Source organism: Nuphar pumila, chromosome 4, assembly GCF_984573655.1.
Source record: "Nuphar pumila chromosome 4, dmNupPumi1.hap1.1, whole genome shotgun sequence".
NCBI classification, from domain to species: Eukaryota; Viridiplantae; Streptophyta; class Magnoliopsida; order Nymphaeales; family Nymphaeaceae; genus Nuphar; species Nuphar pumila.
The window spans coordinates 146,050,328-146,163,426 of record NC_143252.1 but is presented as its reverse complement, the minus strand read 5'-3'; the positions used below and the strand labels follow the sequence as shown (position 1 = coordinate 146,163,426).

The following is a 113,099-nucleotide window of genomic DNA, read 5'->3' as shown; positions in this document are numbered from 1 at the left end:
CAAACCCCATGCTGTAGATAATGTTTCTTAAGGTTTTATATCATGCTTGATCTGGTCGGAAACATTCAGCAGCACTGGACAGCTTTATGCATGCATATATAACATATAGCAGCTAGAACACGAGTCCTGGTTACTTGATGGTAGAAAGGTACAGCACCCCTGAGCCAACTGATATTCTCTATAATATATTATATTCACTAGGAATTTTTTTTGGATTGCATTATCTGAACTTGGACTTGGTTAAGTATATGCCTAACCAATCATGATCCAAATCTAAATCACAATCCAAGATAAAGCTAGTCAGGTTGCAGTAGGTTCAACCTCGATCTAACCATTAACAGCCCCAAGTTTTTCTAGATCAAATAATAGGAACAGCAGCTGACTTCTAGCTAATTTTCAATCATACCACCTTAGCATGGATAACAGTCTAATTGCTAATGTTCATCACAAGCGGTAAGACGGGATAGGATTTGTTCACATGACATTGCATAACCTAACTAAAAGTATATTCAGATTGCACAATCCAAAATTGAATGTGGTTGAGTATATACCCTATACAATCATGATCAAAATCCACAAAGACAAGATTAATCTAGTCAAGCTGTGGTAGGTTCATGCTCAACCTTGTTAAGATGGATGCCCTTTTCTTTGTATATATATATATATATATATATATATATATATATATATATATATATATATATATATATATATATATATATATATACATATATATATATACATATATATATATACATATATATATACATATATATATCAATACATATAATATATATATATAATATTATTATATCTTAGTCAACATAGGTTGACTAGGATATTAGTCAACCTAGGTTGACTTCTTATAGCCGTTGGAGGCTAGTCCAACAACTAGAAGGGTACTCCCTTCTCCCCCTTGTTGTCTCTTCTCTCCCCTCTTATTTCTATAAAGGTGTGGGTGTGTGCAGGTGTATGGGTTGCAAGATTGCATGAGTAGTCTCTAGGGTTTTGAGTGTTTTAGTGTTTGTAGTGAGGTTGTTTGTAATTTTACATTTTTTATGTATTATTTCAATTTCATTCATAATGAAATTATTTATTTTATAATTTGTGTACTTTATTGTTACTTCTATGAAGAATATGTATTTAAATACATTATATTTTTGGTTTTTGGTACCCTTTCTAGAGTGCATTGGGATTCATGTCATTTGCATGACATGGTATCAAAGCAAGGCATCGTGGACTTGGAAAAGATTCGTATGGTATGGATTCATGTTCTTCGCATTATGGTATGTACCTTTGGCCCCTTTTGGTTTCATATATATGGTATGTATTTTTAAAGGAGTATATTAAAATGTTTTTTTTAATTAGAAATTATTTTCCTTTGATATATGAAGTATATGTTTTAGATTACAGATATGTATGCTGAAAAAATATATTTTACAAGAATATGTGGTTTCTTAAAATCCTATATGTGTTTCATGTTTTGCAAAACATTAAATTTTATATTCTATTTCTCTTTTGAATGTCTCTTAACGTATGTGTATATATGTGTATGCTTGTTCTTATGCTCATATGGGTATTCATGGTTTATCTTTGAGATTTTTTAGTGTACCATGATTGTGTGACCAAAACATGAATTTTGTGTGAACTCCTTGATTAAGATTGTGAATCTTAAAGATTTTTCGCATGTCATTAGTGATAATTAACATATATATTTTCTATGATCTCATAAGATCCTTCTATCATCATATAAATGTATTATTTCATGTATAAGCGATATTGCCTTCTTTTAAAGTAAAATTTATTTTAAAAAATTAATGGATTGTGTATTAAGGAATTCTTACATTATATTCATGGGTATATGCCACGAGTAGTCTATATGATTACTATTGATGGGATAATTATGGTTTGTCATCATATATCGAAATGCATGTTTTAATAATTTTGAACGTATTATGCATTTTGTGTAAATTTCATCTTGAATAAAATTATATATTATTTAGTGTCCTTTTAAGCTCCTAAGTAGCTATATTGTGTTTATGTTTCTTTCTTTGTGAATTCGTGTTTTTCACTTGGTTGAGGTGTGAGAGTGAGAATCTCTATATGTTTGCCTTCAATTGTCTCATAGTAGACTTATGATTTAGATCTAACTTCTTAAAAGACTTCTTTTTAATAAGATAATATATATTGGTCTTGTCTCTTTATTGAGAGTTATTGGATCTTTTGTATCTGATGTGCTTTAGTTGATTGATGGATTTATAATTTCAATTTAAAGAATTCTCAAAATTTCATCTCCTTTATGTAGATTGCTTATATTGAGCATGATTCTTGTTTGCCTATTCAAAGTTATAAAAATTGTCATGTGACATATTGTTGTGCATATGATTGCACTATATTCATTCTAAGATTTCATCTTCTTTATTGAATTTAATTTGAAATTTTGTCTTCTCAAATTGGTTCCTATATATGAATTCACTTAATTGAAATTTGATTTTCGTGAGTATGTATTACCTTTTTTATGGCATTTGATTTGCCCATCGCGGATTTGTTATATGCATGATTTGTTTTTTGGTCTTGTTGTTATTGGGTCAGGGTTAGCCGTTGAGGTGAGTTATGTGTGCATCTCATGTCATCTTATCAATCTAGATTCTCAAGTTTATAAGTGGCGTATTGTCATTTGCCTTGGGTCTGATTGATGGTTAACTCTTGAATTCATTGTTGTTGGAAATTTGAGTTGGTCGTTGGGGTGAGTTGTATGTGTACCTCATGTCATCTTATCAATATAGGTATGTGTCTAACTGACACGTGATTAACCTCAGTCTCTATGAGTATGTTTTACCACTCATTTGTTTGTGTGGCCATTGTTACAATATTGAATGCTTCATATCTTGTTTATCTTGTGATGATAGTTATGCTTTTTGAAACCATGGTGTTTCAAAAGATTAATATTTTTTTTTCTTGATGGCATTAGTTTTTTTTTTCATTACAAGCTCTCTTACCTCTCGTATTTCCTCCTATTATGCCTCATATTTAAGTGTCATTATATGTAGACAAGAGATGTTTGTTCACACTTTTGTATGTTTGCTTAGCCCATAAGAGACATTGAGATTATGCTCTTGTTCTAGTGGTTGATACACTTATTTTGAATGTCATTATATGTAGACAAGAGATGTTTATTTACATTTTTTGTGTGTTTGCTTAGCTCATAAGTGACATTGAGATTATACTTTTGTTCTAGTAGCTAATACACTTATTTTAAGTGTCATTATATGTACACAATAGATGTTTATTCATACTTTTGTGTATTTGTTTTGCCCATAAGTAGCATTGAAATTATACTCTTGTTCTAGTCACCTATACACTTGTTTTAAGTGTCATTTTATATAGACAGGAGATATTGTTCTTCAATGTGGTGAGTTATGTGCACCCATTGTACTCTCGATCTAGTCGGTGACACACTTGTTTTAAGTGTCATTATATATAGACAAGAAATAGTTATTCATATTGTTTTGTGTGTTTTAGCCCTTTAGTGGCATTATGATTATGATCTTATTCTAGTCGTTGATACACTTAATTTTTTTAGGATTAGAGATCTAGTATGGTGATTGCTTATAGTGGTCAAACTAGTGTCAAGATTTGCAAATATCATTCATTATGTTATATGGGAATTTTTAAATCTCTTCATAATTTTTCTAAACTCATTTTCTCTTGTATGAAGAATGGTTATTGAAATATTTTTATGCATTTTGCATTAAATATGTTTTAGTTGCATAATCAAGGATATTTTAAAATTTGTTCCATGATTGATTGTCTTACGTGTTTTTCATAAGTTTAATTAATGTTTTCTAAGCATTTATTAATGAAGGATTGTGAACACCTCAAAATTTCCAAAAAAACTAAAAATTTCTCTTTTTGCCTCTGGGTCCATCTTTTGAATAATCAGGTCAATTTTTGATAAAATTTTCATTCATTTCTCAGATTTGTTGGAATCCAGACTCAATTTTCATTTCTAACCCATTTTTCTGAAGGATTTTCCAAAGAACAATGTTAAAACTCTCGAAAAACCCTTCTTTTGTAAATATTTTCAAATTTTACAAAATATTTCAAAAATCCTTTTATTTTCTCGTAAGTTTCAGAGTTTTATCTAAAAAAAACACCAAAAAATATGGAAAATGCTGAAAGAAAACAACAAAAAAAATCCAAAAATCAGAAAATATGTCGTTTAAACTCTTTTTGAAACTTGTTTTGCTAAAAACCTTGTTTTAAAAAAACATTTTATGAAAAATCCTTTTGAGGGAGCCCCTTTTTGAAAATTGGGGAAAATTGTAACGGCCCCCTTCTGCTCTCGAACTCTCTTTCTCTCGCAGGCCCTCTCGATCCTCCATCATCATCCTCACCACCTCCTCCGCTCATCTCCAACTAACCCATCCTCCAGATCCTTCCTCCTCCTCTTTAAAAGGGATACGCAGGGGAACCCTCAAACCAACCGTCTTCACCTCCCCATTTCCTCCTTCACGATCCGCCTTCACCATCGCACCTTTCTTCTCCTTCCTCTTTCAGCACCGTTCTTCACACTTCTCCTCTGATCCCCATTTCGATTCTTTTTCTCTCTGCTTCCTTTTTCTCCCCTTTCTCTTCTACTTCCCCTTCTTATTTCTCTGATTTCCCTTCAATCAACTGAAAGGATCAATCAACCCTCCAGCAATCCGTTCACAAGGAGCACCAGCTCCCTCTTTCAGGACTTTGGCAAAGAAAAAACAAGAGGCTGAAGGAAGGGGTCGACCTCATACCATACCGGAGGCATTGCTACCTTCCTGGATTAAGATCCAGCAAATCAGGATTTTAACTTATATCCCATTGGCATCCTCCTCCTTGTAGCGTCAGCAAAAAGAGAGGAACTCCTCTTTCAGTTTCCAGGTAAGAGTTTTTCTCTCTTCTCATTTCTGAATTCCCCTTTCTTTTGTTTTTACTCCATTAACACACCTTTAATGACGTTGAGTTGCCTATGGCAATCTCAACCCACCTCGTGCAACAGCAATTGGAATGTTCCATATTTCAACACATTTTTCCCTCTTAATTCATTATATTTAGTTTTGATTTTCAGTTGTAATAGGCATTTAATTTCCCTCTGTCGTGTTTCTTCTCTTTCTGTGTTAATTTTGATAAATTTGTTTTTACCATTATGTTTCAATTTGTCATTTGCGCACCAAATATCCCCCGTAAGAGCATCTGATTCGTTGAAACCCACCATTCCTTGCTCTATTCTGTGCATCCATGTTTGGATCAGACTCATCGGCATGTGTTGTGCCTTGATTTGTGCATATGCTCCTTTCAATGTTTATTTCAGTCAATCTGAATGAGCAACACCTGTGATCTTCCAGGTTATGTAGGTTCCCCTCTTCTTTTCTTTGTATTTTCATCTTTCCTTGACTGACTGCCATGTCTTAGTCGATTTTATTTCCTTTACGTTTTTCAATTTTGCCATTTTCCTACCTCAAAATCGACTATATACACCAGCATGTATATCCGATTCGTTGGGATTTCATAACAGGGCATCAACCATTGTCCCACCTCATTGCATCATATCTCCCCCTACATGACGAACGTCCATCACCACCTAGTCATTCCTTGTCTGGTCCATCAAGAATTCATGCATTTTTGTTCAACATCATCTTGTATATGTCCATGGCATCAACATCACTCTCTCATATGCATGTTTGTGGATGATTTGCATACCCACGTTCTGATCCCTTGCATACATTCTTTTACATTTCTGCATAAGGAGGACTGTGATCTGAATCAAGAAGCATTTAGATAGTCATAGGTAATTAGTTTTAAACATGCTTGAGATGAGCAAAGGCAAGTTTATTACCAGATCTAAATGAACATTTCATTGAACGCTCACTCTGAACCACTGTAACAGTTGGTCCAAGGAATACCTGGCAATATATCTGTTGCTTTGCAACAGATTGAAGCACGTATCCAACAGACTGTTGTAACTATGTTCATCCCTTGCCTTGAAGTTTTCTACTAAATTCAGTATTTTAACAATTCTTGATGTCAAAGTTTAATATTTAAGATTTGATTAGTCGCTCTTTATTGTTTCTGTTGAAGGATATCAGGGGTGATGTTAGTTTGACTACAGGTCAAGGTCTTTGCCAATGGATCCCACGTCTATTTAGACAATGAACCTGTTGTGATTATATCCCAAAACATTGTGGTAATATGACTATTGTTGTGAAAAAATTGGATTCAGATAAACTAAAGCTCTTGTCCCTTTCTTCTTTTTCTTGTTTCTTTGAGGGTTTGCCAATATATGATGAATATATATTTTTTTATAATGTGGATTGGATTCATTTTAGAATTTGAATCAGTTTAACATGTTACATTTTTTCTTTCTTTTTTTGTTAGTTTCCTCACCTTTACTTGAGTTTTGCTTTATTTCTGCCTTTAGGAATTAGCTTTATCAAGCCTGTGAGTATTAAATATTGTATAATAAAGATTGTCATTTTGTATTTATGTTTCAAAAGACCATCTTAACACTTCTATGGGATTCTTCTTATTTGTGATGCTTTTCCATTAATTTTCTTTTGCGTTTCTGCATTTTTAGCTTCAATCATCATTATGTGATATGTGCATCCTGCGTGATAACCTCACTTCACGTACACCATGGCTTGCCCAACACCCATTCACTCATATTACTTCTACCTCAACCATATGCCGGTCATACTCATCAGTCATCACCCTTCACTCATCTAAAACCGCACTTTCACAATACTCTATTCCTACAACCTGTTACAGTGTTTCACCACGGCATACTATCCACTCCACTATGTATATTTCCTGCCATACCACATCATTTACCTCCGTCGTTTGTTAAACTAAGAAAATGCAAAAGGCACAGTGGTTCTGGAAATATGATTAGAGTTCCTGTAAGTGGTAGGAAACTGAATAGCGTTGTCAATAAGATTGTTGTATGAATGTAAATTACAAGTAATCGTATGGCCTGAGTTTGTTCTGTTACTAAGCTCCATAACACACCCTTTCATTGGCCTTTATCTATTGTGACATCTTCACCAATACCTGCATAGGTGTTCCACATCATCTTACATTCCATTACGTGCTCATCTTCAGCATTTCTGCATTGTTCACTGTCGTCCATCATACTTGTATTTGTTGCTTGCACATCTTTCATAATATCCATTGGCTGTAATTCTTACAACAATAACATCATCTCTACACTTACCTCCAGCTTCATTAACCCAGCATTCCTTCTTCCAAGCCCTGCCAGCGCTGTCATAATACTGTTAACCTCCCCTTTACATAGCAGTAGTCAATTGTTGTGACCTTTCATATCATGCTTATCATATTCACTTGTTATCCCCCAACAAGTAGTACAATCACTATCAACTTATCTCCTGCAACTCATAATACCTCATCTCATCTCACCCTGTCATCTACAGATTCCAACACTTACCATTTTTTTGTCAACATTTGTTATGGGCACTACACACCAGCCTCCACAAAACACCTCTACCTGCTGTGATTTTCACAGCAATACTCACAGAATTGACATCCATAGCAACCTTGCTATGTCCATTTGTCCGTTGCACAGCAGCCCTTCCAATGTAGTCACACCCACATCATTCCTCTATCAGTCTACCCAACATATTTCCTAAACTCCTTCCACCTGTTGTACCAGTGCAGCATACCATTTCCTCACTTCCATCATCCACTTGTTGTTATATATGCACTAACCCCTTTATTTATTCTTAGCCATAGCATCTAACTAATTATCACCAGCTACCTACCATTGGCATATCCCATACACCTACAACTTCATCAAAGCCATTGTCAACATTTTCATCATACTATATATATATATATATATATATATATATATATATATATATATATATATATATATATATTTACCTGCTACAGCCCATGCCTTTACTTTTAAATAAAGATATCTTTCCTTTAGTTTAGCGTAGGTTATCTTCATTATTCATTTTTTCCCATAATATATCATACATCCATTCTCTCTCCTAAATGTATATTATACATTAAAATTTCATTTAGTTCATAGCACGAAAATAAGCATTTCCTCCACTAGCATCTTGAATGTTAAATGTAATATTTCTTCCTATAGTCATCTTTTATCCTGTGCTGACTTGAATTTTGCAGGAATTGGGCAAGAAGGGTTATTCTCCTTCTTAATTTAGGAATTTGAATCTCAACTTCATTTCAAACAATGTAATAGCTAGATATCAATGAGAGTTTACATTTCCTGCACTAGATTAGAATGTATGAGCATGTACATCCTCTAGAATTGCTTGTTTCATATCCTTTTCTCTTTTATTTCAAAATTTCACAAATGGGAACACGAATGGCACATGCACCATTCTAATGAGAGGTAATCAATCCTAAGCAAATTACTCACATTGATGGCCATAGTCAAAATGTGGGCAATGCTTAGGATTCTTATCATTTATGGAATAACACCGGATCTACATTGGATCCCCTTCTAAAAATCATCATATTTTCTGAATTTTTTCCTACTTTATCAGAGTTTAACTTGAAACTAACTCAAAAAGTATATCAATGGCCATAGTCAGGATATATTGAGAGCTAATTTCATTTTAAACTCTATAAAGGCACTGAAATTGTTTTATTCTTCATGTGAACTTAAATATAGAGTATTATATAATACATTCAATGACCATAGTCAGGAATGTATTATATCTTCAATCTTATTTTAAAATTCACTTAAAGAATAAAATATGATTTTCTAAACCAAATTTCAAATTCTTTCATTCATTTCATCATTTAGAATAGAATTATATCATATTTTCAAAATTCTTTTCCAAAATCAAGTGATTTTGAGATATATTCTTCAAATATCTTCCTCATTTCTCAAACCAATCTTCAATTTCTATTTTCAATTCATTCTTTTATCTCTCTATTTCAAAGTCCAATTTGACTTTAAGATTTAAAAATTCATTTCTGTATTCTAAATTCAATTTCCAATCTGAATCCAATTTCAAAGCTCAATTCAACTTTGAAAATTCAAAGTTCATTTTCATTCTCATTTATTAACTTCAAAAATCAAACTTATTCTTCATCTTCAAAGTTCCACCTAAAGGTTGAGTCTTGGTGCTTAATTCAAAATCAAAGCTTTGAGATTGATTCTAAATCTCAAAATTCGATGTTTTCTAAATTTTAAAATTCAATCTGAGTTTTCAAAAAACCAGGTCCATCTTCAAAAGTCCCATTTGGACTTTCAAAATCCAATTCTAAAATTAGAACCCAATCCCACTTTGGATCCGGATTTCCAAAATCCAACTCAATCTTGGATCTTAGACTTTGGATCCAAATTTCATTTAGGATTCTAGATTTTGGATCCAACCCTGTCATTGGATCCTAGACTTCGGATCTGATTTTCTTTAGGATTCTAGATTCCAGATTCTACCCCACCTTGGATTCCAAACTTCGGATCCAACTCCATCTAGGACTCTAAAAATTTAGATCCAATTCTAATTTCCAAATTCCATCCTGATTTCAAACTTTAAATATGGAATTCAATCTCATTTCAAATTCCATCTCTGTTCAAAATTCAAATTCAAAATCCATTTCTGACTCTAAAAACTTCATTTCTTTTCCTCTTTCTCTTCATTCTTTTCGAATCGAGATTTATCTTTCTAACCCTGATTATTTCAAAAACTTAGAACTTCAAACATCATTCTAAGATCTATCTCAAGTTCTAAGTTAGAAAACATTTCTTCATTATATTCATCTCAGAAACACTTGAGATTTCCAAATCATTTTTTTTAAAAAGAGCATATATTTGTTGCATTTACATAAGCATGATTCAATGTGCATTTTTTAGAATAAATTCTTAGACAAGATTAAGGCAAAACAAAAAGGTATAAATTCGATCCTTGGTTCGATTACCCCTGGTAAAGGCGCCAAAAATGGTCAAACCTCGTACCGACGAGCGAGTCCCGTCTCCCAATTTTTTCCGCAAATATTTTAAAAATGAAGGCGAGTAATCTTTTTAAATCTTTTCAAAATTAAGGTCAAGTGAGACCTTGCAAAAGAGTTTCTCTCTCTTTTCTTTTTTTTTCTCTTTCTCTCTTCTTTTCTGTCTTTTATTTCTCCCTTATAAAAGGGGAAGAAATAGAGGCCCGGAAAAGGAAAGAGAAGGAAGAGAGAGAAATACAAGAGAGGAAAAAAATTTGCGATGATCACAAGGATATATTATTTTTACCATGTGAGTTGGTGTGTATTTTCGTTGTGTGTATTCCCGTGGTCCAAAAGTCACCACTATCGTATTGATATCTCATTGTAGCCTTTGTGGTATTTCTTTGAGATATTGTTGGTTTCATTAGTTAGTTTTCTATGCATGTGTCTTGAAAGATTTTCATTGTTATCTCTTAAAATTGGTCCATAAATGACCTTTTTTAGTTGTATGATTAATATTGCTTCTAAAATATGATAATTAATTGATTTATGAGTATTTGTCTTTTATTAAATCTCTATTAAATGATTGAAATCGTTTCTTGTATCTTCCGCTATGTAAAAATGTTTTCATAATTTATACTCTTTTGTGAGTTATTTCTTCATGTATTGATGATGTTGAAAATACATGTCTATTATACCTTAATGTGCCTTTTGTGATAGATATATGCATACATGATTTTCATGAATGATTAAAGTGATTAATGACTATCGTGATTGAAAATAATAATTTTTCAAAAATTAATTCTTACTTTAAATGATTTTGAAAATTGTTAAATTGACTTATTAAATGTTTTTTATATATTGTATGTTTGTGTGCTTGGCCATCCTCTCTCCGTAATATATAACTAATATAGTTATTCTTTGAAATCTTCTTATGATATATATGTATATAAGTGAGATGTTTTGTTAGCTCTATTTACAAGTTTTTCAAGAATTGATGATATTGAAGATCCTCTATATAATGAAGCTTATGATTGAGTACCCCTTAAAGAAATACCAAATGAAAGAACTTGATGAAATCTATTAAGACATTTTATGTAATGGAGTTCTTTTGTAATTGCAAACTTACATTGAGTAATCGTAAGTTTGAAGGGTTGTTAAGATGGATCTCTCTCTCTCTCTCTCTCTCTCTCTCTATATATATATATATATATATATATATATATAAAATCTTAGTCAACCTAAGTTGACTAGGATATTACTCTACCTAGGTTGACTTCTTCTAGCCGTTGGACTAGTTCCAATGGCTAGAAGGGTATTTCCGTATCCCCCTTGTTGTCTCTTCTCTCTCCTCTTCTTTCTATAAAGGTGTGGTTGTCTGCAAGTGTATGGGTCAAAAAAATGCATGGATAGTTTTTAAGGTTAGGTTGTTTGTAATTTTACATTTTTTAATCTATTATTTCAATTTCATTCTTAATAAAATTAATTATTTTATAATTCTTGTGCTCCATTGTTACTTTAATGGTGAGTATGTATTCAAATACATTGTATTTTTGGTTTTTGATATCCTTTCTGGAGTGCATCGAGATTCATGTCATTTTCATGATAGACCTAACATATTTACAACCCTAAACTTTTAACATATCAAAATAATAAGGCAACCGACATTTAGCTAATATTAAATCATAATAATATAAGATAAACTACCGTCTAATTGTGAAGGGTAGTGGCCAATTGGCATAAATTGCTCAAACCTTGAGGCAATTATCTGGACCTCCAGATGTAGTGCTAAGCTGCACTAGATCCCAAAGTTGATCCAAGATTAATCCTTGCTTGACATAAGAAATGACTAGGCTGATAAAGATGTGTGCCATAACTTACTAGAATTGAAAAACATAAAAGCATCAAAGATTTAAAATAGCATCTAGACAAACATTCAAAAAAGTCTTTTAACTATAAAATCAAGCAACCCATAACAAGAAGCATTGAAACTATAAAATCAAGCAACCCATAGCAAGAAGCATCCACCAAGTCAGTGCCCAATTAATAATTGAGCATCTGCTCGTTCAGACTTTAAAGAGCCGAGCACCATTTAAGAGCACAAAGGTCCATATTTTATTAATATTTCATTCATCAAGCACAATACTCTTTTAATAAATTTTGTGCAGAAGAGACCCAAAGGAAACCCATAAACATGTTATAAAAAAGTCATTAGATTAGTTGAACACTATTGCATCAAAATTATTAGATTAGTTGAGCACATGCCAAGATCAAATTGTTCCTCTTGCATAATAAAATTGTTATGCAAACTAGCATTGTAAGTATCATAATCGTTACTATTTACGCATCGGGTGTATTGTACGATACACTTCATACGCACTTTAAAAGGGCTAAAACTTTTTTTTACTTTTAGTTTTAAAATCTTTCCTAGGGCTGATTTCTCCGTTTATGTAAAGGCTATTAGAGGGAAACCCATGCACCAATAGGAGGCTTGAGAGCATTTTGGGGTCTGATTCTTGCACAAGGAAGAGGCCTTTGTGATTTTCTCGCGTAAGAGTGTATTTTCACCCAAATTTCACTCAAGAAAGTGAGATAAGGTAAAAAAAAATCATCATTCTTTGCTTTATTTGTGTATGATTAAAATGGAAGGAAGGTAAGCTCCTTTCTTTTTTGATATTTTTAGAATATATTACTTTACTTTTAGTTTTTTACCCTTGATCTCATTTTTTGTGCTTTTATAACTCAAAATTTGTCCCTAAGTGTGTTATTGAGCATTGTTTTACATTTTTGTAGTGATTAGATTTAGTAATTTGTGCTTTAGGAGGTCGGTGGAAGGTGGGGATCTTAGAGGATGCCTCTCAAAAGATCTTGCATTTGGAGGTAAAAGGTGATTTGGAGATGTGTTTGAAAGAAATAATGAACTATAATTTTTGTGGTTTTGTAATATATGAAGGATTGTATAGATTTAAATGTCATATTGTGGGGCGTAACAACTCCACCGTGAAATTATGTAAACATTGGATTCCTTCTGATATTCGTGTTGAGATTCTTACTAGTCTTATAAAATATGATAAAAGAAAGACACGAGTACATGCAACATTTGTGAGAGGAAAACTGCTGAGGTGGTCCCTGATTCAGAAGATGACATATCATCATCTCAAGCCAATGAACGATGCAATAAATGAATGAAATCATTAGGTTAAAGTTTGATATTGAAGATGACTTTTATATATAGACATATATTTCTGAACTCTAGCTTGTATGTCTTTCCCCTTATCATGGCATTCTGTAACTAAAAAATGTAACTTTAACTTTTGTAATGAGTTATAAAAACCTTTTGGCTTTTTAATGTATCATTATTTTGTCTTAACTTATTATATTGGTGGTGATTAGATTTATTAATGACTTGATGTCCCCAACATGTAACTAATGGGTCATTTGTCTGGAGAAAGTGACATAATGGTCCAAGTGCCATTTTTCTTTAAAGCTTTTATTTTTCCAGACATTGCATCTCATCAATGTCAACTCTTTACTGCTTCAATATAGTTGTAAGATTCCTTCTAAAAATGACAACACATATGAAGGCAAAATGAGAAGAGGTGAATTTGTGACAAGGTAGAAAATGAGAAATGGGGTATGGTGTACCTGAAGAGAGATGACTGTTGGAGCTTGGTAAAGTATATGTGGGCAGGGTATAGGAAGAAGAACACATATTCGGAAAGGTAATTTGGACGTTGGTGTGTTCGAATTAACCTACGTGGCTGAACTAGATTTTGTGTATGGCTCAAATTAGGAATTGGTGAAGGTGTGCTATTGTGAGACCCCCAAAAATTGAGCCATTTTTTTAAATGAGCACATAGCTAAAGAAAACTATTTTTAAGTTCTTTTGAAAACATTATGGAAGGAATTTAAATAAAAAAACATAGTTTAGAACTCATTGACTCAAAACAAGTATATCCATTGATTTACAAGTTCAGTTTTCAAAAATAATGGGTGAACTACAAATATTTCTTTATACAATTTATAATTTAATTAATATTTATGATAGTCTCAAAACACAGCCCCAAGAATAGAAAGGTCCATGATCTAGCTCTATATATACTTGAGTCCAATGCATTTATCGCAGCCAACGCACACCTACCAGTGAATACCTAAAAAAAGAAAAGTAAGGAGTAAGACAAACAACAAGTCTCAGCAGAAAACTCGACCACCCACCTCGTGATAGAGAACATAGATAGGTCAATGAGCCTAAATGGACTCCAACCAAGTCCACAGTTCAGCACGAGTCTACGACTTGACTCGCTGTGGGCTTTGACTTAACTCAACCTCTAACTCAAGAGGGAACTCAACAAAAACATGCACAACTTGGATGCATGCATATATTTTATTTTTTTTCTATTTAGATTATTCTTTTGCTTTCTACATAATACACACACAATCATTTATGTTTCAATAGAATTATTGTCCGTGAGGGAACCACTACCTCGGGTCACTAGAGGCTCACCGGTCTACATGGTGATGTATTTTCAAATATGGATAATTTACATATTTTATTAATCCCACGATAAGTCAATTACACCAGCACTAAGGTCCAGAACTCTTCGTCAACATGTTCCTTTCCCAGACAAGTCATAGTGCGTTACCGTCAGTGTACGTAGTTGGATCTTCAACACAAATGAGTCTTTGTCTATTAAGCTACCGTGGTTGAGAACTGATCCACCCTAGTTACCAAAACGGGGCTCACAACAACACGTCACTATTAGCTGAAAAAAAGTCCATCGTCCACTCAGCGAAATCCTATGGGGTTTGTGCAAACTCGCTCACAAAGCGAGAACAAAGTCACTCAAGGTGACAAGTTACCCCATCTTTCAGGGCATAACCAAACAACTCTGTGTAACTTGTCTCATAATTAATTAAAGTACATTATTACTTTAATTCACTATGTACCTTCTAGGTACACAGGGCCTTGCCCAATAAGCTACACTAAGTTTTTTAACTTATGAGATTATATATATATATATATATATATATATATATATATATATATATATATATATATATATATATATATATAAATATATATATATATATATATATATAAATATATATATATATATATATATATATATATATATTGTTTTTTTTTTGGGTCACCTACATGCCCCCTAAAATCCTCATGTTCAACTAAGGCCTTACTATATCCTACAATAGGCTCATACTTGGAAAAATCATTTAACAAGATCGACATTACAAAAAAAAATTAGAAACTTCGTAAATCTCAAGTTTATGAATCCCAAAACAACATACATGACTTATTGTAAGATCCACAATTTTTCAGTAAACTTCTTAATAAAATATGAGGTATTTTTATGTAATTTTATTGTATTGACTTGAAATACGAAACAAAGGGATTTCACAGAGCCAATTATACTTATGATATATATATCTCCAGGAATATACACTAAAAAACGTTTAGGGAGCCATATCATACTCATTTTGCAAAATACAAAACTTCTGCTTTGTCTTGTCGAGACGAAGATAATAGTGTACTCAGTTTTTTCCGCTAAAAATATTGACAAAACCCCAAAAATGTGCAGGCCCCACATATATATCTCACAACAATATTTTGTAGGTTCCACATAAATATCTTATAAAAATATCTTTGTAGGCCCCACAATGAACATATATGTCCTTATCTGAAACAATATGGAGAAATCATAAAGAAGGGCATACTTATCCTTTGGGTGGGACCCACACCCAACCTCTATAAATAAGACCTCCCTCCCCCTTTTAAAAAATTGTCACTCCCCCTCTTTATCTTTCTCTCTCTTCTCTCCTCTCTCTAAAAAAGGAAGGGTCCTAGTCCTTGGTTCATGCCCTCTAGGTCACTGCAAACGTGCTTTGGTGTTAACACTTATATCCTTGCGATTACTTTTCTATATATATATGCATTCTTTTACTTCATTTATTTAGCCTGGTGCATTGTTTTATTCATCGAACCCCCCTGCTTTATGCACTTTACTTTATTGTCATGTTATTATATGCATGAGCTCCTTCTTTATGCTATTTATTATGTCCACATGTTTATGCTTTTAATAAATATAACTGCAATGTAATAAGCATACAAATGATGATTAATCTTTATCACACAAAAGTGATTCAAAAGTCTTATTGTATTCAAAACATTGTTTGGCGAATAAAAAAAGTAATTAATGAGGAAGAACGTTCCTACCAGTCATGTAAGAAAAGACACAAATGAATAAATGGGATTGTTCACACTCACTTTACTTGGAATGGTTGCTTTCTCAAGGGACATGATATCACTTTAGCCCCTTTCATACTCTATATAAAAACAACAATATAAATGTTAAAGGCTTGGTAAAAATATAAAGAGAATTGATAATGAGAGTAGAGGCTGTATAAAAAACTATGTTCTTAGTGATTCTCAGTGTAATTGTGCACTACTCTTCTTCCTCCACTGGGATTCGCCGTCCACGTATTTTCTGTCTTCTTCCCATGAGCGCTCGTTTTAACTCTTAAAAAAATGTATATAATATGTCTATGCATAGCGGAGTGCATTTTCGATGATTTATTGGAACGAACGAAAGTTGCTAAATTAGATAACTAGGTCAAATGAATCATGCATGTAGTTAATTCACTCAGAATTCGGGGTACCTCCAATCATTTGCAGATAAATGGACCCCCGAGGTAGAGGTTCTCTTGCATGGTTTTGGCCAATGTTGTCGATATAAGTTTCGGATCTGAACTGATTTTTCAAACCGATTCAAGGTGAATCAAGGTTGAATCGGAAAAATCTATAGAAGGCGCCAATTCGGTCCCTTGTGGAATCGTTTTTGGGCAGATTCACAATGCATATCGAACAATTAGGGCAGGTTCACATCGATACAACATTGTGGTTTGGGCCTTGTCAACTTGAAATAGCCGGATGGTTAAGTTGCACTATGATCCGTATAATTTTTGGAAGACAAAAAAAAAAAAGAAACCACCGTCACCATATGGCACGTAAGAACCATAACACAATAGTGGTTGGAACGAGAAAGCTGCAAAAACCCAAATTAAGCGAGTTTTTGCTCCTTTCCCCCCCTTGAGCCTTATTACTAATACACCCAACCCTGACGCAGCCCAAGCACTTACACCATATCATAATCCCACATAAACATCATCAACGCCCACCGAACCCGACTACCATAAACCATCAGGTAAACACCGTGACAATCCAGACAAACACGTAACCAACAAAGACACGGACTCTTAGAGAGACTGACATGACATTCCCAACAACGCTTGATGCCGTCCATCTCTCTCGACTCGACTCAACCCCACCATTGATGGACGGCAACTCCTTCCTCCCTAAGCAAGCCATATAGGGCCAGGCACTCCCAGTAGGCCCTCCTCCCCTTCTCCTCGTGGTCGCAGTCGCACACCAGGAACAGCTCGTCCACGAGGCACACGGCCTTGCTCCGCACCATCTCCCTCACCAGCTCGAATCCACCGACCCCTCCCACCTCCATCTTCATCACCACGAACTCCTCCTCCGCCACGTTCCGCTTCAGCCACTCCGACAGCCGCGTGGCCCCCAATCCGACCGTGCCCTTCCTCGTCCACGTCACTGTCGGCGCGTATCGGCCAGCCACGTCGCCCTCCAGCGCGTACACGTCGAAATCCATGCCCTTCGCCGGGTAGCCCTTCCGGAACCACTCCCCGACCCCCTCCTCCATCCGTCGGCCGCGGCTCCCGACCTCCACGTACACATGCCGAGGGTAGGACTTCAGGTCGTCCCCGGTGAGGTCCGGTAGATAGTTGACACGTTCTAGGTAGGCGAGCGACTGGACCCACGAATCCCTGGGGGGCTCTAGAAGGACGTCCTCCAGATCCCGGAGCGCCCGCCGTTTCGCGTCCGACGTGGAGCACAGGCCGGGCCTCCCCCTCGAGGCCTTCCCGACGATGGCTGGGGCGCCATCGCCGCTCGTCTTCCGGATCGCGATGACCGTATCGGAGGCTGGGACGTCGAACCGGCGGATGTAGACGATCTTGAAGTTGGACGGGATGTCCAACCAGTCGGTGCCGGAGGAGAACTGGAGGGCCGCGACACCGCCGACCCTGAGGATGCGGTCGATCAGCGGCGCCGAGTTGAAGCCGTTAGCGGTGAAAACGAAGTTGACGGCTCCGTCGGCGATGGAAGTCCCACCGCCTTCTTTGGTCGTGGCTTCGTCGACAATCTGTAGGGGCGGAACGACGCCGTCGTCGATGAACGCCCGGATCGCGGCGGCATCCGACGGCCTACCGATGAAGAGGGCGTTCCCACCCAGCTTGAGCAGGCCCTGGTCGACGAGGTCCCGAAACACGGCCGGAATAAGCTCATCCGGCGTCGTTTCGACGGCGACGGCAGCGGAGCTCACGCCGGAAGGGGAGAAGTCTGGCAGAGTGCCGAGCCAGGGCAGGGCGAGCATAGCGGCGGCCAGAAGGAGGGATCTGGCCAGGAGCCTCAGCACGCGGCAATCAGGAAGAAGGATGATGTATTGATCGTCGCAACTCCCACGTTCTAGGGTTTTCTGGAACATGGCGTTCGCATCCATGGCGGCGGCTTGCAGAGCGACGGAAGCAGAGATCGCGAAATCTTCTCCTTTAGGGTTTTGGAGATCGATCGGAGAGAGAGAGAGAAAGAGAAGGAAAAACTGAAAATGTGATCGGAAAACGGCCGGCAAACGAGAGGAGAGGAGGGATTAGCGAGTGCAAAAACGGGCGGCGGTGTGATTCCCACCCACGAGTGCCACACGCGTCGACATTGTTCGAAGGCAGAGGAGCATCAACTGTTTCATCCGCTGAGCATCCATTGCTAAACCCTACGCAGTCCACCTCCCTACACCCATCAATTCTTCTTCATCTCAAGAGAGAAGTGGAACCAAAGGAGGAGGGAGGAAGGCGACGAAGTCCTCCCCCTGGTGCTGGTTTTTTTTTTTTGGTGGGGGTGGTTTTCCCTTAACCCTTTCCTACTTCCTATCCTACAAGAACTATATATGGACGAGTAAAACAAAAGGGGAAAACAGAAGAGAGAGAGAGAGAGAGAGAGAGAGAGAGAGAGAGAGGGGAAGGAAAGGAAAGAAGACTGGTTAATTTTAGGCGGTAGGTTGCACATTTTGTGGGCAGCAGCGAGCGCTAATTAAGAGGGACCGTCGAGTGTTTTTTTTTTTTTACCTTATGGGAATGTGAAAGAAGAGGATGAACGGCCAATGGGGCTTACTGGGTCAATGCATCAGAAAACGAGTTTGTTATTCACGTCTTTTCTGGATCCCTACCGTTATTTTGGGATCAACATAAACCGTGGATTCATCTATTGATAGTCTCAATTGATGGTTTAAATAAACTCGAGGTTGTTTGGTTTACAAGAAAGAAGAAGGGGATGAAGGAAGCAACCCTTGGGTTTGGAGTGGATGAGCCTAGACGAGCCCACCATGTGAAGGTTCCAGTTCCACCACCCACGGTGGGACCTGAAATGAATGTGGAAACGTTGAAGCGGAAGAGTGATAGATGTGATTGTGGGCCATAGCTCCATCATACATGAGCTAATAATTAAAGGTAAGGTTAATGGCGCTCATGTGATGGTACTTGGGTGCATGTGCTGGATGATCAAGATGTTTGGGTGACGCAAACGTGTTTGATAGCACCAGTTATGGCTCGGCATGGGACAGTGTGACGATGGGTGCTTATGATATGAGGGCATGGTTGTTTGATCGTTGGGTTACTTGTAACCAAGGCACGTGTTGCTGGGACCACTGGTCTAAACCAAAATCACCAACCGAGAATTCAAAGCTTTAACGTATTATTTACATGAAAACCAGGCAGTGTAGAAATTGAAAAAATGGAAGATGTGAAGAACAAAATGGTACTATAATTAATGGCAAACTGTGGTTCATTTTCAATTTTCATTTGGCGAGCCAGCGATCAATACGGGTGAAACAGAGACCTAAATTTTACGGCCTTTAGGCAACTTGACTTTTTCAATTTTCTTCTCGTATAATATGATATACACTTGACACATGGGCATTAATGTGTGTGTCACGAGCCTATTTCCTTCAATGAGCCAGCGCGGCATGACGATTCCTTCACATCGTCGCAAACCTATTTGTCAGCTCGCTTGCTGATCGCAGAAGCTTGTAATCAGAATGCAAGAGAGCAAGAGAAAATAAAGGAAGAGAAATTGCAATCACAAGAAACAATCACAACGAGGATGAGCAAAACAAAACTCAACGCATTTACTTCATTCACAATTTTGCCCGCAGGCTATTACAGTTCAAGTATACAGGCTGCCCCTTCGGGGTATTGATTCACCTGAACTGGACAGCTTACATCAGACTCAACAAAATCAAAACAGACTCTAAGCGCAACTGTACAAAGTAAGTTGCAAGGGAACATGCTCCCCCCTTCAAATCATACGTCGTCCTCGACGCCATCTGTTTCGTGGTAAGCTCTGACTTCAGTCGGGTAGCGGCTGTTCATTCGGAATGTAGGCTCTCACGTTGGTTCTGTTGTTTCCTCCCAATATACCAAGTATTTCTTCGCCTCCCCCAAGTAGTTGACCTTGTGGCGAAGGATCTGACTGAGGTGCTTTTCAGCCCGTGTGTTGTCGGGGCCCTCTGCATGATGGGAACGCGTTGTGGCACACTGTGTTTCGAGTCTCCATCATCCGGATGGAACTGCTTGAGGTTGAACACGTGAAACACCGGGTGCACCTTAAAGTCTGGGGGCAACTCCAGCTTGTATGCAAGCTTGCCTACCTTCTTTGTGATGGTGAAAGGTCCTTCATACTTTCTAAGTAGTCCGCGGTGCCGCCTGCAGAAGATGCCTGTACGATCAGGATATAGCTTTATCAACACTTAGTCCCCAACTTGGAACCCCGCGGGCCGACGATGCTTGTCCGCCCACTTCTTTATTCTCTTTGCCGCATTGTGTGAGAATGTCTTCGTCAACTCATTCTGCTTGTGCCAATCGCAAACAAACTAATAGGCGAATGACGGCATTCTCTTTTCTTGTACGGCAAGAGTGTGCGTGGTCAGTAGTTGTTGCCCCGTGGCTATCTCAAATGGGTTGTGGCCTGAAGACTCGCTCTTCTGTAGATTGTAACAAAATTGTGCCACATTAAGGAGCTTCACCCAATTTTTCTGATTGGCACCAACAAAGTGCCTAAGGTACTGCTCAAGTATCCCGTTGATGCGCTCTGTCTGCCCATCTGTCTGTGGGTGGAAGTTTGTTGAAAACAGCAAATTAGAGTCAAATAACCAAAATACTTTATGTCAGAACTTGTCCGTGAAGCGAGCATCGCGATCACTCACAATGCTCTTTGGTATGCATCAGTGCTTCACCACATGCTTTACGAACAACTCTGCAGTCTTCTCTATAGGGCACTCCATAGAAGCTGGGATGAAGGTGGCATACTTTGAGAAACAATCCACTACAACTAAAATAGAACTGAGGCCCTCTACACTAGGCAGACTAACAATAAAGTCCATGGAGATGCTATCCCAAGGACGTTCTGGAATTGGTAAAGGTTCAAGGAGACTGGCAGCCTTTTGGTTTGTCCTCTTATCTTTCTGGCAGATGAGGCATGTTCGCACATACCCCTCAATGGTGTCTCTCATCTACGGCCAATAATAGCCACGCTCAAGGAATGCTAAGGTCCACTCCGGACTAAGATGGCTGGCTCATAGTGTATCATGGCACTCTTTAAGTAGTTCTCGACGGAGGCTTCCCCACCGCAGCACGGAGATTTGTCCCCCTTTTGTCACAAGGAGGCCATCCTGTAGCCAAAATCATCAAGTCTTCCCTGCCTGCGCTAGAGAAACAATGTGTTGTACAGTCGAATCCTGCTTCGTACCTTCACGAATGCGGCTCAGCAATGTGCCCTCTAAATGTATTTCAGAAGGTTTTGTGCGCGCAACTATCAGGTCAGCCCTACGGCTCAAGGCATCCGCCACAACATTGGTCTTTTCAACCTTGTACTCCAAGGCAAAGTCAAACTCAACAAAAAACATCTGCCATCAAGCTTGTTTAGGTGTCAACTTTTTCTGTGTTTGAAAATAGCTCGTGGCTACATTGTCCGACTTGATGACGAACTTAGCACCCAAGAGGTAGTGCCGGCAGGTCCTGAGGCAGTACACAATGACAGTCATCTCACGTTCATGACTGTGTAACGCATCTTTTCATCTTTCAGCTTGCGACTCTCATATGCGATCGGATGGTCATCTTGCATAATAACTCTATCAATGGCAAAGTCTGAGGCATCTGTGTGGACTTCAAAGGGTCTCGAATGATCAGGCAGTCGCAGCACTGGCTCCCTCACTAAGGCTTTCTTCAAGCCATCAAAGGCATCTTGGCACGCTTTTATCCAGAGCCATGCCCGATTTTTCTTTAACAAATCGGTGAGGGGCGCAGCAATGAAGGAATAGCCTTCGATGAAACGCCGATAGTAGTTTGCCAAACTAAGGAATGGTCGCAATTCTGGCACTTTGCTTAGCGGAACTCATTCCTGGATGGCCCTTATCTTTTGCCCATCCATATGCAGCGCACCACGCCCCACAACGTGGCCATGGAAAGTGCCCGACATATTCCTCCATGTTGCTGTTGTAGATCACGATATAATCCGGGTAGACTACCGCGAACTTGTCTAAGTAAGGGCAGAAGATCTAGTTCATTAATGTCGTGAACGTGGTTGGAGCATTTGTCAACCCGAATGGCATTACTAAGAATTCGTAAGCACCATAGCGAGTGATACAAGTTGTCTTCGGCTCATCACCTTCAGCAATCATCACCTGCCAGTAACCCGATCGCAGATCTAACTTAGAAAAGATACAGGCATTGCCTATCTGATCAAATAAGTCCGCTATCAATGACAATGGGTACTTGTTTTTCATCATGACTTTGTTCAAAGCATGGTAATCCACACATAACTGTTTGCAGCCGTCATGTTTCATTTGAAAAAGGACCAGGGCACCAAATGAGGCTTTCAATGGACAGACAATATATGCATCCAACATCTCATCTAGCTGTCTGCGTAGCTCCTTCAGCTCAGCTGGCCCCATACGGTATGGAACCATTGCAGAAGGCTTCACTCCCGGGGTCAACTCAATCTTGTGGTCAACCTTACGTCTTGGCGAAAGCTGCTTTGGCAATTCTGGAGGCATCACTCCCCGAAATTTCTCTAATAGTGGGGCTAGGGTCGGCGGCACTGTTGCTTCTACCTTTCCTTCTTTTGTGCACACTGCAACTAAGAATGTCTGCTCCCCATGCTTGACACATTTCTTCAGTTGCATTGCCAATAGCACTGAAGACTTGTCTTTCTGCGCAAGGCACTGCACTGTGTGGGACAGGTCTGACCTCATGATCGTCAACGTGTTAAACTTTGGCAACATCATAATATTCTGGCTTCGCAGAAACTCCATACCCAAAATCACCTTGAAATCGTCCAGGGGAACCACAGAGAAGTTGGCTTTGCTGACCCAACAACCCACTTGAATAGCCATGTATCTTGCTTCACCAAAGATGAGCTTGGCCTCAGATTTACCGTTTTGATGGTCCACTGCTTTGGCTCAGGCTTCACGCCCAACCGCTCTGCTTCTTCCCGCGAGATAAAGTTGTGTGTGGTCCCTGAATCTATCATTGTTGAAGTAGACTTTTCATTCATAATAACTTTCAAGTATATAAGTTCCTTACTGACCTGCATGTTCTTAGTTGCATAACTTCTAGCTACGTTAATCGATCGCATGGCCCCCATCCTTGGTTGTATCCTCTCAGTGTCACTACATTCAGTATCGCTGCATTCTTCCTGTACAGCGTTGGCATGCTCAACATCCTTTACGAGGCGCTTTGGGCACTGCCTGACGATGTGTTTATCGCCACAGAACCAACATGTCACAACCGCACCCTTGTTGCTATTGTTATGCTTTGTGAAGTTCTGTTTCTTTTCGGATTGATGGTGTGTCGATGCTTCACCTTTATCATCGTGTTGCTCATCCTTTTTGCCTCTGTGGTCAAGCTTCTTCCCGACTTTGGTGGATGGAGTGAAAGGCTTGCGCTGAGTGTCGACTAAGCGCTCTGCCGCCACATATGCATCTTCCAAAATACGAGGGTTGCTTATTTTCACTTCAGACTGTACCCATGGCTGAAGTCCCACAATGAACCAGTTGAGCATATCGTCTTCTAGCATGTTAGGTATCTCCAACATAAGCTTCTGGAACGTTTTGACATAGTCTTGCAACGAATCAGTGTGTTTGAGCTCACAAACCATCTGATAAGCCTGTCTCTACGCATTTTTTGGCATGAAGTAGTTGCGCAACTTCATTTTGAAGTCATCAAAGGTGTCTATCACACATTGACCTCTCTCCATGTCATTGCGCTTGCGCCTCCACCAAGCGATAGCATCTCCATCAAGTAAGGTCGTTGCAACCTTAATTCTCAGATCTTCGAGGGTCACATTCTGGATATCCAAGTAGTCTTCTACTTGGAACAATAAGTTCTCAATGGCCTTGCTATCACGAGAACCATTGAATTTTGTGGGTCTTGGCACATCAATCCTTGATGGCCTTTCACCATTTCCGCCATTTAGGGGTCACCGTCCACTGCAACGTACGGTTCTTCAACTGAAGCTCCCCTACTTCAGTCTGCAAGTCAACTACTATAGTCATCAACGAAGTGACCTACCCCATTAGTAAGTTTACCTGCTCTTGTAGGCTCGCCACCATATCATTCAGTCCACTAAATAATTCACATGTGTATTGAATTTGCTTACTCGTGTGAAGTCACATCTTCCACCAGCTTGTTAACAGTTGCAGCCAACTTTTCTTGGCCTCGAGGTGAACCCATCTCTTCAGCTTTGGCAATGCCTTGCCTTTGGTGTTGCGCAAGTTTTGATAAGGCGCCACGATGTCTTGCTCACAAATCGCAGTTTGTCGGCGTGTCTATCGACACTGACTCCAGAGTTCCTTCCCCAGCACGAGAACAGGCTCTGGTACCACTTGTCATGGACATATTTCCTTCAATGGACTAGCGCGACACGACGGTCTCTCCTCACCGCCGCAAGCATACTTATCAACTCGCTTGCCAATCGCGAAAGCTTATAATCAGAGTGCAAGAGAGCAAGAGAGAATAGAGGGAGAGAAATTGCAATCACAAGAAGCAATAACAACGAGGGTGAACAAAAGAAAGCTCAATGCATTTACTTCATTCACAATTTTGCCCGCAGGCTATTACAGTTCAAGTATACGGGCTGCCCCTTCGGGATATTGATTCACCTGAACCGGGCAGCTTACATCAGACTCAACAAAATCAAAACAGACTCTAAGCGCAACTGTACAATGTAAGTCGCAAGGGAACAGTGTGTGTAGGATTAGTAGTAGCTATCCAAAAAATACCCATGCATCCCTATGATGCACATGCGCTCACACACGATCTACCTCCAGCACTGGATTGACCTCCACCTAACCCGAGTGGGACTTGTTTTAAACATTGAGTTCAATATTAGCAAGTCTCGCCAATGTGCTGTTACAATGGGTTTCTTCTTTCTACTGTCGGCATGCCAATTGTCTAATTCCATGTGCTCCATCAACTTGCAACCTAATCCAAAGAAAAACCCAAATGCCTAATGTTGGATCAAATTCAAGTTTTATTAATTCCAATTAAATAATCATATATATAGGGTTAAAATTTGTTACAATTATTCTTATGCATAAACATCTTTGCAAACTCTATTCTTTTTATTTTTTGTTTTTTAGTCCAAACAAAGTAATGCATGTGATTTACGTGTTTTTTAGCGGGAACCTGCTTTTGAAATTCTAGAATCCGAAGTGTATATAATTTTTTCTAACATGCTAAAATCGATGGTTATAAATGCACTGATTTTTTTTTCTGACTCAAAATATAGTTTCATTGAGAAACCACCATCAAGTATGGATTCCCACTAAATCGAACATGCTAAACATGTCTAAGAGGATAAATTGAGTTAAAATAACAATAACTTGCAACATGAGATTGCAAATAGGTTGTCCCTACAATTAACTGTAATATATATATCATTTTTCTCATAAAAACACATGATCACCGAACACATTTATGGGGTCAGAACTGCAAAAAGACACAGAAAGTGCAAAAAACCCCATTTAGCACATATCAATTTCTCACCTACCCATTTCTTTATGGGTAGGTGCAAAATGATACCTGCCAAATGAGTTTTTCAGGATTTTTTTGTTTTATTTTTAAATTCTCACATTAAAGATGTGATCTATTTGTTTGATTTTATAGGGATCAGCTCTTGAAGTGTTTGATTCCTACACATGGGTAGGTTTTTATAATGTTCAAAAAAACAACGGTCCAAAAAGTTTTTAAATTTTTGATGCTCCAAATATCATTTTTTTCATAAAAAACACCTGATCCAGGTGTAGATTCTTCTTAAATTGACTATGCCCATATGGAGTCCAAATTGAAAAAAAAAAACATTGAAAGGGCAGAAAAACCCATTTATCCCATATCAATTTTGCACATACCCATTTCTCTATAATATAGAGTAATGGGTAGGTGCAAAATGATACATGCTAAATGAGTTTTTCAGGGTTTTTTATTTAATTTTTAAATTTGGGCCGCACAAATGTGATCTATATACTTGATTTTATATGGATTAGCTCTTCAATTGTTCGATTATGAGATTTAAAAAATCAACGATCCAAAATCTTTATAAATTTTTTAGGCTCCAAATATTATTTTTCATTGAAAACACATGATCCAGGTGTGGATTCCTCATGAATCGACCATGCCCAACACATTTATGGGGTCAAAACTGCGAAAAAAACACTGGAAGGGCAAAACATTCATTTATTACATATCATTTTGCACTTACCCATTACTCTATATTATAGAGAAATGGATAGGTGTGAAATTGATGAATGCTATATGGGTTTTTCAAGGTTTTTTGTTTTATTTTTAAATTCTAACCATAAAGATGCGATCTATGTACTTGATTTTATAGGGATCAACTCTTTGAAGTATTCTATTCTAACACATGGGTAGGTTTTTATAAGGTTCAAAAAATTAACAGTCCAAAATCTTTGTAATTTTTTAAAGCTCCAAATATTTTTTTTCATCAAAAACACATGATCCAAGTGTGGATTCCTTGTAACTTAACCATGCCCAACACATTTATGGGGTCAGAACTGTGAAAAAAACAAAGAAAGGGCAGAAAGACCCATTTAGCACTTATCAATTTGGCACTTACCTCTCTCTCTCTCTCTCTCTCTCTCTCTCTCTCTCTCTCTATATATATATATATATATATATATATATATATATATATATATATATATGAGAACTAAACATATTAAGTCCGCTTTTCTCATTTTGTCCAGTTAGGTCCCATAGTTTGAAGTGTTTTATGATAGATTTGAACTGTTAGATGTGTTTAGCATACTCTATTTAGTGGGAATCGACTCTTGGATCATGTTTTTTCGACAAAAAAATGTGATTTTATGAGTCAAGAAAAAATGATGCCTTTATAACCATTGATTTTGGATGACCGAAAAATCCTTTATACATGTCAAATTCTAATGACCCAAAAGTTGGTTCCCACTAAACAAAACCTATAGATCACATCTATGTTGTTAGATGTGATAAAAATCACAAAAAAATATGAGTTTTGAGGCAGAACGAGAAAAGGGGCAGCATCAACACATTACTCTCTCTCTCTCTCTCTCTCTCTCTCTCTCTCTCTCTCTCTCTCTCTCTCTCTCTCTCTCTATATATATATATATATATATATATATATATATATATATATATATATATACACACACGAAAAGTCATAGGTGCATGATCACTTTCGAACATGACCAAATCAAATGCGTGAGGAGCGTCCATCGCGTGCGTGATGGACGCTTCACGTGTTTTTTCGTCGAAGAAGACCTTTAGTGACAAAAAGTCATTGGACCTTTAGCAGTGACTTTTGTCACTGCTAAAACTCTTGTTCAGCAAAAACAAGCATGGAGCGTTCATCACGCGCGCAACGGATGCTCCGCGCGAGCTCGTTTTGGTCATGTTCAAAAGCGATCATGCACCTACCCTTTTGTGGTTCTGCTCCATTAAGCCCATTCAAAAATCATATTTTTTTGCTATTTTCTCACATCTAACACCATCAATGTGATCTATAGGTTTTGTTTAGTGAGAATCGGCTTTTGTTCACCGAAATCTGATCTGTATATATGGTTTTTTCAGTGATCCAAAATCAATGACTATGAAGGCATCAATTTTTCTCGGCTCATAAAATCACATTTTTTTATCAAAAATACATGATTTAAGAGTCTATTATCACTAAATTGAGCATGCTAAACACATCTAACGGTTAATATGTATCATAAAATACTTCAAACTATGGGGCCTAACTGGGTAGAATGAGAAAAGTGGGCCTAATAAGTTCAGTTCTGATATATATAGAGTAATGGGTCTGTGCTAAATCCATTTGGTGCTAAATGGGTTTTTTGGGCTTTTGTCATTATATGTGTGTGTGTGTGTGTGTGATCTGTCACGGGCTTATCTGGAAGCTCCGTGCAACACCTGGTAGTTCCAACCAGGTTAGCCTTCCGAGTTAAGAAAGCAACACAAACACCCTACACAAGGGTGCACAATCGCAACAAAGCGCGCACAAACTTAAAGAGAGCAACTGAGAGAGTAGCAACGAGAGATAGAAAGAAAGTAACTCATATTCATAAGTTGCAAGATTACAAAAAGAGAGTAAGGTGGGGGGGGAGGGACCCGTAACAATTGTTGTTCATGGAGGATCTTAGGCCAAAGGCCATTTATGTACACTACGAAGGATCAAAGAGGTATTTACATCGAGAAACAAATGTGTCAACATGGCGGCCTGGAACACTCTCCCCCGCCTAAACTGGCACCATCCTCGGCGTAATCTGTTGTTGGTAGTCTTCAATGGCTTGCTGAAATTGATGAATATTTCTTGGAGTCTCCCAACTGGCCTTACTCTCTGACAATCATTTCCATTTCACAAGATATTTCTTCACTTCTCCTAGATAATTGTTGATGTGATCTATGATGAATTCAATTTCCCTAGAGGTCAATGTTGGGACTGTTGTTGGGGCTCGCTGAGGATTGGGAGTCCGCTGAGGTAGACTACGGCTGAAATCCTCTGCATTTTTGTTGAAGGGATTTAGATTACACACATGAAAGACAGGGTAGACCTGAAAACTATTAGGAAGGTCTAGCTTATATGCTAACTTGCCAATCCTCTGGATGACAGGAAAGGGTCCATCATATTTTCGAATGAGTCCTCGATGATGTCCTCGAAAGATAGTCGTTCTCTTGGGGTATAGCTTGACTAGTACTTTATCTCCAACTTGGAACTCGACATGTTGACGATCTTGATCTGTCCATTTTTTCATTCGTTTCACAGCTTTGTGTAGAAATGTCTTTGCTAATTCCGTCTGATTATGAAAGTTCTTCACAAAGTTATACGCAAAGGGCATCTTTTCTCAACCTTGGGCAGCGATAGAGTGTGGTGTCTGAGGTTGTTGTCCTGTCACAATCTCGAATGGGCTGTGTCCTGACGATTCACTCTTTTGAAGATTGTAACAAAATTGAGCGATATCCAATAAATTTGTCTAATTTTTCTGATTTGCACTTACAAAGTGTCTCAAATATTCTTCCAACATCCCATTAATATGTTTTGTTTGACCGTCTGTCTGCGAGTGGAAACTGGTAGAAAAGTGTAATTCTGATCCCAGTAACCGAACGACTTCTCTCCAAAATTTACTGGTGAACCGGGCATCCCGATCACTGATAATGCTCTCCGAAATGCCCCAATATTTCACGACATGCTTCATAAAGAGTCGAGTCATATCTTTCGTTGAACAATTGTTAGGACCAGGCGCAAAGGTTGCATATTTTGAGAATCTATCAACTACAACAAAAATGATACTATTCTCCTCAACTTTTGATAGACTGACGACAAAATCCATAGAAATGCTCTCCCAAGGTCGGCTTAGGACGGGGAGATGCTCCAATAGACCCACAATCTTCTAATTAATAGTCTTATCCTATTGGCAAATCAAACAAGTACGTACATAACCATCTACGTCGTCATGCATTTGAGGCCAGTAATAAACTCGCTCCATCAATGCCAATGTCCTTTCTTGCCCCAGATGTCCTGCCCAGGGAGAGTCGTAACACTCCTTTAATATCTCTCGATGCAAGGATCCCCATTGGGGTATATATACTCGATTCTTAGTTGTTATCAACAATCCTTCTTGTTCCCAAAATCGTCTTGTCTTTCATTCTTTTACCAGAGAGAAAAGATGTGCCATGGGGTCTTCTCGTAAGCCCTCTCGGATTCTGTCAAGAAGGTCGCTTTGAGGTTCAGTACTCCCACTTTTATCTTCAATCAAAGCCTCCAATCCGGCCTTTCTGCTCAGTGCATCTGCCATTACATTGGACCTTTCCGGCTTGTACTCCAGAATCATATCAAATTCAGCTAAGAACTCTTGCCACTGAGCTTGTTTAGGACTGAGCTTTTTCTGTGTTTGAAAATAGCTTGTGGCAACATTGTCAGTGTAGACAACAAATGTCATCGTTCAGCGTTGTTCAGCTTCCGACTCTCGAAGGTGATAGGATGACCCTTTTATATCAATACACCTCCAATGACAAAGTCTGACGCATCTGCATATACTTCAAATGGTTTTTCTTGGTTTGGCAGCTGTAAGACCGGTTTTTTGGCCATAGCATTCTTAAGAGTCTCGAATGCTTTTTGACATTCCTTTTGCCAATCCCAACTTTTGTCCTTCCTAAGCAACTATGTTAGAGGCATCGCAATGGTTGAATATCCCTCAATAAACCGACGGTAGTAATTTGCTAAGCTCAAAAAGGATTGTAGCTCAAGAACCTTGGTTGGGATTTTCCAATCCTGAATAGCTCTTACCTTCTGACTATCCATCCTTAGACAGCCCTTTCCAACCACATAACCCAAAAAACTAATTTCTTCTTGGCCGAACATACCCTTCTCTTTTTTTATGTACAACTCATTATCTTTTAGAATCTGAAACACCGTGCGCAGATGTCGCACATGTTCCTCCATGTTTCGACTATAAACAACAATATCATCCAAATACACGACCAAAAAATGGTCAAGATATGGATAGAATATCTGGTTCATCAGTGTAAAGAAAGTTGCAGAGGCATTCATTAAACCAAAAGGCATCACTAAAAATTCGAAAGCACCATATCGAGTAACACATGTCGTCTTGGCCTCGTCTCCTTCCGCAACTCTGACCTGCCAATATTCTGATCGCAGATCTAATTTTGAGAAAACTCGAGCTTCCCCTAACTGGTCGAACAGATCAACAATTAGGGGCAAGGGATACTTATTCTTGACAGTCAGTTTATTGAGTGCCCTATAATCCACACACGGTCTCTTGGACCCATCATGTTTGGTCTGAAAGATTACGGGAGCTCCGAAAAGAGCCTTTAATGGTCGAATAATACCAACAACCAACATATCATCCAGTTGTCTTCTAAGCTCTATCAGTTCAGGCGGGGCCATTCTGTATGGAACCATTGTGAGAGGCCTTGCACCCTGTACCAACTCTATCTGATGGTCTACTTCCCTTCACGATGGCAATTTTCTTGGAAACTCTTGGGGCAAAATTTCTTGGAACTCTTTTAATATCGTAACAATATGAGACGATATATCTTCAGGAGGTTTCCCCTCTGTTTCTTCTCGCATTGCTACTATAAATGTTTGATCGCCTCATTGGAGGCCCTGTTTTATCTGCAATGCAAAGACCATGTGGACGTTTGACGTTCCCAATGTCTAGGCAGGGATCATGCAAGGGAACTCTTCACTCATAAAGTTGTCAACGTCCAAGTGGGGCATGGGCACAGCCTTACTCGCGCATAGAAACTCTATCCCCAAGATTACTTTGAAATCATCCAACATAGCAATAGAGAAATCTATCCTGCCAGTCGATTGTCCAGCCCCAACTGGTATTTTTCGGGCTACTCTAAAGATGGGTTGCGCCTCTAAGTTCATGGCCTTTATACGACTGACTTTTTTATCCCATTATAAGTTCAATCTCTGAGCTTCTTATTGGGCCATGAAGTTATGTGTGGCTCTCATATCAACCATTGCATTAGTAGTCCTCTCATTGATAGTCACTGTCAAATACATTACTTCCTTCTTAACCACGGGCACTGCAGAGGTGGACCCCTCTAGTGCATTTACCCTATGTAAGGCTCTTATTTTGACTTCCTCTTCCGCGGGGGTCTCTTAAATCTCGATAGCATCAGTTTCCCTTCGTTCTACATTTCCTTGATTTTGGTTGGGGCAATCCCTCGCAAAGTGATTTCCACTACAATATCAGCACCGAAGGTTCGGATGTACCGGTCTATTTTCCAAAAGTCTCTCTTGTCATGCTTGGGGCTGATTTCTCTGGTCTCAGGGGGTGGTCGATATTGATTTCTCCCTTGGCCTCCTGCAGCATTACCCTGATCCTCCCTACGGGGTGGCCTTGCTTGAGGTCCCCCTCGATTAGGGAACTCGACTATTGGTGTGAGTTTTAGAAAACGGTTTTAAAAATGATATTTTATATAAAAACAATGTGAAAGCCAAACACCAAAAATATATAAAACAGCTCGCATGAGTGGTGGAGTTCGAGTCGATCTCAGGAAATAGAAAATACTTTGTATTCAAACACACAACTAAGCTACGCTTTATTGCCAAAATAAAAAAAAATAATTAATTAAAATAACTAAGAGAGTGTCGCCCTACGCAGAGGGCTTAAACAAAAGAATAATAAATGGCATATTATAAACCCAATTAATAAATAAAAGAATTAAAATCCTAATCTAAAACTAAAAGAAAAGGTTTCAGTGCATCGAGTCTTCTTGTCCCTTCTTGCGGTAATGCATGTTTTCTTCAACTTTTGCTTTTCTGAGGGCACTTCTGAGAGTCTGAGGGTCCCTTGAGGGGTGCCTTTTCGAGACCTCAGAGGCTCGAAAGAGGGTTTCCTTGCAGGTTAAATAGTTCCCTGCAACACAAAAACATGAAGCAAACAACAACAACGAGATATATACAAGAAAATCAACAAGGAATCTAACATAAAAAATTCACAAAAATATGAAGTAAAGACATGAACTAACACTGCACCACTCACACGAGATGACAAAACAACACCACTATCTAATGCAAGAATTCAAGAACTATTTTCTATAAACTACTCAAGAAACTAACTAATGACCTGACTACTTCAAGAAATCTAGAAATCATGAATCACAAGAGAACTAAGGATCACGAACATATCCAGCTGAACTAAGAAGTTACTCTAATTAATTAAGATACTACTCACAAATAAATCTCATGAGCAAGAACTATCAAGATCGGCTAATAGTAACTAACATAAATCGGCTAACCTTCATCAAGTAACTCTAATGCTAATTACGACTGACAAACAAAACTAAACTGATCTAACTTAATGATAGATTGCGTAACATAAACAGCCAAAATGAAATATTTAATGTGATGAGCAACTAAGAACTACTGAAATACTCCTGAGACACATTGACATAGCGTCAACCCTAAACACTTGTTGAATCTTAAATGCCAACAGTTAATGTAACACTAAGATTAACACACCGAGAGAACTCAATACTGGAATAATGTATAAACTAAGCAGATTACACGACTACGATTAACAATCCCAAACGAAAGAAACTGCTATAAATGTAAATACCAGAAAATAAAACATTGAGCAAATGAATAATTCTAGAGCTGGCTAAGCAGAAAATGCATATTACAATTCTATTGCCGAAGCAGATCAACTACTGTATAAATAAAAATAAAAAAACTAAAAGCAACATTAACCGATTAAATATAGATTGACAACCTAAGCAATTAACAGGTCTAATTAACTATTGTAAAACCCGACGCTATAGCTGAAATAAAATAACGTGAAATGAAAGGTGTTAATGTAAAACATCAAACAAGAAAACGCTAATGAAGAACACTAATCTATAAAAACGCTGATTGCATAAAAAAAAGAAAAAAAGAAAAATGCTGATAAATAAAATATTTATTTCAACTGAAAAACAGAATAGAATGGTGTATGCAAGAATAAAATCTACCGGACCTAATGAGCACGCTATTGAATAAAAAAAAAACTAAAACTAAACATGCTGAAACACACCACTATTTATGGTTAACAATAACACTAACACTATAGAACAAATTCAAAGCATCAAAACTAAACCCTATCTACCTACGACCCACACCCTAAAACCACTACTAATTTACTCTTCAAAACAAGTAAAATGCACAAACGAAGACATGTATTTAACTTGTTATATGCATTAGAAAAGGATGAAACTTGATATGAATATGCACTATTTCTAAAACTATAGAAACACGAGAAGAAGAGGTTCACCATAGAGTTCGCCTCCGAGGGATGGGTTGAGAAAAGAGTGGCCTCTCCACGATGTGTACTTGTCACGTTGCACCCTTTAATGAAAGAAGACGAAACCGCCGACGAGAAGAAAGGGAAAAGGAGAAGAAGAAGTAGAAGAGAGGTGGAGAAGGAACTGACTGGCTGGTAGAAAGAGAGAGAGAGAGAGAGAGACATGAAATTCAAGGTGGGAGACGTGTTCTCCCAATTGCTAACTACTTGGAGACTTGAAGTTTACTTCAATGCGGGTGCAGTTATTTTTATATTACTCTAGGTTATTTTATATTACCTGCTTGGAAACTGAAATATGGCATCTCTACTTTGATGCATGACTTTGTTTTCATGTATAAATTCATATTTAAATGCATGTCTGGTTCTCTAGTTTCATTTCATATTATTTAATTTCTTGGATGCAACACTTTTCTGTTCACACACTCACTTAGTTGTGGATATCTAGGACTGCCTTGATGGAGTTTGGAGATCATGTTGAGCATTATTTTAATGTATGAAAATAAAAGTGTTCTTATTTTTGGAGTTTGGATTCCATGCTAGGCATGGTAGTAGTTAGTGGGATATTAGAGTGTATTTGCTGCAGGTATATGTTTGACATTGTTTTGATATGAATGTATTTCAATGTTTGATGTGTCTATATCAATGCTTGCATGAAGTTATTTTTCATTTGATTATGTCTTTTATGTGAAATTGTATCATGAAAACATGTTTAAAATGAATGTATCATTTTATTGAATGTGATTTCATATTTCTAAATATCCTCGTGATATGTATAAATATGATTTGATGGTGTTACACACGAAAATATTGAATTATCAATGCATGATTAATAGTTCATGAAATTGCATTTTATGTTAAGCATGTTTGTGGTATAGAGAGGAAGAAAAATTATGCATTAACTAAAACAAAAAAATTGCTCACAAACAATCATCAAACAAGAATTAATAGATTAATTAGATATTTTTTATTATAACATTATTATGATTCTCTTTTAACTGGTGATGATAATATCTGTAACATTATAGGACAAAATGACTGCAAATCGTGAATAGATGTACCATAGGATAGTTGATCATGAGGTGTCGCATGAATACATAGATGGTGTTGACGGTTTTATTAAATTCGCAATAACAAGTGTCAGTATAGTGGATCCCACTGGTCGAATCAAATGCCTATGCACAATGTGTAAGAACAATCGATTTGTAGAACCTCATGGCATTACACATCACCTATACAAGAAGGATTTTGTTAGTAGTTATCAGAATTGGATGCTTCATGGTGAAGAATTTTGAAATATTTTGATGCACGGGTGGATGTGGTGCACGATAATCCATATATAGATTTGATATTTGATGTCGCAGGACCAAAAATGGGTTCTGCTATGGAACCTAGTGATGTACCAACTGGGGTAGAGGAAGAAGCAATAAATGATCCAGCTAGTAGATTTTATGACTTACTTAGAGATGTTGATGAGCCACTGTGGAATGGTTGCGAGAGTCAGACTATCTTGTCTGCAGTTCTTCAACTACTGAATTTGAAGTCAAAGTATAATTTGAGTCAATCATGTTTTGACTGTTTGTGTTCTATTGTGAAGAGTATATTGTCCAAGGATGAGAAATTGCCAGAAAATCTCTACCGTGCGAAGGTTATGGTCAACGCTCTAGGTATGGGGTATCAAAAGATAGATGTTTGTCCAAATCATTGTATGTTATATTTCAAAGATTAAGAAAATATCAGATCATGTTCGTCACGTGGGTATCCTTGATTCAAGCCAAAGACAAAGAGAAATGGTAGCACGAGGTCAAAAGAAGTGTCATACAAGTCACTCTGCTACTTTTCTCTCATCCCAAAGGCAAGGTACGTACTTGGACCAGATCAAGTAAAGCAGGTATGCCAGTGGTTGAGACAGTTGAGATTTCTGGATGGATACGTCTCTAACATTGTTCGGGCTATGAAGATAGACGAGGGCCAATTGCATGGGTTGAAGAGCCATGATTGTCATATTATCATGCAACGGTTGAATCTCCTAGCATTTCATGATTTGTTAGACAAACCTATATGGGGGGTATTATCTGAGTTAAGTCAATTTTTTAGAACATTGTGTGCATTGGAAGTTGTAGTAGCTGAGGTAAAGAATCTCGAGGATTCTGTTGTCACTACTATTTGTCAGCTAGAGAAGATATTTCCTCCAGCATTTTTTGACATTATGGAACATGTGATCATACACTTGCCATATGAACTTAGAGTTAGTGGTCTTGTGCAATATCGGTGGATGTACCCATTTGAAAGGTAAAATTTATTTTATATTTTTCTCCCTAATGCTACTGAGAATTTATTATATTACGAGAGGTATGTTGTTGACAGATGCATGTTTGACCTAAAAAAAAAGATTCAGAATAAAGCAAGAGTGGAGGTTTCAATTTGTGATGCATACACTTTAGAAGAGATTTCAAATTTCTCATCTATGTACTTTGAGCCTCACATTCCAACACGTTACACTTTCTCACCTCGTAATGATGATGGAGAATAAGTTATTGTGACTGACAAACTATTGATATTTTTATAACACCCTTATAACACATATACGCATGATTGAATCACTATGAAAGTTTTTTTACAACCTTACGACATATATATGCATGATTTTATCACTATAAAAAAAATTTAGTGTCTTATAACACATATATGCATGATTGAATCACTATGAAAGTTTTGAGACAACCTTAGAACACATAGAAGCATGCTTTCATCACTATGACAACCTTAGAATACATATGAGCCTGATATTAGCATATATGAAAGTTTTTTAATGTCTTATAACACATATATGCATGATTGAATCACTATAAAAAAATTTTATTGCCTTTGAGCATGATATGCATGATTGAATCACATATAAAGTTTTTTGACTGCCTTAGAACACATATGAGCATGATTGAATCACTATGAAAGTTTTTTTCCTGCCTTATAACACATATGAGCATAATATTAGCATATATAAAAGTTTTTTTGACTGCCTTATAACACATATATGCATGATTGAATCAATATGAAAGTTTTTTGACAACCATAGAACACATATATGCATGATTGAATCAATATAAAAGTTTTTTGACAACCTTAAAACACATATATGCATGATTAAAACACTATGAAAGTTTTTTGACAACCTTAGAACACATACAAGCATGCTTTCATCACTATGAAATTGTTTTAGTGCCTTAGAACACACATATGAATGATCGAATTACTATAAAAATTTTCTTAGAACACATATATGCATGATTGAATCAATATGAAAGTTTTTTTACTGCCTTAGAATGCATATGAGCATGATTGAATCACTATGAAAGTTTTTTGACAACCTTAAAACGCATATTAGCATGATTTCATCACTATAGAAGTTTTTTAACTCCCTTGTAACACATATATGCATGATTGTGATACATAACACATTTATTTGACAGCCTTATAAACCATATTTGCATGCGTAAATCACTGTGACATTCTTTGGCAACCTTAGAACACAAATTTGCATGATTGAATCACTATAATTTTTTTTTATTTTAGAACACATATCTGAATTTTGTTAATGTCCTTCAGTTTATTGCTAGTCTATGTGTCATTCAGCCATTTACTTTGTTGCATTAGATTAGGTGCATTGCATATAATTTATTTCATTATATTTTGTTTATAAATACTAATATTTTGGTTCTCTTGTAAGATGTTGGAGATGATCAGCATAGAGGAGCTGATGGAGGCATGGAGGGAGGGGCAGATCGAGAAAATAAAGAGGATGATGCTCTGAATCTTGGCGAGGATTAGATTCATGTGTTTAGTTTGTTTGACGTACTTGTAACTAATTATAACATGGCAAGGACTGTATTTTGTTGTTAAAGTTGTTTAACATAGAACTTGTGTTAAATTTGTTTCACCTGTATATGTATTTTTTATGTGTACTTTATTTTTTATAAGCAGGTTATATGAATTGTATAACGAGAAATTTTTCTCGAGCTTCATATTTCAAAAAAAAAAAATTTTAATTAGCAATGGATATTATTCATAGCTAATCCGTTGCCAATTTAAATCATTCGATGGTTTGCGACAAAATTTAAGTCGTTGCTAATGTTCGTCGCCAAATTGGCGACGGATACATAATTTGGTGACAGACATTAGCGACGGATACGTATCCCTCGTCACAGCTTAGCGATGGATTAAATTCCATCGCATAACCAAATTAGTCTATATTTAGCGACGGACATGATCTGTCGCTAATTAGCGACGGATTGATGACAAATAAATTATGTCGCAGTTTGGCGACTAGGATTATGCGTCGGATGCTATCCGTCGCTAAACATGTTAGCGATGAATTTTGCGATGGATTAGTGACGGATAGCGTTCGTCGCTAATACACATTTTTCTTATAGTGATCGTTCCTGAAGTTCTTGCATTTCAGTCTCTTGTGTACCCAATCGATATAAGAATTCTTGGACCGTAGCCCGCAATTAATCGGTATCAACCCTTACATCACCATCTAACTTTTCGAAGTTATCATGTGCACTTTCAACAGCAGTGGCACAGGCATGAACGTCACCTATCAATTTCGTCATTCTTTTCTCGACTTTGGTCACCCGTCTCTCTATAGGGTTGACCATTTCTTCAAAGCGAGACATTTTTGTCGACTCCATGATATATTTCTCCTTTTCTGCCTTTTTCCCTTTATGGAATTTTCCAAGGAGTTCTTCTAACTTTGAAACCATTATCGAACTCAACTCACGAGGGTTTCAACAAATACCCTTATTTCCTTCCACTAATTATAACTTGGCAAGGACTGTATTTTGTTGTTAAAGTTGTTTAACTTAGAACTTGTGTTAAATTTGTTTCACCTGTATATGTAGTTTTTATATGTACTTTATTTTTTATAAGCAGGTTATATGAATTGTATAACGAGAAATTTTTCTCGAGCTTCATATTTCAAAAAAATAAATAAATAAATTAGCAATGGATATTATTCATCGCTAATCTGTTGCCAATTTAAATCAGTCGATGGTTTGCGACAGAATTTAAGTCGTTGCTAATGTTCGTCACCAAATTGGCGACGGACATTAGCGACGGATACATAATTTGGTGACAGACATTAGCGACGGATACGTATCCCTCGTCACAGCTTAGCAATGGATTAAATTCCATCGCATAACCAAATCAGTCTCTATTTAGCGATGGACATGATCTGTCGCTAATTAGCGACGGATTGATGACAGATAAATTTTGTCGCAGTTTGGCGACTAGGATTATGCGTCGGATGCTATCCGTCGCTAAACATGTTAGCGATGAATTTTGCGATGGATTAGTGACGGATAGCGTTCATCGCTAATACGCATTTTTCTTATAGTGATCGTTCCTGAAGTTCTTGCATTTCAGCCTCTTGTATACCCAACCGATGTGATAATTCTTGGACCGTAGCCCGCAATTCATCGGTATCAACCCTTACATCACCATCTAACTTTCCGAAGTTATCATGTGCACTTTCAATAGCAGTGGCACAGGCATGAACGTCACCTATCAATTTCGTCATTCTTTTCTCGACTTTGGTCACCCGTCTCTCTATAGGGTTGACCATTTCTTCAAAGCGAGATATTTTTGTCGACTCCATGATATATTTCTCCTTTTCTGCCTTTTTCCCTTTATGGACTTTTTCAAGGAGTTCTTCTAACTTTGAAATCATTATCGAACTCAACTCACGAGGGTTTCAACAAATACCCATCTTTCCTTCCCCCAATTCTCGAGTAAGCTCTGGTACCAGTTGTCACGGGCTTATCTAGAAGCTTCGTGCAGCACCTAGTAGTTCCAACTAGGTCAGCTTTCTGAGTCAAGAAAGCAACACAAACACCCCGCACAAGGGTACACAATCGCAACAAAGTGTGCACAAACTTAAAGAGAGCAACCGAGAGAGCAGCAACAAGAGATAGAAAGAAAGTAACTCATATTCAAAAGTTGCAAGATTACAAAAAGTGAGTAAGAATGGGGGGAGGAACCTGTTACAATTGTTGTTCACGGGAGATCTTAGGCCAAAGGCCATTTATGTACACTACGAATGATCAAAGAGATATTTACATCGAGAAACAAAGGTGTCAACATGACGGCCTGGAACATGATCTATGTACTTGATTTTATAAGGATCAGCTCTTGAAGCGTTTGATTCCAGCACAGGGTGGGTTTTTATAAAGTTTAAAAAATCAACAGTCCAAAATCTTTGTAAATTTTTTAGGCTTCAAACTTCATCATTTCATTGAGAACACATGATTTATAGGTGCGGATTCCCAACACATTTATGGGGCCAGAACTGCTTAAAAAACACTGGAGTAGCCCAAAAAACTCATTTAGCACCAAATGGGTTTAGCACGGACCTATTACCTTTATATATATTGGTTGGTCTAGCTTGAGAGGGTCTTATGCCTACTCAGCAAGTGTGCACAGTCATTCGTCAGCTGAACTGATGAGTTGACAGAAGCAGATCAGGTCATGCTGAACATGAGCGTTTTTGCTCATGCCGACATCGTGGCCATCCGATTTGCATTTTAAAAAGCTCAAAAGTCAACAAAACCACGTGGCATTCATCCAAAATGCAAACAGACGGCCACGATTTCGGCATGAGCAAAAACGCGCATGTTCAGATGACCTGATCTGCCTCCTGAGTTGACGGACTTATTTAAAAGCTACTCACGATGGTTGTCGCGTACGAGGGAGTGGAGTCACGATTCACGGCGTCTAATAATGCACCAAAGGCAACGGTCAAGAGAAAGAGTAAACAAAAAATGAAGACCAAAACCAACGTTGTAGAAAATTTGGATCAACTCTAATAGGCCGATGGAACGTGCAGTTCCAAGAAGTTGAGGCCCTAATTTTTTTTTTATTATTGTACATAAAAATTGTATTGTTTATTAAACGGGATTGCATTTTTTTCTGAAATTTTTAAATATCCTTTGTATTTACAGAAGGGAATTTTAATATTTGTTTTATGGAGTTGTGCATAAAAGTTCTTGGCCTTAGACTCCAAAACAAGATGGAGTGGCAAAATTAAGAATAGACTTAAATTTGAAACTACTTGGGCATTCCTTTGTGTTCCCAACATTTTTGGAAAGAACAAATTCATATGGTGACGTTACTCTAAAAAAAATCACATCAATGTTTTAGCTTGAACAACCATACCAAAGAAGCTGGCTTTCCATCAGATTATTCCTCACTGCAACTGTTTGGTATCATATGTTTCATTTTGACAAGTATGTGTTTTTTATTAGATTTCCTAAGGGACAAAAAGGACACAAATATTATGATGACTATGATTTTTAAATATGTATATTTTGCAGAACATCCTCCATACTTTTCTTGGGGTTCAATGAAGATGTCTAACAAAATGAATAGTTTGTTTCTTGTTCCATGTTCATTTAAAAAAAAAACAGTTCTAAGTCTAATCATAAACCTAAACCCTAACAGACCTATAAAACTAGGTAATATTTTTCTACAATAAAGAAAATATCAAAAGATGAATGACTCCTAAAATTGCTACTAATTCCTCTCCTACCAATAGTTGGCAAACATTAGTTTATCAAGAAAATTATTCTGTAAAGAACCCTATATTCATATCAGATAGACATAGCAACACATTTCAAACCATAATCTTACATGTCACAAGTAAATACAGTACCCTGCTGTCAAGACAAAAATACATGCCCATGCCACTTGAAAGAAAATACAATGTTGATGTCAAAGGACATTTATATTTCAATAGTTTATACTAAGGTTATCAAAAGAAAAGCATAATCAAGAATTTAGGTAGGAAGCCCAAGCAAGACCTAAAAGTCATTTAGGTTCACGTGAAGAGGGAAGCAAGAAGTGAGTAATAAAGCTTTCATTTTTGTTCTATATGCAAGCTAGGGCACATAAAGTAAAAAATAAAAATAAAAGTTTGTCATGCTATATGAAACTATTACCTTTCAAGAATTTTCATGTTTTTTTATTACATATTCATGAAATAAGTCACGTATAATAATTAAAACAACAACAAATAAAATAAACATTTTGAATGAAATAATTTTTCAAGGTATTTTTGTTATATGATATGAAGCTTTTATTATAAACATCAAAAAATTTGGAGGCCCCTAGGCGGTGGCCTCAAATCTCAAAGAGGCCAGCTGGCCCTGCCTACGCTTGGTCTGCTGTCTGCGCTACTATCAACGGATCGGCTGTAGCCAAACCTGGATCCGATTTTGAGGTGTTGGTACTATGTTCAGTTCAGCCATCACCGGACCTGGAATAGGCAGGACCGATCCAAGACTATTCTTTTTTATTATTTCGGATTGCAAAAAACAGACGCCGTAAACCCTTTATTCATGGATCTCAATCATAACACATGTCAGACAGAAACTGGTCTGGATTGAAATTTGTATGGAGACTCAGATCCGTATATTGCTTGGATCTTAATTATGGGTCCAACCGAATTAATTAATTGGTCCAAACCAAAGCTTGTCGGACTCTATTTGGTTTGGCATCAGGTCGTATAGCCATATATAGGCTCATAGCACTCGGCAGCCTTTGGAAAGATATTAAGTTCCAGTTCAGTTCAGATAGTTCTCATTGAGTTATATGGTGGAGAATTTACCTCCAAATATTTGTGGTTTACGTTATGAAATCATCTCCAAAACATAACCTCCCAATTGATACATAAATTAATCAATCCATGAGTTTAGGACAAAGATCTTTAACAATTTATATCAGACATTTAAGAACAATGTATTGAAGATAACAAATATGTCATTCAAGCCTTTCTACAGCAACACTTGCTGCCTTAATTTAAGTACCTTACTGCCTTCTTATGCCAATGCAATTATTTATAACTAACTAAGCCCTATCCTAATTTGCTCTTCAATTAAGAAGTTCTGCCTGAAACGACAAAGACAAGCCTTGATGACCTAGCTGAAGATTCCTAAATTGTTGTGGGTGTCTTGAATTTTGGATCCACTTAGATCCATATGACCTGATCAAAAAATATTATGGCGATTGTATAATAAAAAATTTCAATGGAGGTTTATCATCTTGGCTATACAAGGTCCTTTCTGGTAGAAATCCTCATCAAGCAACTATGTCAATCAAATAGTTTTGCCACTTCATCAGAACTCTGCACCAGCCTTTAGGAACTTGTTTAAACGAGAGATTGGAAAGACCTTACCTCCTGAGAGAGAGAGAGAGAGAGGAATCTTGTGTTTGGTTCGCAATAAGTTCACAGTCTGAATTAGAATTTCTTCACCAGCTTAGCATATCCCTGTTTGGTTTGCCTCAAAATCTGTTTTCCAGCAAATTGCAAATTGCTCCAATTCCAGGTTCTAAACTTGCATCTAATTAATTTATGAATTGAAATGTGGGACCATAGAGATCAAAACCCAGGTCTCCTTTGGTGTACATAAAATAAATTTCCACTTTATAGCTGTAAAAAACTCAAAAAGGACTTGGTAGGTTTTATGCATTAAATCGCCGTCCTCATAAGAATTTTAATAATAAATCACAGATTTATAATTTGTACAGTCGGAGTAACCGCTAGCTGCTTGATCCGTAGCAGCCTAACCAAAAATGCACGCGCGCTGACCATCCATAGTGCGCGTGATGGGCGGTCAGCGCGCGCAAAAACTGTAAAAGCGCAAAAAAAACTTTTAACAGTGCTTCAAAACACCGCTAAAAAGGTTCTAGTTAATACCGGGCACATCCCTGACAACGTAGTAGCTACGCTTTCAAGCATCGCTGAAGGTCCCATAGAACTAGGACCTTTAGCAGCTCTTGAAAAGCATCTCTAAACCCCGATTTTTTGCAAGTTTTTTACTGTTTTTGTACGCTGACCATCCATCACGTGTGTGCGATGGAGGTCAGCGTGTGTGCATTTTGTTTAGGCTGATATGGATCAATCAGTTACCGGTTTCTCTGTACAGTCGTACGCTAGAAAGAAATGTACGATGTGTCATAATGAATTTTCTTTTATAAACCATAGCTGTACTATTGAAATCATTGCTTGTCACCTCCATTTTTGCAAAGGGATTAAATTGGGGAATTTTTTTTTTTTTTTTGGATTAGCACGCTAGGGTTAGCCAAAAATGATAAGAAGCAATGCATTTTAAAATATATAGAAAGGGTAAGTAAAGAACAAAAAAAAAAAAAAACATTATACGAATAATACGAATAAGAATTGAATGGGAATCAAAATGAAACACAAATAAAAACTAAAATAAAAACAGATATTCTTAATTTTTATGATTTTTTATTGTAAAAATTAATTTTTTAACAAAAGCTAAAAATAATTATTGCCAATTTAAAGAAAGCTCATGTGAGTGAAAGCACCAAAGAAAACTCATAAAAAAACACGAAAAGTAAAGTGAAAAATATATAAGAAGAATAATGAAGCATGTGACAATCACCTTTTCCAAATTGATTGGTTGTTTTGAGCCCGATGATACGAGCAAGAGGGCAAAAAATAAAAAGATGTTGATTAGTTTCCTCAGCATCCTGGCATAAAACATATTTGTTAGCAAGATGAACTCTGCTCTTATGTAGAGTGGCCAAGGTAAGAAGGCAATCTGACCGCGTGATAGCCGCTCTAGTGATGCTTAGACCATATCAGATTGCTCAGATTAAATCTAGGCTGGTTCATCTGAGTCGAATTCCATGCTTCTCTACAATTGAAAACCTTATTTTCCTTCCAATGTAGAACAATGAGTAGGTCGAATATTGGCTTCAACAAGAGTACACAACCCATAAGTACCCATGTATGTTCTTGAATGAGCGTAGAAGTATTACTTTAGACAATATAAGGGAAATTATCCACCCAAGGATCAAACCAAAAGTCCACCAATCTTCCATCTACCATGATTGGAAATGACCATGCCCCCTGTTTGGATTTGTATCCAAATAGAACTAGAGAAGCCATATTTATTTGAAACCAAATTGACCCATGGATTTTTAGGCTTGAAAGCAACTAACCAGTCAAACTTGGCTAATAAAGCAAATTTTACCTGAGAAAGTTTCTTGATACAAAAAGCTGTCCATCACTTGGGCTACAAATAAGCGAGGGCACCCGTTCCTGTTCCGATTCCTGCCAAAGGAACTTGCGCATAATTATTTCCAGTTTTTGAATGATAGATTTAGGAATCTTGAAACATAACATAAGATAAATAGGCATGAATGAGAGAACAGAAATGATTAAAATAATTGTGTCTGCCTTTGAAAGAAGTTTTACACTCTGTGATTGGAGTTTTTGCGGCATTTTAGAAAGCAAACCACTGCATAAAATAGGTTTTAATCTACCATTTGAAACAAGAGATCACAGATATTTTAAAAGTAGATACTCTCGATGCCAAGCAAAAATGGAATAAATATAGTTCACTCAATCCAGAGAACGATCAAACGTAATAAAAGATGATTTTTAGTTCTAATAAGGAGGCCTGAAATTCTTTTAAAATTAAGAAAAAATTATGCACACTATCCCCTTTATCCTTATAAGAAAGAGGGCATCATCCATAAAAAAACTGTGACCCCAAGAAAAATCTTTGATTGATTCAGGTAAAATTTGCTTTTGCCCCTTTGCTAAAGTCAATCTCCTAGATAACTGTTCCATAATTATGAAAAATAAATATGGAGACATAGGGTCATCCAGTGGGAGTTAGTTCCTTCTCCCATTCCGGATCATATAGAAATGGTACGGAATCTATTTCTTCTTCGCCAATTTTCTCCGTGAATGGCAGAATATATGAAATCCCAATGCCCATAATCAGAAATCCTTTGCCATCTTTTCGCTAGGCAATCAGAGCCAAACAATTTGTGTCTCAATTAATTATTTACCAAGAAGTCAGAAATATATTTCTCTTGGATAGAAAGAGATATAACATTCATTTGATGATCCTTGTGGAGTGAAAAAAGCACTAGACTAGATTTGCATTATTGTATAATTTAGCCAATCAGGTATCTGCACCCGAACATGATTTAGCCAATCACGTATATCTGCATTGCATGGGGCTTACACACAGCAACAACGATTGCAGGTACTTAGTAACTGGCCAACTCTTTATTTCCCACTCCATTTTTCATACATTACAAGAAATCTGTGGATTAGCGATGACCTCAATCCATCTCTAAACAGTTTAGCAACGAATTAGCGTCAACTTAGCGACGGATAGCTTTCATCGCAAAATTATAGTCGCTAATTAGCGATAGAAATTATCTGTCACAAATTTCGTCGTTAATTTACCTCGAATTAGCAAATGCCATGATTCGTCGCAAGGCCGTCGTTAATATACCAAGATTTTGGTTTTGCGACGGATTAATATCCGTCACAAAAACATTGGCCAATTCACATTTACGACGGATTAATATTCGTTCCTAATCTGTCGCTAAATTAGACACTGGTAGTAAATAGCGACCAAAAATATTCGTCGCAAACAAGAAAAAAAATTTAAAAAAAAATTGTTTAAAACATAAATATCGATAAAAAATTCTCGTGATACAATTTATATTTCTCGTATAATTTATATTTCCTGTATATAAAAAATAAAGTACACATAAAAAATACATATAAAAAGAAACTAAAACAATTTATCGATCCACTATAAATTTTGCCAAGTTTTAATTATTTACAAGTGAACATTTATATTTTTGAAACAACAAGAAGGTACAACAAAATCAACACATGAATCTAATCATCGCCAAGATTCTATGCGTCATCTTCTTCATTGTCTCGATCTGCCCCTTCAGCTCCTCCACGTTGATTATCTCCAGCAACCTACAAGAGAAAAGAAAGGTTAGTATTGATAAACAAAATATAATGATATAAATTCACAGAACGCGCATTTAAACTAATCAAGTATACAATTACTTAAATGATATACCTATCAAAGCAGCCCGTGAAGATGAAGGTTGAGACTAGCTACCATTGGGTGATCGACCACTGTAACCTCCACGAATCATATTCTAACAAATAAAAAATAACATGCAATACATTCAAACATTGTAATACCTTCAAATCATTCAAATCATTGCAATACATTTCAATACATTCAAATAATTCAAATCATTCATATCAAATATTGCAATACATTCAAATCATTCAAACACGTTACAATACATTCAAATCATAACTCTATATGTATCGAAGATACATTCTAACAAATAAAAAATGTCATGCAATATATTCAAACATTGCAATACCTTCAAATCATTCAAATCATTTCAATACATTCAAATAATTCAAATCATTCACATCAAATATTACAATACATTCAAATCATTTAAACAAGTTACAATGCATTCAAATCATAACTCTATATGTATCGAAGATACATTCTAACAAATAAAAAATGTCATGCAATACATTCAAACATTGCAATACCTTCGAATCATTCAAATCATTTCAATACATTTCAATACATTCAAATCATTCAAATCATTCACATCAAATATTGCAATACATTCAAATCATTCAAACACGTTACAATACATTCAAATCATAACTCTATACGTATCGAATATACATAATCAAAAAATAAAAAATGTCATGCAATACATTCAAACATTGTAATACCTTCAAATCATTTAAATCATTTCAATACATTCAAATAATTCAAATCATTCACATCAAATAGAGGTTTGTATTACAAGATTTATTTCACTAGCTCGAGAATTCTTCCTCATCACTTGTTTGACTTTCATATTATTCTTCTTCCTCCTGCTCTTCTTCATCTTCTTCTTCTTCTTCTTCTTCTTCTTCTTCTTCTTCTTTGTTCGCCCGTCCACTTGGTATATCATTTGGATCACATTCTTCCATGAATGTTCTATTGACCAATGGAGATATGACATGCATACCATGCGCAATATCGTGACCATAAGAAAAGTCATAGATATCATCTGATTGATAGTAATCACTCTCTTCAGTTAACTTGTCTTCCTGTAACTAATCATACTCGGGGTATAGTTTGGACTTCACCTTGCAAACTTCCCACCATTCATTTCTATCTGACTTCTTTGTACTCTGATATGAAGTATAATAAACTTGTTGAGCTTGCGAGGCTAATATGAATGATTCATATGTTCCAAACCTTGATTTATGATTCACCTTCACAATGCCTGGGGCTTTGTCAACTCTTGTTACAGTGGGATCATACCAATGACACTTGAATAAAGTTACTATATTATTTATGCCTAAGTAAGTCAACTCCATTATTTCTTCTATAACACTGTAGTAATCATGTTCATTTTTACCGTAACTGCTACCCTTGACACACATGTCACTATTCATCATTGATTTGTTTACATCGTAGTCTTTTGTAAGGAATCGATAACCATTTATGATGTACTTATTGTAACATTGCACAACTTTGGTCAGACCATTTTGTAAATCACATATTCCTTAATCTTTAACATCACCATAGTGGACCTACAAACATAAACAATGATTGTGATCACGACCAATTAAGTAACTTATTGTTGTTTACATAGAGACAATTTATTTCATCATCCTTACCAACTCTTTCAACCATGCCACAAACTTAGTTTCACGTTCTTTTTGTAGTTCTGCATCAGTGAAACATGAAAGTTCTCTTCGCAACTCCAGATCAAATCGTCTACACTTATCAAATACTTATATTATAGAACCATGTATGTACGTATAAAACATAAAAGGGTATAGATTTGTGTTGTGTTTACATATACTTACTCGATGTATAGGTCGATCGCTGAGCAATTAAAAGGATATAGATTTGTGTTGCGACTTGCTTTCGATCTTCCAAGAGTCTTGACTGGCAACTGCCAAATTAAGGCATGCCCAAGTTGTTGAAATATCGACAGTTTGTCAGCTGCAGTAAATTGTTCTTCATCATCGTTACGAGGTGGGCATGTGTAACATGTTGGAATATGTGGTTCAAAGTACATAGATGAGAAATTTGAAATCTCTTCTAAAGTATACGCCTCACAAATAGAGCCCCCTACTCTTGCTTTATTCTGAACCTTTTTTTTTAGGTCAAACATGCATCTGTCAAAAATATATATCTCGGATTACAATAAATTTCTCAATAGCATCGAAGAGACAAATATAAGAAAACATATACCTTTCAAAAGGGTACATCCACCAATATTGCACAGGACCACCAACATTTAGTTCATATGGCAAATGTATGATCAAATGTTCCATAACATTGAAAAATGTTAGCAGAAATATTTTCTCTAGCTGACAAATAGTAGTGACGACAGAATCCTCGAGATTTTTTACCTCAGATACTACGACTTCTGATGCGCACAATGTTATAAAAAATTTACTCAACTCAGATAATACCCCCCATATAGGTTTGTCTAACATATCATGGAATGCTAGGGGTATCAATCGTTGCATAAAGACATGACAATCATGGCTCTTCAACCCATATAATTGTCTCTCGTCTATCTTTATAGTCTGAGCAATGTTAGAGATGTATCCATCTGAAAATCTTAATTGTCTCAACCATTGACATGCCTATTTTATTTGATCTGGTCCAAACATGTATATTGTTTTTTGTTTCAGTACTTTGTCATTGTACTCTTTGAGTTTCAATTCTGGTCTTTTACATATTACTTTTAAATCTATACGGGCCTTTGAATTATCCTCTATTTTCCCTTTAACATTCATTACTGTATTGAACACATTATCAAACACATTTTTCTCTACATGTATCGCATCCAAATTATGTCGTATCAATAAGGTCGACCAATATGGTAGTTCCCAAAATATAGATTTCTTTGTCCAATTGTGATTCTTCCCAAATCCAAGAAAGGGCGTCGGGCTACGGGCATCTGTCAGTCCATATGGAAAGTATTGCAATCTTCTTAAAATCTCTATGACAGTCAATCTTGTGGGTGGACCTTCCATTTTAGTTGTGCCTGCTCGAAACACATTCCTTTATCGTCGGAATGGATGGTCGTTGGGTAGAAATCGACGATGACACACAAACCAGCATGGCTTCTTTCCATGCATCAATCTAAATGATTATGTATCCTCCATGCAGTACAGACATGCCAACCTCCCATGTATGCTCCAACCAGATAACATACCATATGCAGGGAAGTCACTGATTGTCCATAGCACAGTAGCCTTCATATTGGAATTTTGTTTTTTGTGGGCATCGTACATGAGAACATCGACATCCCACAGTACTTTCAGTTCATCAATCAATGACCTTAAATATATATCAAGATTTTAGCCCGAAGAGGTCGGACCAGGGATCAATAGAGACAAGAAAAGATTTTGACGCTTCATACACAAGCTTGGAGGAAGGTTGTATGGAGTTACAAATACTGGCCAACACGAGTATGGAGTTGATCTACCCTCAAATAAAGTAAATTCATCTGTACATAAACCAAGCTTAACATTTCTTACTTCCATTATGAAGTTCTAATGAGTACGATCAAAGTGCTTTCAAGCTTTCACGTCAACAGAATGCGTGATCTTGTCTTCATCATGTCAAACTTTATTTGCATGTTATCTCATGTGTTTATCTATCCTCAAAGACATATACAATCGTTGCAATCTATGGGTGAGAAAGAAGTAGCAGAGTGACTTGTATGACACTTCTTTTGACCTCATGCTACCATTGCCTCTTGTCTTTGGCTTGAACCGAGGATGCACACATAACGGGCATGATCTGCTATTTTCATGATCTTTAAAATACAACATGCAGTGATTTGGACAAGCATCAATCTTTTGATACCTCATACCAAGAGCGTTGACCATAAATTTCGCACGATAGAAATTTTGTGGCAAGTTTTTATTTTTGGGCAATATACTCTTCACAATAAAGCACAAACGGTCAAAACATGATTGACTCAAAATCAATAGTTGAAGAACTGCAGACAAGATAGTGTGACTATCGCAACCATTCCAAAGTGGCTCATCAGCATCTCTAAGTAAATCATAAAAGCTGCTAGCTGCATCGTTTGGTGCTTCTTCCTCTACCCCAGTTATTACATCACTAAACCCATAGCAGAACCTAGTTCTGGTCCTGCGGCATCAAATATCAAATCCATATAAGGATTATCGTGCACCACATCTACCCGTGCGTCAAAATTGTTTCTAAATTCTTTACCATGAAATGTCCAATTCTGATAATCAATCACAAAACTCTTCCTGTATAGGTGATGTCTAACGCCATGAGGTTCTACAAATTAATTGTTCTTACAAATCTTGTAGGGGCACCTAATCTGACCTGTGGGATCCACTGTACTGACACATGTCGTTGCAAATTCAATAAAACTTTCAACACCATCCATATATTCAAGCGATACCTTATTGTCAACTATCCTACGATACATTCATTCATGGTTTGCAATCATTTTGTCGTATGATGTTACGAATATTATCCTAACCAGTTAAAAGAGAATCATCAGAATGCTATGATGAAAAAAATATCAAATTTATCATGCATTCGTGGTAGATGTAATGATTTGATATCTCTCTCTCTCTCTCTCTCTCTCTCTCTCTCTCTCTCTCTCTCTCTCTCTCTCTCTCTCTCTCTCTCTCTCACACACACACACATATATATATATATATATATAGTCATACAATCACAAGAACTATGATGCATGCATTAATAACTTAATATTTTCATGTGCAAACTATTCATAACATGATACATTCATTTGAAGCATGTTTTCATGATACAATTTCACATGGAAGTCATAAACAAATTAAAAGTAACTTCACACAAGCATGGATAAAATCACATCCAATATTGCAATACATTCATATCAAAACAATGTCAAACATATACATGTAGCAAACACACTCCAATATCTCGCTAACTACTACCATGACTAGCATGAAATCCGAACTTCAAAAATAAGAACACTTCTATTCTCATACATTAAAATCATGCTCACATTGATCTCCAAACTCCATCAAAGCAGTCCTAGATATCTACAACTAAGTGAGTATGTGAACAGAAAAGTGTTGCATCTAATAAATTATATAACATGTGATATGCTTGCATCACTTACTCACCACGGGTATTTACTCGCTTTACAGTTTTCAAAGTCCTCGTGCAGTTTTCCCCTACCTTGTGAGGTTGTGACGTGCTCGAGTTTCTACGAGTGTAAATGATATGGGGCTTGGGGCGTGGAGTCAAAAGGCGGATGCTGCGTAAAACTGCAAAGGTGTGAAGACTTAGAAGGTTGTAGCCATACTAAAGAACAGAAAGTGACATGGGTACGACCCCTGTCTGCCATTTTACTGGCGGCCTCCCGACAACCACAGAGAGAGGGGGCAGGGGGCCACCGGCCTGGATTTGCTAGGAGGGAGGGTGCTGACACCCCCCCCCCCCACCCCCCGGCAAATCCAGGCAACCAAAAAGAGAGAGAGAGAGGTGGGAGATGCGACAGGGGGCCACTGGCCTCCCGGCAACCACAGAGAGAGAGAGGAGGGCACGATAGGGGTTGTCGGCAACCCGAAAGAGAGGGGGGGTGGGCCCTCTGGCAACCACAGAGAGAGAGGGGGCGGGAGATGCGACAGAGGGCCACCGGCCTCCTGTCGACCTCCCGGCAACCACAAAGAGAGAGAGGAGGGCACTGCAGGGGTTGTCGGCCCTCCAGCAACCCGAAAAAGAGAGGGGGGCGGGCCCTTCGGCAACCACACAGAGAGAGAGAGAGAGAGCGGGGCGGGAGATGCAGCAGGGGTCGACGGAAGGAAAAAGAAAAGAAGAAGAAGAAGAAGATAGAGGGGTGGGGGGGTCACCTGCGGTTGTCGGACGGGAGGTCGACGGGCGGCGGGCGGGCGATAGCAGAAAAAGAAAGGGAAAAGGGGCTCACATTAGGAATTTACGGAAAATTTAGCGACGGCCAAATTCCGTCGCATACTCCATTGCAACTTTGTGTCGAAGTAGCGACAGAAAATTTCTGTTGTTGAGCCGTCGCGCATTTGCAACGGAATTTATTCATCGCTAACTCGCGACGGATTCGCGACGGCATATTTTTCGTCGTTAATTCCATAAATAATTTGAATGTTAGAGACAGATATTTTTCTCTCGCTAATCCGTCGCAAATGGGCGAAAAAAAAATCTATCGCAAATATCTGTCGGTAATTGGAGTTTTTCTTGTAGTGATATGGGATGTTAGCATTGCTTGTTCTTGAAAACAAGTAGGAAACTAACCAACCCATACCATGCCCATGTTCAAACCAAATTTGAGAGAATAAATGCAATCAGGTGTTCAGACCAAACTTCCAGCAGTTTATTTGGCCCACGGTGTGCATGGTTGCAGTAATCTTGGTCTACCAAACTCCATTAATCAGGGACTCAGAGCTACCCACACCTCACTCCTACCTTCACATCCTAAGTCCACACGGGCCTAAATGAGTCGGACCTAGCCTAATTGAGAGCTTGGCTCGATTTTGATTTTTATCGGCCATGCTCGATCTTGAGACACGCTCGTCCTGTGAGTGGTCCTCACATCCACATAAAAACACAAATTACCTGAGCCCACGCCCTGTTGAGTGACACCAAGAGCACGTTTGGAAGCTAGAAAGACGTAGGAAAAGTGATACAAATTGAAAAATCCATACAGATTTTTCAACCCTTCCAAACCTGAGAGACTTTTGCGCTGAGAGAGTTTTTCTTAAAAGTATACTTTTTGATAGGAAATATTCTTTCATGGAAGGGGGGTGAGTATTGTTTCCTACCAAGAAAATTTATTTTTATACTCCCCACCACCCATCTCACCACTACCACCACCTACTACCCACCATCTCACCATCACCCTCCTCCTCTCTCTCATTTTTTTACATTTTTTTACATTTTTTTACATTTTTTCATTGTTTTTCTTATGCTACACAAACAAGAAAAAAACTTTTTTTTATCAAAAACTCAACTTTCTTTTCCTAGGAGAGTTTTTTTTGTCAGGGTGGTGTATGTTCCCCCCCCCCCCCCCGATGATTCACTGAATCCCACGTTTGTGTTCGGGGCTTTGAATGAGCACCACGTATACAAGCACATGGGGCTCGTATTTTTGTGTATGTTGACATAACTTTGCATCGGACTCTGGTGTTGTTGCAAAGACTTAAGTACCCTTTCTTGTTATTCTTCTCATAAAGTGATGGTTTGAGAAAATGACAAAAATGCCTTTCATTCAAAAAAGAAAAAACAAACACTTCAAAAAAAGGACAAACATGTCCTCCATCCAGAAAGTCGAAGATGATGTTGACTCTTCAAAGACTTCTTCTTCTTTCTCCGTAAAACACTGTAAAACCCTCTCTCTCTCTCTCTCTAGAGAAGAAATCAATGGAGGATTCTTGAAAAAACTTAAGTGCCCCAAAGATGATTATTTAAGACCCAGTCTTTGCACTGCAGGATTATCCGAGAAAGAAATCTCCCCTGGAGGAGGCCATGAACATCAACCCTCTGACTCCCTTCTCTTTCTGCTTCTATGCACATCCAGCAGAAGATCCTACATTGCTCCATCAAGCACCGACTGACCTGCACATTGACTCTTGTGGAGCCTGATTCAGAGTTTTTACCCTTACAGGAGGAGGGTTTGGGGGCTCCTCCCAACGTGGGTATCATCATTCAACTAAATGAGTTGTAGATCCTGATTTTGAGTTTTTACCCTTACAAGAGAGGGGTAAAACCTCATCTCACTCTCTCTCCCTTCTCTCTCTACTTCTGTGCACATCCAACAAATGATCCAACATTTTTCCATCAAACACCGACTGACCTGCACACTAACTGTAGCATCGTTCAACTTGATGAGTTGTGGAGCCTGATTTAGAGTTTTTGCCCTTACAGGAGGGGGGTTTGGGGGCTCCTCCCAGCGTGGGTAGCATCATTCAACTTGAAGAGTTGTGGAGTCTGATTCAAAGTTTTTACCCATTCATATTTTAAGTTATTAGATCTCATGTTTGAACATCCACGCATGTGCAGTTTGCTTTCATCATGTTCAGTTACTTTCTAAATTATACTTTGAATTCTGGTGAATTTTAGATCTATCGATTTGTATGTAACCAGAGCTCATTTTAATTTGAATTTTTTACTGTAACTTCATGCATATGTCTCTATGCTCTCCACCAAAAATCAGATCATTCTGAGTTTGTTTGACTCACTTTAAAAATCGAGATTCAAAACCTGTTATTTTGCACCGTCGGGATTTTAGCAGAATCAGGACCAACTTGCGAGAGTGATTTCTCCCTAACCAGAGATGATCTTTTCGATCCATAAAAAGGGTTGTTTTTTAAATTAAATCTAGTTTGTTCATACCAAATTTCAGCGATTTCTATGGGGTTTTCATACCAGTTTTTTGTCAAAAACCATAACCCTGTCACCCTGTGTCATTTTAACGGCTCAGATTTTGATCCATTTTGTTTGAATTTTATTTCTCTAATGGAAGATCGTTTTTCAATTCTGTAAAACGGGTTCTCTTCGTTTATGTGTCTAGTTCATCCCTGTAAATTTTCAAAAATTTTCATGGTCAATTACTATTTTATTTTGATTAAATACCAGAACCTTTTATCCAGATTTTATAAATATTCTGATTTTGGCCCCCATATCATGACTCTTGTAGCACTTCTTCAACAAATCGTTATTTGATTGACAATATTCTTCAACAAATTATTGTTATGATTTTTTTGGGTCTCTAATGAGTCCCTATTATGATTTGTAGTATTTTTGGGTCTCCAACGAGCCTCACAATGATTTATAGTGTTGTTCGGTCTTTTAACTATGATTTATAGTGCTTTGGGGTCTCCAACGGGCCCCACAGCGATTTGTAGTATTTTCGGTCTTTTAACTATGATTTATAGTGTTTTCGAGTCTCTAACGAAACCCACAGCGATTTATAGTATTGTTGGACCTCGCTATAGCGATTTGTAGTGTTTCTCGCTAAACACTACAGCGATTTGTGATACAAATCGCTATCCGAATCAGGACCAACTTGTCAGGGTCATATCTCCCTAACCAAAGATCAGATTTCAAATCCGTAAAAAGTGGTGTCTTCGTTATGAAGTCTAGTTTATTCCTGTCAATTTTCAGCGATTTCTATGGTCATTTGATACCCCATTTGTATCTAAAACCAGACCCTTATCAGTCTGCCTTATTTGAGTGACATAGGTTTTTATTTCATTTTGTAAGAGTCATATCTCCCCAACGGAAGATCATTTTCCAAATCCGTAAAAAGGGTTTTTTTACTCTATGTGTCTAGTTTATATCTAGAAAGTTTTATAACTTTTTATGCTCATTTGATATTTCAAACCTGCTAAAAACCGAGAAAAGTTATAATTAACTTTCATCCACTCACTTAAAACAGAATAATAACTTTTCTCGGTTTTTAACAGGTTTGAAATATCAAATGAGCATAAAAAGTTATAAAACTTTCCAGATATAAACTAGACACATAGAGTAAAAAAACCCTTTTTACGGATTTGGAAAATGATCTTCCGTTGGGGAGATATGACTCTTACAAAATAAAATAAAAACCTATCTCACTCAAATAAGGCAGACTGATAGGGGTCTGGTTTTAGATCCAAATGGGGTATCAAATGACCATAGAAATCGCTGAAAATTTACAGAAATAAACTAGACTTCATAACAAAGACACCACTTTTACGGATTTGAAATCTGATCTTTGGTTAGGGAGATATGTCCTGACAAGTTGGTCCTGATTCGGATAGCGATTTGTATCACAAATCGCTGTAGTGTTTAGCGAGAAACACTACAAATCGCTATAGCGAGGTCCAGCAACACTATAAATCGCTGTGGGTCTCGTTAGAGACTCGAAAACACTATAAATCATAGTTAAAAGACCGAAAAACACTACAAATCGCTGTGGAGATCGTTGGAGACCCCAAAGCACTATAAATCATAGTTAAAAGACCGAACAACACTATAAATCATTGTGAGGCTCGTTGGAGACCCAAAAATACTACAAATCATAATAGGGACTCATTAGAGACCCAAAAAAATCATAACAATAATTTGTTGAATAATATTGTCAATCAAATAACGATTTGTTGAAGAAGTGTTACAAGAGTCATGATATGGGGGCCAAAATCAGAACATTTATAAAATCTGGATATAAGGTTCTGGTATTTAATCAAAATAAAATAGTAATTGACCATGAAAAATTCTGAAAATTTACAGGGATGAACTAGACACATAAACAAAGAGAACTTGTTTTACAGAATTGAAAAATGATCTCCCATTAGAGAAATAAAATTCAAACAAAATGGATCAAAATCTGAGCCGTTAAAATGACATAGGGTGATAGGGTTATGGTTTTTGACAAAAAACTGGTATGAAAACCCTATAGAAATTGCTGAAATTTGATATGAACAAACTAGATTTAATTTAAAAAACAACCCTTTTTACGGATCGAAAAGATCATCTCTGGTTAGGGAGAAATCACTCCCGCAAGTTAGTCCTGATTCTGCTAAAATCCCGACGGTGCAAAATAACAGGTTTTGAATCTCAATTTTTAAAGTGAGTCAAACAAACTCAGAATGATCTGATTTTTGGTGGAGAGCATGGAGACATATGCATGAAGTTACAGTAAAAAATTCAAATTAAAATGAGCTCTGGTTACATACAAATCGATAGATCTAAAATGCACCAGAATTCAAAGTATAATCTAGAAAGTAACTGAACATGATGAAAACAAACTGCACATGCGTGGATGTTCAAACATGAGATCTAATGCCTTAAAATATGAATGGGTAAAAACTTTGAATCAGACTCTACAACTCTTCAAGTTGAATGATGCTACCCACGCTGGGAGGAGCCCCCAAACCCCCCTCCTGTAAGGGCAAAAACTCTAAATCAGGCTCTACAACTCATCAAGTTGAACGATGCTACAGTTAGTGTGCAGGTCAGTCGGTGTTTGATGGAGAAATGTTGGATCATTTGTTGGATGTGCACAGAAGTAGAGAGAGAAGGGAGAGAGAGTGAGATGGTTGATGTTCATGGCCCTCTCCAGGGGGAACTCTTTGCCTCTCTTGATTTCTTCTCTAGAGAGAGAGAGGGTTTTACAGTGTTTTACGGAGAAGGAAGAAGAAGAAGATGACGATGAAAAGTTCAAACAGACATTTTTGATGGCTCAGGTTTGTTTCGTCGGATGACCATCGGGAGGAGCTTCCAAACCCTTCTCATGTAAGGGCAAAAACTCTGAATCAGGCTCCACAACAAATCAAGTTGAACGATGCTATCCACATTGAGAGGAGTCCCCAAACCCTCATCCCATAAGGGTAAAAACTGTGAATGAGACTCCACAACTCATCAAGTTGAATGATGCTACCCACGCTGGGAGGAGCCCTCAGACCCCCTTTTCTGTAAGGGTAAAAACTTTGAATCAGACTCCACAACTCTTCAAGTTGAATGATGCTACCCACGTTGGGAGGAGCCCCCAGACCCCTCTCCTATAAGGGTAAAAACTCTGAATCAGGATCTACAACTCATTTAGTTGAATTATGCTACCCACGCTGGGATGAACCCCCAAACCCTCCTCCTGTAAGGGTAAAAACTCTGAATCAGGCTCCACAACAGTCAATGTGCAAGTCAGCCGGTGTTTGATGGAGCAATGTAAGATCTTCTGTTGGATGTGCATAGAAGCAGAAATAGAAGGGAGAGAGAGTGTGAGAGGGTTGATGTTCATAGCCTCCTCCAGGGGAGATTTCTTTCTCAAATAATCCTGCAGTGCAGAGACTGGGTCTTAAATAATCATCTTCGGGGCACTTAAGTCTTTACAACCACTCCTTTTCAAGAATCGTCATTTTTTTTTTTGCACCAATGGAGGAGAGGGTACTTAAGTCTTTGCAATCGCATCAAACTCCAACGCTAATTAATGCTGACAAACATAGGAATACGAGACACACATGCTTACATGTTTATTGTAACACCATACAGAGTAGCTCCAATTTATTGGTATGGAAATTAATTATATCATTAACAACAACAACAACGATGATGAAAAGATTAATCTGACAATGCAAAAAATCTCCCATTGCAATGGCCTCATAGTTTACGTGTTCCAAATTTACAAGCTTGAATAACCAGGCGTTGCCCATCATCCTTTACTGTCATCTCTCTCTCTCTCTCTCTCTCTAACGTGCATGAGTCACAACCATGGTCAACAAGCAACACTCACAAGAAGAGAACCCAAAGAAGAAGAAGATCAAACAGTTCACTTTCAAGAACCAAATAGAAACATACAGAAAACTAAACCAACTGATTCACGGGGGTTTACAACCACAAGGGCGTGTTCATTATATTCCCCTCGCTCATCCACACAGAGACAACCACCGGGTTTTCTCTTCACTTCAACATCCAATAGTTCAAAACTAACAAATCGGTAAGCTGTCGAGGAGGGCCGGGCAAAATGGCTTATGGCTAAAAATGATCAAAGAAACAGTACACTACACCCCCAAGCGGAGCTCCGGAGGAACTGGTGCGGGGGCGGGCTAGGACCAGAAGGCTGGCTAACTGCATTGCTCCGGAGCGAAGCCGAGTCGAGAGTTGGCGAGGTCGATGAGAACCCGCTGGTTCTGCTGCTGCAGGTTGGCGATCACGTTGAGAACCGAGTTGACGTTGGAGGGCGCGGCTGCCATGGCTAGGCATGCCAGCGTCCCCGAACTGCTGTGTATCATCACGTCCTCCGTCCCCAACGTCACGTCCACCCCCTCCAAGTGCAGCGTCACGTTCGGCGCCGCAACCCCGGCCCCGGGTGACGAGAAGCACGTGTCGAACGCCCCCAAGCTCGACATGCCCCCCCCCAACCTCCTCCTGAACTCGTCCCGTATCGCCGCGTAAACCGGCGCTACGAACCGGGTTATTACCGTCCCGGAATCCACCACCGTCCCGGCCCCCGTGTTGGGGTCGAAAGCCGGGAGCAACGGCGCCGTCGCCACGAGCTTGTCGCCGACACTGACCCCAGTGAGGTTCACGTAGTAGAGGGAGGGGCGGTGGGGGTTGGTTAGCAGCGGGGTGGTCCTCACCAGCTTGGGCTGGCCGACCGGACCGAGGCGGAGCGAACCGGAGAAGAAGTTGGACCGGAAGCTCGGGAGGCAGTAGGAAAAGGTGCCCTGGTAGAGCTGCCAGGTCTGCGAGAGGAGGGAGAGAGGGCCGCGACCGAGCCCCAGGACGCCCTGCGGTGGGAGCGCGCTGCCGACGGCCGACCTCACTCCGCCGAAGGTGAAACCAGGGATGACGTCGAGGGCCAGGCGTAGGGTGTCCTTGTACAGCGCCGCCGAGAAGTTGGAGTTTCCAGCGTAGGTATGGTTGAAGAAGCAGCCGGATCCACCGGCGCAGTAGGCGGTGCTCCGGCGGGAGCATTCCCGGGAGCGGCAGCCGAGAGGCAGGAAGGTGGTCGAGCGGTTAGGGGAGAAGGCGGAGGAGGTCGGGGGGCAGCCGGTGCAGGCGGCCGTGGGCACCCACGTCGCGTCGTTGCCGGTGTCGAGAACCATGAACATGAGCTGCCCCGGCGTTCCCAGCTTCACGCTGGCGACGTAGCTGCCGGAATTGGTGACGTGGAGACCGGAAGCCACCGGAACGGAGGGCCCGAGGCCGGTGATGGCGGCGAGGTGGGAAGCGTCGTTGGCCGCCATTTGAAGGACGGAGTCGAGGAGGGACGTGGAGGGTTTGGTGGTCGAATAGAAGGGGGAGCATTTGGAGTTGATGTGCAGGAGGGTGAGGACAGTTGAGCCATCGTCCGCTGGGGGAGCGGTGGCGCACGGGTTGGTGGCGGCGGTGGTGGAAAGGAGGTGGAGGAGGAAGACGAAGGATGTTAAAAATACGGCCGCCATGGCTTGGTTAAGACTTAAGAGGGAGAGAAGCACCCGTCACCCGCCCCAAATTTACAGCCTTAACAGGAGCTGACGCGTATATATATTTATATATAACGAAGGGTGAGGTTCAAACATTTCATTAACATGGAAAAAGTTTTGCGAGCGAGTGATATGTTGGAAACGTAAAGAGAATATCGACATATTTCTTTTCGTTTACACTTATTTTCCTGAAATTATTTTCAGCCTTTTAGTTGGCTAAAGTATTTTACAAGGACAGAATTAAAAAACGAAACAGAATGTTATCGGGATGTTACAATATTGCAAGCGGGATATTAAAAAAATTGCAATCACAACTTTGAACGAGACTAAACGAGTATAATTAAATGGCGATACTTTGGGCATTATTGTCAAAAAAAAAAATCTTATGGGGGGGGGGTGTCAGTAGTAGCATGCTATTGGCCAGCAGGGAATATGGCCACCAAAATATAATTAGATTTAGTTTGTACAAAGAGAACGCACCATAAACGACGAGAAACAGCCGTGCAATTGTTTGGCATGTAAAATGACCAAAATGGCACAACCAAAGGCCATGCATGATGCATGTCTTGTTCTTGTCATTGCTTCTTGTATTACAAAAAAATGCGTCTAGTTTTGTTGAGTTGGCTCGACCTCAGCTGGATTACAGCCTCATCGCGTCCAAAGCTGCAGGTTCCATCCACTTGCATTATCACAAGAGTTTGCATCTTTCTTTCTTCATTCTAACACTTCAACTAAAAACCAATCAACTCCCAAGCCCCTATATACTCCTAAGAGCTTGTATCTGTCCTCCTCAACTGAAAACGAATTTGCCAGTCCTCTATGTCCCGAGAGTTTAGTGTCATTCTTGCATGGGTCAATGCTTCAACTAAAGACTAAATTGCCAAACCTCCTAAGCAGGGTCAATTACTTAGATTAGCCCAACCAAGGGGGGCTCCGCTTGTCTGTTGTCTGGTAGGAGCAGTTAGTCCACGTCACCTCGTGTTGGGATGTTGCTGGTTCAAAACCCAATGGTATAGTTGTATTACTGGTAGGGTCTGCCTAACCCCAGCTTGCCTATAAAAAAAAAAAGATTAGCCCCCACTTTTAGCAATAGGGCTCTCAAGCCATTCGAGTTGGTCCAGCCGAGTCCTGAACGTGCTTTCTTTGTCACCATTACAAACAGCCAATAGGTGCTGCTGCAGTTCACGTACGGGGACGTGGGGGAGTGGGATGGTGGACTTGTTTGTAGTAGAGGGGAAAGAAGGGCAGGGTATGTAGTAGGTCACGGGCTTGAAGCATCCGAAGTCACCTCGAGAGAGAGAGAGAGAGAGAGAGAGAGTCACATGCAAGTGAAGGGCTCGAAATTCAAAGAGCCTGTGCGCTGCAATCTTTGTCGGTGACAACTCAACTCCCCCCTTTTGGCTGGACCATAAAGTGAATGGCACTAGGCATAAATCACAAACATTACTACAAGTTTGCGATCCCATTAACAAGTTGCAGACGAGAAAGACGGATACTGGGTGCGAAAGAAAGAGCGAGGATAAAGAGTACCACACCTACTTCAGCCAGCAGGCCATATCAGCTGTTAAAAAGTTTGAGAACTATCAGGCAAAATCTTACATTGACTTGAAATTCATTCATCATAACCTCATTCTTGCATTAGAATTCATTCCGGTACAAGCGTCTGGCAGTGCTGCTGAGTATAGGAAATTCATCATTTCATCTACAAATACATACCGGGCTGAGAAAACTGATGGATTGATTTGATAAGTCTCCCACTAGCTTGTGGTGTTTCTAAGGTTGCTAGATATTAGATTTGAGTATGTTGACATCTTAAATGTGGCTTCACATGATCAGGAATTAGGATCTCTCTCAACCCGATTATGAGGCATGAGAGCTATCATTTGAGCATATACCTTCGGGCAAAAGATCAAAAGGGAATTCGAGTAACAGCATAAATACCTTTCGGGCCTGTTTGGGATCGGTAGCTGGGATGAGCATTTGAAGAAGTGGCAACTGCTTTGTCAGCTACCACCAGAAGGTGTCTAACTGCCAAATCCATCTTTTAGTGTAAATACAAAGGAGAATGGGCCTCACTTCCCATCCCAAATGCATAAGCGCCCATCCTAGAACCGATATTACAAATGGGACCACCATGGGCATTTGACCAAGATTTTGCCTCGAGAACACCACATGCATAAACGCCCATCCCAGCTACGAGATTCCAAACAGGCCCTTCTTATTTTCGGAGAGTCAAGTCCTGACTTTACTATCATGATCCGTCCCGTCCCAAGACCTTGATAGGACAACAGCTCAGGTCAGTCCCTGTTCAGAACAGCGTGCTTGCACACAAGGCCATTGTGGGTTTTTATGAGGTCAAATAGATCACCTTTTGGGATCACATCCGAAGTTAGCCTCCTACTTTTCTTTCTTATTTTCCTTTTGATGATGGGCAAGATGGGGCTATCTTATGTCAGCTTCAAACACGAGATCCCTCAGGATCATGGCTTATTGCTCATCTTGCTTAATGCCTTTCAAAGTCTTCTTTGTTCATATATATATATATATATATTATGCAGGAAAACACCAAACACCTGCAACCCCTACCGTCTAGTCCCCTAAAACGAGCTAGTTGTAGCCCCACTGAAATTGGCCAATGATATGTGATTATTTGGTGCCCTAAATCAGAGTCAAATGAGAACAGAGAACTCTTGAGAAATAGAACCAATAATCGGATTGCAAATGAAAACATGCAAGGTTTATTTGAACCAATGCCTCATAACAATGTAACATTTATGCAATCTAGTCTTTGTTCACCTCACACCCTTAAGATATAGAGTAACAGTGAATCTTTGAACAACAACAACAACTACAACTACAACTACGCCTTCATCCCAAACAATTAGGGTTGGCGATATGAGGTCTTTCACATGAATCCATCTCCTCCAATCATTTTTATCAAATGCCATGTCTTCGGTGAGGTTCAAAGCATTCATATTCTTTCCTATCATCTCCATCCAAGTCTTCCTAGGCCTACCCCGACCTCTTTTAACTAATATATTTTCTCATTTCTCCATCCTTCTAACTGGAGCATCATTAGGCCTTCGCCGAATATGTCCAAACCACCGTAAACGATTCTCTCTCATCTTATTTTCAATAGGTGCAACGCCTACCTTCTTACGTATCTCCTCGTTCTGAATCTTATCTTTTATTGTATTTTCACACATCCATCTAAGCATACGCATCTCATCTACACTCATTTTTTTGAATATGATGTCTCTTGGCAGCCCAATATTCCGTACCATATAGTAAAGCGGGCCTAATAGTCATCCTATAAAACTTTTCCTTCAACAACAATGGCATTCTACGATCGCACAACACTCCAGTTGCACTTTTTCATTTCATCCACCCAACCTTTATCTTATGATTTACATCCCCATCAATTTCTCCGTACTTTTGAATGATAGATCCCAAATATTTGAAACAATCATCTACCGGTATTTATTGTTCAAGCTTCACTATACTCCCATCACTACTTTGTTGCTTACTAAACCGACATTCCATATATTTTGTCTTACTCTTACTCAACTTAAAACCTCTTGCTTGCTTCCAATGTATGTCTCCATAATTCTAACTTAGCATTAACCCCAGCTCTAGACTCATCAATCAAAACGATATCATCAGCAAACAACATACACCACGGCACATTTTCTTGAATTGATCTCGTAAGCTCATCCATCACTATAGCAAATAGGAAAGGGCTTAAAGCAGATCCTTGTTGTAACCCAACCGTTATAGGAAAATTGGTTGTCACCCCTCCATAAGTGCGGACATTGGTTACTACTCCTTTATACATATCCTTAATTATACTAATGTACTTGAGAGAAACACATTTCTTCATCATTGTCCACCAAAGAACGTCCCTAGGTACCCTATCGTATGCCTTCTCCAAATCAATAAAAACCATATGCAAATTTTTGTTCCTCTCTCTATTTCTCTCAATAAGTTGTCTAAGAAGATGTATAGCTTCCATAGTTGATCTTTCAGGCATAAAACCAAATTGATTCTCTGATATCATGACAACCTTCTTCAACCTAGACTCATTCACCTTCTCCCAAAGTTTCATAGTATGACTCATGAGTTTTATACCACGATATAGTTTGTGCAATCTTGTATATCACCCTTATTCTTATATAGAGGGACCAAAGTACTCTTCCTCCACTCATTAGGCAACTTATTTGTCCACCAAATCTTGTTAAAAAGATTTGTCGACCATTCTAAACTTTTCTCTCCCAAGCATTTTCAAGCCTCGATATGTATACCATCTGGGCCAACTGCCCTTCTTGGTTTCATTTTCTTCAAAGCCTCTACAATTTCTTTCATTTGAATCTTGCACATGAAGCCACGATTCATCTCATGAAAAGGAATGGACAAATCTCCAAGATCCTGAGCATGACTTTCATTAAATAGCTTATCAAAATAATCTTTCCATCTCTCCTTAATCTCCTCATCTTTGACTAAAACATTTTGTGTTTCATCTTTGATACATCTAACCATACCCAGATCCCTCGATTTCCTATCTCTCATCTTTGAAAGCCTATAAATATCTTTCTCGCCCTCTTTGGTATCCAACTTGTCATAAACCTCCTTATATATCTTATCTCTCGCGTTTCGAACTACTTTTTTAGCTTCCTTCTTTGCTATCATATACTTCTCCAAATTCTCATTATCACGACTCTTACTTAGATTTTTATAACACTCTCTTTTAACCTTAATAGCTAATTTGACATCCTCGTTCCACCATGATGTATCCTTACCTAGCGGTGCACTGCCTTTAGACACACCCAATACCTCCTTAGCCACCTTTCTCATGCCACCCGCTATCTTATTCCACATTGATTTTGAATCTTCCTCGAGACACCAATCAGCTTCCTTAACTACCTGCTCTACAAACATTCTTTGTTTATCTCCTTTCAATGCCCACCACTTAATTCTAGGATCTATCTTATGTCTATCCCTTTTGTGGCATTGTCTACTTCTAAGATGTAAAATTAAGACTCTATGTTGTGTAGCTACACTTTCTCCCAGTATAACCTTACAATTGATGCAACAACCCCTATCTCTCTTTCTAAGTAGGAAAAAATCTATCTAACTCGTATTAACCCCACTTTTAAATGTTACTAGGTGAGACTCCCTCTTCCTAAACCAAGTGTTTGCTAAGATCATATCATAGGACAAACCAAAATCTAAAATCCTTTCTCCATTTCATTTTTTTCTCCTATACTATAGCCTTCATGGATACTCTCAAATTCATCCCTACTAATGCCTACATGTCCATTAAGGTCACCGCCAATGAAAAGCTTTTCTCCATAAGATATCCCTTGTACTACTCCATCTAAATCTTCCCAAAATTGACACTTAATGGACTCATCTAAACCTACTTGAGGTGCATGAACACTAATAATATTAATAATATTTGTACCTAATACTAATTTAATAAGTAAAATCCTATCACCCTTCCTATGGACCTCAACTACATTATCTATAAACTCATGATTCATAACAATCCTTACTCCATTCCTATTTCTATTTATTCTTGTATACCAAATCTTATATCCCCTAGGTTCTATGACTTTTGTCTTCTCACCTACCCATTTGGTCTCTTGTAGACATAAAATATCAATCTTTCCCCTACACATAACATCTACTAACCCTACCAACTTACCAGTTAAAGACCCGATGTTCCAAGTGGCTAACCTAATTTTATTGTCTTGGACTAACTTCTTTACCCCCACCCGTCCAACAAAGTGAGGGAACCCTTACCTATTTGACACCACACCCGGGCGCCGGTGTAACGCGTCGCTTTCGAACAATGACCTAGCAACCCTTGCTCATTTATCACTGCCTTCGGGCCTATAGAGTACAGCGCGTCGCTCAGTAGGGAATGCCTCAACGAAATTCTCATATTGGTTCATATTCACAGGGTATGACTAAGTTTTTATGCTGACTGTCACTGGCCTACCGCAACCCTCCTCCTTTATCCGGGCTTGGGACCGACAGTGTATAACTAAACAGGTATACACAGGCGGAGCTAACAGTGAATCTTTGAATAGAAAAAAAAAAGTGGTGGGAAGCAAACAAGCCACATTTATTACAAAGCACGTTAAGGAATTATCATAGGTAGTAAAAGCACTATAAACAAAATAATCAAGCAAGAAACACTAGCGTGAAAACCCAACGATACTTTGATAATGGCACTGATGCCACCCTGGAACTAAGAAGTCCCCTTCACAACGATGACAGGACACTTCACATTATTGATGCAGTAATTGCTTACACTACCCAGGAACATCCTGCCGTGAAAAGCACATGAAGACGGTACTCAGAAGACCAACAAAGTCAACATTTAAAGGAATCAGATTAAACGAGTAGCACTCAATCAACAGATATGACTATGCGGGCAACAACTTCTTAGAGGCATTCAAAACAATGCAATCATGATACGGTCAGTATTAAGTTCACATACCTGAATAATTCTCATATTGAAGATACCAGTAGCTGATTTTCTAAAGCTCTAAGCTGAAGAATGTAGCTTGGACTACTTAATCACGCATGCAACAACTATTAAAGTTACATCTTAACTTAGTGGCAAATGGATATAGTGGCTTGGCACTATCAAGCATAGTGACAAACGTTTTTTTCGGCAAAATCTAGTTTTTCAAAAACTTGCGAGAAATTGAAAAAATTTCATAAATCTCACATTTTTTGGCAAAATCTCAGCAATAAAAAAATAAATTAAAAATATTTAAAAATATTAAAAATTTATTTAAAATTAAAAATACACGGTTTTTTCATGATAAATAGTCGTTTAAAACGTAAATATCGCGTTTAAATCATGATATTTATGTTTTTTCATAAATCTTGCAATATTTTGAAAATCTCTCAAGAAATTACCGTTTTAAACTTTCAGGCAATTTCTCACGATATTATCAAGCGATTTTCATTAATCTCGCAACATTTGTCACAATGCTATCAAGCAAGATTGATTAAAAAGCTCGGTATCATCTTCAGCAATAAATGGAAAATGGAATGGCAGGGTGTTGAGAAATGATTCCGTGATAAAGCAAAATCACTGCACTTCATGATGTCAAACATAGCTGCAAAGCTATGTCACATGGATACTCTATTTTGGCCCCCGTATCATGTCCCCTTGTATACTGGTCATATTGAAAACATCACAAAAATAAAAAATGGCTGTGTCCCCACATCGGCAGCCGTATCCATGTGACATAGTTGTAGAGCTTCTGACGAAGCAATTCGGCACATGCAACATGAAGGAACCCAAAGACATAATTTTTGTTGTAAAGTATGAATTACAATGACCCAGCATCTACCATCAGAATGGCATTGCTAGAGTCTTGCCTGACAAGCAGTATAAAAAAAGGGGGCCATGATTTCCCAGTATCACTATCACAATCATTTGCAAAGGCATTGCAAAGGACATCACAATTTTGCGCATGGCGTATCCTAAATGCATATTCTCCATTGTCATGTGTTAGTAAGTAGAAACTAGGCTACTTTGGCAGATTTGAGTATTTAAAATCTGAAAAGAAGTCGTTATTGGGTCTTGGACCCAACTTCTGTATGTACAAGACCCGACCCGACCCGATCCATGTACTGAACCGGGTCAATGTCCAGTTATTATGTAATGTAATTTAAGATATTGTTAGAGGGTATTTTCGTACCCTAAAATCTTGTATTCAATATATTAATACATTGATAGACGCAGACTGTGACTCTGACGTCTTTTCTTCCTGCAGCCCCTTCTTTCTTTATTTTGTTCTTTCTTTTCCTACTCAGCTGAATGTGAAGACTTCCTTTTCTAATATGGTATCAGAGCAGCGTGACTTCTGGGTGTAAAGAGTTGTCTCGGCTTCACTCTGTCAACGTGAAAACTTCTGGGTGTAAAGAGTTGTCTCGGCTTCACTCTATCAACGTGAAAAGTCGATTTTCTGTCCTACAGGTTATTCTCCTTTTCTTTTCTGTCAAGTTAACGATTCTTCCTCCTCTCTTTTCTATCTTCCATCGCAAATCTGAATCGTATTCAGTCTGCTGTTACCTATTGGATTCTGTTTCCAACTATCTTCCTACTTTTCTTTTCTGTCAAGTTAACGATTCTTCCTCTTTTCTTTTCTAGTGGATTCGAGTCCTATTCTTTCACGCGATTTGCCTAATCACGTGAACCTGGCCCTTCTTCTCTCGTTTTACTTTCTAACTCTTCACGTGATTTGCTCAGGCACGTGAATCTGATTCACTTTCCCCTGTATCACGCAAAAGTCGAGCTTCCCTATTTATTCTTTATACCTGCTGGTTATTTCAGATCTGTCCCTTCCCGTTTCTTCTGTCCACACGAGTTCTTCATTATTTGCCTCCATATCTACTGTGTGCCTTACACAGTTCTGAAATAGTATATACGATCATCCTTTTATTTTTCTATCTGAATATTATTTCATTCCCTGTCAAACCTTTATTCTCTGTCATAAATTTCTTTCATATCTCTGTGCCGATTTCTATCATAATTTACTTTCTCCTCAAATGGATTCCCCCCTTCCGCAGTCCGGTCTCTCCTCCAACTTTTTCGGTCAACTAGTCTCTGAAAAACTGAATAATTTCAACTTCTTAACCTGGAAAAGACAGATTGTTTCGTTCATAAGGAGTCAGGACCTCTTTGGTCATCTGGATGGATCGGTTTCACCTCCTCCAGAGTTCACTTCGTAGGAAAAGATGGACGATAAAGGGGCGCAATCTACTGTTCTTCTCAAGAATCCAGAATATGTTACTTGGATGAAAAGGGATCAATCGTTAGTGGCATACATCACTTCAACCCTCTCACAAGAGGTTCTTGTAGTCATTCCTGATGATTGTTCGGCCAAAGAATTGTAGGACAAGCTAGTTCAGACCTATTCGCAGATCTTTGAGGCGAGAATCATGTTTCTTAAGCGAGAATTTCAAATGTTGAAGAAAGATTCTATGTCTATTATGGAATACCTGAACAAAATGAAAGGCATCACGGATCAGCTGGCTATTGTGGGGTGTCTCGTCAGTGAAAAGGATAAGGTACAACAAACTTTGAGTGGGTTGGGGTCAGATTATCATGATATGACGACCACTTTATTATGTTTACCAGAACTTCCAAAATTTGAAGACCTTCGTGCCAAACTATTGCAATATGAAATGACTCTGAAAGGATCTTCTGAAGACATTCATGGACATTCAGGAACCCAAGATGTGTTGGCCACAGGAATGACTTATGGTAGAGGTAGAGGAAATTTCTTTCGAAGAAGGGGAGGCCACGGGAGAAATACTTTTGGAGGTCGTTGTATACTTCCAACGCCCAATATACAAGGACAAAGGCCCATTCCCACCTGTTTTTTTATGTAACAAGAAAGGGCATATTAAAGCAAATTGTTGGTTCAACCCTCAAAACAAGGAAAAAAACATCACAAACAGAAGCTAGGAGGGATGGAAAAGTAAAAGAGTTGTTGTTGGCAGCCTTGGCAGGCTTGAATATGAAGCAAAATGATAAAGGCACTTGGTACATCGACTCTGGAGCAGCGACTCATGTCACGGGTGATGCGGGTAAACTCTTGAATCTCTCTCCTTATGTTGATAAGAATAGCATAGTCACGGGAGACGGTTCTCATCATTCTATCTCACACATTGGAAATGCCATTATACCCATGTCAAGTCCTCTCTTAAACTTCCAAATGTTATTCATGCTCCTAATATTCAGAAGAACATTGTTTCTGTCTCAAAACTTGTTGATGATGTTAATGCTTCAATTGAATTTACTCCCTCTTCTGTTTATGTTAAGGATCTTAGCACGAGGAAGACATTCGCTGAGGGAAAAAGATGGGGCAATATGTACATCTTTCAAGAAGATCCTTCCTCTGTTCATTCTGACTAGTCATCCTTGAAGCCTCATCAACATCAATTTCTCGCTCCTTCTGAGTTTGTGTTTGCCATTTCTGAATGTAATAAGCCAAGACTTTGGCATAGTCGTCTGGGTCATTGTGGTCGTCATTTTATTGAAAAACTTGTCTCAAATAATCTCATTCCTAAGTCCAGTCTGAGTTCAGAAGTCATTGATATAAAGTGTTCTAGTTGTCATTTATGTAAGAGTCGTGTTTTGCTATTCAATTCCATTAATAAGAGAGCTTCAAGGCCCTTTGAGGTCATATGTTCTGATGTCTGGGGTCCTGCCCCCATTGCTTCTCTTTCTGGCAGTAAATACTATCTCATTTTCGTTTATAGTTATTCACGTTATACTTGGATATTTTTCATGAAGCACAAATCAGAAGTTTTTGGATTGTTTCAGAAATTTCATTCATTTGTTCAGAACCATTTCTCTACCAACATTCTCAATTTTCAGTGTGATGGAGGAGGTGAATTCGCCTCTAGTGACTTTGTTAGTTTTCTTCAACATAATGAGATAAAGAGAAGAGTGACTTGCCCACATACACCTCAACAAAATGGGATTGCTGAGAGGAAGCATCGACATATTGTTGACAGTGGAATGAGCATGATGCACGGGAGCAATCTTACTGTAGCACTATGGACTGAAGTCTTTCATTCCACAGTTCATGTGATAAATCGACAGTTCATGTGATAAATCGACTGCCCATGACCATTTTAGAAAATAAGTCACCATATTTTTCTCTATTTGGCATACAACCCGATTATCATGAATTACATGTGTTTGGGTCTATTTGTTATGTTCACATTGACAGCTCATTGAGACATAAGTTTCAAGACAAAGCCTTAAAATGTCGGTTTATGGGATATGTTGAAGACTACAAAGGGTATAGGTGTTATGATCCATTGAGTAAACGCATCAAAATATCAAGAAATGTAGTTTTTGATGAATTTAATTTTGATGATCAGCCGCCTAATTCAAGTCTTCATGTTGTTAACTCAAGTCCGAGTGTTGAGGTATAATACCCATGGTTAAATTCAGAACTCTTCTCCAATGCTAAGGAAGACTGCCCAGCAGACTGCAGTCAAAAGGAGATATATGAAGAATCAGCAAATGCAACTCAAACAGAAGAGATTGTCACACAAAACTTGGAGCCAACAAGGTATAAGGGTGTTGTATACACCCGGCGAGAGAAAGAGCCCTCATCCATTCCTTGTACATATACGAATCTTTCTGATCCTGCTTCACAGATGATGGATATCAGAAGATCCTCACGGATTCGACATCCGCTTGACAGGTGGGTAAGCTATAAAAAAAAATCATTGGATTTTCAACTATTCTTGACGTCCATAAATAAAGAGGATGAGCCTCTCATGTTCTATCAAGCTGCAAGTTCTAGAAGATGGGTCGAAGCAATGAATGAAGAAATGGAAGCCTTACATGAATGTGGGACATGGGAGATTGTGCCTAGACCACTAAATAGAAATGTCGTTGGGTCAAAATGGGTATACAAGATAAAGTATAAACCAGATGGAAGCATCGAAAGGTATAAAGTTAGACTTGTAGCCAAGGGATTCACACAAGAACAAGGACAAGATTTCGATGAAACTTTCAGTCTTGTGGTTAAGATGGGAACCATTTGTATTGTGTTGAGTCTAGCCATTGAACATGAATGGACATTGAGCCAGTTAGATGTAAAAAATGCATTTTTACACGGGGATTTAAAAGAGGAAGTCTACATGGAACAACCCACTGGGTATGCAGAACGAGACGCCAAGTAATATGTATGCAAACTAAAGAGGGCACTCTATGGATTGAAACAAGCCTCTCGTTCCTGGTTCGAGAGTTTTTCACTAGAGATACAAAGGCATGGCTTTTCTCGGTCCTTTCTGGATCACTCGTTATTCATTCACAATGAAAGAGATGTCAATACTCTCCTATTGATATATGTTGATGATATTGTCATCACAGGAAACTACAAAAGTCACATTGAGGAGGTAAAGAAGTTATTAAATCAGAGATTCAAATGAAAGATTTAGGGGAGCTGCAGTATTTTCTTGGGGTGGAAGTTGATAAAAGATGTGATACACTCACACTTACTCAACACAAATACACGTTGGACGTTCTCAGCAGGGCAGGCATGACAGATTGTAAGTCATTAGCAACTCCAAGTGTCATTCATCAGAAACTGAGTTCTAAAGAAAGGGATATATATATGGAGATCCCACTAAGTATCGTAGCATAGTTGGCATGCTACAATATCTGACTTTTACTAGACCAGATAAAGTATATTCGGTTAATCAGGTGTCTCAGTTTATGCATGAACCTCATACGTCGCACATGGAGGCAGTCAAATGAATACTTCGTTATCTGAAGGGTACAATTGGTGATGGGCTGGTATATAAGAAAAGTGAATTAGATCCAGGCGGCGGCCATGAGATCATTATTTATGCTGATGCTGATTGGGCAGGTGATCCAGATGAACGACGGTCAGTATCTGGTTATTGCAGCTTCATTGGATCGAACATGGTATCTTGGAGCAGTAGAAAACAGAAGGCGGTCGCTAGGTCAAGTACTGAGGCTGAATACAGGTCGATGGCAGCTGCCACTGTTGAAGCCACATGGATAAGGCATCTCCTAACGGAAATGGGAGAACCTATTGCTCGATCACTGCTACTGTGTGATAATCAAAGTGTCATCAATATGTCTTTCAATCCCATCCATCATAGTCGAGCAAAGCATATTGAGATAGATCAGCATTTTATTAAGAAAAAGGTCGAAGAAAAAGAGATTGAGCCCATGTTTGTGTGAACTGAAAAGCAGGTTGCTGATATTTTCACCAAAGAGCAGACAAAGGAGAGATTTTGGTTTCTGAAAGGCAAGTTGTTCATGGTCCAGGACCATGCACAACTTGAGGGAGGCTGAAAAAGAAATCGTTATTGGGTCTTGGACCCAACTTCTGTATGTACAGGACCTGACCCGATCCATGTACTGAACCGGGTCAATGTCCAGTTATTATGTAATGTAATTTAAGATATTGTTAGAGGGTATTTTCGTACAGTAAAATCTTGTATTCAATATATTAATACATTGATAGACGCAGACTGTGACTCTGACGTCTTTTCTTCCTGCAGCCCCTTCTTTCGTTATTTTGTTCTTTCTTTTCCTACACAGCTGAACGTGAAGACTTCCTTTTCTAATAAAATCATCATAGCAAACCACACAAGAAGATACTTATATTAGATAGATTAGAATTTTTTTTTTATATTTACACAGAAACCGCCCCCAAGATTAGAGACCTAGCTGCGCTGGCTCTACCTGCCATAATTACGATCACTGTCCTGAAAGCGTAAAACTGTGGGCTTACCCCTTGTCCCCAGGGAATCGCCACACTTCGGCATGCGCAAGGGGGATGCCCATGGGATTTGAACCTAGACTGCATGCCTAGCGGCCTAGGCCCCATTCCATTACGCCAAACCCCTTTGGGGAAATAGATTAGAATATTAAAATGAATGTTACCAAAGGACCAATTCCCACCAATACGATGCACCACAATGACAAAAAAACACCAAGGCAAAAAACCTTGGCAGTTGAGCTAGTTTTCATTAAAAGGCAGGGATGTTAATATTCAATACATAACCTGTGAAACTTGATTCAGTGTCAAATAGGATTAGTTAGTTTTAAATTGGATGCATTTACATCAGATCATTATATACAAAAAAAAGAAGTCAATAAACTGGAAATATCAGTAAAATATCTTTCAATGTTTCCACAAAAATCTATTTTTCACAAAAAATTTCTCAGTTTTTATTTCAAGATACAAAGTGACAATTTTTCAAAGAAGACTATTTTGTTTTAAAATCTTCAGCAACGTTCATCCTACTTATCGCATAGATGATATCTGATGATAAGGTTGAAAATCTTGTTAAGGGGATTCCTACTAAGACTACTTTCCAAGTTTACCAGCAGTCCATTTAAAAAGTAAACAAAATTAAGCTATATTTCGGGTGCACAATGGCTATCTTTATCACTACAAAATTGTTAAGCACTGGCATCTTGACACCAATTCAAACTGAATGAGGATGAACTTAGAGCCTGCCTGGCCAATGCCTCGAAATTAGATAAATGACATAAATGTTCATATAAATAGATAAGATTAAATTAACCACATCCATGACACAGCCATTACACACGTGCAAGCAGGTCTCAATTTCTGAGATGGGTGATGTCAAAATTCTAAAACACATCAAAAGGGAGAACTATGTTCATGTGAAGTTCAATCATGATTAAACCTGCCCGAGTGTTTTAACATAATATATAAAGTCCGTATTCCAATGTAACCAAAAAGAGACAATTTGCCAGTCGAACTAGCATTTCAGTTTGTATGATAAAAGGACTACATCCGGCATTCAGTATAAACAAAAATAGATCAGACTTTGACAGCCTATATAATGGAAATGTTGCTCCAAGTAATTTTGCCAAACACGGGTTATGCAGACCCCTACCACAGCAGTCACAATTATGTTTCTCTCAGTTTATTTTGGCACAATTTGATGCTACACAAAATATTATTGTCATTACTCTTGTAATCTTGAATTATGATTATCATTCCATTATGCATGTGCGCTCACACACACAGCGAAAATTATTGGTTATACATCTATAAATGCATATATACATATTATGTTCACCTCTTTTATGTTGTTTATATTAAGTTCATTTTATTAAAGGTCAAAACTTAAAACCTTGTCTCCAATGTTTATCTATATTATAATAATAATATGTAGCACCAGATGCACCTGCAACCTAATCAGGTCCGTGGAACTGTTTTACTCAAATGACTGATGATCTAAAAAAGATATATCACATTTAATGTTAAGCACCTTTTAAATTTTTCATCTTTATGAGAACACTAAATTTATCATGGCTTTAGTAACTCATTAAATGCAATGCATCATTGCATCTTTTTCTGAATTATCACAGCTATTGGATCGAAACAGATCCAACAAACTTCATTAGGGTGTAGGTGCACCTAGTGCACCTTATCACGATTAGTGTACTTGAGACATCAGAAGAGCCTCAACTCTCAACTCTCAACACTCTTAAAAGGAGGAAGTTATATGGACAAAAGAGCATAATGGTGTCCTTATTCAAGCAATGAAATACGAAAAAGTTAATGGAAAAAGACACTAATTTGTAAAGACGCACTCGAATATTGGTAATAATCAAGTCTACTAAGGACTTGATAAGAGTAATCACTCACAAAGAATACTAAGGCACATAAATATCACAAAATGCACTAAGGCACTGTGAACACCCCAAATTTTTCAAAATCTTTTAAATATTCCCCTTTTTGCCCCTAAATTCATTTTTGAGCAAATGAGTCATTTTAAATCTAAATTCCAGTTCATTTCTCAAGGTTTACTGAAATTAAATTCATTTTATATGTTTAAATTGATTTCGGAGCTGGATCCATTGTCCATATCCAAATCTGAGTCTCATCGTCCAAATTTTAAATTAAAGTTACAGAAAATACCAAAAATAGTTTTAAATAGCTCGGACAACCCATCCGACATCCGTTTGGATCCATCATGTTGTATTTCTCGATTCGTGTTTTAAAAACTTGAACATTTTCCCAAAACTTGGGTCCAAACCCATTCTTCTGAAGAAATTTCCCCAAAATAAACCTGACTTTTCAGAAAAAGCTCTGCTTTTGTAAATATTTTTGAAATTTTGTAAAAAAAATAATAGTCAAAAATCCTTAGTTTCTAGAATTTTGTCTTCAAAAAGTATAAAAAAATATATATTTAAGAAAAGAACAGAAAAAAGAAGAAAATCAAAAATCCAAAATTTTCAGAAACTATGCAATCTACCTTCCTTTTTTAAAACCTTTTTGATAAAACCCTCTCTTGAGACCTCTTTTTGAAAACAAAAACTATTTTTTAGGAAATTTTTGAAAAGGAGACCCCTGTAGGGAATTTTAGAAAAATTACAAACGGCCTCCCTTCGCCTCCCACCATTGATTCTCAACAAAACCATCGCCTGGGTTCTCCTCCCTCCATCTTTAACCAACTACCTCTCGAATCCTCCTTCTCCCATTTTAAAAGGAGCACACAGCAGTCGATGGAAGCCCCCCCCCCCGCCCGTCTCCTACCTCTCCATGATCGCTTCTTCACCCTCTCACATTCTCCATTACAATCCATTTTTTTTACCCCCACCATTGCTTCTTCACGATCGACTCTCTCCTCCTTCATCCTTCTCTTCTTCCTCCTTCCATTTCTCTTTTCCCCTGTTCTCGCACTGGTTTGACTGGAGAAAATCATCAGAGCAGCATAAGGCAACCCGGTAAGAGCCTTCCCCTCCCATTTATCTTTGTTATTTCTGATTTTTTTTTTCTTTTCTCTTTTTCTTCCTTTTTTTTTTTCTTCTTTCTTTCTATTAGATTTTCTGTTTAAATCGCCTCATTAGAGCACTATTGTGGTGTCGATCCTGCATATAGCAGATACCGATCCACATATTTTGTGTAATATCAATTGAATCTTCGGATTCTAACATTTCCTTTCCTTAAGTAAATTTTCTTTGGTTCGTTCTTTTTTTTGGGGGGGGGGGGGGGTTCTTGATTTCACTACGCATTTTTCTTTTAGATTTTATGATTCATTGATTTAGCTGCTTTCATGTTGCTATAGTAGTCGTTTTGACATGTATCCTCTCATCCTGGTCTATCTGTATCATTCTCATCTTCTGAATGTCATCACAGTATTTGAATTAAAATTATATTTATGCTTGTTAATTCCTTTTCTCTCACAATTTAGAAAAATGTCCATATTAGCAATATAATTGATTCAGGGGAATCGTTATATCATCAGAAGATGGTGCGCTTTTAATTTTCTGATTATTTACCATGATCTCTCCCCCATTCAGCCTTGGAAATATCTGACCTGTATGATCAGCCTCCTGTTCATTCATCCATGTTTCACTCGATCGCATGTTTCATTTCTGTCTCATAACTGGTTGTCGTCTTAGCACTCCTCTCGTGGCAGGTACCTTACCTATATCGCTTGCATTCATTCCACCACATACATGGCCCCATTTTCACTACATCCCTTGCCATCCATGCCACATTTTCACCAGTATTTGGCAGGTTCAGTCATTCTTCACCACCTGCATACCATCATCTGTATGTCCATAAACTCCTCTCCCGAGTTCCTGAGAATCCACTAAACCCAGAGGAAGAAGCGATTTCATAGAGTCGAGAAGAAGAGATCGAGGCAGGGGAATAGTAATACCCTGGGAGTATCACTCGATTCTAGTGTGGATGAGATCGCTAGGACCCTTGATTTGAAGAAGACTAAAAAAAAAAAGGGTATTCTCGTGCATAGAGTCGAAGCTGATACATGCAGACACTTCTGCTACTTTTAAGTCTGAAATTGAAGTGGACTCTGAGTGTAGAACCAATCATAAGCCTGAAGCCAGGACTCCCATGACACTGGTCCTGATATAAAGTGTATAGCAGCCGCAGCATTTGTAATCCCCTGTTAAGACTTCTACAAACATCATCTGATTCAAATAGTTTCTTCTCAAAAAAAAAAAAACCAACCTTCCTGGTATAAACTCATTTAGCAGTTCGACTAATATAAAATTTTCTTAAGATTGCCAAAGTTATTTGCAGGTGATGGACCACCCACCATTGAGAATATGTGTGACATTACGTCTTGCCACATAGCTGAAGAAATATACTGCGCTCCTCCAGTGCTTGCCATAGCCAAAAAAAAAAGAAACTTTGAGGCCTAGAAGAAGTTTCTGTTTTGGGTAAATTTCAAACATCAACTCATGTCATACTCCCAGAACATAGTAAAAAAAAAAATGGATGAGGGAGTCAATTTACAGCATATCCCTTCTATTTTCTGTTTAGTACATCATTTGAAATATACTAGTAATGTGTAATATCTGATTGAGCTCTATGATTGAAGACAGCACTGAGTCCTTGAGATTTCAGCAAAATACAAGGATACAGTGATTCCTGAAATACAATAAATTGAGTTGTATAAAAAAAAAAAAGAAAACTGATGTGTCGGCTGGGGACTGTCCAGTCAGGTTATGGTGGAAGTAAATTAACACTATGAGGAATTTGCTAGTTGGGAATTACGTTTTCTGTTTGAGGTATCGGACTTCATGGGTAAATGTTGCCAAAATCACGCCTCTGCGAGCCAATTTTCAGCAGTTGGAAGCACTTCACAGGTATGATTTCCTTTTTATGCCCTGCATTTCATTTTTCTTATAATGTACTCGCCTGTTACAGAACCTTCCATCCTTTTGCACAGCCTCCTAGCACATCTAGCAACACATTTTTCACCAAGCACTTCACAAAAGTTCTGTTAGGTAACCGCAGTCTTGTTAGGTCCATCTATCACTGTTGTCACTTAGAACCCTCATCATCACTTTCCTTCAGCCTTGATTATGCAATGTTTTCCAGCATTACAGGCTGATGTGATATTCATTCACAGCCATGACCATCTCAGATCCCTTGGAGCCACTTGTTGACAGCCTATTCTCTGTTAATGTACCCGTGTCATCAACCATGGGCACCATATAGCGTTCATCCCAACAACATATCATGCTTTGTCATCAACCTAATTCCATCTACCATGACTTTCGCAACAATACCTGCTGTATTGCCCATATCTGACATTTCCAATAATTGCCATTTCACCACCCATTGGGATTCACATAGTAGTATCTGTCCTGCGTTGCTAAAACTTCTATCTATTGTTTTTCACAGTACTACATCCTTTACCATCCGTCAATGATCATCTGTATCACTCACCAGTACTCACCATACTACATAGGCCTACCATCTACTTTTCATTTCCTGTCGTCCCAGCCATCAACACTCTATCATTCCCCATTGCCCACCACTTACAGCAGTTGTATCCACAGGCTGTACATTTACCCACCTTCACTGCTTCGTTGCACCTGCAACAATAAACCTATTCCAGCATCATCACAGCCTACCCTTCATTGCATTTTCTATGCTATTATTCTTCACTGCAGATACAACCTGTTACAGTAGTTCATCATAACATGCTATCCATTGCCTACACCACCTTCATCAGCCACTAGCATATTGCATCATGTAGATACTGTCTTCTGCACATTCCCCTGTCCCAGCATCACATTATTGTTACCCCACCTCGCGTTTTTATAACACTACCATCAACCTTGCAATTCTTCCATCACTATCCACAACATAAAATCATCTGTGCACTTTGTAACACCATCTACACACCCACACAGCCCATCCTCATCCACCTACATTGAGTATATGCCATATATGATATTCTAGGATCTATCCTATGTCTATCCCTTTTGCGGCATTGTCTAATTCTAAGATCTAAAATTAAGACTCTATGTTGTGTAGCTACGCTTTCTCCCGGTATAACCTTACAATCGATGCAACAACCCCTATCTCTCTTTCTAAGTAGGAAAAAATCTATCTGACTCGTATTAACCCACTTTTAAATGTTACTAGGTGAGACTCCCTCTTCCTAAACCCAGTGTTTGCTAAGATCATATCATAGGACAAACAAAAATCTAAAATCCTTTCTCCACTTTCATTTCTTTCTCCTATACCATAGCCTCCATGGATATTCTCAAATCCATCCCTACTAATGCCTACATGTCCATTAAGGTCACCGCCGATGAAAAGCTTTTCTCCATAAGATGTCTCTTGTACTACTCCATCTAAATCTTCCCAAAATTGATGCTTAATGGAATCATCTAAACCTACTTGAGGTGCATAAACACTAATAATATTAATAATATCCGTACCTAATACTAATTTAATAAGTAAAATTCTATCACCCTTCCTACGGACCTCAACTACATTATCTATAAACTGACGACTCATAACAATCCCTACTCCATTCCTATTCCTATTTATTCCTGTATACCAAATCTTATATCCCCAAGGTTCTATCACTTTAGCTTTCTCACCTACCCATTTGGTCTCTTGAAGACATAAAATATCAATCTTTCTCCTACACATAACATCTACTAACTCTACCAACTTACCAGTTGTATATATACATATATATATACATATATATATATATATGTATGAACACATATATATGATGTACATATATACGTATATATATGTATGTCTAGATATGCATGTACATAGGTAGATAATGTCATTTCTCCATCTTTTTCACCATTTATATCTTGACTTTTACCATTAATATCCATACAATGTATGTAAATCTCCTCTATGATCACACTAACCAAATGTTTTTGCAGGAAATACATGAAAATAACTATCTTCTTGGAGACTATTTCAATTTTTAATCAGATTCAAGTTGTAATAGTTAGATTTGAATAAGAATTTTCATTTTCCTGTCTTAGGTAGAATGAATGGGCATCATAAATTCACAAATTACTTGTTCTTCATGCACTTTTTCTTTATTTCTCAAATTCTCACAAATGGCTACACGAATGGCACGTGCACCATTTCGTAAGAGGTAAATTAATCCTAAGTTGATGATTTACATCAATGGCCATAGTCAGGATGTAAACAAAACTTAGGATCTTTATCTTTTATAAAATAACATTGATCCACACTGGATCCTTTTCAAAATTCATCATATTTTCCTTAAATATCTTCTTCTTTTATCAGAATTTAACTTAAAATTAATTCAAAATATATACCAATGGCCATAGTCAGGGTATATTGAGAGTTAATTTCATTTTAAATTCTATAAAAGCACCAAATGTGTTTCATTCTTCTCCTGAATTTAAATATAGATTATTATATAATACATTCAATGACCATAGTCAAGGATGTATTATATCTTCAATCTTATTTTAATTCATTTAAAGAATGGAATAGCTTTTCAAAAATTAAAAATCAAAAATTTAAATTCATTCATCATTTAGGTAGATTTACATCATATTTCTAAATTCTTTTTCATAAAATCCAAGTAATTCTTTCCTTTCTCAGATCAAATCCTATTTATAAATTCAAATTCAATTCTATTTCTCAAAAGGATTCAAGAATTCAATTTCAAAGTCCCATTTGACTTTGAAAGTTCAGAATCATCTTATATTTCAAATTCCAAGTTCTATCTTAAATTTAAAATCCAATTCAACTTTGAAATGCATTTGTATATTCAAAAATTCAATTTCTAAAATTCATTTTCCAAGTTTAAATTAAACTTGGAAGTTTTTTATTCATCCTCTGAATTTAAATCCATTTCAGGATCCAGGATTCAACACTCATATTGGATCTCAGACTTCAGATCCAAATCCATCTTAGGATCCAGAATCCAACTCTACATTGGATCTCAGACTTCAGATCCAAATTCATCTTAGGATCCAGAACCCAATTCTACATTTGGATCTCAGACTTCAGATCCAAATCCATTTTAGGATCCAGAACCCAATTCTACATTTGGATCTCAGACTTCAGATCCAAATCCATCTTAGGATCCGGAATCCAATTTTATATCGGATCTCAGATCTCAGATCTTAAATCCATTTTTAGATCCAATTTCATTCTCAATTTTAGATTTCGAATCCAATTCCATTTTCATATCTCCTCCAAAACTCCCTAAATCCATTTCCATTCTTAAATACCATTTGATTTTCTCAGATCCATTCTAAAATTCAAATTCAATATCACTTCAAAATTTCATCTTCTTCTCCTAAATCCATGATTAAATTCAAAGTCCATTTCTGACTTTGAAACTTCATCTCCTTTTCATTTTTAAAGCTTCAACTCATTTATTTTCCCAACTCTGATTTACTTCAAAGACTTAGAACTTCTCTGATCTATCTCAAGTTCTAAAGTTAGATTCAATCATTTCTTCACTCCTTTACCAAGTTCATCTCAGAATACTGGGAAATTTCCAAAACATCTTTTAAAAGGAGCATACATTCTTGCATCGCACAAGCATGATTCATTGTGCATTTAGAGTTAGAATAAATTCTTAGATTATATTTAGGCAAAGCAAAAGGCATAGATTCGATCATTGGTTCGATTACCCCTGGTAAAGGCGCTAGGAACGGTCGAACCTCGTACCGACGAGCGAATCCCGTCTCTCCATCTTTTTCCCGCAAATTTTCAAAACAGAGGCGAGTAAATTTGCTAAATATTTTTCAAATCAAGGTCAAGTGAGACCGCGCAAAATAGTTCCTCTTCTCTCTTTCTTTCTTTTCTTTTCTCTTCTCTTTCTTTTCTTTCTTCTATTCTTCTCCCTTCAAAAAGGAGGAAAATAGAGGTTAGAAAAGGAAAAGAGAAGGAAGAGAGAGAAACCACGAGAATGGAAAAAATTTTGCGATGATCACAGGCACACACATAAAAATATCAGCTTTTTATTAAGAAGAATGCTCTCAAAAAGCATGAAATACAAAAGGGTATCAGCCCATTATTTATACACTAGAGATGGCTGGCTAGCCGTTGGGCCAGCTTCCAACGGCTCTAAATAGAGTTGTTGGGAGCTGCCCAACGGCTAGTCAACCTGGTCAAAAAGGAGGAAAAATAAAATAAAAAAAGAAAAGAAATAAAAAATAAAATTACAAAAAAAAATAAGATTACAACCACCTATATACAAAATATATATATAGTGTCAAGCATATGTACAAGAAATGACATGAAATTCTAACACTCTCCCTCAAACTTATGGTACAATCACCGAAAGTTTGTCAAGAAGAAAGTTGAACCTTGGCGAACACAGAACCTTGGTTAAGAAATCAGCAAGATGATATTCTGATGTCACATAGAGGAGATCAATAGTCTTCTTTAAGTACTCTTCACAAACAAAGTGGCAATCTATTTCTATATGCTTAGTTCGTTCATGAAACGTGTGATTGTGAGCTTTGTATATGGAATTCTTGTTATCACAGCATAATCTTGTAAGATTCTGAAGATGAACTTCCATATCTGAAATAAGTTGTTTGAGCTACACGACCTCCATGATAGTGGTGGTCATTGTTCTATACTCAGCTTTTGTGGATGACAAAGACACTTTTTGTTGCTTTTTACACTTCCACGAAATCAAGGATTCTCCTAGAAATACACATAAACCAGTTGTTGAGCGTCTGTTATTTGGATACCCTCCCTAATCATCATCTGAGTAAGCAATGGGATCTAATGAAGAAGAAGATGATAGAAAAACTCCCTTATCGATGGTGCATTTAATGTATTTGATGATTCTCATGACGGTACCCATATGAGATGATGTAGGAGCATGCTGAAACTGATTGGCCACGTGGACGGCATGAACTATATCAGGTCTTGTAATACTTAGATACATAAGAGATCCAATCAGTTGTCTGAAAGGAGTTGGATTGTCCAAAGGAACCCCATCATCAGCTCGCATCTTCGTTCCAACAATCTCTGGAGTATCAACAACTTTGTTATCTGATAATCCTGATCTGTCAATGATGTCTAAAGCAAACTTTACTTGTGACACTATATATCCACTGGTAGAATATGACACTTCTATTCCAAGAAAGAATGTTAGAAAACCAAGATCAATCATGTCAAAGGTGTTTTTCAAAACATGTTTTACTTTTTTAATTCTTTTTTTGTCACTTCCTATAATCAGCATATCATCAACATATAGAAGAAGAAATACAATACCTGTAGAAGAATTCTTGACAAACAAAGTTGTGTCAGTATAACATGGTTTGAAACCATATTTAGTAATAACATTGTTAAATGTGTCAAACCAGACTTTGGGTGATTGTTTGAGCCCATACATAGCTTTTCTTAATCTAAGCACCTTGTCTTTAGAAACCATCAACCCGGGTGGAACATTCATATATACTTCTTCATTAAGTTTGTCATTTAAAAAGACATTCTTAACATCCATTTGAAATATATTCCAATTTTTAATAGTGGAAATAGTAATAAGGGTTCTAACAGTGGTCATCCTAACAACAGGAACAAAGGTCTCTTCATAATCTACTCTATACTCCTGAGAATATTCTTTGACAACTAACCTGGCTTTATATCTTTTCATGGAACCATCACTCTTGGTCTTGACTTTGAAGATCCATCAATAACCTATATTTTTCTTTCCATGTGGTAAATTTAGGATTTCCCAAGTGTTGGCACCTTCAAGTGCATTTAGTTTCATACGCATGGCTTTTTCACATTCAGGAAGATCTTTGGCTTCATTGTAACAGGAGGGTTCAAAGTATGAATGAATGGCTAAAAGACAGGCTCTATGTTTAGAAGAGGAGTCATAAGAAACAAATCTATTGGGAATCCTTAGAGTTTGCTCAGAGGGAGCTTCTAATAATTCGTGAATTGTTAAAATGTATCTCCTAAAATCATTATTATAAATATATATATTTATATATAGAGAGATATATTTACATATAATATATTATATGTACATATATTTCTATATATATAAATATATATATTTATATATATTTACCTGAAAGGGTATTTTTGTAATTTCCTGTTTTGCGCATATTCCTTTTGGAATATGTTGTAATTTTCTTATTTATTTGTTGTAATTTTTTTTTATCTTTTCTTTTTTTATTTTTTGATATTATTTAAAGTGCATTGGGGGTCCCCCAATAGAGTCGTTGGGGGCCCCCAACGGTCACAAATGTGACCGTTGGGGGCTCCCAACGACTCCTTTGGGAGCCCCCCTTTTTGCACCTTTTGGCACTTGTATAAATAGGGGTGTTCTCCCCTTGTAATTGCTAAGCTTGAGAGTCTCAAGCAATTGTTCTTTTTATTCAATACATGCATTATTGCATGTTTACTAATTTTACGCTTTTTGCGTATTTTGTTCAAGTGTTGTGAGAGTGTTTGTGAACACTTCTTTTATAAAGTATTCATGTTTGTATGCGTATTGTCTTTCCATAAACAATTTTACATGGTATCAGAGCTTGGTTGGTGATAGAGGATTGTGGGATTCTCTTCTTTTCAAGTGCCTCGAAAAGCGTGCCTTCAGATTTTTGGAGATTGAAGTGGTGGATCTTGCCTCTCAAATATTTTAAAAGGATCTTGCGCAAGCTAGCATTTGGGATATTGTGTTGGTACGCCATTTCTCCCTTTTTCTCTACTTCATAATGGGCGAAAAAGAGTCTCACTTTACTCTTGGCTTCAAATTAAATGGGTCCAACTATCATATTTGGGCCGGAAACATGGAGGCTCACATAAAAGGGAAGGGGCTATGGGGTTATGTGCAAGGCACAATTCCGGAACCAGAACCCAAGATTACCGTGGTAAACGGAAGTGAGATCAAGATTCTTGAAGGAGAAGAAAGAGTTAAAGCTCTTGAAGAATATTCTAAGAAACACGATGAGTGGGAAATGAAGAATTTCAAAATTCTTTCTTGGTTCTTCTCATCCGTTGAAACCAAGATTAATGCCAACATTATTAAATTCAAAAAGGCATCGGAAGCTTGGCATTATCTTGAAAAAATGTATACATCAAGGGACCTATCTCATAAGTATTATCTTCAAAAGAAGGTTCTCTCTCTTACTCAAGGTGAAATGACTATTAGGGAATAACATGAGTTTTGATCATGTTATGATAGTTTTTGAATGATGCAAACACATCTTATTTAAATTTAAGAAAATAAATCCAACAGTATCTAGTATTATCATCAATGAATACAACATAGTAGGAGAAGCCTCCTTTGGAAATAATAGGAGCAAGACCCCACGCATCCGAATGAAGCAACTCAAAAGGCATAGAGGAGTAAAATATCATTTTTCCAAAAGGTAAAGACATCATTTTTCCAAGTATGCATTTATTGCATTCAAAATTGTCTTTCCAAAGGTCCTTTCCAAAAGTCTATGATGCCAAACTTTGATATCTTTTGTTTGGGAAATATTACAAAAAGATTTTTTTGGAATACAAAGAGAATTCATATAGTAAAGATCCCCTTGCCTACAACCTTCCCCAATCAAATTCCCAAACTGGTGATCCTGCACCCAACATTTGTTTGATAAGAATACGATATCACATCCGTGATCCGAGATTTGAGACACGGAAAGTAAGTTAAGATGTAATTTTGGTATGAATATAACTTTTGGAATATAAAACTTGTTATGTTTTGTCAAATCGTTTTTAAAATTTTCAAAACCTTTTATTTCCAAAGAAGTTTCATCGACAGTAGAAACAAAAGATGCATTTGAGTTAGGTTGACATTCGAATAGAATAGACTTATGTGGGGTTATATGAAATGAAGCTCCGAAATCTAGAAGCCAAGGGCACATACCGGAGTTGAGGAAGATGCAATGGTCGCCCCTGATATAGATCCTTTGAGCAATGGTTGTAATACTTTCGTCAATTGTGACAATGATTTGGAGAGATCCTTGAGGCTTACGATGTCTTCTTCTTACTTTGACAAAGCCGCGTCAACCTTTTTTTCATTAGGTCTATAGTCCTTTTTGAATCTAGGACATTGAGGTTTAATGTGACCGGGCTCATGACAATTGTGACAAATTACTTTGTATTCTCCTCTATTTTGATTTTTATTGAAGGGGCCTATAAGGCTTAATATAATTTTCCGGTTTGGAAGCGGTAAGAGTACATTCCTCTCCTTGATTGTTACTAGTTGTAGCAAGAACATTATTACTTTTGCTCATATTAAGTCTAATTTCTTCTCCAGTGAGGATTTCATGAATAGGAGGAGGTGATGAGGAAGATAGCAAAGAGGCCCTAGTTTTTTATCAAATTCGGGTCTCAAACTATAAACAAAGGCAAAAAACTATCTTCTTCAACTTGAGCCCTCCTCATCTTAATAAACTTTCCTTCACATTTTAGTTCAAATTGAGCGAGTTGAGTCCAAACGGAAGACAATTCCATGAAGAAGTCTCTAATATTTTTATCTCCTTGTTTGATATTTCTAGTTTTCTCTTGAAGGTAATACTTATGAGCCATATCTTTTTCGGTGAACATACCTTTAAGATATTCCCATGTCTCAATTACCTTTTTGTAACATAAAAGATTTGAGGCAATCTTGGTCCCAACCCCACTTAGCATCCAAGATAAGATTTTAGCATTTTTCATGTCCCATTCATCTAATTTTTTATAATATTCCTCCATTGCTTTTTCTCTCTCTTTTCCTTCTAGATTTGTCGTCACACCATTTTCGCATATAGTAATTTTAGAAGTAGATTCGAAGATAATACCTCTAACGTACCCCCATAATCCTTGACCTTTTATGAATGTCTCCAAGTGTCCTGCCCAAATAATGTAATTGCTACCGTCAAGTTTGAATGGTGGAACAAAGTTGGAGTTGTGAGACGAGAATTCAGCCATGTTGAAGAGGAAGAAACCACGATCCAATGAATGACAAAAAGATCACCAACGTGCTTTACGAGGCAGCCTCCATGAGTGAATACAAGCAAATCGCCCAATGGCTCTGATACCATGTAAAGAAGCACTCGAATATTGGTAATAATAAGTCTACTAAGGACTTGATAAGAGTAATCACTCACAAAGTGCACTAAGGCACATAAATATCACAAAATGCACTAAGGCACACACATAAAAAAAATATCAGATTTTTATTAGGAAGAATGCTCTCAAAAAGCATGAAATACAAAAGGGCATCAGCCCATTATTTATACACTAGAGATGGCTAGCTAGCTGCTGGGCCAGCTTCCAACGGCTCTAAATAGAGTCGTTGGGAGGTGCCCAACGGCTAGTCAACCTGGTCAAAAAGGAAGAGAAATAAAAAATAAAATTACAAAAAAGATAAGATTTCTGTCAAAAATCATCAAAATATGTTCACAAGCAAGAAAACTCATAGAGGAGAGAGATAGAGTTGTAACCGATCACGTATTCCCTTAATGAGTAGTGAGGGAGGCGTGATCTAATTCTATTCAATATAAAGTAATAACCTTAATACATGATTTACAAGAATACCCTTATATATCACATGTATTTACAAAGGTGTCCAACATTACACGCTGGACATGTTACACAATGGGTTGGATCCAGATCCAGACCCATATATGAAATATCGTACTCTAATAGCCCCCGCCAAGTTGTGCATGGTTTTGGACCATGGACAACTTGTTCTTCAAGAACCAGAATTTGCACTTTGTGAGCCCTTTAGTAAACAAATCGGCCACCTGATCTTTTGTTCGAACATAATGGGGGCTCAATCTCTTTTTCTTCAATCTTCTACCTAATGAAATGTTGGTCAATCTCAATGTGCTTGGTCTTGCTGTGATGAATAGGATTAAGAGATATCTGAATAGCACTTTGGTTATCACAAAAGAAAAGACAACTGGCAATCAACTCTCGTAACTCCGTCAACAAATGTCTAATCCATGTGACCTCTGCTGTAGCAGCAGCCATCGACCTGTATTCAGCTTTTGTACTAGATCTAGCCACTGTCTTTTGCCTTCTGCTTTCTGTTACTCTAGGAAATAAGATTGGCACCAAGAAAAATATTATAACCTGAAAGTGACTTTCTATCATCAGGATCTCTAGCCCAGTCTACATCTGAGTAAACAATGACATCATGAGCAGTCTTTATGGGTCTTCTTTTAGTGTACAAAAGTTCATCACCAACAGTACTCTTTAGGTATCTTAGTATCCTTTTTACTGCATCCATATGTCCAGCCCTTGTCTCGTGCATAAATTAAGAAACTTGATCGACTGAATATGTGATATCTGGCCTGGTAAAGGTGAGGTATTGAAGCATCCCTACTAGACTTCGATATTTGATGGGATCATGATACAATTCTCCATCTTGTGTGCTCAATTTCTGATTAAGCACACTAGAAGTAGCGAGGGGTTTGCAATCCTTCATTCCAGTCTTCTCTAATAGACCCAGGGTGTATTTGTGTTGGGTCAAAGTGAGCTTATCTCCTTGTTTATCAACCTCTACTCCAAGAAAAAATTGGTCTCCAAGATCCTTCATCTTGAATCTTTGACTCAGAAGATCTTTAGTCTCTTAATATGGCTCTCACTATTTCCTGTAATAATTATATCATCAACATATATTAGTAAGAAAGTAGTAAGCCCCATATCTCGAAGGATAAAAAGAGAATGATCCAATTGCGATTGTTGGAAGCCATGTCTTTGAATCTTTAAGAAAAAACCTTCAAACCAAGATCGAGATGCTTGCTTCAGACCATAGAGTGTTTTCTTTAATTTGCAGACATACTCCTTAGGATCCCTTTCTGTATACCTAGTGGTCGTTCCGTGTATACCTCTTCCTTCAAGTCTCCATGGAGAAAAGCATTCTTCACATCTAACTGGTTTATTCTCCAACCATAATCTACAGCCAATGAGATGACAATATGAATTGTGCCCATTTTCACAACTGGACTAAAAGTGTCATCATAATCCTGTCCAAACTCCTGTGTGAATCCCTTTGCTACAAGACGGGCTTTGTAGCGCTCAACACTCCCATCTTATTTATATTTGATATTGTAGACCCATCGCGACCCAACAACATTCTTATCTGGAGGTTGAGGAATAACGGTCCATGTTTGGCATTGGTACAAAGCTTCCATCTTTTCATTCATGGCCTAAACCCATTTTTTAGAATTAATAGCTTGATGAAAATGCTTAGGCTCACTCTCCTTCTCAATACACGACAATAATAACTGAAAATCCATAGTGAAATTCTCATAACTAACCCACATTTCAATAGGATGTCGAACTCTTTCTGATCGTCTGACAGGAGGTGCCACTGTAGTAGAAACAGGAGAATTTGTGTCATTGAGTGGAGAGTGAGGAACTTCTTGTTCATTATCATGGGCAGGTGAAGGGGAGCTCCTCTCACTTCTCATATAAACTTGTCGAGCAAACTTATTTAATTCTGGAGGCTCTAGGCTCTCTACTGCAAGTTCCTGCACTCCTCTATTTTCTTCTTGAGAGGACATCCCTTGAACACAGGTGGAAGAGCAACTATTGTTTATCTTAGAAAATACCCCTGCATTGAGCCATGGATCATAGAAAGGCGTATTCATATTAGTCTGGGCAGAAACAACCTTTTCATCTCCAAAATCATTTTCATCAAAAACCACATTTCTAGAGATCTTGATTCGCCTGCTGACAGGATCATAACACATGTATCCTTTATGATGATCTGCATACCCAACAAATTTGCATTTTGACGCTTTAGCCTGAAACTTATTACGCAGAGAGGAGTCAATATGAACATAGCATATACAACCAAAGGCCTTCAGTTCATCATAATTAGGGTGCTTTCCAAACAAAACGAAATAAGGCGATTTATTGTCCAAAATGTTCATGGGCAGACGATTGATAATGTGGATGGCAAAATGAAATGCCTTTGTCCATAGCCTCATTAAGAAATTACTTCTGTGCATCATGCTCATAGCACTTTCAATGATATGGCGATGCTTCCGTTCTGCAACTCCATTCTGCTGAGACGTATGCAGGCAAGATACTCTACAATTAATTCCACTATCTTGGAGGTAATTAACAAAGTCCCGAGAAGAATATTTTCCTCCACCATCACATTGGAAATGTAGGATATTGCAGGAGAAATGAGTTTTAATGAAAACATGGAAGCGACGAAAAATGGGAAAGACTTCAAATTTATTTTTCATGAAGTATGTACAAGTAAAACGAGAGAAATTATTGAAGAAAATAACATAATACCTACTGCCAGAATGAGAAGATTCAGAGGTTATCCCCCACACATCAGAACAAACAATTTCAAAAGGCCTTGAAGCTCTTTTATTTATTGAATGAAAAGGAAGAACATGACTTTTACACAGTTGACAGCTCGAACACATTTTATCATCTGTCCTAGAGTTCAGGCTAGACTTAGGAATAAGACCGTCAGACACAAGTCTTTCAACAAAGATTTGACTACAATGACCAAGACATGAATGCCAAGTATTAGGCTTATTACATTTATTCAAAGACTCCAAACTAAGCACACGAACACTTTCTGATGAAACAGACTGAGGAGACAACTTCAAGGCAGGTCGAATACAAGTAGAAGGATCTTCCTGAAAGACATATTTCTGCATCGTTCCCCTCTAGCGAATGTCTTCTTCGTTTGTAGATACTTGACATAAACAAAGGACGGAGTAAATTCAACAGAGGAATTGGTATGATCAACAAGCATGGAGACTGAAACAATATTTTTCTTAATATTTGGGGGATGGAGGACATTTGAAAGATGAAGGAAAGAATTAGGCAAAGGGGCAGAAACATTTCCAATATTAGCAATGGGATGGTGTGATCCATCTCTAGTGACAATGCTATTTTTTCCAAAATAGGGAGTTAAGTAGAAAACTTACCAGCATTACGAGTGATATAAGTAGCTGCCCCTGAATCAATGTACCACACCCCTTTCTCATCTCGCTTCAAATCAAGTTCAAACAATGTGGCCAATAGAAGCTCCTTCACATCTCCCCCAAGTTTCGACAAATTTTTCTTTCATCCTGACGAACTCTCTCTTTTGAAACTTTCCTTTATTCTGTGGATTGTGCCAACAGTTGGCTTTGATGTGCCCTCGCTTATTACATAAGTAACATGTGGGTATATTTTTCGTATTAAAGTTTGATGCAACATTCGGGGTAGGCAACAATCCACGCCCACCTTGAATACCTCGCCCGCATCCTCTGCCACCACCAAAATTGCCATCTCCACGTCCCTGACCAAAAGAGACTCCAGTAGCAAAAAACCTGCCCACCAATCTCATGCGACATGCCCTTCAAAGTCATCTCATACTAGAGCAACTTAGCCTGCAAGTCCTCAAAGGACGGTAAGTCTGGTAGACACAACAGTAAAGTCGAAAGCACATGAAATTCTGGCCCCAATCCATTCAAGGTCTGCCTAACTTTGTCTTTATCTGCCACCTCGTATCCCACTACTGCTAGTTGATGACTGATGCTCTTGACCTGATTCAAGTACTCCATTATAGACATGGAGCCTTTGGTAAGAAATTGAAATTCGCGCTGAATAAATGAAATTCGGGCCTCTGATATCTGAGAATAGGTCTTCACCAACTTGTCCCATAGTTCTTTTGCTGAACATTCATCTGGAATTCCCACCAACACCTCTTGAGAGAGAGTAGAGGTGATAAAGGTGGTTGCGGCTTGATCACGCTTCATCCAAGTCTCATATTTAGGAATTGGTAGTTGTTGTATAGAGGCAGCCCCATTCCCATCCTTAGTTTCTTGTATGACAAATTCTGGAGGAGCTAAAATTGATCCATTAAGGTGTCCAGAAAGACCTTGACTGTTAACTCTTAATGAATGGAAGAATTTGTTTTTTCTAAGTCAAGAAATTCAAATTGGTAAGTTTTTCAGAAATAAGTTGACCAAGAAAGGAATCCATGACTAGACAGAAAACCAATATCTGGGTGTGCAATCTATATGTAAATTTTTGCAATTCGCGACACAGTAAAAATAAATTGTCTTCCTTTTTTTTAGGAAGACTGCGAGTCTGGTCTGAACATTGAACACAATAGACAATAATATGATAGAAGTGTGTGGACAGATCTGCAAGCCCGCACACACAGATGGGACACGAACTTATCCAGGTAGTGACCCTGATTAAGAAAGAATAAAAAGAATGCTAATCAGACATCACTTGAGAAAAATACATTGATCAGACACTAGATCTAAATGTATCAAATGTTATCTGAGAAAGAAAATTAATATGAGAAAGAAATATCAATCAGACGTTAGATTTAAATGTGTCAGATGTCAGATTTGAAATTATCAGACGTCATATAAGAAAGAAATTCTGATCAGACGTTATATCTAAATATATCATACGTCTGATTAACAAAACTGCCTTTCCTTTTTTTTTTAAATTACCCATATTTGTTCACAGAGAAAGCAAAAGTGATAAAACCTTGGGGATATAAGATTTGGTATACAGGAATAAATAGGAATAGGAATGGAGTAGGGATTGTTATGAGTCGTGAGTTTATAGATAATGTAGATGAGGTGCGTAGGAAGGGTCATAGGATTTTACTTATTAAATTAGTATTAGGTTCAGATATTATTAATATTATTAGTGTTTATGCACCTCAAGTAGGTTTAGATGATTCCATTAAGCGTCAATTTTGGGAAGATTTAGATGGAGTAGTACAAGGGATATCTTATGGAGAAAGGATTTTCATCGGCGGTGACCTTAATGGGCATGTAGGCATTAGTAGGGATGGATTTGAGAGTATTCATGGAGGCTATGGTATAGGAGAAAGAAACGAAAGTGAAGAAAGGATTTTAGATTTTGGTTTGTCCTATGATATGATCTTAGCAAACACTTGGTTTAGGAAGAGGGAGTCTCACCTAGTAACATTTAAAAGTGGGGTTAATACGAGTCAGATAGATTTTTTCCTACTTAGAAAAAGAGATAGGGGTTGTTGCATCGATTGTAAGGTTATACCGGGAGAAAGCGTAGCTACACAACATAGAGTCTTAATTTTAGATCTTAGAATTAGACAATGCCGCAAAAGGTATAGACATAGGATAGATCCTAGAATTAAGTGGTGGGCACTGAAAGGAGCTAAACAAGGAATGTTTGTAGAGCAGGTAGTTAAGGAAGCTTATCAATGTCTCGAGGAGGATTCAGAATCAATGTGGAATAAGATAGCGGGTGGCATGAGAAAGGTGGCTAAGGAGGTATTGGGTGAGTCTAAAGACGGTGCACCGCTAGGTAAGGATACATCGTGGTGGAACGAGGATGTCAAATTAGCTATTAAGGTTAAAAGAGAGTGTTATAGAAATCTAAGTAAGAGTCATGATAATGAGAATTTTGAGAAGTATATGATAGCAAAGAAGGAAGCTAAAAAAGTAGTTCGGAACGCGAGGGATAAGGTATATAAGGAGGTTTATGACAAGTTAGATACCAAAGAGGGCGAGAAGGATATTTATAGGTTTGCAAAGATGAGAGATAGGAAATCGAGGGATCTGGGAATGGTTAGATGTATCAAAGATGAAATGCAAAGAGTTGTAGTCAAAGATGAGGAGATTAAGAAGAGATGGAAAGATTATTTTGATAAGCTATTTAATGAAAGTCATGCTCAAGATCTTGGAGACTTCTTCATTCCTTTTCATGAGATGAATCGTGACTTCATGTGCAAGATTCAAAAGAAAGAAATTTCAGAGGCTTTAAAGAAAATGAAATCAAGAAGGGCAGTTGGCCCAGATGGTATACCTATCGAGGCTTGGAAATGCTTGGGAGAGAAAGGTTTAGAATGGTTGACAAATCTTTTTAACAAGATTTGGCGGACAAATAAGATGCCTAATGAGTGGAGGAAGAGTACTTTGGTGCCTCTATATAAGAACAAGGGTGATATACAAGATTGCACAAACTATCGTGGTATAAAACTCATGAGTCATAATATGAAACTTTGAGAGAGGGTGATTGAGTCTAGGTTGAGGAAGGTTGTCATGATATCGGAGAATCAATTTGGTTTTATGCCTGAAAGATCAACTATGGAAGCTATACATCTTCTTAGACAACTTATTGAGAGAAATAGAGAGAGGAACAAAGATTTGCATATGGTTTTTATTGATTTGGAGAAGGCATACGATAGAGTACCTAGGGACGTTCTCTGGTGGACAATGATGAAGAAAGGTGTGTCTCTCAAGTACATTAGTATAATTAAGGATATGTATGAAGGAGTAGTAACCAATGTCCGCACTTGTGGGTGACAACCAATTTTCCTATAACGGTTGGGTTACATCAAGGATCTGCTTTAAGCCCTTTCCTATTTGCTATAGTGATGGATGAGCTTACGAGATCAATTCAAGAAAATGTGTTGTGGTGTATGTTGTTTGCTGATGATATCGTTTTGATTGATGAGTCTAGAGCTGGGGTTAATGCTAAGTTAGAATTATGGAGACATACATTGGAAGCAAGCAAGAGGTTTTAAGTTGAGTAAGAGTAAGACAAAATATATGGAATGTCGGTTTAGTAAGCAACGAAGTAGTGATGGGAGTGTAATGAAGCTTGGTGAACAAGAAATACCGGTGGATGATTGTTTCAAATATTTGGGATCTATCATTCAAAAGTATGGAGAAATTGATGGAGATATAAATCATAGGATAAAGGTTGGGTGGATGAAATGGAAAAGTGCAACTGGAGTGTTGTGCGATCGTAGAATGCCATTGCGGTTGAAGGGAAAGTTTTATAGGACAACTATTAGGCCCGCTTTACTATATGGTACGGAATGTTGGGCTGCCAAGAGACATCATATTCAAAAAATGAGTGTAGCTGAGATGCGTATGCTGAGATGGATGTGTGGAAATACAATAAAAGATAAGATTCGGAACGAGGAGATACGTAAGAAAGTAGGCGTTGCACCCATTAAAAATAAGATGAGAGAGAATCGTTTACGGTGGTTTGGACATATTCGGCGAAGGCCTAATGATGCTCCAGTTAGAAGGATGGAGAAATGGGAAAATATATTAGTTAAAAGAGGTTGGGGTAGGCCTAGGAAGACATGGATGGAGGTGATAGGAAAGGATATGAATGCTTTGAATCTCACCGAGGACATGGCATTGGATAGAAATGATTGGAGGAGAAGGATTCATGTGGAAGACCCAGAATGATTTTCTTTTTTGGTTCATATCGCTGACCCTAATTGTTTTGGGATGAAGGCGTAGTTGTTGTACCCAGATTTGTTCACACAGATCAGATATTACATAGATAAAGGAGAGAAAGGGACGCAGAAATAAAAAGGCTTTAAGGAATGAAAGAAAGAATAGAGGAGAAAGTTTCAATAAAAGAAAAGAAATAGAAGAATCGGAATAAGACTTAGAAAAGATGGAAAAGATCTTTTGGAGACACACCTTCTGGAGAAAATCTCAGCCCTAGGGTCAGATCCGCTCTAATACCATGTCAGAAATCATCAAAATCTGTTCACAAGAAAGAAAACTCAGAGAGGAGAGAGATAGAGCTGTAACCGATCACGTATTCCCTTAATGAGTAGTGAGGGAGGCGTGATCTGATTCTATTCAATATAAAGTAATAACCCTAATACACGATTTACAAGAATACCCTTATATATCACATGTATTTACAAAGGTGTCCAATATTACATGCTGGACATGTTACACAATGGGTTGGATCCAGATCCAGACCCAGACCCATATATGAAATATCGTACTCTAATAATTACAACCACCTATATACGAAATATATTTGAGAATATACATATACATATACATATTCTGTCAAGCATATACGTATGTACAAGAAATGACATGAAATTCTAACATAATTGTCATACAAATAATGATGAAAAAATATTGAGAGGCATTCCATAACAATTTTTTGTCCAAAATACAATAAGAAGAGCATAAGGAATAAAATGAAGGCTTTAAAAATTATGCATGCCATCTTAAATCTAAATGGAATTAATATAAACCCTAAAACAATGAAAACTGAAGCGACAAATGTATGGGCTGAATATATAATGATACACATTGAAAAAGGTTCTACTTTTGAATGTCTTAATATGGTATTCCACTTACATATGCATATATCTTAAAATGCAAAGTATAGTTCACCTCATTTGCAGAATATAACAATTTAACTATTTGCTTTTGTAGTATCTCTGTTACAGAGTATTCCCCAGTCTCCGTAAATGCACATAAAATTCCACACCTTCAAAACCAAACAAGGAGCAAGTGAAGAAAGATTTTTCTTCATAACATGGTTGACCTACGTGACGACCTTGAAACCTTCTCCTAGGTAGCGACTTTGGAAATAAGCACAAGGCTTGAAAGACAAAGAGGAGTAAAAAAGAAAATCTGTAAATTTCTTGATGGATGCAATCAATAATGTTAGCAAAGTAGTAAGAGCCTTTAGTAACGAGAGATTTACATCAAAAATAGAGAGATGTATTAAAATGTTAGACCATAGGCCTTGACAAACAATTTATTGCAAAGCAACTGAACTATTTAAAATGAGGGAAAAGCCCCTGTTTTTCTATAAAGGAATAAAAAATATTCATTTTGTTATTTAAAGAGTTCGGTAAGTAAACCCATGGTTTTTCACTGTGTTGTGAGGTCTTTTCTCTCATTTTATATCTAACTTTAGGTGAAGATGAAGGAACGTTCATTACCATGTGTGTGCTCTGAACATTTCATGTAGGTACATAGCTAAGGGTGGGATGGCAAATAATATCATATTATGTTTATAACTTTTCATATGCTTTGGAACTTTATGCTTTCACTTCTAGGACAACAATCAATTGGTAGCAAATATTGGATGAAAAACTTATCTTCATAGATCTGGCGGCTGGCCTCAATTGGCACAATCCAATCATGGATTAAGGTAGCGTCAACAATATGCTAGTGTTTTCCCTATGCCATTTCATGTTAGCATACATGGGTAGCACTTCTAGGGTGATTCTGTTATTAAAAAGTAATTGATGAAGGTGTTGGGACTTAGACCTTGAAAAAAAACATCCAGATATAACATTTAGTTGTCAATAAATGTCGCCTAAAATTGTGACCAGAAACAAAAGGTGTTTAAAAATGACCTGCTAACATTGAAATGAATGTGAAAAGGAACCATGTCTCTATTATTAAACATTGGGAAAAGAACAAGACCTTTATAGGCTTGTCATATATAACATAGTGACCTTTTTCTTTTTTTCTTTTATCCCGAGGAAACAGTTGTGGAAGACTAAGTTATTTAAAACACAAACTTTAAGGAAAACAATGCGACAGTGTCAAACCCGCCCAAAAGCTTAAGTCCTCCAAAGAAGTTTGAGCTTCATTGAGTACATTAAGATAAAGGTTATCCAATTCCTTCAACTGACCCTTAATATATATGCCAGTGTTACGCAAAGAACCCTCACTGTAAAACCGCCCCCAACAAAATCGTCGGGGGGGGGGGGAGTAAAAAAGGGGAAGACGGTTTCCCCAAAATCGGGGAACCACCTTCCCCAAATCGCGTAGAGGGGGGGATGAGGATAAACCTCACCCCCCACGATCGTCGGGAGGAGGGTGAGGTTTATCCTCATCCACCGTGAGGGCTATAAAAGCCTTCACGCAACCTCCTCCACCAGCGATCAAGCGAGCGACAAAGAGAGGGAGAGCGGCGTGAGGAAAAAAAAAGGAGAAATGAAGAGCAGCAGGGAGGAGAGAGACTTACCGAAATAACGGTCGGCCACACCAGGTAAGGTGTCTGTTTCTTCTCCTTCTTTCTTTTTCCGATCGATCAGAGGGTCGGCGGCCATGGCTGGCTGCCAGCGAGTTGCAGGTGAAAAAATAATACCCTATGCAACAAAGAGAGAGAGAGAGAGAGGGTGTCAACCAGCCGGCTCTGGCTGCCGACCCCTCGACAAAAGAGAGGGAGAGAGAGAGGGTCGGCTCCAGTTGTCGGGCCCTCTGCAACTGAGAGGAAGAGACAGAAGGAGCTAAGCCCCTTCCGCCCACCTAGACCGAACCAGGTCAGTTCAAAAAAAAAGGAGGGGTTACGAGTAGAACCGGTTTATATTAAACCGGTTCAGATCGAATCAACTCATACTGAACCGGCCTGGACTAAATCGGTTCAGACCGAACTGGTCTGAACCGAATCAGTCAGACCGAACCAGTCTGGGTGTGAACCAGACTGAGTCGGGTCTGATTGGGTCTCGATTCTCAGTTTGGATCCGGTCTGATATGGATCAGACTGAATCTGGATCCAGTTTGATCCAGTCAGTCTAGACCTATCTAAATTAAACTAGATATAGACAGAACTGGGTCTAAATCTGGATCCAAATCAAAACTGCACCTAGTTCGAATATGAACTGCATCTAGTTTGGATCAGCATTGCATTCGATTCGAATCAGTGTTGGATCCAGATCAGAACTGAATCTGGATCCAACTGAATGGATCAGTTTTGGATCTAGAACTTGTTAAAACTGCATGCGTTGGCTGTTTTATCGTGAATACCGAGAAGGAGGAGGGGAGAAGAGAGGAGAGAGGAGGAGGGATTTTCCTTTGTAATCGGCAGCCACTCTGATTTTCTGTGTGTTGCACTAAACATCATTAGAATAAAATAGGTTTACAATCACCTTTTTACAATGGCAAGATTGCCCCTGGTTAGTAATGTAAAATACATTATAATGGTAACATACACGTGCATATGTTCTATATGGATATGGATCCAAAACTGGATCCATATCCGATCTATATTCTAATACCCTCCCTCAAGTTATGCATGGCATTGAACCATGTGCAACTTGTTCTTCAGATACCAAAAGCGGTTACTTGTGAGACCTTTTGTGAACATATCAGCAACTTGGTCTTCTGAAGGCACATAGACCGGTTCAATCTCTTTGTCTACTATCTTTTGTCTGATGAAATGTTGGTCAATCTCAATATGTTTGGTCCGACCGTGATGAACAGGATTGAACGCAATTTGTACATCACTTCTATTATCACACAGGAGGATTGAACTTGAGATACTCTCTCTCATTTCTGGAAGGAGATGCCTAACCTAGGTTACTTCTGCTGTGGTAGCTGCCATAGATCTATATTCTGCCTCTGTGCTAGACCTTGCCACAGCTTTCTGTTTTCTGCTACTTCATGAGATAAGATTGCTTCCAATGAAAACACAGTATCCTGAAACCGACCTCCTTTCATCTGGGTCTCCTGCCCAGTCTGCATCTGTATAGGCCAATATGTCATGTTTCGGTGTTGCCCACGAAGATTGAGCATATTTGAGTCCATCACCCACCGTGCCTTTTAGATATCGGAGAATACGTTTGACGGCATCCATATGACCAGTCTTTGATTCATGCATAAACTGTGATACTTGATTTACAGAATATACAATATCTGGTCTAGTAAAAGTAACGTACTCTAATATGCCCACTAAACTGCGATACTTGCTTGCATCAGGATATAACTCGCCATCACAAATGTTGAGTTTTTGATTGACAACACTGGGTGTAGGCACAGGTTTGCAATCTGTCATTCCTGCTTTAGCCAAAAGATCAAGAGTGTATTTGTGTTGAGTTAATGACATTTCTTCATCCAGTCTGTCCACCTCTACACCAAGAAAATATCTTAGCTTTCCAAGATCTTTCATCTTGAATCGCATATTCAGCAAAACTTTAATTTGTTGAATATGCTCTGGAGCATTGCCAGTGATCACTATATCATCAACATATATAAGCAAGAAAACTACAGTGGTTCCATCCCTGTATATGAATAAAGAATGGTCTAGTTGGGAACAAATAAAACTGTGGTTCTGAATCTCTAAGGAGAAGCTTTCAAACCATGACCTGGAGGCTTGTTTTAAACCATACAATGCTCTGGTTAATTTACATACATATGCTTTTGGGTCTCCCTCTGCTTAACCTTGAGGTTGCTCCATATAGACCTCTTCTTTTAAGTCCCCATGAAGAAACGCATTTTTGATGTCAAGTTGACTAAGGCTCCACCCATGTTCAATAGCCAAGCCGAGGATAATACGAATGGTTCCCATTTTCACTACTGGGCTGAAGGTCTCATCATAATCTTCACCATATTCTTGGGTGAAACCTTTGGCAACAAGACGTGCCATGTATCGTTCAATGCTTCCATCCGGTTTATATTTAATCTTATACACCCATTTTGAGTCAACAACATTTTTATTTGGGGGACGACCAACTATCTCCCATGTTCGACACTCATGAAGTGCCTCTATTTCCTCATTTATTGCCTCAATCCATTTGTTAGATTGAGCAGCTTGACAAAACCCAAGTGGTTCTTGATGTTTTTCAACCTTGGATAGGAAAATTTGAAAATCCATAGAGAAGTTATCGTAACTTACCCATTTTTCAATTGGATGTTTTATCCTGCTTGATCTTCTTGGTGCGTCTATGTTATTGGGGAATGTCATGTGTTCTTCAACAGGTGCATTTGTTTGCACTCTGGGTATTCTGGTGTAGACGTTCCATTTGTATCTCTGACATTCTGTTTCCGACATCTTATCTGAAACTGTCTCATCATGTATGTTTTCAGGAGCCAAAGTGGTACATTCAGCCGCATGTGAAATAAGTTCAGCACTGAGCCATGGATTATACCAATTATCAGTCATAACACCATGTTCACGATCATAGTTGGCTTTATTTTCTGGAAAGCTACTTTCATCAAAGACAACATTTCTGGAAATTCTGATCTTCTTATTGATGTGGTCATAACACCTGTACCGCTTGTGTTCATCTGCATAACCTACAAACTGGCATATAGAGGCTTTGTCTTGAAATTTGTTTCTCATGGATTTGTCAACATGTACATAACATGTGCATCCAAAAACTCGTAACTCATCATAATTAGGTTGTATTCCAAAGAGAACATAATAGGGAGATTGATTTTCAAGGATAGGCATAGGAAGACGATTTATCACATGAGTGGCAGTGTGAAAAGCTTCTGTCCAAAGGTTGATAGGCAAATTACAACCATGCATCATACTCATTGCACTTTCCACAATATGTCTGTGTTTACGTTCAGCAATTCCATTTTGTTGTGAAGTATACGGGCAAGAAACTCTACGATGTATCCCATTATCTTGGAGGAAATCTAAAAATTCTTTGGAGGAATACTCACCACCTCCATCACACTGGAGAATTTGAATATTTTGGGAAAATTGATTTTTAACATAGGCATGAAAGTGACGAAAAATAAGAAAAACCTCTGATTTGTGTTTCATGAAGAATATCCAGGTAAAACGAGAGAAAATGTCAATAAAAGATACATAGTATTTACTTCCTGAAGAAGAAGGATTGGGAGCTGGACCCCAAACATCAGAGCATATTATCTCAAAAGGGATAGAAGATCTTTTATTTATTTGATGAAAGGGAAGTACATGACTCTTGCAAACTTGACAACTGGAACACATTTTATTCTTTAATGAAAGTGAAACAGACTCTGAAAGAAAACCATTGGACACTAACTTTTCAATAAAGACTTGACTACAATGACCAAGACGAGAATGCCAGAGATCGGGCTTATTACATTTGGATAAACTTAGGACGTTTTCAGAGAGGTGATCAGGCTTGGGCTTGGGCTTGGGCTTGGGCTTCAAGACACTGGAGGCTGGATCTTCACTGAAGACATACATGTTTCCACGTCGCTCTCCTTTAGCGAACATATCCTTCGTTTGAAGGTCCTTGACAAAGACAGAAGTAGGAGTAAATTCCACAGATGAATTGGTAAAGTCAACAAGTTTAGATACAGAGACAATGTTTTTCTTTATATTTGGTGCATGAACAACATCAGATAAAGAAATAGATGACTCAGACAAAGGAATAAGGACATTGCCTATGTTTGAAATGGGGTGGTGAGTCCCATCTCCAGTTACAATATTAGATTTTCCAGAATAGGGAACCAAAGTAGAGAATTTACCTGCATTGCCAGTCACATGAGTCGCTGCCCCGAAGTCAACATACCATATTCCATCATCATTCTGTTTCAAGTTCAAGTTGGCCATCGCAGATAAGAGAAGATCCTTAGCATCATCACTGACCCGAAAAGAACCTGTAGTTCCTGGTGTAGCAATATTTCTATTATTTTGCGCTCTGTTTTAATTCTGCGGGTTGAACCAACAGTTGGCTTTGATGTGGCCTCGTTTATTACACTGATAGCATGTGGGAACATTCCTTGAAAAACCGGTTGTGGAATTTGGTGTAGGTAGTAATCCACGTTCACCCTGGATGGCAGTTCCCCTGCCTCTGCCACGTCCTCCTCGTGCTCGATCAACTATCATTCCTGTGGCAAAAACCTCATGTGTAGATGATTGTCCAGCTGAAGCATCAGACATGCTCTTCAGAGTCATTTCATATTGAAGGAGTTCGGCACGTAATTCCTCAAAACTGAGTAATGTAGGTAAGCATAATAAGGTCACAAGGACATGATATTCTGATCCCAAGGCATTCAATGTTTATTGCACCTTTTCTTTATCTGATACTGGATACCCAACCATGGCTAATTGGTCCGTAATGCTTTAAACTTGATTTAGGAATTCAATAATGCTCATTGCCCCCTTTCTTAACATCTGAAATTCGCGTTTGAGAAACAATATTTTAGCCTATGATATCTGAGAATATGTCTGAGCCAAAACTTCCCACAAAACTTTGGATGTGCAATCATCAGGAATGGAAATCAATATCTCTTGAGATAGTGTGGAAGTGATGTATGCAACAAGAGCCTGATCACGCTTCATCCAAGAAACGAATGCAGGATTGCGGATAGTACTCGGCAATCCTCCATCTTCTTTGGTTTCAGTTATGATAAATTCTGGAGGTATTGGAGTAAATCCATCCAAGTGGCCTGAAAGGTCTTGACTACGAATAAAAGGTGCAATTTGCCTTTTCCAAGTCAGGTAGTTGTTGGTAGTTAATTTCTCCGAAACTAGTTGTCCAAGGAAGTTGAAGAAAGACTCGAATAGCCTGAAGTATCCATTGGTAGCTGGTTGACAATGGGAATACACTGCTTGCCTAAAGTATTAGTAACTGAAACTGAAATGAAAACACTTGTGGCTGAAGTAACAAGAAAAGAAAACGACAGAGTAATGCAAGATTAAGTAGAAGAGAATAAAGTAGTCTGACAAAACAGTTTTCAGACCAACAGTAACATTGGCGTGATATGGGAATGAAACTGGAAATAAATCTCAGCGAAAGAAAATAGAAGAAACAGAAGATGACGTTGAACCAACAGTATCGTGATGTAAAAGAAGAAGAAACTCGGCTGTTGTTGAAGAACAAAGGGCTCGGCTGAAGTAGAGAGAGAGATAAAAACAGACATGACCTGTTTGTAAACTTGACTGAAGGTCGGCTCGGCTGTCTGCAGGTACGGTAGGTCGTGGAGCAGGCCCTTTCATGATCCCTGATGAAGAAATAGGCTCGACTGAAATAGGCCCCTTTCACGTTCCCAATGAGGAGAAAGACTCGGCAGAAGGCTTGGCAGATCGTCACCAATGGGGCAGACTCTTTCACGATCCCTGACGAAGATACTTTTACGTCCAGATTGATCGGTGCTCTGATACCATGTTAAAAGTGCTTGCGTTGGTTGTTTTATCGTGAATACCGAGAAGGAGGGGAGAAGAGAGGAGAGAGGAGGAGGGATTTTCCTTTGTAATCGGCAGCCAGTCTGATTTTCTGTGTGCTGCACTAAACAGCATTAGAATAAAATAGGTTTACAATCACCTTTTTATAATGGCAAGATTGCCCCTGGTTAGTAATGTAAAATACATTATAATGGTAACATACACATACACGTGTATATGTTCTATATGGATATGGATCCAGAACTAGATCCATATCCGATCTATATTCTAATAGAACTGAACTGGGTCTGGATCCATATCAGAACTAGATCTAGATCCAACTCATAATTGGATGGATCAGTTCTGGATCCATATCAAAAATGGGTCTAGATCAAGTCTGACAGTTTTGGATCTAGATCATAAATGGATCTGGATCCAGTTTATGATTAATTTTGAAATTTTTAGAATAATTATTGAAATGACCAAAGTACCCTTGTGTATGTACCCAATATCCATTTAGGTAAAATGAGCATAACTGTGCAATTCGAACTCGAAATTGAGTAAGGTTTGGTGCATTGGACTCGTATCGCAGAGGAAAATCTTTGTTTCTTCTAGTTTTGGTCAAATCAGAGGTACAAAAATCGAGGTCCGACGAGTCAACTCGAGAGAGGTATTTTCGTAATTTTGTCAAAATATAAGAAGTTATGTGAATTAATATAAATATGCTTATGTGATGATCAGATCCTACAATTAGAGCTTTTTGAGACTCGATTGCGACCAAAGCACAGTATTTGTATTCAAGATAAGGGATATTATAAGTAATTTTAGTTGTAAATAAATCATACTGTGTTGATGTTATGGTAATGTTGTGAATTAGCATGATTAGAAAGATAGCGCTTGAGTGTGAACATGATATGCATAAAATGACCATGCATAAAATTATGAGATAATTACATATACATGTTAGTCATGATATGTCATGCATATTAGAAAGAGATTGTTTTGTGACAGTATATATGTATTATAAATTGTAAATAACATGCATCATAATGAGATTGTGGTTAGACTTGAGTCTCTTTATTCTATTGATGTCATGTGAATGTTTAGATTGAGATTAGCATTTATAACCCCTTAAATCTCGAAAGTGGCGACATGTGAAAATGGCTACCAGATTCACGGTCAGAGTACAGCTACCATGGAGAATAGGTCGTCGGTGATTTAACAATGTAGAAACTCTACATTGTTGTGTGCTTAGTATGAGATAAGTGTAAATCCTAATGTCACTATGAGATTGGGAGTGAGATCCGATATAATCATTTCACAATATCACTCATGAGAGAACGAGTGAAACACAAGCTTGAGAATATGGTTTAATATGATGAATTTAAGATATGACTTAGGGTTATATTCACAGTGTTTGGGACTCTAGACGACCATGGATGGTTGAAAGTCATTATGGTTAGAATGTAGCATGAACCATGCTGAGATCGAGATTGAACCTAACCTCCCAGCTAGTTACCGGTGGGGTCCCCTTTTTGTTTCACTACAATGTCTGGTAGTCTGGGGATCACTAAGAGTGTATGGTCAATTGTCTGGCCAACATGTAGAATTGGGATATTCTACGCGGGTTGTCAGGCCCATAGACGGCTATAACCAATACAGTTGACCTAGTGTTTTAGTTTGGTTTGAGTGAGTGTTTGAGAGAGTCAAATGGGGGATAATTAAAACATACAAACTTATGTAGTGTATCGAAAACTAAACTCAGACTAGGAGCTTAGAGCCAACTATTTGTAAGTTAAAGTTTTTATTTGCTTATAATATTTCTTACTGGGTTGTAGACTCACCCCTTGTATAATTACAATTATTGGTTTCAGGCACACTAGTACAGGCAGGACCTGAATGACTTACTTCGGCAGAGTACTTGGTAGTTTTCATTTTCTTGTCATTGAACATTCATGTACTTGTTATTTTCTTATACTATGAATGATGAACTTTGTGAAAGAAAATGAGTTATTGAAAAAAAAATAATTAGCCATATTTTCTTTGTGTGAACTCCATATGCTTTCCCTCTAGGAAGTAATACCAACCGGACTCGAACCCTCGAGGTCTCAGATCGGGTGTTATAATCACAATGCAAAATGGTTGTAGAAAGTGTATCATAAGAACCATTTTAGTTTCCCCTTTATCATGATCGACAATGATGTGACAAATTATCACCAAAAGTACAAAATGAAATATGGAGACAAAGGAAACAAAGTGAAGGTTGAGCCACAGCACCTACTCTATGTGGCCCAATGCAAGGCATGTCAAGGCCAGGGATTTTATTCCTTTTTTGTTTTGATAATCAAGCTAGGGGATAGCCCCCAATGAGATTTGAACCCCAGACCCCTTGGTTAGGATAGTGTGACTTTAACCAATCCAACTATCTCATTTGACCCGTGAACCTGAAGAAGCGGAAATATGTGATTGGTGAACTCTTCCTGCATTACCCACAAGTTTTTGTTGACCTTGACAAGAAGATGTTTGGTTAATTTGCACACATCATCTAAGACATAATAGGCATCTTCCAAAGTTGAAAATTCAGACTCATCTTTAGTCAGCTGCATCCCTAAATTGGAAAATGCCATAGTGAGAGATGCATGCAGATTCAGGATTGTTACGGAGATTTCCAAGGATAAACCATGAATCTGTTTAGGTTGTTGACCTATTGTGGATAGGTCCAATGAATTATGAATTTTCAACCCACAGTTATGCACAGATAGAGACGAGTTTGTCAAATAGGGGTTAGGCTTATTCCAACATTGGTTCTTGCTTGAAGAGGTGTGTAGAGCAAGGCCACAACCAATGGAAAAAATTTTGTTGTCACTCGCCATGCCAACCATGCTGCCTTCCACATCCAGAACCTTGAAATGCAGCAGATGACATAGCAAGTACTTGAAGACTAATGCATGAAAAAACTATCTTAGTTCATGAGTAGGCCAAATCGTATCACTTCATGTAGAAGCAGCACAGGCCACAGCTCAAAAAATGATGGCTCAGGAGCAGCGGCCAACCAGCAATGAAGCAACATCTAGCGCAGACTAATTAAAGTGTCAGCAACTCAGCATGGTTTTGTCTGACTCTGGTTTCACATAGATCACAACATAATCTCCATTTTTCAACTGTCATCTAGCTAGATGCATTGTTCTGTGGATGTTCATGTGGCCACTTGTTGAAAAAAAAAAAACTCAGACGATATGATATTCGATATTGCCGTCATGAATCAGACAACAAATTCCCAACTTATCCCATTCACAATGTCTTCCCAGTGCATCTCCATAGGTAAAGAAGCAGTGGGGGTTAATCCATCCACCCCGTTAGAAGGAAACAACCTTATTTGAGTCATCGTATGTTGGAATCTTAGTAGAAAAAGCTTCAAGCACAGAAACAGGAGCATACCAAATTCAAACAACCAAAAGAAAGAGAGAATATCTTCACACTCCAAAGTGTATTGATGATTCACATTCGAATCCTAAAAGAAAGGCTAACTTTATTTATTCCAACCCCAGAAAAAAGGGGAGAGAGAAAATGAATTATGCTAATTGATAACGGAAAGAAAACCAACACAGGATAAGAAACCAGTCCCAGACTTGAGCTCTACGTTCTATTAGCAGAATGAGAAATTAACTAAGAACAGGAAGGCGAGAAAACAAAAAAGAAAAGGAAATACATTGCACCAATTCAAGAATGACGAAAACCAAGAAGCAGCAAGAGATGGGAAGAGAGCATGTGGTACCTCTTAATGGCACCATAAGCGTGGCTTCCCATCAGGAGGACGTCCGCTTGTAAATTCGAGGTGACCTCGCATATCACGTCCTTTGGATCACCCACGACCACCTGCGTCTTCACGTTTACCTGAATAATTGTTCCGACGCCCAACCCCCCAAACATCACTCCGACTGATCCCATGGAAAGGAAAGCTCTTTTTTTTAATTAATTAATTAAAAAAAGAGAGTGAAAGAGAAGGATCACACGTTCTTCTGGAAGCAGATGGCCAAGGCGTGAGCGATGATGGCGTCGCTGATCCGCCTCTGGTGCGCCTCGATCGCAGCAGAGAACGCGGGCACCTCGACATCTTCCCGCATCGATGGAAAGGAAAACAACCTAAATCAGTTTGATTCAGAAGAAGAACATAAACATACAAAGCATCACAACAAACATTAAAAAAAAAGAGTGAGGAGGAGACGGACCGGGACCACCGAAGGGGATGGATCCAGGGTTGAGGCCAGCAAAGATGTTGGCAGGGGACTGGACGTGGAGCACCACGAACACACCAGGCTCTAGGCCCAGCTGCGACTGGGCGGGGCGCAGCCTCAGATTCTCCAGCCCCCATCGCAGCGCGTGCATGCTCTCCTCGCTCCCATCGACCGCCACCACCACGCAACCCAACCTCCCTTCCATTCCCGTACTACCCTGATATCCTTGCTTTGCTTGCTCCTCGTGCTGCTGTTTTGAACTTGGAGCAGAAAGAGAGTGGTGAACTTGAAAGGGTTAATATGGAGCCGGCAGATGATGACAAACAGGCTTTCATTGGAGAGGCCAAATAGGACGCCCCTTTTCTGTTTTTATTTTGTTTTTATGGCCACCAAAATGGCGAAAACACCCTTATCATGGATTGAAGTGTTGTCGTTTTGCCCATAAAATTGACTCACTGACCGAAGCAGGTTATATGTTACCACTAGCAGGGCATCTCATGCTCGGGGGTCCCAAAAAACACTATTTATTTAAGCATGTGTGTCTTATGCTCATGTTTGTCAACATTAATTAGCATTGGATTTTAATGCGATTGCAAAGACTTAAGTGTTTTCTCTTTCATTGGTGCAAAAAAAAAATAATAATTCTAGAAAATAAATAATTGTAAAGACTTAAGTGCCCCGAAGATGATTATTTAAGACCTAGTCTCTGCACTGCAGGATTATTAGAGAAAGAAATCTCTCATTAAGTAGGTCATGAACATCAACCTTTTCACTCTCTCTCTCACTTCTCTTTCTGCTTCTGTGTACATCCAGCAGAAGATCCTACATTGCTCTATCAAGCACCGACTGACCTGCACATTGACTGTTGTCCCAACATGAGGAGGGTTTGGGGGCTTCTCCCAGCGTAGATAGCATCGTTCAACTTGATTCGTTGTGAAGCCTGATTCAGAGTTTTTGCCCTTACAGGAGGAGGGTTTGGGGGCTCCTCCCAGCGTGGGTAGCATTGTTCAACTTGATGAGTTGTGGAGCCTAATTCATAGTTTTTGCCCTTACAGGAGGGGGTTTGGGGGTTCATCCCAACGTGGGTGGCATCATTCAACTTGATGAGCTGTGAAGCCTGATTTAGAGTTTTTGCCCTTACATGAGGGGGGTCTGGGGGCTCTCCCCCGGCGCGAGTCTCGTTGAGCGGTCAGCAGGCAGGGGTCCAAGGGGGACGTCTCTGGCGGAAGGCTCGGGGGGCAGCGCCCCCCGGACCAATTTTTTTTTGGGCCTTGTATAAATTTTTTTTATTTTTTTTCCTCTTTTAACTATCGAAAAAGAGCAATAAAGTGATTTGTAGTGTCTTCCGCAAATTACTATAGCGATTTGTAGTGTTATTCAGTAAGCAAAACGTTGTAAATCGCTACCCGAATTAGAACCAACTTGTCATGACCATATCTCCTTAACCGGAGGTCATATTCCAAATTCGTAAAAAGTGGTGTCTTTGTTATTGAGTCTAGTTTATTTCTGTACATTTTTAGCGATTTTTATGGTCATTTTATTCTGCATTTTAACTAAAAACCAGACCTCTACTATTTTGTGTTGTGCAATACAAAAACACTACAAATCGCTATAATGATTTACGGAAGACACTACAAATCGTTGCTGGAAGATCGGATAACACTATAAATCGTTGTTAGGCTCGTTAGAGACCTAAAAACACTACAAATCGCTGTAGAAAGGCCCGACAATACTACAAATCGCTGTTTAAAGATCGAATAACACTATAAATCATTGTGAGACTTGTTGGAGACCCGAAAATATTACAAATCGTTATAGGAAGGCTCGACAATACTACAAATCGTTGTTGAAAGACCAGACAATACTATAAATCGTTGTGGGGCTCGTTTGAGACCCAACAACACTAAAAATTGTTGTAGGGGAGTCATTGAAAAAATCGTGGGAAAGAAACAGAAAAAGAAAAATAGAGAAATCATGGGAAAGAAAATGCTTTATTGCTCTTTTTTAATAGTTAAAAGAGGGAAAGAAAATAAAAAAATTATACAAGGCCCCCAAAAAATTTGGTCTGGGGGGTGCTGCCCCCCCTAGACCCCCGCTCGCTGATTGCGCAGCGGGACCCGTGCCGGGGGGACCCCCGGACCCCCCTCCTGTAAGGGCAAAAACTCTAAATAAGGCTCCACAACTCATTAAGTTGAATGATGCTACATGCACTGGGATGAGCTCCCAAACCCCCTCTTGTAAGGGCAAAAACTATGAATCAGGCTCCACAACTCATCAAGTTGAACGATGCTACAGTCAGTGTACAGGTCAGTTGGTGTTTTATGGAGCAATGTAGGATCGTCTGCTGAATGTGCATAGAAGTAGAAAGAGAAGGGAGAGGGAGTGAGAGGGTTGATGTTCATGACCTTCTCCAGGGGGAACTCTTTGCCTCCCTTGATTTCTTCTCTAGAGAGAAAGAGAGAGGGTTTTATAATGTTTTACGGAGAAGGAAGAAGAAGAAGATGAAGATGAAAAGTTCAAACAGACATTTTTGATGGCTCAGGTTCGTTTCGCCGGATGACCATCGGATCGCTGACTCACCATCGTTTCGCCGGATCACCATCGGCGAAATGATTAAGGTTCATTTCTTTGTGTAGACTTTGAATAGTCAACATCATCCTTGACTTTCTGGATGGAGGACATGTTTATCCTTTTTTTGAACTGTTTGGTTTTTTTTTTTGAATGAAGGGCATTTTTGTTATTTTCTCAAACCATCGTTTTATGAAAAAAATAGCAAAAAAGGGTACTTAAGTCTTTGCAACCACACCGGACTCCAATGCTAAGCGGTGTCAACATACACGGGAATACGAGCCTCATGTGCTTGTATACGTGGTGCTCATTCAAACCCTCGAACACAGACGTGGGATTCAGTGAATCATCGGGGGAGAACATACACCACCCTCAACAAAGCATAGTACGATGGGTTTTTTCTATGGGTTGCATAAAAACCAAGGGTCAAGGAACAGATGTGCAGTCCATGTGTACAAAGATCCAACGATTATCCATTGAGGGAGCTTTTGGCGTCTCATATTGTGGATGAACTTCTCAGAAAATCGGTTATCGGAACAACTCTGTTTAGAAGTCAGTTTTAAGAATGACACAGTTTAAAAGTTCATTTAAACGATAAAGAATTTATTTCAAAATGGTAACTTGAAAGGACTTTTAAACATTAAGGATCTATTTGGTGCACTAGTTAAGAAAGCCTTCTAAAGCATTGTTTTTATAATAAATAGCCAACTTACCTTCGGCCTTCTAAAATAAGTCGGGTATAGATTAAAACCATTCAACCCAACTCGAGGTGGGTTGAGTTTGGTCATGGGTCGTGACAACCAGAACCCAACTCAAACATATCATAGCTTGGAGCATCACTTGTCCAATATTGGATAATTCCTTTTTTTTTTCTCTTTGATAATAAGCAATATCACAGCCTCGCCTATTTTTTCTGGATTTTGATGCATCAACATCTTTACCACTAAAATGAGATTCATTTAGCCAATTTGCATGAGTCCTACTGTTGCACCTTGAGTTTCAAGTATACCCAAAAAAACATCATCTCACTCATAAAATGGGAATATATGAA

General features: G+C 38.2%; 2 protein-coding genes and 1 pseudogene across 2 annotated transcripts; all 3 read right to left on the bottom strand.

The window, feature by feature from the left end:
- Nucleotides 1-16,910: 16,910 nt before the first annotated feature.
- Nucleotides 16,911-19,112, bottom strand: LOC149841544 (uncharacterized). The gene has a single exon (XM_090003899.1). The coding sequence runs from the start codon at nt 18,558-18,560 to the stop codon at nt 17,298-17,300; it is 1,263 nt and encodes a 420-aa protein (XP_089860025.1). The 5' UTR covers nt 18,561-19,112; the 3' UTR covers nt 16,911-17,297.
- Nucleotides 19,113-47,192: 28,080 nt separating this feature from the next.
- LOC149841542 (uncharacterized) lies at nt 47,193-109,742 on the bottom strand. The gene is made up of 4 exons (XM_090003898.1): nt 109,475-109,742; nt 109,259-109,359; nt 109,021-109,139; nt 47,193-47,292 (listed from the first exon to the last, which is right to left on the bottom strand). Exons 1-4 carry the CDS (start codon nt 109,683-109,685, stop codon nt 47,193-47,195), a joined length of 531 nt encoding a protein of 176 aa, XP_089860024.1. The 5' UTR covers nt 109,686-109,742.
- Nucleotides 59,983-61,305, bottom strand: LOC149841543 (aspartyl protease AED3 pseudogene; annotated as a pseudogene).
- Nucleotides 109,743-113,099: the final 3,357 nt, after the last annotated feature.

Bases quoted from the DNA above. Each gene is read 5' to 3' on its own strand.
- LOC149841544 (XM_090003899.1), bottom strand. From the start codon at position 18,560: ATGGATGCGAACGCCATGTTCCAGAAAACCCTAGAACGTGGGAGTTGC.
- LOC149841542 (XM_090003898.1), bottom strand. From the start codon at position 109,685: ATGGAAGGGAGGTTGGGTTGCGTGGTGGTGGCGGTCGATGGGAGCGAG. The intron at 109,140-109,258 runs GTGTGATCCTTC...ACAATTATTCAG, and splicing joins CCATCTGCTTCCAGAAGAAC to GTAAACGTGAAGACGCAGGT. The intron at 47,293-109,020 runs GTACCACATGCT...TTTCTCTTGTAG, and splicing joins GCTTATGGTGCCATTAAGAG to GTTGCTGGAGATAATCAACG.